Below are 110,364 nucleotides of genomic sequence, written 5' to 3' on the forward strand. Positions count from 1 at the left end.
CGTCATTTTTTCATTCAAGTTCTTATTTACATTGCAAATCATGTGTCACTACATTATTTCTTTTAGTATACTATTATATTATATTATCAAGAAAACTTTATGAGCTTAGTCTAAACATATCAGCATGTTATCTTTAGAGCAGTGTTTCTCATGTACTCTTCAAACCATAACCATTGTGACCTTAATTTCTTATGCGTTTGATATCTTATTGCCGCAGTTAATTTTGCCAGTTCTATAAATTCTGTTAATTTATATAGCCAGTCCTCTTTTGTGGGCATATAATTTCCTTTCCAGTTCTTTGCAAGGAGTAACCTGGCTGCTGCAGTTGTATAAAAGAACATTTTTTTCCTGTCTTGTGGTATCTACTATAGTATCCTACTATACTCAGTAAGAATGACTCAGGTTTCCCCCCCTAAAGATATCATGAGCATCTTTTTTAGTTCATCATGGATGCAGCCCCAGAATTTACAGGTATCAATCAAATTATTTTTGAAGCCCTGTCGTTTCTTTATCAGAGACTATCAAACAATATTTAACTCACTGAATCTTTTCACGGAAGCCAACTGCAAATTTCCATTTTAACATAAGCAGTCTAGGCAATGTTCTCTAGTCTCGGAGAATGCCACTTTTGCAAAACCAAACCACTTACATAGCTGTAAGATGAGGCACAGGCCAACAGAGACAAGATCTTAATTGTTCCATGTGTAAAATTACTCTGTCTCTAAGCTCCCTGCCCCTTTTCACAAAAAATGCAGCCACAGTGGAATGAAGGCTTTGTGGGATACCTTAAGGTTCTCTCATACAATGAAGTGGTGTTATTCATGTCTCAGGGGATGGGTCTATAATCACAGAGGTCAGAAATGAAACTGTGGCTGGGATCTGGAAACTGAAAACCAGTTGACCTTCTGGTTCTTTCCAGTTTGATAGTTCTATGATTCTGTGGCCCTGCCCAGTCTCACTTTGTGGGACAGGCAGTCACCTGAATATGCATCACTTTTTCAATTTGACTGGACGAAGAATTAAAGGTTTAAAGTCATGGGCCAGGTGGAATCAGGATACACAAATCAGCACGTAATTTATTCACAACATAAAATATTATCTTTCGTGTCATATAACTTTAGTTACTTAGGTGCAAATATGTGATTCCTGTTAGGGGTGACCAAAGATATTTGTTTGCTTGAAGTGCAGCTGCAAGTATCTCCACTCCCAAGCAAAGAGACAGAGTACTGAAGGCCACACAAATTATTTTGTCTCCTGAGGCAGAAAATCTTGCAAGCATCTCTTCCACTCTTTGGCTGAAATAAATACAATAATAAGAAATGAAATAACACACCTAGATGCCTTGATCATTTTGTCTGGAGATTTCTTTTAGCAGAAACACACTCAGTAGCTCCATTAACCCAAAGGTCAGCTGAATCACAAGCCTATCTTTAGGTTTCCTCTCTACCATGGTTTTTTTTTTTTAATTCCAGTAGTAGAAAGTTGCATGTGAATGGGAAATATGTAAAGATTGGTTTTATAACAGGAGGAAGAACATAGTGGGAGGCAATGAAGGCACACAGAAAGTTTAATAAATAAGGACACATCTATAAAGTATCAACGGGAGGAAGGGACAGCCAGTTGGTTAAAATGGAACAAAGCATGTCAGGATTTGGGTGGGCACTGGAACAATCTGATGTCTGCCTGAGAACCTGGAAAACTGTTATCAGTAGATAATATTGGGCTAGATTATCATTCCATCTTTTTTCCAAGGAGTTCGTGGACTCGCAAGAACCCAGAACTGTGTGGTAGGTGATATTGAGAGACAGCCACAGGTCACAGTTTATAACTTAACAGGGATGTGAATCCAGGTATCTCTTTTTAAAGTCCAGGACTTTACATTGTTCTGCTTCTGAAACAGTCTGATTGAGTACAAAGCAGCTTTATATGCTCAACTCAATAATTTCCTAGAGGGAACAAGCTTCATATCTTTGACAGGGTGGTGCTGTGGGCCTAGGGCTTGCTGATCAGAAGGTCAGCGGTTCAAATCCCCATGCCAGGGTGAGCGCCTGTTGCTTAGTCCCTGCTCCTGCCAATCTAGCAGTTCGAAAGCACATAAAAGTGCAAGTAGATAAATAGGTACCACTCCGGCGGGAAGCTAAATGGTGTTTCCGTGCGCTGCTCTGGTTCGCCAGAAACGGCTTAGTCACGCTGGCCCCATGTACGCCAGCTCTCTCGGCCAATAAAACGAGATGAGCGCCGCAACCCCAGAGTTGTCCGCAACTGGACCTAATGGTCAGGGGTCCCTTTACCTTTACCTAACAAGCTTCATATTTGAGACACAGGCAGCTCACAATTTTAAGTTAACTGCTCAGCTCACCAGCTTAATAACCACTTTAGGTGTGAGACGATCTTTGAAATTAGCTTTAGGTTTGCTCCCAGGAAAGACTCTTCAAAAGGTTAATCTGTAGCTCCTTTATCTCGCTTTTGGATTACATTTCATCCTCTTTGGTAGATTTATTTTCTTCCTTCTTTTCCACTAAAATGGTATGGGGCAAATGGTGACCTGTGGGGCACATCTCCCAGACCTGAAACACAAAGGAGGAAGTTTCCTCCCCAGGAATCCAGCCAGTATATAGCTAAAGTACTGGGCCTTATCACATCCTGCAGCTGAGCACCAGTCATCTGATAAGAGCAAAGGCACCTGCAGGCAAGGAACTGGGCTGTGTGAAAAATCTCTGCTTTCACAGTTCATGCTTCTGAGATAAAGGGATTTTGCTAATTAAACTAGAGGGAAATAATGTCCTTGATTATTTCTCAAGGGGGTACTGAAGATGTAGCCTTCAGCATTGTCTGTTCCTCTTTCCCTTCATCCCACAGTGGGTCTCTATTTCTCTGAAATTGTAACACAAGGACATTCAACATACAGGAAATGCCCTTATTCAGGAATCTGTACAGAGATGGGTGATATGAGGCAGTAGCTCTACAGTCCTATCCCCCCCCCCCATGCCTCCAATGAGAATGTTCTGTCTTGGAATCTGGGCATGGTGCTTTTTCCAATGTACCTCAGAGGAAGTGGATGGCTTCCCCAAATCTGTTTGTGAAGTCCTTTCTCAAGGCACCACTTCTCACGGAATGCTTTTGCTCCACTGAAAGACAAATTGTTCCTGTGCCAAATCCATAGGGTTGCAAAAATAACTCTGGCCTTCAAGGGGCAGATCCCATGGAAACTCAGCTTGTTGTCGTTGCTGGTGCACAGAACAAGCAAGCAAGCAAACAAACAAAAACCCTGTTCTGTTTGTGGAGGGTACATCCCTCTAATCATGCTTTGCATGGAAAGTCCCGCTCCTTACTTTGTATTATTGTAGCACCCTGCTTGTGGTTAACGCTTAGCTGGAATGAAATATTCAACGCAGCAATAGAGAAATTAAAATAATTATTTATTTGTCAGACAAATAAATGAGAGGCACAGTGGTATATGGTTACCAAGCTCTGGCCTGGGCTCCTGCCATTATGGCCAGCACTTATATCCCCTTAATCCAGCCCCCTTTGCTCCTCCTGTGGCTGCCTCTGTCCAATCAGCCTGGTTGGATTTCCTATTGGCTGATTGCTATAACCAATCCTAAAAGATACACCCATATCCTCCTGTCCTTATAAGGAACACAAAGAGCTATATATTGTTACATCTATAAATGACAAATAAGCAGTAATATATCTTACATGTGTCTCAACAAGGAATCTTAATTACCAGCTCACCTCTTGCCCTCCTTGCCCTATTGCCTTCTAAAACAAATGGTTAATCTTAAATTTTTATCTTAAACATATGTCAAGGATCTTGAGTTTCACATCAACATTGAAAGATATCCTTCATTTGAAGGTTTCCAAACAAATGTCTGACAGCCATATATCAGGACAGCTCTGATGGCGTCTTGCCGTCTGGTAGGGGGCTAGGCTGCTGGCTGACTTAATTCCAGGATAAATACAACTCTTTACAACTATATGAAATAAGAATCTAGCATTTCTAAATCCTTTGCATAATTACATTTAAGACAATACATAACATAGGTAGCCTTTTAAAAAGAATAAGGCCTTTTTTAAAAAGAGAACTCAGTTTAAAACAGTTTCAGAAGAAACCTCTTTAGTTTACATTCCCCCCCCTTCAGCCAGCTGCTTCAGCCAGCTGCTTTGTTTCCATTAGCTCTTCCCAACATTTATTGAAACTCTCTCAGTTTAAGAAAGAAACAGCTTTAAAAGACTTCCCAGCTAGATGCTTCTCCATTTGGTCTTGGCCTTTTTAACCTTAGAAGATCTGGCTCATTTTACTGGGAGGCACATTGGCATTATTTTTCTATTTACCAACTATTAATTATGTTTATCTCTGCCTTTTTTATCTTCTATAACATGTAGGGTCAGTGCCTTACTCAGTCTGTAATTTCAGCTTTTACGACTTTGAGAATTGTTTTCTGCTATCAATCAAGGGGCCCCTTTGTCTAGGAAAAACATTGCCAGTGTTTTCTTAAGCAGCTAGCCTTCTTGCCTGGCATGAAACTTTTGAAAATCTTTTAGGCTCTCTCTTTAATATACAAGTCCTGATCAAACATTAATAAAATGCAGGCTTATGCCTGATGCCTCATTCCCCCCTTTCAAGCTCAAGGACCTTCATCCCAAGTGTCCTTGATAGCTTGACCTTCATCATGTTCCTGAGGTAAAGCTCTGTATAGGGCCATGATATGAGGTAGAGTTTCATTTGAAACCATCTTGCTAATTGTACTTCTAAAACATGAAATGATACATGGCATCATACATAAAACCATCACTACTACTGTCAAGAAAAACAAGCAAGACAATAGTATCCCTTTGAGTCCTGTGACATTAGGTAACCAATTGGTGAGCCATCCCATATCCCATCCTTCCCATGTTTGTACTGGGACATGTGCTATATTCTCCATCTTTGTGGCCAACACACGGATTGCCTCACCATTATCTGAAATGTTAAAGCAACAGGCATTCCCTGTCAAGTTCAAGACTCCACATAGGCCTCCCTGCTTGGCAAGTACATAATCCATTCCCATTTTCAGCTGCAAAATGGCGGCTCTACTTTCATCCAACTGTTGTGCAATAAGTCTCAAACTCTGGGCCGTTACATTGGTTACAAGTTCCACTACTGCTTGCAATCGAATTATTCTGTTTAGATTATAAATAGGATCCCGTGCCCCTTGTATGAGCTCACCAGGATTCCAGGAGGCAGGATCATAATAGGCTATAATGCGCTCTGGTGGCCAATCATCAGTACCGCTCCAACTTTGGGTACTTCCTCCTGCTATATGAGAAATATCAGCGTTTCTTCGTGTACGCTTGGCCAAATTAGTGGGCATAATCCCAAGTATAGTGACAATGAGAAGAGCCTATCATGGTAGAATCAGCTGCATCTGATGATTTATGTACACAGAATTCCCCTTGTACAGGTATAACTCGTAATGTTTAGTTGAGTTCCATCCGGGGAAATTCTGTACTTCTGTTTGGTGTGGTATTTCGCTTACCATACCAATGGCATCTAATGGTATCGGTAATAAGGGCATACCTCCCTCTGAATCATCTGGCCCAAGAGAGCAAACAAGGCAATTGGTCCTATTTGCAACATTGGCTACCATTTCAGCTAAACCTACCCACATATTGTGGTCATGGCGGAATCCATATTTAGTCAATTTGGTCAGATTCAAGGACCCTTCCCCTTCCCAAGGGATCAGGATTAATAATAAAATCATGTTGATGTCTAGCATATGCATTCCTTCCACAAAAGATTACCTTATTGTGATAGCAAATAAATATTAGTCCCAATATAATTCCCCCAGTGACAGAAATGGGGAACCACCAAGACCAAAACATATATCCCGAGGATCCCCAATGAGTAATATCTCTGATAATTGTTCCACAAGGGGGGGGGGCAGTCAATTAATTGTATAAGAGAATCTGTCCTTTCACAATCGCTGGTTCAGATGCTCCTCAAGCTTCAGGCGTGCGCAGGTCAGCCAGCTTCCAGGTTGTGGCTGCAGCAGGCCGGTCGTCTAATGTTGCCCGTGACCTAGCCCGTTCCCGGTAGGGCTAGATACAGGGGTTTTTGGAGAGAGTCAGTTTAAGAGGATTAGAGGGGTCACCTTTGCACGTCCAACTGCCTTCGGACTTCTTCAAACGGGAGTGATGAATCCAGGGGGTCACCTCAGCTACCTTCACCGCTGTTGGAGTAGAGAGCAAGACGGTGTAAGGTCCACGCCACTTAGGTGCAAGTGGATCACGTTTCCACTCTTTCACCCATACGCTATCGCCAGCCTGGAACTGATGAATCGGCTCGGCAATGCTGCACGGCGTGCGCTCGAGGGCCCACCTGTTAAGATAAAACAAACAAACAAACAAACACGGGAGAGAGACAAAAACACGGGAGAGAGATTGCACTTGTCCCTGTGTCGCATGGTCTCCTATTTGTTTGAGGTCAGTTGGAATATCCTGAACAAAGGAGGGCGGCCTCCCATACAGGAGCTCAAAAGGTGACAACTTAAGTCTTTTTGTGGGTGTGCACCGAACACGAAACAGTGTTATGGGTAACACGTCTACCCTCCTGAGACTTTAGACATATTAGTGGGCTTCTGGCATGCCCTGCAGATACCTTGCACAAGCGTCTGGCGGTAGGTAGTAAGCCTGGCCAGGTGAATTGCATTGTTTGGATCCCAATTAGGATCTTCCAAGGGAAAGTTGTCCTGGAGATGACGATCAATATTATAAATATTTCCCACTCTGGCCTGCTCACGCAAATATATCTGTGCCTTTTCAATTATGTCTCTCCTTTCCTCAGTGGTGAACAGAGTATTCAGGAGCTGGCGGCAATCTGTCCAAGTAGGACTATGAGTATTTATTATTGAAGTCACCAAGTCCATCATAGCCTGAGGTTTTTCTGCAAAAGATGGGGTGTGTGTTTTCCAATTCATCAGATCCGTTGTTGTGAATGGAATGTACTGGAGGGTCGAAGTTCGAGGTGGCCGTGGTCTGGGTTGCCCATTAACCAGCACAGGCTCCTCAAGTGCATCAAATACTCTTCTGAGAGGGGCTACTACGTGATCTTTCTCTTCACTTCGCTCTAGGGGCCTCAAATCATAGGGGATGGTATTTGTCCCAAGGCGTTCTTTTAGCAGCTTTATACGCCTGGCTGTATTGCTTGCTGACCGATTAAGGTCTCCCTGTAACTTCTGTAATAATTCTCTAGGATTTGGATGTACAGGAGTTTGGGGTAGGCAATCAGTTGTTTCACTAAAAGAGACTGTAGATGGAGTTCTACTGGGACTCACAGATGGAATAACCGCTTCTGCTTGGGCTTTATTATAGGCCTCCAATGCCTCCTGAAGATATTTATCATAATCTATCAAGGAATCAAGTTCTGTGACTCCAGCCCCATTATTCATTCCACTTTCTTGCCTTGGGGTTACAACTGGTGGAGTGTTTGGATTAGGCTCCCTTCGATGTGGAGCATAGGGTGGAGGTGGAAGCAGCTCTTCCTCTGGTCCCTCAAAAATGGGTTTGAGTTTATTTGGCAAGATTCCTTTCCTAGCTTCGGCTTTTACAGCCAATAATTTGCATCGTTGGACTTTGCATTCCCTTATCCATGGAGGATTTTTATTTAATGTGCTCAGCCAGGAATCTATATATGAAAATTGTTCTGGGCACCCTCCAATTTCTTTGGCGATGTTAGACCAAAGTTTGCTTACTAAATTTATATCAAAGGTTCCTTGAGATGGCCATTCAGTATTTTGCTTTGGCCACTCTAATTCACATAACGTTCTCAGGCGCTCTGGCGTCATTTTGACTCCATATGCCCCTGAGAAGGCTTTCTTAAAATTATTTAACATACATTCAAGAGGTGTATTTTCCCCTTTTGAACCCCCAACTCCCATTGTATGGCCCTGTGAAGTATCCACTCAGTCACTCACACACACGCTTCGTGGGTTTCCTTGCCTGGTGAAGTCGCCTTACCAGGAACCGAAGTACTGCCCACTCCACACTCAGGTCAGCTACAGATTGCTCTGTACTTTCTCACACATACAATGCGCTAGATACTTCACCACACACTACCTCCCATTCTTCCCTTTTCCCCCACCAGATCACCATCTGATGTATCCAACCACCTAGCGTACTCAGTTCCCACTTACTGAGACGCAGAAGTTTGATCAAGACTTCTCTTCCTCCCAGTTAATTGGAGGGCCAAAAATCCCTTTGTGCACTTACCCTTGGTTGGTTCCGTTTCCCCCCGGTCCGTCGCCGCCAGTGAGCAGGGTATCAGACAGACGAGACTTCTGCGTCCCCCCTGGAAAAATTTACCAGTGCGCGCTTGGGTAAGCAATCAGTTGTCTTCTCTCTTGTACCCCGCCCAGTGAGGCGAAGGGGCTGCGTTCCAGCAGACCACTTATCCGAGTCACAGGAGCACCATAAAATGTAGCACCCTGCTTGTGGTTAACGCTTAGCTGGAATGAAATATTCAACGCAGCAATAGAGAAATTAAAATAATTATTTATTTGTCAGACAAATAAATGAGAGGCACAGTGGTATATGGTTACCAAGCTCTGGCCTGGGCTCCTGCCATTATGGCCAGCACTTATATCCCCTTAATCCAGCCCCCTTTGCTCCTCCTGTGGCTGCCTCTGTCCAATCAGCCTGGTTGGATTTCCTATTGGCTGATTGCTATAACCAATCCTAAAAGATACACCCATATCCTCCTGTCCTTATAAGGAACACAAAGAGCTATATATTGTTACATCTATAAATGACAAATAAGCAGTAATATATCTTACATGTGTCTCAACAAGGAATCTTAATTACCAGCTCACCTCTTGCCCTCCTTGCCCTATTGCCTTCTAAAACGAATGGTTAATCTTAAATTTTTATCTTAAACATATGTCAAGGATCTTGAGTTTCACATCAACATTGAAAGATATCCTTCATTTGAAGGTTTCCAAACAAATGTCTGACAGCCATATATCAGGACAGCTCTGATGGCGTCTTGCCGTCTGGTAGGGGGCTAGGCTGCTGGCTGACTTAATTCCAGGATAAATACAACTCTTTACAACTATATGAAATAAGAATCTAGCATTTCTAAATCCTTTGCATAATTACATTTAAGACAATACATAACATAGGTAGCCTTTTAAAAAGAATAAGGCCTTTTTTAAAAAGAGAACTCAGTTTAAAACAGTTTCAGAAGAAACCTCTTTAGTTTACATTCCCCCCCCCTTCAGCCAGCTGCTTCAGCCAGCTGCTTTGTTTCCATTAGCTCTTCCCAACATTTATTGAAACTCTCTCAGTTTAAGAAAGAAACAGCTTTAAAAGACTTCCCAGCTAGATGCTTCTCCATTTGGTCTTGGCCTTTTTAACCTTAGAAGATCTGGCTCATTTTACTGGGAGGCACATTGGCATTATTTTTCTATTTACCAACTATTAATTATGTTTATCTCTGCCTTTTTTATCTTCTATAACATGTAGGGTCAGTGCCTTACTCAGTCTGTAATTTCAGCTTTTACGACTTTGAGAATTGTTTTCTGCTATCAATCAAGGGGCCCCTTTGTCTAGGAAAAACATTGCCAGTGTTTTCTTAAGCAGCTAGCCTTCTTGCCTGGCATGAAACTTTTGAAAATCTTTTAGGCTCTCTCTTTAATATACAAGTCCTGATCAAACATTAATAAAATGCAGGCTTATGCCTGATGCCTCATTATTACATGTATCAATCAAATTATTTATCAGAGACAAATGACAACCAGTCATTTATCAGAGACTATCAAGGAGAGATTCTTAATACAAGGGTGTAGGCTGAGCAGCTAGGTGGCTCAGATTTAAAGTTTTGCAAGAAAAGGCTGCATTTTCACATACGGAAGATGCTCCAACCTTCTGATGATTTTGTTGCCTTTTTTATATAGCCGGAAGTGGAGGTCTTTGTAGGCAAGAGACAGAGAGGAAAGTAAGTAGTCCACACCACATACAACTGTCCTATTTCTGCAGTAACAAGGAAAGTAGGAATTGTGTATCTCACCCACAGCAAAGACCTTGAGCCCCAGGAAAGTCAGAAAGAAATAGGAGAAGGAGAAAACCAAGTTGCACACACTTCTGCTTCCCCTGATTCACCCTGAGTGTAATGAATCCTAATTTGCAAATCAAAGCTAATTAGCTGTAGCTACGGAGTTGTATTAGCCCCTCACTCAAACTGACATTTCTCTTGGCTGCTTCCCCACTTCCCCACCTTGGCTGACCTTAGGGCGTTTTCTTGCCCTGTGCTTGGCTCAGTTTTAACTTTTAATCCGCACCCTGTTACACATTAGGATGAGAAATGGGATAAAGAGCAGGCCCTAAATATAGCTGATAACGCACAGGCCTCTGCCCTTCTTAGAGTGCCTGCCCATTTGTTCGTGGTAGTAAAGACGGAGTTTGAGAAACAGGCATGTGTCGTGATATTTGGCGGCTGTTCTCACCACCTCGCTCCCTCTCAAACTCTGTCCTCTTAAAAGTGAGGCAGGAACAATAAACTGGACCAGAGGGTGCCTCACAGTCCAGGAAGACATGCCCTCTCAAGAAATATGCTACCTTGGAGGTATTTCCTGCTCCCTTCCATGACCTGCCATTCCAATCTATTTGTTTCATATCCTTCTTTTTACAAGGCAGACTCTGCATGCCACACAACAGAAGGAAACAAATACCCTTGTACAACTTACAGAATGGTAAGTGCACAACTCTTTGTAAGACTTCAGCCCAAGAGCTGCATCATATACAGTATTATACTTGGCCACTGATCAGCACATTTAACAGGACAATGCACGGGGCACTTAAAAGGCAAGGCCACATTCTCCCAGAGGGCTTCTTATTGGCCCTGATTGATCTCCTCTCTTGTTTTGGCTGTTATCATTGATGTTTGTATTTATAGCATGTAGCTGGTTTAATTCCCCCCCCCCCCAACGGCTTGTTTTATATGACACAATTCCACATGGGTTTCAAATATTTTTGCAACTAAAGAAATAACGGAGCACTATACCAGCTCACAAAAGCCAATCTTTTATGTCACATCAATTCCCTCCTCCTGTACCACAAGATTAGAAATAATTATTGTAATATGAATAGAAATATAATAAACCATTTCACAGTGGGGCAAACTGTGGCCAAGTGACCTGTGTGCTTGCCTGCTCAGGTGCTAACTATTGATGGGCAACATCAAGGCTCCTACTCTCCCAAGTACAGCCTTCAGAGAGAGGATACATTCAAACAAAGTACTGTCCCTTGTAACGTAGGACACATGACCAGCCTAATTCATATGAGTGATATCTAAAGCATAATGAAGCCAGAACCTCACTGGCTTTAATGAGCTTTCTCTATAGGTTGGTTGAGTGGTACAGTGGTACCTCGGGTTACATACGCTTCCGGTTACAGACTCCGCTAACCCAGAAATAGTACCTCGGGTTAAGAACTTTGCTTCAGGATGAGAACAGAAATCATGTGGCGGCGGTGTGACAGCAGCAGGAGGCCCCATTAGCTAAAGTGGTGCTTCAGGTTAAGAACGGTTTCAGGTTAAGAACGGACCTCCGGAACGAATTAAGTACGTAACCAGAGGTACCACTGTATAGTTATAAGCCCCTTTTGTCCCAGGGCAGCCCTCACACTTCACTTCATCTAGCTCTCTGCTGCAGATAGGATTTTTGCTTCATCATATTCTGTGACCATTAAACTTGTGTTTATACTGGTTTGGAAAGCCCATCCTACATTTGGAGTGATCTCAGCTTAGCGTGCTATGCAGCTTGAGGTTCACACACAAAAAAGCACGGAGCGAAAGCAGTAACACAAGGGCTTCTTCTCTCTGGTTGTGGGTAAGAATAAGACCTGCTTTGTATGCATAACATTCCGGAGCAGTAACCTGAATGCTAAAGATGCAGGGAATGTACCCAAAGAGGCTGTTTACTCCCTCTGGACATGGCCAGTCCATGTTTAGAAAATATTGACACACAAGAAATGAGCTGTGAAGACCCCAGAATACTACACAGAACAAAACAGAACAGCCACTCCTCTCTGTGTGTCGTTTTAATCAGATACTCATCTTTTTATTGTGGGAAAGGGCAACTTTGTGTGGCAAGCATCCAGCATTTTTGTATGCCTGCTAGGAGCAACTAGTTAAATAATTTTGCTTACTTAATTATTTGCCTTGCACTTGAGTGCCTATACTGCATACCATCAGCGTTATGCCTTTTTGAGAAATTGGTGGAACTTGCTTTCTCTGACGATAACAGGTTGCCTTTCCAAAGACAACAAGTTTCAATGCAATTTTTTGAAGATCATGGGAAACCTGTAGCACCTTTGTAATTTACAGGTATACAGACTGAGTGGGTGGCATTAGGGCTGAGCCCTTTTCAGTAGATAGTCTCCAAACAGGGGTAAAAATATTCACTACATTGGCAGAGTGATTCCCACCCACATATTCTGGGCAATGGGTTGGCAAGTTTGGGCTCCACATGATGTATTGTAGCAGTGGGTGATGTATCCTTGGGGGCTGGATCTGCTAACCTTGTGGATCCTGCCATCTGAGGCTGTTGCCTCACCTTGCTGCATGAGCGGACCAGCTTTGGCTAGGCAGGGGCAAAACCCGGCTTTATTTCACCTGGATCAAAGACCCAGTGTGGCACCCTCCCATGCACATTTGTGTGTGTGCGCACGCGCGCGCGCGCGCACACACACACAGGCTGAGAGCCTCAGTGGTGCCCCTCATGAGGTAGCCCCCCGCATAGCTACCACACTCGGCTAGGGGTGGTATCTCACCAAGTCATTCTTAGAGAAAGTCCACTGAAATCAATGCACTAACTTTGGATATCACCCAAGGCATGAAGTGTGCCATCACTATGCCTTGTTCACTCACATTTGTCAATATCCAGTTACTCTCCTCCCATGTTTTCCCAGTGTGTCTTCTAGTCCCCCTCCCCCTTACCACAGGACTTCCAGCTTTTAAGAAGAATGGAGAGTACAAAATCTCCCCAGGTTTAGATGCCCTACTGTTATTTTGCTATCTTTTAAAAAGAGGTGTGGTTTTGACACAGGTAGCAGCAAACAGCACACATTCTCTATAATTGTCCCAGTGAGCACCATTTAATATCCCTATTGATTTCCCAAATGGTCACTCAGTGAGCTAGACTTTCCTTCCACTTAAAGCAGCTACGTCACACTCACTGGCATGGGCATAACTTAGTAGGATGTACATACAGAAAAGACAGATTATCCCCAACAGTGTGGAAAGTCAATTGCAATTCAGCTTGTAGCTCACAGTGGAAGAGAAATGATTTATTACCTCTACAAACTACTGCCTGGAAGCAGCTGCATTGTTCATAAACTACCAGACTATACAACAACCTATAAAGATGGGTCCCTCTTCCCCCACTTGGCGTGACGGAACAGCATTGTTGGAATCATTCATAATCCCTAGTTAAAAATCACACTTTTATGTTTTTCTAGATGATGAGAGAATTTCTCAAAACTCCCATTAAGTTTATGGCCCATACTAATCCATCCTGTCTTCACATTCTTCCTTTTGTGATGGTCAGAGGCAGATATGAGCACTTCTTGGAAGAACATGGAATGTGCCAACACAAAGCCATTGAGGGAGGTTCAAGCTGGGGCAGAGAATTTAAGGCACCAGAGCAGAGCTGTGTTTTTCTCAAAATAAGGCTGAAGAATAGAAGAAGGGGGGCAGTGAGTACATTTGGGATTTGTGTAGTGGCCAGTAGCTGCCTCTCTGTCACAATTTATTAAGAAACCCAATAGAACAAAAATTGCTCGTTGTACTTCCTTAGGTCCAACCAGAAGTGGAAGGTAGCAAGGATATGGCATGTATGTGAACCACTACTGCTTTCAATCTTTGACCTCGACTCCTGATCCAGATTCACAATTATGTCTGTTATAAATAATTCAAACCTTCACGTTCCTACCTCCCAGATTCTCCATCCAGAGATAACATAGCTGTGTCACCCAGTTCTGAAGAGGCAGAAATGGAAGGAGAGATAAGTATCTGAAGCAGGCAATCTTGCCTAGTTCAGCCCATGGGGATGTTGCATTGAGACTGTGCTTGGATGAGGGAGAAGCTACCACCTAAAAAACTTGGGTCATCTGGTTAGATCAGGGGTGTAATTTCGGCCGTGAGATTTTCCTGCGCCCATCCCTTTTTATCATGGGCAGTTTTGCATCTTCTCAGCTTTTTTCACATTGCCTATCAGGAAGTACAATAGATGGGCAATAGAAAAGAAGGATCATGAGCAAGGCTCATAATTTTCAAGGGAGACGTACTGGCTCTCTTCCTACAGCAGTGGTTTTCAAACTGTGGTGCAGAATGCCCCTAAAAGCACCTGGAAGTAGGGAACAAAGGATCCTGAACCAGCTGAAGCCTTCCTGCCGTTACAACCAAGATCAGTTTTACACCCTCTAGAAGAGGATGATCATTGATTCATATCCTTCTTTCGTGGGTTTTAAGCAGAGAGGTTGGATGGCCATCTGTCATGGATGCATTGCAGAAAGTTGGACCAGATGGCCCTCAAAATCCCTTCTATGATTCTATGCGGAAGGCCAGCAACTCTCCCACCTACCTCAACATTCCAGCTGGATTTGGGAAGAACTACTGTTATATTCTAATTATATTTTCCCTGTTGGTATTTTCAGGAGCACTAAGCGATACCTTGTTCTGCTCCTCTTTCTAACACAAGTGTTTGATTACTGCCCTAAGCAAAAATCTCACTGCACACAACAGCAGGTTGCACATGCATGGCCACATGCAAGGATCTGTGCATGCTCTGCTATGAAGCAGATGGCTGGAGGTGGGCTTGAGGGTCCCAGAAGGCAGAAGAAGTTCAGAACAGGGGCCCCAAGCTCAAGAATTTTTTTTTAAAGACTGCTCTACAGCAACACTGTACAGACCAGTTCCACCCCCTCCACATTTCAGTTCCTATCTCATTTCCCCTTTCTCACTCTGTTCTTCCTTTGATCTCTTAACACCCTCTCAAATTGTAGCCTTCCAGCTAGTTAAAGAGCCTCCCTCCGATATTCCCTTTCCTGCTTCCTGCTCCCAACATCCCTACCTTTATTTCACAATGATCAATCACTTACACCTCACTGCTTCTTTCAGGAGTGCCCTCAAACAGCCAACAAATCCTGTGGGGGTGGGGAATACACCCCCTAATTTCACTTAGTCTCCAGCTATGTGGGATGGCAGCAGACCCATTTGTTTAAGTCCATGTCCACCTACCCCAATAATCTCTAAAGCAGCAGGCGAGGATGGGGTATGATTTCTTTCAGGAGGAAAAGGGTGAAATAAATGGTACCCAGTCCATACTTCCATGTGGTTCCCCAAAGTCTCTCTCCCTGAACACTCACCCCTGGCTCATCTTTGGTTTCAGTGCTGTGCAGGGATGGTCTTTGAGCCAAGGCTGGAGGGGGGGGGAATGATTGAACTTGTCAGGATCCATGAAATACCAGGCTCCATGCAGTCAGTTTTTCAGGTCCCAGGAAGAATCAGCTGTTAGCCCAGTTGCCCCAGGGGAAATGGCAGTCTAGGGGAGCCAATGGTCACTTTCTGAAAACAGAACCTGAAGATCAGAAGAGCCAGAAGCAACTTAAGGCTGGCAGGCAGGTTCTGAAGGGGCAGGTGCTTAGCTTAGCAAAATCCGTTTCCCCCAGAAATACAAGTTACTCTAAACTTTAGGGCTGGCATAGCAGAGCTTCTGCCAAACCCTGTAAGCCCTGTAGATAGAGGATCTCGAGTATACAACTGCACCCTACATCACATCAGGGGATTTGCAAGTGGAGAAAAGTTACAGGGAATGGTGAAAATCCCAAATATAATTTGGGGACCATTTCAATGGCATTGATCGTTTCAAAAGCAGAGGTTGGATGACAATCTGTCATGGATGCTTTAGTTGAGATTCCCGCACCACAGGGGGTTGGACTAGATGACCCTTGAGGTCACTTCCAACTCTGCAATTCTGTGATTCTTTGATTAGAGAAGTGTAGGTAATAATCTAAGAAAAGGCAGGATTCAAGAAACAACGCAGATGAATTTGGAGCCACACTGACAAACATAAGCAAATCAGCTATGATAAAATTAGGATAGTAGTTTTTTGAAGTAGCTAGTACCAGCCTAGCAAACAGAAACTAAGCAGATGAAGCTCTTCCAATCACTCTTTCTGGCATGAGTAGAAAGTATTGCTTGCTTAGTCTTGGTTGCTGGACTATTGGCATTGTCTCAGACTGTACCCATGTTTTCCTTTTTCTTTTCTGGTCCACTCCTCAAGATGTTGTAGGTACTGTATAATCCTCAGGTTGGTTCCATTCCAACAACAACATATTTAGGGTTGTGCAGGCGCAACATAACAGCCACAACCACAATCTATTGAGAAGATACATAGAAAAGCAATTACAGTGGTACTTCGGGTTAAGTACTTAATTCGTTCCGGAGGTCCGTTCTTAACCTGAAACTGTTCTTAACCTGAAGCACCACTTTAGCTAATGGGGCCTCCTGCCGCCGCCGTGCAATTTCTGTTCTCATCCTGAGGTAAAGTTCTTAACCCAAGGTTCTATTTCTGGGTTAGCGGAGTCTGTAATCTGAAGCGTATGTAACCTGAAGCGTATGTAACCCGAGGTACCACTGTACACCAAAATGAATTATTGTGAAAAGGAGATTTTTTTTTTGGTGTGTGGGGGGGTTGTCCTCACTCAGGTTGCCATATTACCAAAATCCTCCCCTGATTCTGATGTTAGTTTTAGAGCCTGGCTAGATATGATGATGATGATAGGTTCCTTTTAATGTGTCTGTCCTGTTCTTGTGTAAAATGGCTGATGGGTAGGTCTTGCCTTAAAATGAAAAGAATCACATGAGAGTTTAGGTGCTACATCCTGTTTTGTGCATTATTTCCCTTCAATCTGCTACTCTAGACACTTTTCTTCTTTCCTGACTTAGCTGTGGTACTGGAGTCAGAAAGAAAGAAAAGGAGAAGGGGACAATTTAGTACCCTTTCCCACGCACTCCGTTTACTGTTAAAGTAATATATATATGCAAACCAACTTTGTATATTAATGGGCTTGACATGTGAATGACAGTTTTGCCACATCTTCCCTTAGTTCCTTACTACTGATTATGAAGGGGGGCTTGGCCCATTAATATATTTTTTTTACTAGGTGAGTAGGAAGCTCTTGTTTTTACAGGATTTTGTAAAACACACACACACAGTAGGAAATGCAAACATTCCAAACATACCAAAGGATCTGTGGGATTATCATTCTCCAAACAGCCCAGAGTAAAATATTTCCAGCATATGGAAGCACTATGGGGTGAGGAAAAGAATCAAGAATTTAACTGTCTTATTCATGAACTGCATGTGAAAAGTTACCTGAGGGGGGATGGAAATGACCTGATCTCTTTGATGTCCAAGGAACCGCTGATAGTGTCATATTAAGTCTCTGCATTTTTCTGGCTAATTTGATGGGAATTTGTATTGCCTCAGTTCCTTAATGACTCAATGGGTGGTCACTGTTGTGTAAGCCTAAGGCTCTTGTAAAACCTATTGATGTCAGTGAAAACATAAATGTTTTTTGCATTAGGAGGTCATTCCAACTTTGCACAGATGGCTGAGCACTTGTGACTTACTGCATTCGCTGTCACCCTCTGGAGTGAAATCCTGGCTGGGGTGCGGCACTAGCACAAATAATTCTTCCCAAGACCTGTGCAAATGTAGACCAACAATATGGGTTATCATTTGCATTTAATACCTTCTTATTAGTCATTAGGATCGTCAGCTATTTTTCTTGCACAACTCCTGTGCCTTTAACAGCTACCTAAAATATAAACATTTAGCAGCTGAAACTTGCTCTCCACCCAACTATACTTCCATGTCCACCAAATGATTGATGCCATCAACTCTATCAGAAGCATTTTTTAAAAATTGTTTTTTATTAAAGATTTTCTTGGGTTACAAAAGTATGTGCATTGTCTCTATTTTCAGGTCATAGAGTCTTTTCTACAGATCAGTGACATTTGATGTGAGATAATATTGGCAGCATTTGTGATATAAGCAGAATGCTCCTAGAGTAGTTCTTTTCTTGGAGAAGAGAAATGTACCCTGCTGGCAGTTGAGAACCACCTGAGTGTTCAGGTAGGATTGGGGAAACTCACTATTAGAATAACCTATCCCTTGGAGTTGTTGTGAGAATAAAATGAGGGGACACAACTTGTACACTGCCCAGAGCTCTCTTGAGGAAAAGTGGAATTAAATTATAATAGAGGAAATGGATGAAAAGAAAGTAAATTACATTATTATTGCTGATATTATTGTTATTATTCCCTTACAAAAAGACATATTATCCCCCCCCCCAGTGATATATACGTTCCTCAAATAGTAGGTAATTAGGGAAGTGGATAATGTTGTTCTATTTTAGAAGACTATCTGTGTGCCCAAGCAGATAAGTGGCTATGTACAATATACTAGCTTTTATATGTCTACTCAGTGGAGTTCAGTGGCAACTCCCAGATAAGTAGGTATAGCAGGGGTGGCTAATATGTGGCTCTCCAGATGTTCCTGGAATATAACTCCCATCGTTCCTGACCATTGGCCATGCTGTCTGGGTCTGGTGGGAGCTGGAATGCACCAACATCAGGAGGGAAACAGGTTATACAGTCTTAACAAGGAGGGGAATAGACAGAGTGACTCACCGCCTAAGACCGTTTTAGGCAATAGGTGTCTCTGAAAAGTCATGCACACATCTATTTCAACAGTTAGATTTGGCCTCCCCCCCTCCCCCTGCTGATCATGCATAAAGTTCTACCAAAACATGCAAAACTAGTTTGAACTGAGGCGGAATGTGGCGGCGGGAGGGGATGTGGACTGTGGGCAATGATGGCTCTTCAGCATCTTCTTCTGTTACAATAGCCTCCCAACCTCTCATGGATTCATGTGTAGTCTATCTCTTTTCTCTGGGATTCCTGGTGGCTTGAGTATGTGTGCACCACACTTTTACCACTGCAGTTTTTGTATGAGTGATGGCACAACAAAGGGTTATTTAACCACCAGTGATTGCTTAGCGGTCTTTGCTGTAAAGGTTTTCCATCTTTCCTAACCTGCTGGGTGGATAGCAACATTATTATAGTTTAGTCATGAAGTGGTGTTGGACTTGAATTGTCTCTGGAGGTGGAATTGGGAATTTCACGTTACTATTCTGTGCTTGTTTAGAAGAGACAATAAAGTTCTTGTCTAGCTTCCTGTAAGACATCTGCAGCCCCTATCCCAACATTTGTTTCCTTCTGCATACAAGATGTATGATGTCTGTACCAACCAACTTTTTGTCCCTCCTCTCCATGTCACTTAGGCACTTGCACACAACTTGGGCTAACATCACAACTATATTTCCATATGTAAACACCTCACACCATCAGTGTAAGTCCTAATTTTCTATGAACTATTTCCCTTTTGTCTCAGCTTATGCCACAGGCTTGCTTGTTTTTAAAGCACATTTTCAAGTTAAAATGAGATAAAAGATTTCCTTGGAGCATAAGGAGAGGCAAGATTTTGATTCTAAACAGGATTCTCACTTTAATCCACCCTTTAGGCTGGTTCTGAGATCACAAGAAGAAGAAAAATCCTCTCAGGGTATAACAGTATCTGAGCTGGGCATTTGTGAACAGCAAGAGTGAGAACCATCCATCCTTTTTCTGTGGCTTTAGGGTCCGCAGCATTAACTGATTTTCTTAATAGTGTGCCTGCCCCCTATGTGTCTGTTGCTTTTATTTGCCTTCATTTTAAAAAGAGAACTTTTCTAGTTCCAGTGAGGCCTGGCTGGCAATGCTGAAATTCCTTTGCCTCTGTTTGTTGCTCTCCTCGTGGCCAGTTTCCATGGTGACCCAGATTCCATGCAAGCTGGCGGAGAGCCTAGCAAAACCCCATACCTCAAGGTCTCCTTGGAAAAGAACACCCCCCCCCCCCCGCTTTCCAAAGAAAGCACAGGGAAGAGGGAAGAGAATAAACACATATCCTCGCCTTCCCTTCTAGCATGCATACACACTGTGTCATCTTTTTCAGTTTGTGTGCTGGGAGTGAGAGAGTATGTTGATTGTTATTATGTTTTAGGGCAACAAGTACCAACAGCTCACTCCTCCATTCCCTGGCATACGCTCCAAAATTACCACATCGCGCTAATATTTCAACATTAGCAAATACTCCAGATGGTCCACATTAAAATTCCAGTACTGTCTCATTTGCCGACAACAGCTTGCTCCTTAAATTATTTCCCGAAATGAGAACCATATCTAAGCATTTAGCAATGTTTGGTGCATGTGTGTGTGAGAGAGCGAGCATTTGCACACACGCGCATGGGGTTGATGGAAATCAGAGACAAACGAGGAAAGGGAGGGAAAAAAGAGGCCGAACCTTTCCCTCTTTGTTGCTTGAAATGGGAGTTTTCCCTGTCTGTATAATGGGCAGGAATTAAAATGCCCAAGTGCCATCGATTTTTGTGGAAATTATACTAAACGACTAAACAACAAAACTTTTTGCAACCATTGTATTTGCAGGAGGTGAACAAGAGGAATATTAGCACAACTGGAATTCACAATTGCCCTGGAATTAATTTTGATGAAGGGTATATAAATATTATAAATAAATGTTCCCCTTTGACCTGAACAAAGAAATTAGGGTCACAATATGACCTCTAGTTGTTGCCACCTTGAAGATTTATCCTTCCCCTTCTCCAGATTTTTGGCAAACTACTGTAAGAGCAAAGTGAAAGAGAACATGGAAACACAATTAATATAGTGCCAAATCATTGTTTGGCGCTATGTCTGAATGCATCAAGTGTTTTTATATAGACACATTTAGCAGTTTGTGTGAAAAAGGCCATCGCAACTCCAAAAGTATTTACATTCTTATTAAGGCCTCATGTGCACAATCACAAAACTGACAAGTATTATTACGTTTCTGAGGCTATTAACACCAAGACACAACCAGAGTTGCCCTTCTGTTTGCAGAGGGGGATGCAATTCACAGGAGGTTCCTGTTGGAGGAAGATTCTTTTTGCCAATTCCCTCCAACTCCTTCCTGCAACATCTCCTACACTATGCCAGAGAGATACCAGACCTCTGCAGATTTGCAAGAGAGTATAGAGATATGCAGGAGAAACAGGCCACATTGGGAATGAGATACTGGTGAAAATAGGCTCCCAGCTCCCACCAGGAGTGCCCTGTGTGAAGTTCTGTTCTCCAGTGCACCATTTTTGCCTGCCTTTGTTGAAGAATTTCACCATAACAAGTTTTATAAACAGGTTAAAGGAGCTCTCTGTTGATACACCAAAGTTTGATAACCTCAGTGAGCTGGAGTGGCTTTGTTTCAACTTCTCTTTCTCTCTCTCTCACTCAGATTATGACATACCATGAGTGAGTGAGAGAGAGAGAAAGAGAAGTTGAAACAAAGATTATATGGACCCAGAGCCAGAAAATGAAGGACAGAATCTATCTTAGGGCTACTGCACAAACAAAATGGCAGCAACTGTGTATGTCATCAAAAGTGCATGTACCAGGCAACTCCTGCTCTTTGGTACATGTACAGGTATGACTCAAACATGTGACATCTGTTTGCCCCTCACACATTTTATACATTCTTTTGTTTACTGCTTGTAAAACATTTTGTGTATCTATTAACATGTAAAATGGTTCTGTCTCAGCTGTTGGGAGATGATCAACAAGAAGATGGGAGAGAATTCACAAAGAAATACTTCCCTTCTCAACCTTGGCCCCAAGCCCAGTTGCAGCTGTAAGTTATTGCCTGACCCTACTGTACTGTACTTGAAAAAGAAGATGGAGAGAGAAGGCAGGAATATTCTCTCCAGTCATTATATACAAATACATTGAGAAGGTTTGAGGGGAACCAAAGCTAGTCTCATTAAACCAGGGTAGCATGGTATCAAAAGGTGAGTTGAGAAATATATTATGTCAGAAGCAGACCTTCATTTATTAATTTATTGCACCAGGCCCCATATTATATAGGGACCTTTGCTAGTTATGCACAAAATTCTCACGTTTATATACTGGAATCAGACGGCTTTAGCCATAAATGGGCTCTTGCTTCCCAGTTCATAATTTGTTATATTTCTACCTTTATTCTTTAAATGTGTGACTTCTTGCATAAGAAAAATAAATCTTTAATAACATTACTGTAGTGTGCAATTCTGAGGTGCAACATGCCAAAAAATTGGTAAGTTTTATAATGCAGTGGCTTTTAATTTCAGTGTCAAATCACTGAGATTGCAATCCTTGTATATGAACAATGTTGTATATCCAGAATGTTAATTGCATGACATAACTAATTGGTCCTTTAGTTTAATAGATGCCAATTTACAAGCAATGTCTTGCATTCCAACAAACTCCCAACATTTTCATTCTCTGGTGTAGAAAGAGCTTTGCGGTTAGCAATGTTCTTAATTGTAATTAAACACCTGATTAATTAGTGCAGCTGAATTTTATTTTGCAATTCTTGCAACATATAGGTGTTAGGTAGATGGTGGTTTGGATTGCTGTGTTGTCATCACTGAAGAAATATAGTTTCACAGTAAATGTCAGGAATTCAGTGAAAGTTGATAGCTACCCATAAAACCTAAGTTTTCAGAGACCAATGGGAAATGCCAGATAATTTTTTTACAATTGAGAATACACCTCAGTGACATTCAAGTCCCATTGGTCTGATCTCTCAAGGAAGACCCTCCCTCCCAAATCCCCTCAACTCACTTCAGTGAAGTCTGTGGAAAACCTACATCTGGCCTATTTTTCTTAAAGGCTTCAAACTGTTGTCCTTAATAGAAAAGGCTTCAAGAGGAACGTGCTCCACCTCCTGCATTGACACATTTAGTCCAACTTTAATCCAACCAATGCACATTAAAAATTTCCAGTATTATGTAAAGGGCAAAGTATGCTGCATACTTGGAAACCCAGAAGCCACAAATCCCGTGAGCTCCTTTAGGCATGTGGAAAGCTTGTATGTGCCCAGCAGGACTTTCAGCTATTTTCCTTAACAGCTCCTCCCCAGTGGCAACATTGCAAACTATTTTTAAAGTTCTTCAGCCCTAGAAAAAACAGCCTGTAAACTAAGCCGAGAGGCTGTTGTTGGGAAGAAAATATAAACGTTTTGCAGATGGTACTGAATTAGATTGCAGTTTTATGGATTGTGGTCTTATGTGCCAGGGCTTTGCACATTGCCTTGGGGGCTCTCTGTGAAACCAGGGTCCACATATTCCACACTTTGCAGAGAAAGACATTTTTGTGCTGCTGGATCTTTTCACATCACCTGACTCTACAGGAGCTCATCACATAACTACTAATGTCTCCATAGGGTAGATGGAAACTAGTTACCCAAGTGCAGAACTACACATCACATATAAAGATGCACAATAAAACTCTGATGACAGCTTCTAATAAACAAGTGGACTTTCACTAAAAAGCAGAAAGATTTCTTGATCCTCCCATTTCCCCCTTGAAACTCCCCACCCCTTGTGTGTTCTTGCCAATGGGGGTCCAGATGAATATTTACCTTATAAACATGTCCTTATAGGTTCTGAGGAAAATTTGGGGTGAGATGCAGTACAAAATCCGTTAAGCGCCTATTCTCCTTTCTTTTTCCTCTCAAAGCAGCAACCATCAGAATGTTATTATTATGCTTGTTGATTATGTAGCACCCCCAATCTGTCTTCTAAAAGAGCATTATGGAACATGAACTTAAAGAGTATTGATCTAGGAAGCCCCAATTCTTCATGAAACCCAGTTCAGAATGAATAGTAATTCACTGTAAGAGAAAACTACCACTTCAAGCACATAAAGAGTTTGTGCAATGTGATCAAATAAGCTGACCAAAGGCTCTTTCGCGACCTCTGCTGGATAGTAGAAGAGTTTAGCACTTGAACACCATAAGCAGCATTGCATTTTACAGGTGCATAGCACCTCCCTACTGAATTTTAAAATACTGCTCTGGTTGATCAGCACTTTGATCTGAACCAGGTAATAGGTTCACCTGCAGTGCATCGCTGAAATTTGAGGCTCCAAGGTATGCCACTGCAGGTGAACCTATTACCAGTGGCATACCTTGGAGCCTCAAATTTCAGCGATGCCCTGTACCCCACCTTCCATTCAACATCATAGTTGTGGCGCCCCTGAGGCTCCACATCCAGTGTGACTGAATCAGTCACACTTCCCTAAATCTGCCACCTAAACCCAAAGTTGCTTAACAATTAATAACTTTAGCTGCAGAGGGCATGGCACTGCCCTTGTAGGATTCACCAGTTCTTTTCCTGTTCAGCTTGAAGTACCTCAGTCATAAATCCAGCTTCAAAGATTAGTACATACTGTGTTTTTGATTTACTCTGTCTCAAATTCTCATGCCACCTAAAATATTTATGTAGCAATTGGTAAAATATATTCAATTTTGTTGCTGCGATACTGTTGCACTCATTTGCTTTCAATAGAAGTATCTCTCTTGTCTTCAGGAAAACTTGCTTGTTGAATTATCCCTGAAAGCTAGCCTATTACAGTGGTGCCTCGCAAGACGAAATTAATTCGTTCTGCGAGTCTCCTAGTCTTGCGGTTTTTTTGTCTTGCGAAGCACGGCTATTAGCGGCTTAACGGCTATTAGCGGCTTAGCGGCTATTAGTGGCTTAGCGGCTATTAACGGCTTAGCGGCTATTAACGGCTTAGCGGCTATTAACGGCTTTAAGAAAAAGGAAACAAACTCGCAAGACATTTCGTCTTGCGAAGCAAGCCCATAAGGAAATTCGTCTTGCGGAACGACTCAAAAAACGGAAAACTCTTTCATCTAGCGAGTTTTTCGTCTTGCGGGGCACCACTGTACAGTGGTACCCCGCAAGACGAATGCCTCGCAAGACGGAAAACCCGCAAGACGGAAAACCCGCAAGACAAAAGGGTTTTCTGTTTTGGAGGCGCTTCGCAAGACGAATTTCCCTATGGGCTTGCATCGCAAGACGAAAGCCCATAGGGAAATGCTGGCGGTCGGGAGCAAAGACTTTCGCCCACAGCCGGCCTTCAGAAGAGGACCTCTTCTGAAGGCCGGCGGGGGGCAAAAGTCTTTGCTCCCCCCGCCTGCCTTCCCCCCCGCCTGCCCCGGGCGATCTTAAAATGCTGGCGGGCGGGAGCGAAGCGTTCGCTGCCGACCCCCAGCATTTTAAAATCTCCAAGGGACAGCAGAGAAGTCTCTGTCCCGGGGAGATTTTAAAATGCTGGGGGTCGGGAGCGAAGCGTTAGCTGCCGACCCCCAGCATTTTAAAATCTCCCCCTGTCCCGGGGAGATTTTAAAATGCTGGGGGTCGGGAGCGAAGCGTTAGCTGCCGACCCCCAGCATTTTAAAATCTCCCCGTGTCCTGCCTTCCCCCCCCGCCTGCCCCGGGCGATCTTAAAATGCTGGGGGTCGGGAGCGAAGCGTTAGCTGCCGACCCCCAGCATTTTAAAATCTCCCCCTGTCCCGGGGAGATTTTAAAATGCTGGGGGTCGGGAGCGAAGCGCTGCCGACCCCCAGCATTTTAAAATCTCCCCGTGTCCCGGGGAGGTTTTAAAATGCTGGGGGTCGGGAGCGAAGCGCTGCCGATCCCCAGCATTTTAAAATCTCCCCGTGTCCCGGGAAGGTTTTAAAATGCTGGGGGTCGGCAGCCCGACCCCCAGCATTTTAAAATCTTCCCGGGACACGGGGAGATTTTAAAATGCTGTTCCGAAGGGGGGGGTGGGGACACCTGCCCCAGCCGCCCCACTTCGGAAAGCTGTTCCGAAGTGGGGAGGGGGGTGGGGACACCTGCCCCAGCCGCCCCACTTCGGAAAGCTGTTCCGAAGTGGGGCGGGGGGGGCGGGGACACCTGCCCCAGCCGCCCCACTTCGGAAAGCTGTTCCGAAGTGGGGAGGGGGGGCGGGGACACCTGCCCCCGCCGCCCCACTTCGGAAAGCTGTTCCGAAGTGGGGAGGGGGGGCGGGGACACCTGCCCCCGCCGCCCCACTTCGGAAAGCTGTTCCGAAGTGGGGCGGGGGGGGGCGGGGACACCTGCCCCAGCCGCCCCACTTCGGAAAGCTGTTCCGAAGTGGGGAGGGGGGGGCGGGGACACCTGCCCCCGCCGCCCCACTTCGGAAAGCTGTTCCGAAGTGGGGAGGGGGGGCGGGGACACCTGCCCCCGCCGCCCCACTTCGGAAAGCTGTTCCGAAGTGGGGAGGGGGGCCGGGGACACCTGCCCCCGCCGCCCCACTTCGGAAAGCTGTTCCGAAGTGGGGAGGGGGGCGGGGACACCTGCCCCCGCCGCCCCACTTCGGAAAGCTGTTCCGAAGTGGGGAGGGGGGGCGGGGACACCTGCCCCCGCCGCCCCACTTCGGAAAGCTGTTCCGAAGTGGGGAGGGGGGCGGGGACACCTGCCCCCGCCGCCCCACTTCGGAAAGCTGTTCCGAAGTGGGGAGGGGGGCGGGGACACCTGCCCCCGCCGCCCCTCTTCGGAAAGCTGTTCCGAAGTGGGGAGGGGGGGCGGGGACACCTGCCCCCGCCGCCCCACTTCGGAAAGCTGTTCCGAAGTGGGGAGGGGGGGGTGGGGACACCTGCCCCAGCCGCCCCACTTCGGAAAGCTGTTCCGAAGTGGGGCGGGGGGCGGCAGCCCGACCCCCAGCATTTTAAAATCTTCCCGGGACACGGGGAGATTTTAAAATGCTGTTCCGAAGGGGGGGGTGGGGACACCTGCCCCAGCCGCCCCACTTCGGAAAGCTGTTCCGAAGTGGGGAGGGGGGTGGGGACACCTGCTCCAGCCGCCCCACTTCGGAAAGCTGTTCCGAAGTGGGGCGGGGGGGGGGCGGGGACACCTGCCCCCGCCGCCCCACTTCGGAAAGCTGTTCCGAAGTGGGGAGGGGGGGCGGGGACACCTGCCCCCGCCGCCCCACTTCGGAAAGCTGTTCCGAAGTGGGGAGGGGGGGCGGGGACACCTGCCCCCGCCGCCCCACTTCGGAAAGCTGTTCCGAAGTGGGGAGGGGGGGCGGGGACACCTGCCCCAGCCGCCCCACTTCGGAAAGCTGTTCCGAAGTGGGGCGGGGGGGGGCGGGGACACCTGCCCCAGCCGCCCCACTTCGGAAAGCTGTTCCGAAGTGGGGAGGGGGGGGCGGGGACACCTGCCCCCGCCGCCCCACTTCGGAAAGCTGTTCCGAAGTGGGGAGGGGGGGCGGGGACACCTGCCCCCGCCGCCCCACTTCGGAAAGCTGTTCCGAAGTGGGGAGGGGGGCCGGGGACACCTGCCCCCGCCGCCCCACTTCGGAAAGCTGTTCCGAAGTGGGGAGGGGGGGCGGGGACACCTGCCCCCGCCGCCCCACTTCGGAAAGCTGTTCCGAAGTGGGGAGGGGGGGCGGGGACACCTGCCCCCGCCGCCCCACTTCGGAAAGCTGTTCCGAAGTGGGGAGGGGGGCGGGGACACCTGCCCCCGCCGCCCCACTTCGGAAAGCTGTTCCGAAGTGGGGAGGGGGGCGGGGACACCTGCCCCCGCCGCCCCTCTTCGGAAAGCTGTTCCGAAGTGGGGAGGGGGGGCGGGGACACCTGCCCCCGCCGCCCCACTTCGGAAAGCTGTTCCGAAGTGGGGAGGGGGGGTGGGGACACCTGCCCCAGCCGCCCCACTTCGGAAAGCTGTTCCGAAGTGGGGCGGGGGGCGGGAACACCTTCTGAAGGCGGGCAGGGGGCGAAAGTCTTTGTCCCCCCTGCCTGCCTTCCCAGGGGCTTTTAAATCGCCCCGGACAGCGGAGAAGTCCTCCGCTGTCCGGGGCGATTTTAAAATGCCGCCCGCCAGCATTTTAAGATCGCCCCGGACAGCGGAGAAGTCCTCCGCTGTCCCAGGGTTTTTTAAAATGCTGGGGGTGGGAAGAAAAGCCCTTGTGTCCCCCCCCAGCCTTCAGAAGAGGTCCGGGGGCAGACTGTCCCCGGACCTGGTCCGAAGGCGGTTTCCCTAGGAACGCATTAATTGATTTTCAATGCATTCCTATGGGAAACCGTGCATCGCAAGACGAAAAAACCGCAAGACGAAGAGACTTGCGGAACGAATTAATTTCGTCTTGCGAGGCACCACTGTACAGTAAATATTTGGTTGCAGATTGGAGGAGTTGAGACCATGAGTAAGTATTGGAGACAACATGCTGCTTACCAGATCATGATTCCTAGGACTATGGCCTTAAACTACCTTGTCTTTACCTCCCCACATACCCTTATATACAGACCAGAAGGAACAAAAATATTAAGTTTGAATCCTGCCATGGGGAATTATGGCAAAAACCACATTGGTCCATATTACCTGAAAAATTAGGTCTTAATCGTGGCAATTAAAATAACTCATGGTATGTGTGCCACTCAAAGGAAAGAAGAAAGCTAAAACAAATCTGTAGTTTTACAGTCTTAACTGGACTTTCTCCCTGTAGCAGTTTCTCTCTGTAGTCGTTTTATCCATCCCTCTCCCTCTGCCTTGTTCTTGTTGCAACTGACTCATACTGACTCTGCTGAAGTGAAATATACACACCTTTCCTTAAAAAGCTATGAGTGAAATTTACAAGACAGTTTTCCCCTCTGACCAGATGCTGCAGAACTCATTAGAGACCCACCGCATATCTCACAAAGTTCATTCAAAGAACCAGTTACTAACACATTTCTTTAATATAAATACATGTAATATAAATGTTAACAGGATTTCTATGGCATTGGGAAGGAGATCTGTAATAAAAATATACAAACTGCAAATCTTCTTTTACCTTCTTCAGAAATGCTTGTGTAAAATTATTTTAATGCCTAATACTCAGAAGCAGTGTTTAGGACAGACTCATAGAGATCATAAAAGAAAGTTCAGATTGTTTGTCTCTTCTGCTTGATCTAAACATCCAATATGATATAGCGTTTCTGGTCTGGAGAGGTCATACAATCAGCTTGCAACCAAATACCAAACAGAGACTAACATTAACCATACACAGTTTGGTTAATGTTTACTGCTACTGGGAACAGTTCATTGGCTCATATCACAGACCCCAACAATGAAACATGATGTAAAAACAACAACCCTGACACGTTTTAAGGAATTATTAATTTACACACACTTATTGTGTGCAGCTTCTAAGGCTCTGATATATCTACAAAGACCTAATAATCAGTGACTCAGGATTGGAAGTTTTACAAATGTTTTCTTTCCAAGTTAAAACAGGTAGATGTGGATGAAGTGCTGGAAACATTTTAATTACTGCAAGAAGTATCACAGGCACACTAGTTTCCTGTTGGAGGAATATTTTCATGAAGGTACTGCAAAGCCAAGTCAGTCCATTTCATTTCTTGCTCTTTTACAGATTCTGTTGTGCCACCATTGTCTTGTTCTGGTTCAGGAAGCTCATTCTGAGAACAGAAACATATTAAATTATATAAAATGTTTTAAAAAGCAATAGCATCTAGAAATATTTGACACTGACGGATTAGGGACCAATAAATGCTTGGCAGGGGGTTGGACTTGATGGCCCTTGTGGTCTCTTCCAACTCTATGATTCTATGATTCTATGAAATGTGACTCAAAGAAAAATGTATCTCACATATCTGTTAATGAAGTATGCCAGAAAAAATTGCAATTCCAGCTATGTCTATATTTTGGGAGAACATTCTCTGTGTGTGTTTTCTGCCTGATGTCTCTGTGTGTATCCCCATTCCTGTTGACTCTCCTTGATCTCTTGGAAGCTTTCGTTACCATAAACCATGACATCCTCCCAGAGTAGTTTTGTGGGACAGGTTATTTGAGGCACCGTTATGGTGAGTCTTCCCCTACTTGCACGTCCACTACCAGAGAGTGGCATTGGGGGACTTCTATGGCTTTTGCTCCATACTATCCTTTATATTGTTTAGCATCTACTGGTATATGAAGCTACTTGCAGAGGCCACTCAGGAATTTGGGGAATGGTGTCACCAGAAAGCTGATGACCACCAACCCCATCTCTCCTTACCACAGTGAAACTGTGCAAGCACTGAACCATTGCTCACAGGGAGTTATCGACTGGATAAGGGTCATTAAAGTGATCTGCAAAGGACTGTACTCTCCCTGAAGGAGCAGGTATATAGCTTGTGGGTACATTTGGAATAATATCTGTTGATAGAATCCCAAATGGCTTCAGTAGCTATTTCCAGCTCCAGTTGATATGCCAGCTTTGATTCTTACTGCCCCAAAAGAGGCTGGCCAAGTTATTCATGCATTGTTAAACTCCTGGTTTAACTATTGTATCATGCTCTGTGTAAGGCCAATCTTGAAGGAGGTCTGGAAGCTGCATCAAGTGCAGAATACAGCTGCAAGTGTGGTGAGGGGTGTGATGAAGAGATCTCGCATTACATCAATTCTGCATCGACTGCACTGGCTATCTGCTACCAGATTAAAAATATAGCTATTGACATTGAAATTCATTAACTGCTTAGAACTCAGTAAGTATACTCAATAGATATGGTTAATTGTGCAGTGTCCTGAGATAATTTTCTCTGCGATGGCTCCCAGCACATAATGAAACTCCCTCCACTGTCTTGGTCCCTCATGCTTTTGTGTTGGCAAGTGACGATTCAGCTCTTTACAACAGGCATTTGAGAGAGTCAAGAGCTAAAATTTACTAGGTGGGTGAACTATACATACACTGTAGTATCATTTTCCACTTCAGCTAAACATGCTCACTAGAGCCAGTTTCTTGTACTGTGTGGTATCCTAATCCAACAAATGTGCACAGATACAGATAGCACAAAATGTGGCTCTGGAAAGTACAGTTTTAAATTGTTTTTAATACATTGCATTTTAATGCTGAAGCCCACTATGGTACTTTAAAATAAATAAACAACCAAGTACTTTTAATGAGGCAATTCTGACCTGTTTCAATATTGCTACAAAAGATGTGAAGGAAGCCAGGATCCCCCACGAAGCGTGCAAACCCAGCTACAAATTACATTTAACTATGCTTGCAGTGGGAAGTTACCCACATTAGCAATATGAGTCAAATATTGGGAACCGCGCTTGCCTCATACCATGCAGTTTTGCCCCTGGTTGCAAAAGGTTAATTCATTTATTATATTATTATTATTATTATTTAAAGTAGGGCTGTGTGCATTTGGGCGTCACCCCCCTGATGAGGAGAAAGGAGGCACAGAGATCGGCCCCTTTCCCGAACCAGACTAGCACCGTAAGGTAGATACTGCCCCCCCCCCCCGGCCATGTGGTTAGAGGTCTGACCAAGGAAAACCAATTCAGGGCCAGGCTCTTAAGCGCCCACTCTACTCACCAGCGGTATTGCCACATCTTCGTAGGGCAACTTATCTTCCCTCCACGCGTCGTCGATCAAATCGAGGATCCGCCCGTCTCTCTGCACTTCGCTGTCCATCTTCGTGCAGATCGGGGAGAACCAGGGCTGCGTTATAAAGGAGGAGGCGTCCACGTCACCCACGGGCTTCGGACCCTGATCCTAAGCGTACCTGCGCTTTGCTTTCATTCGGAAAAGGCAGGCGGCTTGGGACAACCGCCGTCGCCCCGCTCCTGTCACCCAACAGCTTCTCACCTAAGAAGCGCCACTGTTTTCCAAACCTCGGAGGCAGAGGAAGTGACATCACAGGAAGCGGCTCCAGAAGCCGGAAACCCATGGAGATGGGGGAGAAAAAGAAGAGAGCGTCGCTAGTCTTACCCAAACAACGCGGGCGGGAGTCGCGAACCAGAGAGCGACTCCCAAGTTCTGAGGTAACCGGGGCGTGGGGGCGTGGCTGAGTGGCTCGCGCGGGAGAAGAGAAGCTCGACACTCTGTTTCGCCGGCCGTTATCCCTGGCGCGGCGTTGGTCGGGCGGGCTCGTTTCTCTTTCCCCGGGTGACGGGAGATTGGCGAGGCGTCCCTTCTTTCTCCTCTGCTCACCTGGGCGCGCGCCGCCTCCTTGGCCTTTGGCGCTTCGCGGGCAGCAGAACCGCCTCTCCCTCGCGGCGCTATCCTCGGTCATTACGCGCGCCTGTGAGGTAACGTGTGCACGCGACCCACGCGCGGTACTGCCTCCTGGCTTCTGCCCTCCGCCGGCTGGGAGCGCGGAGCTCTGGCCCTCGGTGGCGACTTGGGCGTGGAGATTCGTCTCCAAGGTCGGCCCTTAGAAAGCAGCGCCTTGTAAAAGCGGCCAGGGGGAAACAACAGCGCCCTTTTACTTCCATGCTGCGAAAAGCTCCCTCTCCTCCTCCTCTTCCTCGAGGGACAGGAGCCACTGTCAGTCGGAGGCGGCAAATTCCAGCTCAGTGCTGGCCAGAGGCCATTTGCTGCAAGCTCCCCTTTTTCAACAGCGGGAAACGTTGGCGACCTTTTGCCTGCCCTGCCTGCAGCAATTCAGCCCGTGTTTTATAGCTTTTTGCAGCCCAGCTCTGTGTTGCACTTACTTGTTTGGAAGCAAAGCGCCACCGTTCAGTTCACTCCCAAGCAGCTTGTGCTTCTGATTTTACAGATACAGTACTTGTTTTAGCAAAGCATTTCTTTGTTGTGCTTAACTCTGGATGTGTTTTTGAATTAACACTCTTTTGTTACCACCCGCCCCTTTCACCTGAGGCCTTTTAACCGCTTGCAGCTGTAAACCTTGCAGCTTAAAAGTTTTTATCGTATTGCACCCACATCAGTTATTTGTCGAAGGCAGTGTATCCCAAACTTGGGTCTCCAGCTGGTGTTGAGTTACAACTCCCATGATCCCTAGCTGTTGGGACCAGTGGTCAGGGATGATGGGGGTTATAGTCCCAAAACAGCCGGCAAACCCAGGTTTGGGGAAACGCTGGTCTAAGGCTTTTTATACCACCTTTCGCAGAAGTTTTTGGGATAGTCTTGCGATACAACCACCACCATGAAACGAGCAGTTAAAAGCAGCAGGAAAGCTAGGTTTGCTGAAAAGTGCAGTACTTTAAAATTTATTTAAAGCATGCATATTAGCCATATAGCATACATATGTAGACATACATGGCCTACATGGGAAAAGGATACTCAACAGCCCATTCTTCAATATTTATACATTGCATGGGTGTGTTAAGCATCTCGTTGAAACAAACCTGGATAACATAACATCTGAGGCGACATTTTTTCTTTTTTGTGTTACAATCAGGCTTAATTATTATTGCAATATAAAGTACTACTTAAGAGCTTCAAAAATAGAGACTTCAGCAACAGCCATATGTGTACATATCTAGAATTATGCCCAAATGAACAAAGTCAGACTGAATAAAAAAAGAATAGGGAGGGGGGGGGTGACTTTGTAAGGAACAGCAAGATACTCAAGTTGGGTAGCACAAATCTACCGTATGTAGCTCAATAGCTATCTTGCATTTGTTTTAAAAAGATGCTGAGTTTCACAAGCAGTAATATGTTGCTTACATTTATAAATTTGTCACTCAGAAAACCTTGGAACAATACACATCTTTGTGAGAAACTTTACAAAACCTTTTATGTTTATAGCAGGGGTGGAGAATAAAATCTGTCTGGTGGCCCAGATGGGTGGGGGGACTGCCCATCTGTCAGTCACCTGGCATAATCATTGCCTGTCAGCCTGATCCTGTTTCCCACCCTTCTCCACGCATTAAATTCAAACAATTTGATGTGGAGAAGTATGCCTTGCCTCTCCAGGTGTTGAACCTTCGCCAGTGTTTACCAGTCTCTAGAAGTGGCTCACCTTTCTTATCTGAGATCTTTGCATTTCCCTCATGTGTGCTCACAAGTTGACCTTTCCAACTTAAGCTTTCTGGGGGGAAATATTAAATGAGTGAGTTTTATTTTAAAAAATAATGTAAGTATGTTTTTTGGTATATTTTTAATTGGGTTTTAGCCTACATTATTAAATCAGCCCTTGAGGCAGGCATACAGAGGATACACACATCAGAATCTTTCACCCTGGATCTTTTTTTCTCTAAAATGGCTTTCATCACTTTCTATAGTTCCACCAGAAGATAAACTCATTAGTACCTGGATGGCTAATATTTCGTAACTCTATGTTTGATGCTCTAAAAGAGAGCAGGGCACAAATACAGCAAAAAAATTGCAAACAAGCTTTTTATGTAGAAAGGCCCATATAATTGGTACTTTTGGCTTTATATCAATGTAATCTGCAACAATGTAATCCCTTTGTTATCGGAAACAATCCACATACTTTACTAAAGCACTTGCAAAATCCAGATAGCAAGCGAGTAATAACTCTGGTTTGTTATCTTGCAATTTATCTTTCATTTATAAAGTGCTTAAGGTGCTTGATATGTGGCCTACAAATTTATTGAAGTGACAGCTATTCCCTGCATACTTAAAGTAAACTGTGTAAATCTTCACCTTTCCTTTTCTCAATTGTCAGACACATCTCACATTTTGCAGTCACCTAGAGACAGAGATTGGACATGGTGATGGATTACTGTGGTATAACCTTTATTTTGCTTACTTTTTTAGCTGCCCTAAAGGATGTGATTTCAGGATGGAGGCATTGCTAGAAAGAATACAGGGCAGGTATGTGTATACAAGTACTAGTTATTAATGGCTTTATTCAGATGCATACATTACACAAATGCATAGATTACACTGAACCTGGAAGATGGGTTTGCACATGTGCTTCACATGTCAGTTTCTTCTCAGTCCCAGATATGATAGTTACTTCCACAATAATTGCGTTCACAGCTCCTGTTTTGCTAGCATTATGTGAAAGAATTGTGCTCTTCTCTGGTGGGTATTACCATTTTGACAGAAAAATAGCAGCTACAGCTTCCAGAATGTCCTTATGAAGCTGCTCTTCCTGAAATCCTCTAGAACAGGGGGCCCAACCAGTCAACCGTGATCGACAGGTCGACCCCTGGGTGATCGTGGTTGATCGCAGGATCCTTACCGCTCGCGTTGTTTAGAATCATGTCTCTGCCCCCCCCCTTGGTCTTTCGCTGCGTCACATTTAGTAACAACTTTGGTCTGCCCCCCCCCCCACTGGTAGATCACTGACAGTTTCCCCCCCTGGGAGTAGATTGCATCTCCTGGGAGCTGGACATCCCTGCTCTAGAACATATTTTCCTCTTTGATCTTGTTGTTTTCATTAAAGGGACAGTGTATCTGTGTTTCTTCAGCTTTCTTACACAGAACTTGACACCCTAAGAATCTTGGTTTTTTATTATTGAACAAACATATTTTCCTTATGTGTCAGTCATGTCTTTGGAAGGGTCAGAAACTGCAAAGATGTAACCCATGTTTTCAGGAGATCAGGCTGTTGTCCAGCAATCCCTCACAAAGCATCGGTCCTATTTTTACCTTGCTTAATTATTATTCCCATTTACCCACAGCCACCTCAGTTGTCACTAAAATAACACAAGTCTTTGATAGCCCAATTCTTAAAAACAGATTAAATTGTGCAAATGGATGTGCAGATCTCCATGATTTCCATTACATAACAAATACATTTAATATTTTTACTGTAGAGTAGTTTACAGACCTTTAACATAAACCTTGAAATTAATTAGCATATACTGGGAAATCTAATCGTAGTTAGGATGCAGTCTGTAAAATGAAAGATGTAAACATAGACATATTTGAAACAAAAAAAGCAGACCTATAGTGAAACATGATTTAAAATACTCAGCACTTTCATAATGTATCAACAATGTGTGAAAACAAGTTGCCAAGTTCTAAATGTTGGTGCCGCTCCTGTTTTTAACATTTGATGGTTTGGGGTTTGGGGGATGGCTAGGAGGGGCTTGCATATTTGTGTGTGTGTGTCCAATGCTACAGCACCGTGGAGCTTCCTTTCTTGGCCAAGCTGTTATTGGCCTCATAAAGGAAAAAGCAACTTCTTACACCCTAAGGTAAAATCCCCAATTCTGAGCATCACTGTGGCTTATTCTCTGGTCTCCTGGCACAACAAAGTGAAGTTTTAAAACCACAAAGTTAGTGTCTTTAGAATTTTTGCCTCTATAGAAAAGCTGCCAAGTTGCAAAAATATTTGGACATTCTTGGGAAAATGAGGCATTTCAAACTCCACTTAACACTTCCCTGTTGTTGTGCTTAGGATTTGGAGTGGACCACAAAGTCCAAGCCTGATAAATTCAAATTAGCTGAAGCCCTTCTGGTCACTTTCATTTTTAAAAAATAATATGACCCCTGGTGTTATGCAGCTTCCCAGCTTTTATCCTTGTGAGTGTATTGTGGGCAATCATTGTATGCTCAAGTTACATTGCATTGCCCCGTTACATGCTCTCTGTTAGTGCTTTTGGCTGGAGGAACCCATCCCTTAGCATGGCAATAAAAGGATCCAGGAGAAGAGAGGTCTTTGGAAGTATTACCATTGCCTGATTATTATGGTGTGTATGAGAGAGTGAGAGAAGCAAAGAAAGCTTTGCTTACCTGGTATCTCTCTCCGGTATCTGCTCCATGATTAAAGCAACCGTGCATGGTTTAACATGGAAAAACAGCATTCAAATAAGGGATGAGGATAATGTATTTATTTTTAATAGAAGTTTCCAGACTTCATGTGAAGCAGAACTACAGGAGCTGATGAAGCAGATAGACATAATGGTGGCTCATAAGAAAGCTGAATGGGAAACTCAAACCCGGGCACTAGAATCCTGCTTGGATGTGCGAGAGCAGGAACTGTCTTCTCTCAGGAATGCATTGGATGAGAAATGTAAAGAGGTACTTTTATAGCTTTGGTGCGATGTGTACTTGTCTATGCTTTCCTTTCTGAAATTTCACTGTAGGCTGTTTCACTGCATAAAGTTGTACCCCCTCTTGTCGAGAACCTGCTAGTCATCAAGAATCAGCCTCACGCCAAGTTGGATTCAAAAAGCCTAATAGCCACATTTATTGTGCACAGCAAAAATACATCCTCTCTGCCTCCAGCCCAACGTTTGTTCTGCCTCGTACCCAAAAAGTAACCAACACAAGAATGCAACTTTTGCCTCCGCCCGCAGACAAAGAAAGTGCCATATATGGGCATAAGGTCATCACACCAGATCCCGTAATAAATCAGGTTATGCTACGTGGGCCAATCATTAGTCTAACATGAGGTGTTCACGCGCTCATCATGCTCCAAGCAATGTCTCGTGCTGTAAAATCACCGTGCAATGATAAAAGCTTTTGTTCATGCTTTTATGTACAAACAACCATTTTCCCACACCCTCTCATCTTTCCTATATCCTTTTATCAGTTTATGAATGCTGAATCAAAAATCCTGAAAGACTAGCATTACAACTTCAGCATAAAAAAGGAGTAAAATATTCCAATTCTAAAAAAATCTGGAGTAAATAAAATGTATTCACCTGGCTCCAAAGGTGACATTGGGCTTGGCATCAGTAAATCCTCATTGAGGGAGAGAATTCCATAATGGCATCATCAGCCCAGGAAAGGCTATATCCATGGCCACTACCTATCTCACTTGTGGGCTGGGGCAGGCGTGGGGAGACCTCACAGCAAGATCTTTGAGCTTAATGCTGAGGCAGATTCATGTTGAAGAAGATAATCCTTCAGGCACTCTGGTCCCAAGGTGTTTTGGGCTTTAAAAACTTTATACTGTGCTCAGAAACAGACTGATAGCCAGTGTTTTTCCAGAACTAATGATTAGCCCCAGTCAATATCTTTTCCACAAACTTTTGTATGAAGTAACATTTCTTCAGCCTTCAACGACAATCTTAAGTACAACTCATTACACAAGTCTAAAAGAGGCTACCAGAGTGTGAATAACTATAGCCACGTTATATGCACACGAAGCCCCGTAGTAATTGTGGGGCAGAGCAGTATTTTACTGCATCACTTTCTTGAATGAAACTACTGAAGAACAGTAACCCAAATTCCCATTTGGGACAACTGAACCTGAAGGATCCCATGCTTGAGGTATCTAAAGCTGCTGAATATTCCAGGAGAGTTGGAAGGTTTGCCTTGTCCTTCTCCCAGGATAGGAACCAAGCCTTCTCATTTTGTTTAACATAATATATTATATTCCAGATATCGGTTTAAATTTTACTTTCCACTTTAGAATGTGACACGGCATCTTGGATTTATTCTGCAGCTGTTTCATTGTTACTGTGTATAGCTGGCACAGACAGTGTGCATTCTTTTTCGAGTTCCTTATTGTGGCAGGCTATTAATCTCACTTCTGAATAGGCTAATTATAGGCTTATTAAAATGTAATGAAGGCCTCCCTTTGGGAGCACAAACAATTTCTAGGAGCAGCACAAGCTTGTTCTGACACTATTTCCAAACCTCACACTGTGTCTACCTTGGCTCAAGAGAGAAAGTATAACCTGTGTTCCATGTTCCAATCAATGTTAATGTGGGCAGATGTGCTACCTCCTCAGTTTTGTAGATTGTTGCTACTTTGGGAGGGAAATGGAGTTGCTTTGCAGGTGTTCTTGCTCCTCTCTCCACCTTGGGAATTTAGAACATGCCAGGGGCAAAAGAGACACTTGCTCTATCCCATTTCACTGATCAGCCAAATCAGTGGTCTTCTGTTTTCCTTGTTACACTTGGGTAGACTCAACCACTTATTTGTGGTGGAGAGATCATTGTAGCAAAGTTTGAGGAAAATAACGTGTAGAGAACCCTTCCTTAATTGTGCTGTACAGGATGATTTTCACAGTTTCTTCACTATAGTGACTTTTTCCATTGTCCCATAAAAGTTGGAAAATAAAAGGAGAGGGTTTCTGCTGTTGGTCAAATGACATTTGGTGGCTTTCAGATTGAAAGGCTGTGTCAGCGACTAGAAGGGATGGAACAACTGAATCGTGATATGACTATGGAATATGAACAGCAGTTACGAAAAGTCCAGGAAGAGGTGAGCCTCCTCAAGTCCAGCTTTTATTTTATATTGTAGGTTACTGTATGATATTGCCATGTCTATAATCTTGTCATCTCATATATATATATACACACACACACACACACACACACACACACACACACATATATACACACACACACACACACATATACACACACACATACACACACACACTGTATTTTTTGCTCTATAGGACGCACTTTTTCCCCTTCAAAAATGAAGGGGAAATGTGTGTGCGTCCTATGGAGCGAAGACGCCATAGCCCCGCGACCCTCTCCCGGCTGCAGAGGTGACGCGCGGCTATGGCAGGAACCTCTATAGCCGCGCGTCACCTCTCCAGCCGGGATAGCGCGTGCGGGGCTAAAGCAGCCCCCCGCGACTCTCTCCCGGCTATAGAGGTGACGCGCGGCTATTGAGGCTCCTGCCATAGCCGCGCGTCACCTCTTCAGCCGGGAGAGCGTGCGCGAGGCTAAAGCAGCCCCCCGCGACCCTCTCCCGGCTGGAGAGGTGACGCGCGGCTATGGCAGGAGCCTCTACAGCCCCACGTCACCTCTGCAGCCGGGAGCGTGCGTGTGGGGCTAAAGAAGCCATAGCCCCGCGACCCTCTCCCGGCTGGAGAGGTGATGCGCGGCTATGACAGGAGCCTCTCCGCTGCGCCTTTCCGCTGCTCCCTGACCTGCTCTTTGGGGCTGGTGGTGGGCTTCCCCCCGCCAGCCCCAAAGAGCAGGTCGAAAGGAACCTGAAGCCTGGAGAGCGAGAGGGGTCAGTGCACACCGACCCCTCTCGCTCTCCAGGCTTCCAAGGTAGCCGCCTGAACAGCACCTTGTTTTAGAGCGGGAAAACAAGAGGGGGAAAGTTCTCCCCCTCTCTGTGCAGCGCCTCCTGCCGCTTCACTGAAGGGGTGCTGGGCAGAGAGGGGGAGAATTTTTTTTCTTGTTCTCCCCCCTCTAAAACGAAGTGTGTCCTATTGTCCGGTGCGTCCTATGGTGCGAAAAATATGGTGTATATATATAATATGATGCAGTTTACATGAAAGTGCAAAAACAGGAACCTGAATCATGCATATGTCAATTCTTCCTAAAACCTTTTAACATCCCCTTTTAAACTTGTGGAATTTGCAGTGATTGCTGTTTTGCCTATTTAATGGATGCAAACATTCAGCAGTTATGTTATTGCAATGGGCATAAAAAGTGCAGTTTATTTTCTACATAATCACTGTGGGTTTTAACATGGATGTAAACATAAAAAGGTTTTGCTTCACGAAATGTTTGCAGACTTTCCCTCTATGGCGTACTTTTATTTCCAGGAATTTAGAGAAAGTTTAATTTAAAGTAAGTACTTGATTGTTTTTAGTTCAACGAAGTCAAGCGGTATTAATAAGAGAACAGTTCACATACAGCTGAGTATGTCCACTCATTATTGGGAAAATGCCGATGGCATACATCAAGAGTGGGGGAACCTGGAGCTCTCTAGCTGTTGCTGGAGTCCAAATCCCATCATCCTTGACCATTGGCAATGCTGATGGGAATTGGAATAACATCTTTGGGCCAATGTTTTCCTGTCCACATCATATGTGTACCTTGATTTGTTCCTTGTTTTACTCCATTGGGAGATCTCAAATAGCTTTACTTCTCTACTATCTGTAGAACACTCGTTAAGCCTGGCATTTTCAAATATCTAGTTCATTTATATCATGTAGACTTTTCACTTACATATATAAAAAATCTCATACCCTTCCATTCCTTTTCATAATCTGTGTTAGCCCTTTGGTTAGCTGACCCTTAAGAAAAACCACCTTATTAAATATCTTTAAGAGCTGAGTTTAATAAGCTATGTTAATTAACTCTAAAGCCTAGGCTCATTTTGGCATCTTTTCTTGCTAATAGATAAAAACATTTTGCCTTCTAAGCTCCACTTCTTTTTGCTGGTGGTAGTACAGTGGGCGCTCGGGTTGCGAACGTGATCCATGCGGGAGGCACGTTTGCAACCCGCAGCTCTGAGTCTGCACACGTGCAGGTTGCGATTCGGCATTTCTGCACATGCGCAAAGCGTGATTTAGTGCATGTGTGAGTGCTGAAACCCAGAAGTAACCCATTCCGGTACTTCCGGGTTTGGCAACTCAAAAACGTGCAACCTGAAGCGTCTGTAACCCGAGGTATGACTGCATATCGTTCTAATGGCTGTTGAGCTGCCTTTGCAAAGTCAGTTGGTAGCTTCAATTTGTTTGGGTGTGTTGGGGGCACCTCAGCTCAGAGTATTAAGTTCAAATCTTGCTTTCCCTGTGCTAATGGTTCCTTCAAACCACAGTTGTGTGGGGTGGACTGCTTATATTACAGCAGCTTCTCTGTGCATTATTCTCATGGGGAATTTGTGTCAGTTTTCTTCCTGGGGCCTTGTCCTATATGTTTCCTTGCTGTTTTCAGTGAAGTTTACTTCAAGTAAGTGTATATATGGTTGCAGCCAAAATCTGATTTTAAAAAAAATATTCTGTAAGAAAATAAGGAACAAAGGGCTTGCTGTACTGCAGCTATTTCACTATAAGGAGTTGGGTGCTGTGACAGCTTTTCATGTTTGGCCTTCGCTTTTGTCCTCCTTTCTTCTTTCTTGTCAGCTGCTTGAAGTTAAATGCCATATGAGACTTGTAATGCATTAACCTTTTTCTCTGGAGAGTTGGTTCAAGTGCGGCCTACTGTAGGCCATAAATAAAATTAATTTTGTGCTGTTGCTTTAGCAATCTGAAGACATCTGTCTACATTTTTAGAAGTCTTTTCATTCCAGCATGAGTAATGGTGCTTGTTTAGGAGATTCCCCCATGGGGATAGTAAGGATTCTGCCAAGCAAGATTGAGGTGCAGTGGCAGATATTTGCAAAGGTTGGAAGCTGGACTGGCAGCAGTATGGGGGCAGTCAGGAGGGCTGAAGAGTGTTAGCAATTCAGTAAGTATAGCAGAAGGCAGTCTATGTGTATACTAGCACTAGAGTGTGTAGTGTCACAATTTTTACTCTTAAGTGGTGCCCCCTTTTAAGAGTAGTGGTACTGCTATCTGGAATTCAAATCCACATTTGAATTATAAAATTACTGTAATTTTAAGCACTTGGTCCACAACTAAAAATATCCCTCTCAATACATGCAGCATTACTAAGAGACCGACTTGAGTGACTCTTAGTGCAGATCCAAGTCATCAGACCTGAGCATCCACATCTGCCGCCTGCCATGAACCACTGTTGGCATTATTGGCAGCACCAGCAGCAGATACGCTCTGTACTTATAATAATAATTTATTATCTTGCTAATTATGCTGTTTTAAATGTGCACCTTGTATTTGACTTCCTTTAATAATGTTTTCTTTTAACGTTTAAGATAATGTTGTTAACCTTGCGGCGTTAAATGTACATTCTGTAGTTTACCTCCTTCGTAATCCTTTATTTTGAAATCTTTAAGACAATATTTTAGTTTCCTGTTACTTATGTTGCTTTGAGTTTATACATTATATTTCACTTTCTTCAGTAATGTTTTATTCTGGATTGTTTGATTTGGTGTTTTAATGTCAGTTGTAAACTGCGAGATTTTTTTCTAAAAAATATAAATAGGTATGGAAATGAAAATAATAATAATAGTAGTAGTAGTTTAATCTTTACTGCAAACTGTCTGTTCTCTTTACAGCATTTCCAGAGTTGTTCTAGACTGCCTTAAATCAAGATTCCTATTTTAAATGTATACTTTTTCTGAATAAGTATGCATGCCATGGATGCTATAAGAGTTCAAACACTGATAGCTCATAGTTCCCTGCCAGTTCCCTCCCCACTTCTTTACAATTGCTTCATCATATTTTCTGATCTATCATAACTTCAGTCTACTTTCTGTTCTCTCTTTCCCCCTTCTTTATTTTCTGCTTTGCGGTCTTTTATTATTTTGTGAGTTGTCGGTTTGGAGGGAGTTAGAATAGGGATTTAATGGGAATATTTACTTTTGTGGGTTGTATTATTTTTTTCCTTCCTCCATTTGTTGTAATAATGAAGTGTCCAAATAAAAAATAGAAAATCCATAATAAAAATGTATCCTACAAAGTTGCAATATTGCTTCAGAAAACCTGTGTTCCTCTACAGCACCAATCACAATGCTGTGAATTGCCTTGCTTTTCATACAGCTAGCTAGGCTGAAGAGAAGCTATGAGAAACTGCTGAAGAAACAACTGAAAGAAGCAAGGAAATTACCCTCCAGGAGCCAAGAGGAGGACCAATCTGAAGTAAGCATCCTGACTAAGAAGTTAGAGGTAAGTGCATAAAATGCAGTCCTGGTCCGGGTTTCATAAATTCAGAACTATGGAACTCAATGGGGCTTACTTCTGAGTAGATATGAATTGGCCTTTAGTTTCTTTTCTCTAGTGCTTTCTGAGCAAATATGTTTTCAGCTGTTTTTTATATACATTTGCATGGTCTCTTTGGAATCTGATGTACAAGCACTGGCGAGCACAATATTCATCAGATTTCTGAGAATGTGTGGAAGAATAAGTGCTTTATTTTTGTTCAGTATGCTTTCCCCATTTGGGGTTAAAGAGCACAACTGTACAGAAGCAAGAAACCAGCCTGAACCATGACAGGTTTGATAAAAATCAGTGATTTCCTTTGAACATATTATTTTTAAACTGATAATTTAAACATTGAAATTGGATTTATTTTAAAGTAAAAATCTGATTTGAAACAAAGCTGAAGACCCTTGGACTCAAGGAATTTGTTCCATGATTCTTTGGATTCTAGCTTTAGACTTGAAGCAAGCTATTTGCTTAGTGTCTTTGTATATGTACAGGGAGCTTCAAAAGTATGTTGGTTAATTTTTCAATTATTCTCTTGCCCCTATAGAAGTAAAAAAAAAATATGCATCTGGACTGCATAACTAAATGCATTTGATTATACACAGGTATATTTAATTGCAAATTAAATATTTAAGGTATTAAATTAGATACTTAATTATTTAAGGAAGTTGGTCCCAATTAGCTAAGTACTGCAGACCTGTTTTTCAAAAGCCAAGTCAGGGGCCCCCTACTTTTGAAAATTTCGATATCTCTATGGTAGTTTTTGTTATGTGAATGGTGCCATGGACCCCCTGGGTGGGTCTGTGAACCCCCAATTGCGAACCACTGATTTAAGGTATATTTAATTGTTTGAAAAGAAATATGGCCTAATTGTTCAATCAGTTAGCAGTCACACTTTGGGTAGTGTATGTTGTACCCCCTGATTAGCTATGCAGACCAGGACAGTGTGGAGCATCTTGGCTGGTCTCAGGCACTCTAACCTCCCTTTCTAGATTTGGACCTGAAAGGCCAAGGAAAAGTGTGAGTGCATGGAGGGCAAGGTGTAAGGAAGCACAATTTGTAACATTGCACAGCATCATTGCTGATCACAGGGCAATGCATGGGGCAATGTCTGCGGCTTCAGATTTCTCAGTTTTGTGGATCTTGACCCAATATGAGAGAGTCTTAATTCTGATCTTAAGCCAGCAGGTTCTTTGATCAATGAATATGTAACAAGTTGCAAAAATATTTAGAAACGTTTTTGTATTTGCTACCTTATTACTGTAATATTTAGCAGAGGTGTGTTTGTGTGAGTATATGAGAGAAACAGGCACCTTATGTTGCATTTTATCCTTGGAATTGAACTTTGCCTATTTCCAGTATGTACAGGAATGTATCAATATAGTTCTATTGTTGGGGTCCAAGAAACTTTGCAGGGGGTCTTTGTAATTTGCATTCATGACACATACTGGTACATAATGCTTGTGCATTCAATCTCTGTGTATCTATCTCCCTCTCTCTCTCTCTCTCTCTCTCTCTCTGTATGCACATGCTTTTTTCAGATAGCCACATTCCAGAACTAAACCCATGCCACTGTGAGTTGAGCAGTGATGGAGTCAGAATGCTTCCTATGTCTCCCACTAGATACAGCCTTGAAAACATAAATGCTGCTTAGGGAGTTAATTATTTTAATTAAAAAATATTAAATTGGCACAGTTACAGATGTATACCATTGCCTTTATACATATGAAATCTCTGGTGTTCTGTATGAAAAGAGTGTGTGAGGATGAACCCTGAGGGCAATTAAGTAATCTCTGGTAATGGACAAGGAAAGTGCTTTTCCTGTTGTGGTTTTGAATGTGCAGGAATTAAATATACTTATGAAATGACAGAAAAATTGAAATTTCATCTGAGCTTGTACCATGGGATTTATTGCTTAATGCGAGAATTGCAATTTCTTGTGGAGTAAGTTTGTCCATCCCTACTAATTATGTCAAAAACAGTATTTAATGTACTCATGCTACACAGCCTCATCCCACATAGTGCTTACACAAGAACAAATGTATCATTCAGGCGATGTGTAGCATTTTTTCAGATAAAATATATTTTACCTGGAACATTTGGAAAATGTTATATATTTGCAGTAGCATAATAACTTGGAGGACTGTGTGACACATGATATGATAGAATCAGTATTTTTTTTTAATGTTCATTATTTAGAAACCCCTTGAGAGATAATGATGTGTTCTGATAAACTTAGTTGAATGTGTAATGACAGATCATTCAAAGACCTGGGGATGCTTTCTTCCTACTGTTGGCTGGAAGCATTTTGTAGGGTCTTCCAAGACCACCTTAATTTTCCTGTCACGATAAATTCAGTATTGTTTTTCAGATGCTGTATCTTTTTCTGGACCTATCATTATTGCCACAGTATACTCCATGCTTACAACCTATATGGTCTCTGTAGCATGGTCTCTGTGGCAGACACTTTGAAAAACAAAAGTCTAAAGAACTCTCAGATTTATAAAGGCATTTGTCCAACATCTATACAAGCAATAAATGGCATTAAAAAAATGGACTGGAAACCAAAATAAAATATTGTTCTTATGAATGGTTGTACAGTGGTACCCCGCAAGACGAATGCCTCGCAAGACGGAAAACCCGCAAGACGAAAGGGTTTTCTGTTTTGGAGGTGCTTCGCAAGACGAATTTCCCTATGGGCTTGCATCGCAAGACGAAAGCCCATAGGGAAATGCTGGCGGTCGGGAGCAAAGACTTTCGCCCACAGCCGGCCTTCAGAAGAGGACCTCTTCTGAAGGCCGGCGGGGGGCAAAAGTCTTTGCTCCCACCCCCCGCCTGCCTTTCCCCCGCCTGCCCCGGGCGATCTTAAAATGCTGGGGGTCGGGAGCGAAGCGTTCGCTGCCGACCCCCAGCATTTTAAAATCTCCAAGGGACAGCAGAGAAGTCTCTGTCCCGGGGAGATTTTAAAATGCTGGGGGTCGGGAGCGAAGCGTTAGCTGCCGACCCCCAGCATTTTAAAATCTCCCCGTGTCCCGGGAAGGTTTTAATATGCTGGGGGTCGGCAGCCCGACCCCCAGCATTTTAAAATCTTCCCGGGACACGGGGAGATTTTAAAATGCTGTTCCGAAGGGGGGGGGACACCTGCCCCAGCCGCCCCACTTCGGAAAGCTGTTCCGAATTGGGGCGGGGGGGGGGGTGGGGACACCAGCCCCAGCCGCCCCACTTCGGAAAGCTGTTCCGAAGTGGGGCGGGGGGGGTGGGGACACCTGCCCCATCCGCCCCACTTCGGAACGCTGTTCCGAAGGGGGGAGGGGGGCGGGAACAGCTGCCCCATCCGCCCCACTTCGGAACGCTGTTCCGAAGGGGGGAGGGGGGGCGGGAACAGCTGCCCCATCCGCCCCACTTCGGAACGCTGTTCCGAAGTGGGGTGGGGGGGTGGGGACACCTGCCCCAGCCGCCCCACTTTGGAAAGCTGTCCAAGTCCTCCGCTGTCCCGGGGTTTTTTAAAATGCTGGGGGTGGGAAGAAAAGCCCTTGTCCCCCCCCCAGCCTTCAGAAGAGGTCCGGGGGCAGACTGTCCCCGGACCTGGTCCGAAGGCGGTTTCCCTAGGAACGCATTAATTGATTTTCAATGCATTCCTATGGGAAACTGTGCATCGCAAGACGAAAAAACCGCAAGACGAAGAGACTTGCGGAACGAATTAATTTCGTCTTGCGAGGCACCACTGTATTAGATTACAGTAAGACCCCAACAAACACAGTGTTACATTCTGGGGATCGCACCTAAAGCCAAAATTGTATATACAGTGGTACCTCTGGTTACGAACTTAATTCGTTCCGGAGGTCCATTCTTAAGCTGAAACTGTTCTTATCCTGAGGCGCACTTTCGCTAATGGGGTGTCCCGCTGTGTGCGTGCCTCTGGCGTGCGATTTCAGTTCGCATCCTTGGGCAAAGTTCACAACCAGGAGCTGCTACTTCCAAATTAGCGGAGTTCGTAACCAGAGGTACCACTGCACTCAAAACACATTGGGTTCAGTGGTGGGTGGGATTTGCCAAAGTCTCCCCCCCACCCGTTGCCCACCCCCTTTTTATTTGTTTGTTTATTGCCAAGCACATAAAGCTGAATGTGCGTAAGTTATATGCATGTACGTTGCAGGCTTACAGTACTTCATGAGGTTCTTGACTTGGATAAGGATAGGGGCAAGATAGAAAATACTGGATTTGGGATAGTGGGTATTTTTCAACCACATCGATAGCGATTACCAATTGTCTTTACAGGAGTTCCGCCAGAAATCTCTAGATTGGGAGAAACAGCGCTTGCACTACCAGCAGCATGTGGCATCACTGGAAGCACAGCGGAAGGCTTTTTCTGAACAGTCTGATCTCATTCAGGTAGAGTTAACGGATGAGGAGTTTGCCTCGGAAAGGACTTACTGGCAGACTTCAGAGCCTTAGCACAATTTAGGTTACCAGTGAAATGACAATGAAACTCCTGATGGAATAACCTTGTCCTGTTCAATATGTAGACAAAGCCAGGAAATAATCTGAAAACTGTACAGTGGCTGGAAGGCAATTGCCTATCTTTGCTGTCAAGTGCCAGCTGGAGAAAGGCCATAAAATGATTCTGGTTGGGTAATTGCACAGTGTGAAAGAATTAAAATACGATGTTGTTCAAAACTGTATAGATGCCAGACAACATGCCACCAGGTGTATGCAACCTGTTTAAATAATGATTTTTAAAAATGGTGCATTTCCTATGTGGCAGGGTAACCAAGGTAGTGTTAATGCATAGCTGTGCTGTTTGTGTCTCTTGAAGCAAGCGTGCAGAGCCTCTGCTGTTTCTGAAAAATTAATCTGTTCATTGAGTTAGTGCTGCTGTGGCTTAGTTTAACTGACCAGGTACCAGCTGTGAATAAACTTGGTCTGACACAAAACACTGGAGTTGTTGATAAGAAGCTCTTGCTGGGAGCTTTGCACTTAATGGACTCCACAGTTGCCACTGAGTGGAAGTTCTGCATGGCAGAAGTTGGCAGTGACAGGATTAAGGCTGACACTGATAGTGTCTTTGTGAAAGATGCTCACAGATGTGCTTGGACAAAGTGTAAGCCTTTTGAAGACAAATACCTTGCTGTAGCTGTGCCTGTGTTTTTGATGGCTTAGTCTATTGAAAGCAGATTTGTTTGGAGCCTTAGCTAGAAGGTCATATCAGTGACAGGGCAGCAAAAAAACCCAGGTAGTAGGATTTTGATTCTCAAAGCAGTCAAAGGGCAGTATTCTGTGAAATAGTTGCAGATGCACACAAGGATTACCACCAGTGCAACAGGACTTCCCACTCTCTCTTGCCACCTGCGCCATTCCCACATCTGTTCTTGAGGGTTGAGGGAACTTCTAGAACAGATCTAGGGGATGCAGGCGGGAGGAGAGGGGAGAACATTCCATTGGCTTAGGGGAAATCCTTGCACTGACAGAACCCTAGTCTATATTTAATGTAACCCAAATAATTCTTAACTGCAGGTATGCAGTCGTCCTGTTGACATTGATTTGGGAATAAGTTGTATGAATAGGATTGCCTCCTTGGATGCTGATGATGTGGGTTTTCCAGGGGAAAAAAAATCATTTATTCATAGGCCACCTTTATCTTCCAAGGAGCTCAATAACATGTTAATTGTACATGTTATGTGAATATCAGAAAAGTTTTTCTGAAAGCCAAGCATAGTTGAGAACTGAAATACTTGATGAGAGAAAATAATTAAAGTTCACTTAGAGTGGTTTATTACATTCATAGAGATTCAGAGCTTTACTTGGAAATTATTTTGATAAGAATACTTGTAAATATTTTAAGAAGTGAAACTCAATTACATACACTTCCCTTACATTATTTAGATTTTAAAGTGGAAAAATGAAGGCACTGAAAAGCATTTTGTTAGTTTTAACATGCTTGAAAAGCTGTGTGCATAAATATTTTTAAGGGATTGTTGACTAAAATATAATTACAACTTCCATCTTATATTTCACTAGCTTTATATCCATTCCAGTTGACCAGTTTGATTTGTATTGTGAAACAATGCATTTCTAAAAGCACAAAAATACAATACTGGAAACTTTCACACCCTACATAAGTTGGTTGGATACCTTCAGTTTAAAAACAGTGCATGCCTAGGTTGCTTTAAAACTCTCAGTTTGAAAGCTTTCCTATCCAGTAGGGAAGCCATCCTGCACAAAAGGTTTTGTGTATGTATATCCCTTAACTTATATGTATGTCTTACGGGACACATTATGTCTGCAGATTCCAAACATATATGTTTGTCTTTATTCCCTTTATCAGTTATAGTGACCATCTAATAAGTGAAGAAGTGCTATATTTCTTGGGAAACTTTTGTTGCAGTTGGAGAAGTTGGACATGTAAACCTCTTGTGGCTCTTTTCTTCCAGAAGTAGTGTCGTGATCACTGCTACAAGTGGACAAAAATAGAACCTAACCCATTTCATTTATGCCAGGAATGGGGAGCTTAACAGAACAGTGCTCTCTGTGTTACAGGCTCAACTGTCCAGCCGGAAGCAAATGTTTGAGTCTGTGGAGCTGGCGAGCCAATCTGAAATCCATCACTTAACTAGCAAGTTGGAAAGGGCCAATGACACTATCTGTGCCAATGAACTGGAAGTGGAAAGGCTGAATATGAAAGTGGATGATTTAACTTCTAGCAATCAGAAAATTTTGGAGGAACATCAAAGAGTACTAGATGAGCTGAAAGTTTCCCGGAACTCACTGGAGGTCTGTGAGTGAATTGCTTGGAAGCAGGTTAATATGCAGCTTGTAATGGTAGTGGGCTGGCAAGTCACTAATTAAATAGGCTTCCTCCCAGCTTTATCCTGAGCCTAATTGAGAAGCAATGTCTGACAGGGAAGGGATTGTTCCAAGTTGTCCTCCTCTTTGGGTATATGCACAAGCACAATAGCGTGCTTATTCTAAAATCTTAATCCCATTTGTTGTATCTTTGCATCACTAATTTCCATCTTCTCCTCTGAAGGTTCTACATGAAGAAAAGATGGAACTTAGAGCCACTCTGCTCTCTCAGGAGGACTTCATTAACAACCTACAGATGCATAAAGAACAATTACAGAAGGAAGTGTCCAAACTAACTGAAACCTTGCAAAACAAAGAAGCTTTTGTCAGGTATGGTTCTTGGCATCAAAACATACCGAAATTATGCCCTTTGCCTGAAACCTAGATATTCCTAGATGTCTAGGAAAAGTCTGTAGCACATGTGTTTTTCCAACCCAACTGAAGATAGATAGTGATTAGTATTCAGCATTTGCTAAAAACGTTATTTAAAAAAAGGAAAAAGAGGCAGGATTATATCAGTCTACAGCATGGTTTAAGGTGGATTTTCTAAATGTTTCTTGGAGAGAGAAAGAGAAAATAGATTTTATATTTTTAACTGACTGTCAATTAACTGTTGCCAGTTTGAGAGGCTTTCAGTGAGGCATCAAAACATCCAGTGGAAGTTACCATAATCTACCTCTCCCTTTTGAGAACTGCTTCAGTAGGTTAACAAATACACTTGCTAAATTTAATTGTTTGTTCTTGTAATAGTGGAATAATGCCTCTGGTTATTTATTCTCTACACCACCAATCCTACTTCTCTGAATTAAAAATTGCCACTGTAGTAAATTCATGCATTTTGAATTACATTTTGTGAGGGTACACATGGACTGCTTTTAGGATTTTGTACTACCGTCCAGTGAAATATGTGAAATTTCAGCCAGACCAAATGCATTTATTGAATGTCTTATTATTTGTTCCTTTTATTTCAAGGATCCACAAATTTTGACTGGCCTTGATAAGCAAGGACACTTGTGTTTGACATAGACCCCATCTCACGTGGGGGATGGGGTCTTGTCTCTTGGCAACATACTGAACTTGAGGTAATTGGAGAACATTCAAAGCCTAGCACGAATGTGAGAATTAGCCTTCTCCCCTTCTCAGATGGTATGGAAGGAGGCAGAGGCTTATCCCTGTTGCGTATCCTACTCACTAGGATGGAGTCAGTCACCAGATATTTGTCAGATCATCTCTGGCAAGCAGATATATGGACCTTTGCTTTATTGTATTACTTTAAAGTGTTTCAATTTCCCCCCAAAAAACCCTCTTGTTGGATGTTGGCTTTCATAAGTTGAGCACTTTTCTTGGGCAGAAATTGTAAGGTGGATGATAATACTAGAATTGAGTCATACTTCCCATCCTCTTTCCTTACCGATTAACACCTGGAACAACATTTTAAACTGTAAGATCCTTGTGACTGATAGTTACGACCTACTGAGAGTCCCTAAATTACTGTTCCAAGCTTTAAAAAGGCAGTAGTAACTAACTGACCTGCTTTTCTTGTAACACTAAGCCAAACCATTGCTGAAAACAAATGTGTGGTCTCCCGGAAAAAGAGTGTGGCTGCTTCATTTGTTCTTGAGTCCTCATGCAAGGTGAACCATGATTTGGGTTAGTGTATTGTCCAACCCAGGTTCTTGGTTTGCCTCCTTCAGACAAACCACAAGCTTTAACCAAGGTTTGTTCTTGAATTACAGCTTGTGGTTTATTTTGAAGCGACAAACCATGAACCTTGATTTGGATGACACACTAAGCCAAACCATGGCCTATATCACAGCAGTAGCAGTACCAGTACCAGTGGGGAAGCAAAGTTGCCACAATCTCCCTTCTAGTATGGTTTGGCTTAGCATTACATGTGAACTGGGCCATAGCTCTGCCTGGCCAGAGCTTAAGGTGAGTAACACGCAAGGGCTGCGCTGTTCCCTTTTTCATTTGCAACACTGATGGTGAACATGATTATTTCTTCCACGATTATTTCATTGACGGTTAAGTGCGGTTAATGTAGAGTTGAGGTACTACTTTCTATTTTAGTCATATATTTAGCACTTCAGAAACAAGCATCGCAATATTCAACTGTGTTGTGGGTTTGTTTGCACATCTAATAGAACTGGTGTGTCTGATTTAATTTGGATGTCAGAAGGCTACGGTCTTTAGGAACTCACATGTCTTCCTGTACAGGTCGCTGGAAGAGTGCCTGCAGAGCAGTGAAGGAGCCAATGGAATCTATCGTAGCAGGACAGAGTTGGACAACATACACTTGCACCTAGAGCATCCTGAAATTATTCATCTTGAGGGCAGGTAGATGATCATTGCAGAAATTTCTCCACCTTTACAAAAGAGTTTGAATTTAGAAGATAAGTTCTGAATCTTTACGTAGCAGAGGGCTCTAATGGTGGCTTAGAAATGTCTAAACTTTTTAGTAATTTATTTAGCATTATATGAATAGGACATCCTTACTTGGAGATGCCTGACTGTAATTTAAGACATTTTTATCTCATACAAAGGTCTAAGAGTCATATATGCTTGCTTTGTTGTTGTTTAGTCGTGTCCAACTTTTATGCTTGCTAGGTGACTAAAATTACAACTTCTCATCAACTGTTGAATTGTTGAGTGAGCAACAAGCTACCAAGGAAAAGTTTCTGTAACTTGGATGTTGCTCAGTGGGATTTGTGCATCAGATTTTTTTGCGGGGGGCTCAGATAATTGCAAAATGGCTGCCACTCTCCTCTCTGTAGCGATTTGCTACAATAGTTTACAAAGTCTTTTGTGTTTTGTTGTGCTTGTACCATTTTGGAATATAGCCTGGGTTCTGCAAATGCAAACCATGCCCCGCCGAGTGAATTGCTAACTGAGAAATGCCAGGAGCTGCAGCTGACAGAAGAGCACCTCTGCCAGGCCAAGGCTGAGATAAAAAAGGTGAGGGTCTTTTGTGCAAATAAAAGATGTGCAGTGATATATCATTTTAAAATAGGTTTGGGCACTGTAGGAATCGATGTTGTTACTGAAAGCCCCATCACACCTAGTAAGCACCCTTGTTTTTAATGGTTGCTTCTGAGTTTTGTCTATGTATTAGATGTCATCTATGTATTAAGCTAAGAATTTACTCTGATGTGGCTTGATGTTCATTTTAGGGATTTTTTAGTCCATAGAGTGGAACAAACTATGCAACAATCAGCTTCTTCAGTTTCTGTGTTTTAAATCCTTCCCACAATTTTGTTTAATAGCTCAACCTGGTCCAGTGGCTAGGTCAGTGAGTATTTCATATAGAATGGAAAGCAATTTTTTTTAGTGTTCAGTTGTGTTCAGCATTACTTTTGAAATGGTGCTTACAATTTGACTATTGGCACCTATCACCTTTTTTGATGACACAAAGTGGGTCCTTTACTCTTCTGGCCTCTGCATTTTGGTAATATTTTAAAAAATATTTGTCTTATTTGCACTTTTGTGTGCAGTAGAAACTCAGGAACAGTCAGGGGGCATTGTTATAGTGTGAATAATTCAGTTGGCCAGTCCACTTGTGGGTAATTTGCTAGTTTATCATTAATCCCTCGATTCAATGAAATACAACTGCCCTAAGAATGCAGAAGATCAATGTATACAGGCAGAACTATTACACTGTGCATTAGTACTGAATGAATTATGAAACAGTGCTGCTCACTAGGATTAAGTAGTGAGCAACTGGAGGATGTTGTGCTTCCAGAGAGCTTCGTATGCTGAGATTTCTGATAATCAGTGAAATGTTAACCGCAAATTTCATATATGTTTCTGTCTAGCTGAAGGAGCAGCTATTGCACAAAGAACATAGTCACAACAGCGAGTTAGAAGGAATGAAGCAGGAGGTTGCTCAGCTAACACGGGAGCTTCACCAGCGCGACATCACAATTGCCTCATCAAATAGTTGTACTTTAAACTTGGAGCAGCAACTAAAAATAGAGATTGAAAAAGCAGAACGGAAGGCAGTGGAGCACAGGGTAAATAGGCTGTTATCCCTCAAAATGTTTTGATGTATAGCAATTAGAGCAGGGGGTTGCAAACCTTTATGGAGCAGTAGGCACATCTTGCATTTTGAAAGAGTGCTGTGGGCACCAGTCACAACATGCCATGGGAGGGGTGGCATAACAAAAAAATTGTGCAGTCATGGTGAAGCTTTTTCTGTAATTGTATTTCCATACTGGAAAAGGCTAAGCCTTTTCCGCACAGCTGTTAAAGGCACAAATATTCTGGTTTTCCCCAATGCCAACCCCAACCCATAGCCTAAAGTGTCCCATTAAACACATGTATACCATTGTACTATAAGTTGACTATGCAGTGAATTCTTAATGAGTCCCTGGTTTTTAGCTTCTCTGCAGGTAGGAGGCATGCCTAAGCCTCTTTCATAAAGTTTTCACATTTGCATTTGGCAGAGGAGTAGAGATTATTTAATATTAGAAAAAAATAATAATTTCTAGGGCATACCTAATCCCAGATGAACCCACTGCAGGAAAGATGTAGCTTGGTGTGGCGTTCATACAGAGACCCCCGTTGTTTCACAGACTTACTGACCTATACAAAACTACTTTATTCTTCCGCTGCCACCAATTTTGTGGAAAAAAACCAGGGTTCCCCGGTGAAGTATTGAGTCTCAGTCAGGTAAACAATGAAGATTAAAGTTTATTTCAAACACAAACAAGTTTTAAAATATATTTGAAAAGCTGTCAGTCTATTCCCTCACAATCATGTCCCTGTCTGTAACTCACTCTGACTCTTCTATCTCCCCGCCCAAAAGAACCAACCCAACTAACTGTCAAAACCTCTGGGCTGAGCCTCAAAATCAGGTAGGCTCCCCCAGGCTTCCTTATTGGTAAACCTATTAACCCTTTCTCTCCCCCAATACAAACGTATCCCCAAAGAATGGGCAAACACCACACTTGGTTACTAGGGGAAAAGAAAAGGCAAACTATGGAAAGTCTGAGGTCTCAAAAATAACACAGAAGCAGAGAGGCCACTAAAGGAGAGGAGGAAACAGCTGCTCTTTGGGACCCCAGGGATATCTGTTGCCTGGCGTCCAAACAACTCATTTATGAACTACAGCTCTCATGTATTCATTGGCAAAAACCACTACCAGCTGGGAGTAGCCAGGCTGGCTAATTTCACAGAAATTGCATAGAAAGCTGCCTGTACATTTTGATTTATAGCTTTCTAGGATGGCTAGGAACTTATTTTTTAAAAAATGAAATATCAGAGTCTTGGGCCCTGCCTGTGGGTTACTGATGAAGAAGGCTTTTGCAGGAATGATGGCACTCATGGGTGCCTGGTTGGTGAGCCCTGCATTAGAGGAAACCATCTGTTGTGGGATGACACTTCTTTGGTTGCACATATGTTCCAGACCTTTAGCTGTATTGGCACCACATTTTCAGAGTTAGCTATGAGGGCTAGAAACTTGCTAAGATTAAGGTTACAATTCTCAGATTGGCACAAGTTTATGGGCTATATGGTTCCTCCATGTGAAATATACCGTAATTTTCGCTCTATAACACACATATTTTTTCTCCTAAAAAGTAAGGGGAAATGTCTGTGCGTGTTATTGAGTGAATGTGTGGTCCCTGGAGCTGACTCGCCAGAGCGCAGGGGCAAAAATAGGCAAAAATCAGGCAAAAATAAGATCGGGCGGGCGGGCGGAGGGAAGGCGGAAGCTGCTGCTTTCCTGCATTCTGCCTCAGGGTCTTACTGCCCACCCGCTTCTGTTGCTACGTTTGCTCAAACTCAACAAAGAGCAGGGAATCCCCTGCCCTCCTGGCAAGCAGAGGGTTAAGGAAAGGATCGAGTCCTTCCTTCTAATTCTTTCCTAGTCACACTGCGCGCAGGCTCCAGCCCACCACGTCTTCCCCTCCGTGCTCTAGGGACTCGCAGGCAGCCGAAAAACATGCAGGTGGGAGAGAGAGAGAGAGGGCTGGCTTGGGTGTGGGGGGACTTTTGCCTTCCTTTCCTCCCCCCCTGTTAAACCCCTCCCCTGCATTCTTAGCCAGCTGCTTCTCCGCACACGCCTCTTGTGCTCCTTGTCCCTTCTGCGTTTTTCCTTCCCTCCCCATTTAAAATGTGGTGACAAAGCACGGATCCACATGGATCCTCAGGATTTTTGCATTGGGTCACCCCAAATTCACCATCAGATCACATTACATGTCCATGGCTACAGTCTGTACCAAAAAAATCATGCACCCACTGTTGCCTGGGGCCACAGTGGTGCAAAAACGTGGTTACAAAGCATGGATCCTCAGGATTTTTGCATTGGGTCACCCCAAATTCACCATCAGATCACATAGCATGTCCATGGCTACATCTTGCACCAAAAAAATCACGCACCCACTGTTGCCTAGGGTCGCAGTGGTGCAAAAACGTGGTTACAAAGCATGGATCCACATGGATCCTCAGGATTTTTGCATTGGGCTACTCCAGACTCACTGTCAGATCACATGTCTGTGGCCACAGCATGAACCACAAAAATCATACATCCACTGTTTCATTTAGAATATTTTTTTTCTTGTTTTCCTCCTCTAAAAACTATGTGCGTGTTATGGTCTGGTGCGTGTTATAGAGCGAAAAATACGATACTAACGGGGGAAAATGGTAACTTCTCCCCATCCCCCACCCTGTCACTTCAGGCTGTTTTGTCGCAGTTGGAATCTCTTAAGCAAGACAATCACCAGCTCTCAGAAATTCTTCAGAAGGTAAGTGTCTGGTGTGATGGGATGTGCTATTTGAAGTGTTGTGCACTTGTAGTCTCTCTATAAAACACTTGGCTTTTGTGTGTGTTGCGCAGGCAAGTGCATCTTTCATATATTTATACAAAGCTTTGAAAGGTGATTTGATATTTTTATACTGAAGCTTGCAGGTTAAGTCACAGTGGGGTTTAAGTGAAATTGGTGAGTCTTACTTCTGACTAAACATCCTAATCGTTAGTATAGAAAGATGGACAGATTGAACTATGTATATTTTATTTTCTGGGCCCACTAGGTGTCAGTGCAATGTTAGTGAAGGAGAGTATAAAATGAAACATTGCAATAAAAGTTGGCATTCAAAGCCTGCTCACACAATGTTTTGATTGAACCCCTACACATAGTTATAGTAATTTGAAGCCCATCCACATTGTCACAGAAAAATTGTGCTGTCTCTTCTCAGTAATAAGAACACTGTTGCAGATGATTTCCCCCGATGAATGTTGCCGAACTGGTGGAACTTGTTTTCTGCACATGGCTGCAGCAGACAGAATTGTCTCATATTGGTAATTAAAGTGGGCATATCAGAGGGTGGTGTCTTCTTGTGCCCCTCCCCACCCCTCCCCATAATTTAAGCTCTCTGGAGAAAACAAGCATTTGAGAACAAAACATTGAAAATTGAATACTAGTGAAGATTTGTCTAGGGCATTTAATTTTAGTAGGTATTAAGAAAATACAATTTGGTTTGTGTTTATAATCAAGTGAGATAATTTGGCTGTTCAGACATTGCACACACACACACACACACACACACACACACAGTCTCTTCTGTACCTTGTGAGACAACGTGTGAGCCTCGGGTTTCCTTCCATCTGTTTCCCCACTTCTGTCATTATGGGGAGAAGTGAACCAAATTGATCCTGTGTTTGTTAGTTTGAACATGGGATCTCCCTATACTTAGGAAAATCTCCTTGTCCAGGTGTTCATTTTTACAACAGATAGGGTGAGCAGGGCAGCAGCTCATGAGTCAATAGCCCTCTGCATAGAGGGGTGGGAGTCATGTCCCTACATCCTCCAGGGTGTACGGGGGGGGGGGGGGGAGAGGGCGGATTCTGAGTTTGATTTTGTTCTTCAGTTTACAAGTATACAGTGGTACCTCGGGTTACATATGCTTCAGGTTACACACTCCGCTAACCCAGAAATAGTGCTTCGGGTTAAGAACTTTGCTTCAGGATGAGAACAGAAATTGGGCTCCAGCGGTGCAGCAGCAAGAGGCCCCATTAGCTAAAGTGGTGCTTCAGGTTAAGAACAGTTTCAGGTTAAGAACGGACCTCTGGAACGAATTAAGTACTTAACCCGAGGTACCACTGTATTCATATTTTGAAATGAAATTAATCTAGATCACATGTTACAAAATGCATTTCAACATTTTGATGTGACAAGAAACAAATGGTAGGGAGCAGGTTTGATAATGTTCTACGTCTCCACTTGAAAATACAGAAGGAAATTTCACTTGAAAATCTTGAATGACATCTCAGCATTTGCAGATATGTTGCAGCTCTTGCAAGCTGATTAGAATAGGGAAGTGAAGGAGATGGGATAGAGGCTAACTAAGTTAAATAATCTTACTAAGGGAAATTACTGAGCTAAAAACTTGATATTTCAAAAATGTATATGTTTGCTCAGTGTTGCTCAGCTGACGGTAGTTATGCTCTGATCTGTGTGTGCATGTGTGGTTGGATTTCTTGGTAATAGGATCTTGGACTCGTGACTCTAGAGGGGTCAGTCCCAGCTGGTTATTTAAGCTTTTCTCTGCAGTTGGCAAATACACTAATCACACAGCGGTTTCAAATGAATGGAGTGTCAGGAGATTTTTTGTATATCCAGGTACAAGCAAGCAGTCCCATTGGCTTTGGTGTTAGTGGTGAGCTGTGCAGCTGGAACACATTTAATGTGACTGACATTTAAGTGATCACAAATTGGTCTTGAAGTTCACACCCAATTGAGATGAATGAGGGAAGCTTGTACCTATGTAGGTTTGATTAGTTTGGTCTTTCTAGATGTAGACTCATTCAGACAGCTGGTGATTGATTTACACTCTGAAGGGATTTTTTCCTAGTAGAAGACTTGGAAAATTTACTTCTTAAATCTGCAATACAAAATCAAACTTTCTAGGGAAAGCTGGGCTGGTGAACAAACACAGCAGCGCTGACTAAAGCACTTCTGTCACCTTAAGGGAAAAAGTGCCCCCCTGGCAGAATTCCAGGAAAGTTATACCAAAGCCCTAAATAAGGTGGAGTCTGAAAACCAGCGATTATTGAAAGAACTAGCAGAAACTAAAGCCAGCCTGGAAGCCTCATCCCGCAGGTCTCAGGGCAGATATGAGAATATCATGCAGCAGATGCAGCAGCAGATGACTGAGATAAAGAATGTGGAAAGCAGGTAAGATCTATGTGTTCAACAAGTTTTTCGCTTGTTCTGATGAATTGTTTACAATGGCTGAAATCCTAGTATAGCTTAACGACTATGGAGTTCTGCAGAAAGTCATTCTGCTGTTACACCTTGAAGTCTCTGTGCACTGCATGTGTTTCCCCCCTGGAACTGAAAACAGTTTGTTCCTAAGCGTTCTTGCATAATATTTGCAGCTGAGAAGAGCTGGTCTGTATTGAGTGAATTATTTTTTTTAATAATCCATGTTCAGGAGACTGCAAGAGCTGCAGTGTAAGCATGAAGAAGAAATGAGAGTACTTCAGGATAAATTTGACAAGACTGTTCAGCATTATGAAGAAGAAATTCAAAAGGTGCAGCATTTGTCAACCAGAAGAGTTTTTAGTACAGCTGATGGACTGTCACCCCAGATCAGCAGGAGCAACTCCGTTGAATCCTTGTCCTGTGATCCCCTTCTGAGATCAGATTCCTTGCCACATGGAAACAGTGAATTTACTTATATGTTCGGCAAGAATGAGAAAGAACTCCTGTCTTTGGTAAGCATGAAACGAAGTGTCACACCAAGTTATATGCAGAATCCGCGAGGGTTGAGTGTGGTGCCTAATGTAAAACCACTACCACAAATGTTTGATGTGTGTGTTAGACTAGACAAATCTTATTTGAAAAAGTCTTCCAAATGCCATGAAACCTCTGTTCAAATGAAGACTGCGAGGATTCTGTAGTAGGACAGCAGGTGGCAGCAGCTTGTTGACAAGAGGCACAGAAAGGGGTGTCCCAAGTACAACTGAATTGTTCCTTGTCTGCATGCAGACCAAAGCGGATTCCACTGCCCCTCTTCAGTTGACTTGCTGCTTATCAAAGCCTGGGCTTAAGATTGGATGAAAACATGGGCGAACAGGGAGGGCTTGCTCATAGGTCCTGCTTCTCCATCATTTCTTCCCAATTCCCTGTGCTTTCTTTGCTAGTGGTTTGCATGCATGCACATGGCATGGTGAGATTGGCCAACGCTGCGCTAGCAGTGAGTTCGTTGCTGGCATGCTGCAATTCCTTCTATGGATAAGCAGCTCTTTATCATGCCTACCTCTCTCCTAGGAAGGCTGTAAACAACATTCACACCAATACATTCAAAGTACTGCACAGCTTCCCCTAAAGAATTCTGGGAGCTATGGTTCCTTTACAGGTTTTCAGAGTGGTTTAACAGTCAACCCCCTTTCACAGGGAACTCTGGAAATTGTATGTCTGTGAAGGGACTAGAGGTTTCCTAACAAATCTCACTACCCTTAACAAACTACACCTCCCAGAATTATGGGGGATGTCATGTCTGTTTATAATGTTTTGAATGTGTGGTGTGATTGTGGCCTTAGACATTATAATGGTAGCTCTTGCAATGGAGAACCATGTGGAAGTGGGTGGAATAGGATTTGGTGCCTGCAATGTCTAGTATTAAGAAAACTGAAACATTGATATTAAGTTGTTCCTATAATATGAGCTATTGATACACTCATGTGCAATGTAGGTCTTTAGTATAGTAGCTCCAGAAAAGGCACCATATGTCCTCTTACACTTACACAGTTTCTATTGGTTGTGCATTTAGGGTTTAACTCAACTAAGGACTTCTGCTTGTGTATCAAGGCTTCCCCACCCTCAATGACCCCAAAATTGCCTTGAGGCCCCAGTGAGAAACCCCAGAACATGCGGAGGGAGGCGAGGTGGGGTTCATTCTGTCTGACAAGCTGAAATACTTGTGCAGACAGAACGATTAGAAGTGTGTGACATTGAATTCCATCCTATAATTTTATTTTTGAAAGATGTGACTCCTTGACCATAGCTTGCTGAGGTATATTGAGAATCTTGAGGGGAGCATGAAAGGCTTACAGTTCAATCCTAATCTTGTTTAATCAGAAGTCAGCCCCATTTCTGTGACTTGAAATCCTAAAAATATTTCAATTAACTTCAGTGTTTTAAAGGCAAATAATAATTACTAGAGTTTTCAGTCATGATTTCTAATGTACAACTTCATCACACCCAATCTAAGCTCAATAGATGAAAGCTTAGGTGTGGGTGTGTGCTCAAAAGCAAACTATATTGAAATAATTGAGATTAATCTCCAAGTTAACATATTTGGATGATGGTGTAAGCCAAATACTATATAATCCAACATTTTCACATTTTTCAGGGTTAAATATATACCAACAGTGCTGAGATGATGCTTTGCTTAGGGGATTTCTGCCCATAGATGCAGTTAAATAGTAAAATGTAGCAGTAGGCCAGAAATAATCTTCTGGTTGAGTCCTGTTCAACATATATGTTTTATTTTTAGAGCCCGTTGCCTACAACAAATATTGGTGCGATTGCTGTCAAGTTCTTGGAGGAGGAAGAAGAAAGATCTCAACATATCTTAGAACGCTTAGATGCACATATTGAGGAGTTGAAAAAGGAGAGTGAAATGACAATACAGCAGTTCAAACACCAAAAGTGACATTGCTTCAAGACCCAAGGATTGGAAAGCTGGCTTAATATAAGATGCATCAAGAAGGGGACCAAGGGAGACTTCAGCAGCTAGAAAGGGGCTTCTCTTCTTTTCCCTGGTTTTGGTGGTGGTGAAACCAAGGAAATGAAGTTTGTCTGGAGCAAAGCATTTTGTCTGGGGGCAGTAATTGCACTACTTTCTAGATGCCTTATTAAGTCCTGCTGCACAAGAGTGTGCAGTGACTTTCAGGAAGGAATGATGTAGCGCTTTTTTGTAAAAGAAAATAAATATATTTTATATGTATATATCCATGTGAATAAATAAAATGACAACTAACCCATCTTCTTCTTATATCGTTACAACTCATGTTGCTGAACATTTTGGGAATTAGGTTACTTTTTGCTTCCAATTTTGCTTGATGTTTATTCCATGAAATATGTTATTCAAACAGTTTGAGAAACCAAGAAAAGGAGTTGTGATTTTGCTTCCTTTTTAGTTTTCCTGTAGAGTTGGAGTTTCCTGTACTTTGTGTTGCTATCACTTGCATACCAAACACTACATAATGATGTGGCACTGGTTCCATTGGGGGTCTGTTTTATTACTATTTATCTTTCATAGTTGAAGAGGACAAAATGCAGTGAAATAGATACTCCATGAAAAGAGAGGGTGTTTTGGTGGAAGATAAGTTGGTACAGAAGGTGAAGTTCAATGTAAGTAATAAACACCTATACATGAAATCCATTTTACTTAAACAACAGCTGCCTTATGAAGTACTAAGCAGCTGCTCACAGCCATAAGAGCAAATTTAGAAGGCTGGTCAATCTGCCAGACAGCTATTAAAAAGTTGTTTTAGCTTAAACAAGAAATGTGTATCTTTAAAAATGTGTCCTTGAGCAGAAACCAAGATCCCAAGCATTAGGCTTCCATTCCCACCTCAATTAATCCTTTCTCCCTATTGGCCCTTGATAATCCAATCTGAATTACTAAAATGAATTACTAGATTTAAAATATTTTCAGTGAAATATGAAAATGGTGGAGATATTCAGCCTTGCCCCCTGAATCCTTAGAATAATCCATGTGTTCATTTAAATTCTAAATCTCTTGCTTTTCCTTTTCAAAGGCTTCTGTTCATCTGCATGTAGTCTATACCTTTCATTTATTGTTTCTTCTATACGTCAGAGAAGCCCCTGTATGTGACCAATATCTCCCCTTTTCAATAACATATATTTTTAGAGGTTTTAACTTGAATTTGCTCCCATATACATGATGGTATTCATGCTTATTATCGTTTGCTGAATGGATGATCTTGAGAAAGTGGAGAACATCTGTATTTCTAGATGCAGAAAGGTTTGTTGCCAAGCTGAGGATGTTACTGCTGCTAGAAGGCTGGCCATAATTAACAACCTTCTAGATCTTGATTCAGGAGACTTCCTACTCTGCAAGAGCATCTTTTTGATGTTTGCCTCCATCATAAATGTAATAGTCTCTGTACATCACCAACCTCTTTCCAGTGTGCTAACTCCTATGTTTTGCTTGCTGTGTTTGATTTTTATGGCTTCATGTCATTCTTCGTCAACACCTCTCACAGCAGCTTGACACTGATAGACAATATGAAATCAAATGTGGCATGAAGACAGACTTTTCAAAAAATTTATGTTGTTTTGTAGGAATGGTGAACAGTTCTTGTCAAAGCACACAGAGCAAATATTTTTTGTGAAAAAGTGGTTGGGTGGCTGCCCCAGCAAAGTGAGTATACTCTATCATTTCTTGTGTAAGAGCCCTGGTGTTAACATTTTGAGTAGAGGGACTGAAAGTATAGGAAACAGCTGCTCGAGTCAAGAAACACATGCTACAGATTTACTCCTTGGAAGAAAGAAGTCAGACAGGGAGACCTTGTAATTTTGCCCTTCATACTGAGCAAGGAACTTCTGTCATACATGAGGAACCTGACATGTACATTGGGATTGACTTTCCCTGCACATAGAGGTGACTTCTATGGGAGTGGCCAGCAAACTAAGTTTTGGATCCCTGAAAACGTGAATAGTTATGAATCCATTCCAGATGCATTTTCAGAGATGTTGTGATTTGTTTTTGTGAAACTTAAGAGTACAAAAATAATCACTTAGTCACAAATATGACAGCCTTTAAAATGGACTGCTACTGAATGAGAAGAACAAAAATTCTTCAAATTCTGTGACTTGAAGACGAAAATTTTCCCACTGTGAGTGTTGGTCAGGAGAGTTCAGCAACTGTGGCTTTCTATGATCTCCTGTTTGACAGTTTGCTCTTTGAACCAGGGAGAACTCTGACTGGCTTGCAGGTTCTGCAGTGCATAAGGCTATTGTATCATGTTTGACAGAGTTGGTGTCAAGCCAGTGTTGATGTTTCCCCAAAGGTCATTCATTTCCTACTGTATGATGATCTTTAAGTTGACCTCCAGTAATGCAGAGGGTAGAAAATAAAGTGTAGCAATGGGTGCTCCAGATTGTGCAGTGCTGTGGAGGCAAACATTCCTTAGAGAACATTATCAGTGGAAAGAAAAGAAGATGCTTCTTAAAAATTTGAAATGCATGGTGTACCTTGGGATATAAAATATGCCTTGTTGCAGCCATATTTTTTCCTACCTTGCTAAATCTTCAAGGATGTTGTGCATGCCGCCATCGAGTTCAATATAATTCCCTTTGTGACATTCATAATTGGGCAAAGACGAGAGCACCTTAACATTCTCTTGTAAATATATCTAACATCTTAACATTGCTCAGTCCCTTCTAAAAAACTGTGGGGCATCTCTATGTTGTATAGAGCAAAAGTAGTGTATTTGGTGAGGAGTATCTTTGGTGGCTCACCCCTCACCCCTCCATTCTGATTCAACACAAATTGCTTTAAATCAAAAACTAATTTGGGTGTATCAAATTTTTTTTCCTGGAGGCCTATCTGATCCGAAAGAGGTACAAAAATGTTCTGTGCCACTTCACTCGTGTTGCTTCATGTAACAGAGTTGGTTACTGTGTTTTTTTAATTCAGGGGAAACACTGGTTCATTCTTGGAAAGAGAGTTGTAATAACAGAGGTGCCAAGAACCTGAGACAGTGCTGTACTTTGGCAGGGCAAACTGTTAGTCCCAAAATGGACAGCAATCTGAGACGAGCAAATTGCACAAGGAGGTTGGTATTCCTGCTTGTTGATTCCCCGTGCATATAGAGTACATAAAATGCTAGAAAGGACTGATGAGTTAAGGGCAAAGAAAAAAATTATATTAGGAGTTATGTGTAGTTTGTGGGCTACATCATCAAAAACTCTTGAGTGGGCTTAATATGTGTTGAGACTGTAAATATGCATGTTTTGGAGGTGGAGGAAGGTTGTTTATCCTGGAGGGTGATGACAAAGCTAGTGCAGACTTCTGAGGCACTTTTATCTGTGGCTGCAGGGTTTCCATGCATTCATCTATGCCTTGAGAATGTTGAACATCCCTTTGGAATAATCAGTTGGCCTTAACAGTTTTATAATTAATGAAGCTGGAGGGGAGTTTTTTCTTTGAACTGAGCCTTTTAATAACACCAAAGAGTTTCCTTTTTGCTTGCAAGGCTGAGCCAGATGTTCGCCTTCTACTTTACATATTTTTTTAAAAAAAACCTGAGAATCAATGTGTATTATATTAGTAGGTTTAATTGGTAATCCTCAGTAAAAGAGTTCAGAGAAAGTTTAAGGATTATGCTTTGGCTGGTGTTCAGTATTATCTGCCTTCACATCAGATATAGAAGATTGCATCCAGCAGCTGAGCTTGTTGTCCTTTAACTTCCTTAGAGGCAGCCCTGCACCAAATACCATTTTTTTGTGCTCTGTAAGATCTAGTTTATAGCCCAGAGCAGGGCCTTTTAGTATCGGAGTCCTGTGAAATTGTTTTCCCTAGGAGGCTTAACAGAGCCCTGCAGCGTAAGCCTTCAGAAAGCAATGCAGGGCTTTCTCTTTTCCGAGAAATTTCTAATGATCCATTAGTGATGTGAAAGTGTAGAATAAAACAATGATAAGAGTGTTCAAAGTCTTTGTAATCCTCCTAGCTATGTTGGGTAGACTGGTATTGTTTCCAAATATAGAAAAAGAGAAGGGTTTGTTAAAGTCACCTAATCAGTCTATGGCAGATGCAAGATTTCGATCAACTGCTTCCTGATTTACAGCACACAATCCCAGTTACTATATGCATTTTGGGGGTAGCCACCATAGTGCCTTCCAGACATCTGGGTTAAGAGACTTTTCTTCCTCCGTTTTTAGGATCTGTAGATGAAGCTGAATACGGCAGTAGGTTCAAGAGTGACAAAAGGAACCCTTCTCGAACTTACCTACCCAGGCCATATTATAATTTTGGGGTAGCAACAGACAGGGGTAGCAGCAATTGTCACTCATCAGTTGGCAGATGTTGTCTGTATGGCTGGCACAATCACGCTCCAACTCACCTCTAAAGGAACTTTAATTCTTTGGATCCTCTAAAATAATATAGCTAACACAATGGCTGCATGTAATGTGATTGTACAATATTACAAAAATGACACAGGAGCCTATTGGAAAGTTATGAGTCATGAGAGTGCCAAAATGTTCCTCTCATGTTTTTAACTTTCCCTTTTACTTTATGATTTTTTTTTACTAAATGAGTGCTCCCCTCCTTTAGAGACCCTACAAAGCTCATCTTGCAATGTTCTTTTAATTATATATGTGGTCTGTCATGCTTGCACCACCTTGTGCTTCATCACTCTTCAGAGTGTCATTGACTATTGCATCCACAGTCTTTCCCTGGCTTCTTCCAGTGGGTACTACAATTTAAAGTGTGGTGGGTCGGAAGTTGTTTGAACAGGAGCTTAGCTATCTTCCCTTCTGCCTCCCCAAAGCTGAATAACGGGTTGGGTAGTATTAGCACCTTCATTCAAGCTGCTGTTGGGGAAGATGCAATTGGGACACATGCCACTTGACCATCTATATTAATCCTTAAACTGTTGTCTATTGGTGCGAACCAAGTCACAGCAGGAAGAATTACTCATTTGACACAGGGGCTTGCTTCAAGTATATATATTCCTACAAAAACTGGTAAAACAAAACTTTTAAAGGCACATGGAAAAAAACGAATTGCTATTTTTTGGTCTAGGCAAGGAATCCATATAGTTCAATGAATATATGAAATTTGTAATAAAAAATTAATGTCACAGCACTGAAAAACCTCCAGGGCTATCCAGTCAGCTCCCTGAATTTTGATTAGATACAAGGATTTTTAAAAAAGCAAATTGCAGTCTATTGATCATATAGAAGATTAGACAGATTATAACTTGTGTTAAAATAAATTCATCTTCTGACTTAAACCGCAGATCTTTGCTGTTATACTAAACTATCCATGTTTAACCAAAAGGGTTCATGTGTTTATATAGAAGCTAACTTTTATCTATGATACCTTTGTGTTCGTGTTTCATTCTGTGCAGGTCATCAAGATTGTATTTGGTTATCCCACTATGTTTCACACTTGGTGAATTGCTATTTCCTAGAATCAGCAGCACAATCATTTTTATTGATAGGTAGCAAATTAGTTAAGAATTAAATTGCCCTTTTGTTCACATACATGTTCCTTACCATGTCTTTTAAAAAGCACCACAGCCCAATGAGATAAAAACTAGTATTTAATTGCTTTTAAGATCTGGTGTAAAAACTTGTTTTCGCAGTATCATTTATATTTGTAAGACAATGAAGTGCACACAAGAAAGCTTCCATTTGGATTATAATCTTGCACCAATATGTGTTTTGATGAGATTCCGCAGCCACTCTCACATTGATGCTCAAAAGTGTGTGGTCCTTCTCTCTTCCTGGCTCACAATGAGTTAGAGAATGCCCCTTTGTTGTCCATAACATATTTGTTGAATGTAAGCCATTCAGAAATCACCAGTTGCATCCTAAAATGGAGGTGGACTAGGTAGGGAAATGTGCATAATGTACTAGGCCTGTAGCACAGGAATAATCTATAGTTGAAATTATGTATATGGGAAGTATGACTTTACAGTGGTAAAGAAACTACATTTCCTACAAATGCCACTCATTGCGTAATACCATTCAGGATGTTTTGATCAAGTTGTATTGTTTTGTTGGTTCTTCAGAGAGGGGTGAGCACTATTCCCCAATGTTAAGGGAGCCTTAAGGAATTACTCGAGAGCGGTATGAACTGTGATATATCAGATCTCGCTGCACATGTGGACAGATGATAAGAGTAGGAGTAGCCTCCTACTGTGGCTCTACTTCATATTTCAAGATGTGAGAGTAGAACTTGTGATTGGCATTTTCCAGCACCATCACACAGACCTCTGTGCAGCCTGATGTGCTGCAAGATCCCTCCCAGTAGCCATCCTTGCTTAAAGACAAGGGGCAGATTTTTTCACATTGAACAAATGCCTTGGCAATGCTATGAAGCTTGAGTTTAAACTTAACGTTGCGGTCAGCAGGGAGCAACCCAGCTAGCGGCTCCACTAGCTCATAACCCTCCACCCACTTGCTATAAGTCTGGGGGAACACTGGCCATTTCACCTTGGTGTTTGGGCAACAGATGAGGTAGTTGAAGACATAGTTATAATTTCCAGGATCAGACTTCTTTTTCGCAAAGATTTTAAAAGCAAAGTTCCCTGCATGAGGAAGATGGATCTTAAAGTCTACCTGGTTTCCTTGGCAAGCTTGCAAGATGTGCCGTCTTGTTGTATCCTCGCTGAGGCTTACGTTGCCCGAATGCAAGGAAGCTAAAACACTCAAGTCCTTACTGAGGATGAAGCTGAGATCGTAGCGCCCGTCACTGGTATGAATGATTGGGCCTTTTTGCGAGGGCTTGAGGAATCCTTGTCTCTCTGAGAACCAGCTGGGCCCAACAGGTTGATGAAGTTCCTTTGGAAAGCAGACGTTCCTGTCTACAGAGCTACACTCTAATGTATATTCTATCACACATTTGTAGACTTCATCTGAGCTCTTGGATGGTTTGGCGTAGATCTGTAGCTTATGGGTCCCCGTCTTCTGTGGGTAGAGCTCCAGATTCATCCCATTCCTCTTCAGAGTCATCAAGCTATATTCCTTTGCCCCTTTTAGTTCAAACATGAACAGCATCGGCAAACGAGTCTCCACAGCTACTACTACTTTCCCATTTACTGTGACATGCAAATAAAGGAGGCTGGTTAGGATGTTTCTTACTATTTACTCAAAAATACAAATCAATCAAAAAAAAAAAAAAAAAGCTGAAGAAAATGACCTGGAGAATGGAATTGCCTGCTGTACTGTCAATCATTTTGGCAGTGAAAGGGAGAATATTATGGTTGGCTGGTTAGAATTTGACAAGCGTCTGTCAAGTCCAAATTCAGAATAAATAACAAGAGGGTTAAGGGCGGGAAGCCTTCATTTTCGGGTACTTGTTTGCTTCTGTTTTATTACAAATGCAGTAGAATTGCTCATCATTCTTGGAAAAGATGAAAGCACCAATGTCTTTCAGTTACAGCTCAAGCTGCCTGCACTTTTGACTACAACCCCTTAGAAACTTGTCAGTTTCAGAGAAGTCTAAGAGAGTTCAAAAGACAGGATTTCAAAATGAAATTATTCCTTCCATGGTTAGGTTCTGAATGACACCATGGGGAGCTTCTGAAACTCAAGTGTACTAACTTGCACCCACATAAGGCTCTGAGCCTCAGCCCAGAATTTTTTGAAACTTTCCCCTTCACTTCAGGCTGGAATATAAATATTCTTGGGGCAAAAGCAATCTGATGGGTAATAAATAGCACTTTGTATTTTACACCAATTGGTACCCCAAGGGTAATGGTGATTATGACCAAAAAAGGCTGCAGAACTTTGAACCCCATGCTTTAGTCCCACAGAGCTAATCTTTTAAAAGTAACCCAGCAGCCTAAATCCTAACCTTTGCCACTTTTATCTTTTTTTTTTTTAGCCCCCTACCAAAAGCTAGAACTGTTCCTTATAATAAGATCGGCATGGGGCAATGACATGTATCACTGTACCTGTTTGAATAATTGGTGTTTCTGGGTGGGCTGCCAGCAATCCCATCATGTAAAAGTCACTCTTATATAACATGTTGCTCTCAAACTGTTTCAATGTCACAGCTGGTTTGAGGAGCTGCCAATTGCTGTTGTCTGGGAAATGATTATTAATAAATAGGGCGGGGTGGGTGAGGAAATAAAATTCGTTGTATCTGGAACAAGAAAGGAGAGGTCAATACAACACTGGCACTGGGTGCTCTTTTCTGCCTTGTGCTGAATCTTAACTACGGCTGCAGTTCTAGATAGGTTTATCAATGGGGGTTTCCTTTCAACTGTACATAAATTAGGACCGGAATGATGGTAGGAAACACAGCTGAGCTCTAGGAGGCAAAATGAAGAGATGAGATGTGTAGATTTGGGACTGGGCTGGACTGATTTGGCTGAGAATACAGTAGAACAGAGGGTGCAGTCAAATGAGGCTGCTTGTTATAGTGTAATTTATCAATGGCCCAGTTTGGTTATAATGCTCCTGGCTTAATAATAGTTTATGCACTGATTTCCTCATATCAGTCCTGGTCTGTTTAAGGTTGAGTTGCTAGTTATGTTAGTGAGGAACTAGTGTTAGCATATTAACCAGGATCTTAAACCATAGTATGGTCCTGGATAGTTAAATGATATTAAATGATATGATAAATGTGTTTTTAATTTTTTAAAATTTTGCAAATACAATAAAAAGAAACATTGTCAGCTCATCTTAACAATAAAAACAATCCTACATGCACCCATGCAATCCATGTTTCCAAAAAGATTAAAGATCAGAAAGGATGTGCGAAAGCCCAAAACTTGTTCCTAACTGAATAAACTATAGTTTGTTAAGGTAGGGAGGTTACATAAACTTCCTAAATTGCATAATTCAGTCATTCTGCTTCAGCAAGACATAGACAGGATTATGCAAAGCACTGAAATCTCCATCCTCCCCAGCTTCTTGGATTTCTCTATACAGTGATACCTCAAGTTACAAATGCATCAGGTTACAAACGCTTCAGGTTACAAACTCCGCTAACCTGGAAGAATTACCTCGAGTTGAGAACTTTGCCCCAGGATGAGAACGGAAATCGTTTGCCAGCGGCGCAGCGGCAGCAAGAGGCCCCATTAGTGAAAGCACGCCTCTAGTTAAGAACAGTTTCAGGTTAAGAACGGACCTCTGGAACGAATTAAGTTCGTAACTAGAGGTACCACTGTATGTTCTCTGCATGCACTTTCAAGCCTAGGTTTGCAGGTTTAAGGGATAAAAACTTAATTTAAATAAAGGAAGACTAGATGGGAGTTCTAAGAATGCTGAATTCTGTTCCCAAGCATGTGGGCAAATCAGGCATTTTGAAAGAGCAATAAGAAAAAAAAACAATCTTTCTAGCCATTAGAGAGTGAAATTTTCAAAAACGTGGAATTTAACAACTTCAGTTAAGAAATAACTCTTTACACCCAGTGTAGTCCCTCTATGTTTAAGGGACAATGCCAAATGGAAACAGGATTCTCTTAGAATTAATTTTTAGCAGGAGCTACTGAAAATTCATTTTCAAAGTCAATGCTCGTCTTCAGTTGTGTTGTGCCAAAGAAGGTCTATAATAAGCTAACGTGGGGATTTTCAGACTGGCTAGTAAACTCGGTTTGGCCTGTTGCTTGCCCCATGGTGTCTCTAGCCTTGGTGATCTGTGTTTCATTTCTAATTACTGTGGCCTTCTGATTACAACATGGGTTGTCCCAATACTAAGTCATCACATGGAGAAATATCAAATCCTTCACGTGGGTCATTGTCCAGACTACCAGTAACACTGGCTATCTGGACCAAGTGGATTTCTACCATTTGTTTCCAAGCCTTAATTTCCTTTTCACGGTTCTGACACCTTTCAGGAGTGTTTTGGTTTTAATAGTTAGTGGAAAGATTAACATTCGAAGAATGGGGACTTGTTTAGTTAGATTTCTATGCCTTTTTAATGCTTAGTTTATAACAACCCTGTTTAAGAGCTTGACATTTCTCATAGGTGGAAGCCTGAGGAGAACTTTTAGGGGCCAATTGGTGGGAGGGGAGAAAATATATACACCCTTATTTATTTTTTAAATGAGGCTTTGTCCCTTTCATGTTTAGCCTTTGAGACACATAGGTTGGAATAGTGAAGTAAATGGTCATTATGGTTAAATGATAAGCCCTGCATCCTGATGATGCTTTTGCTCTTTCAAATCTGAAATTTGACACGGATTTCAATAAGTACAGTGGTACCTCAGGTTAAGTACGTAATTCGTTCCAGAGGTCTGTTCTTAACCTGAAACTGTTCTTAACCTGAAGCACCACTTTAGCTAATGGGGCCTCCCGCTGCCACTATGCCGCTGCCACACGATTTCTGTTCTCATCCTGAAGCAAAGCTCTTAACCCGAGGTACTCTTTCTGGGTTAGCGGAGTCTGTAACCTGAAGCGTATGTAACCCGAGGTACCACTGTAGTTATAAATGAAGCAAGGAAATAAAATAGTATATGCTGCAGAGCCCTTGAATGTGACCAAGGAAAGCTACCTGTTTTGCTTATCCCCACCCCCTGTGCCCCAGAGCTATAGGGAGGAAGAAAGGACAATCATACCTGAAGGTAAATTTGCTGAAGCAGTCATCAATGGAGCCACTTCCCCAGGTGCTGTCCACCAAATGCCACCTTCCATCAAGGTAAACTGCATTCCAGGCATGGTCATACTCTCCTGTGAAAGTCTCCCCAGCCCTGTAGCCATGGCCTTTAGAATAACCAGATAAATTCATGCATTGCACTCCTGCAATACTGGGGAGAGAGAAAGGATAGAAAGGACTTAAAGAACAGGGTCTTGCTTCTAAGGGGCTGTCTTTATCATTCATATAAATGTTGGAAGTGTTATGATCTCTCTTGCTCACTGCAGATTAGAGTGAATCACACCTGAAATAATACTCTTTTCATGCATTACTAATATTTATGGGTGTTAAGTCAAAGGCTGTCTTTTGTTCTTCCTGACATCTCTTGCTTTGAGCAAGTGTTACTATGGGAGGAGGCAGACTTTTAACTATTTGGCAGTCGATCCAAGTGCTGTGAAATTTTTATTAATTTTTTATTTTAAAACATAATAATGCTTGAATAAGTAAAGACTCCTGAAAACAGGCAGCCTCAGTTTATTTAAGATAAAGAAGGAAGGCCAAGAGTAGCCCAAGATGTGATTAAAGATGCAGGCAAGAAGAAAAAAGTAGTCTCACTGTTGTTTTCTGTGATGGAGCCCTGCTGCTATTTTGGGTAAACGCTCCCAGTCTCTGCAGGTCAATCAGGATAATCCTGCATTCTTAATGGTGAAATTAGCCTGCTAAGAACATAAAATGAGCCCTCCTTGATCAGGCTAAAGGCTCATCTAGCCTAGCATCCTGTTCTCAAAGTGGCCGACCAGATACCAATGGGAAGCCCACAAACAAGACCTGAATTGCAACTGGCGTTCAGCAATGTAATGCTTCTGACAGCAGAGGTAGATTATAGCCTTCATGGTTAGTAGCTGCTGATAGGCCTGTCCTCTGCGAATGTGTCCAGTTCTCTTTTAACACCAGCCAAGTTGGCCATCATTCTCTTGTGGGAGCAAATTCCATCATTTAACTGCATTGTGTGAAGAAGTCCTTTATTTTGTCTGTCCTGAATCTTCCAACATTCAGCTTCTTTGAATGGCCCCAAGTTCTAGTATTATATGAGACAGAGAAAAACTCTATCCATTTTCTTCACAACGTGCAACTCTGTCATGTCCCCACTCACCTTTTCCCCAACCTGAAAAGCTCCAAACATTGTAACCTTTCCCGATAGGTGAGTTGCTCCAGCCCCATGGTCATTCTGGCATCTCTTTCCTCCTCTTCATCCCCAAACCAGGCATAGGAGGATGTAGTCTAGGCTGGCTCTGCTTGTAAAGGTTCAGCCCCATAAAATCCAGCTGGCTGCTCCACCAGCAAAGCTGCAGCCCTGACTGGAGTCCTGCCTTGACTAGTTCTGAGGAACTCACACAAGTCTCATAGTACAATGTCTTAGTTTATACTTGCTACATCCAGGTTACATGACTGTAGTGCTGTGTATGGGGTTGTTCTTGAATACAGCCTTAAAGCTTCAACTGATCCAGAATGTGGCAGTGAAGTTTCTGATAGGAATTGTCCAATCTCCAGCATCACTGGTTACCAGCTTGCTTCGCAGCTCAGTTTAAGCACTGCTTTGACCTATCATGGTTGGACCCAGAATATCTCCAAAATCACATCCATCCATCTCAGCCAGCATGGGACAGTCATTCTATTGCAGAAGCCCTTTTTTGGGTTTTATAACTGCTGTATGAAATGGCACATCAGTATCCAGAAAAGGGCCTTTTTAACTGTGGCACTCAGGATTTGGACCATTCTCCCGAGCAAAGCACATAATAGTTCTCTCACTGCCTGCAGGCAGTGACGATGATCTCATATGTGAACTTTTGTTGAAGTCTGCTTTTATCATGTGTCCTGCTGCTGTTTTACATTGCTGTGTTTGTTTTTGCTGAAATGTGTGGTGGTTTTAGCTGGTGTTTCATCTTTCTCTTGCTTTGTATTATGTCGGTAGTTTTGTAAGTTGCATTGCATATTCTGGTTTTAAAAAGGCAGCAAACAAGCCAGTCACGTAATAATTCTGGACAATCCTATAGAGATGGCCTAACCAGGTTCCTTCCTTTTACTGTTAACAACTCATCAATTAGGAGTGAGTGGCTAGAGAGGGCTGTGAAGAGCTCCCTTGACGCTTAACAAAGCCAGTAGCTTGAACAGAGTGATGGTAGATGAAATTAAATTTGTGGCAACATTGGATTGAATGAAACAATTGGAATTGATTGCAGACAGTGATACAATCCTTGCAGACAGTTCAGCGAAAGCATCTGCTCAGTGCATGGAGATGATTAAAAGCAAATAAGATGTTAGCCTGTGTTTCAAAGGGGAATAGAAGATAGCCCGGAAAACAGTGCAAATTACAATGGTGTTACGTGAATGGCATGACCTTCCCTTCAGTACTACTGCAGTAGACGGAGCTGGTCACTTCAATGTGAAGAAAAGTGGTTGAGAGAAAGAGAACAAAAATTTGAAAGGCTTTAGGGAAAGTGCACGAAGGGAGAGAGAGTTGTTTCAGCGAGGCATGTGGAGAAATGAGATAATTGCCAGTGATAAAGGGTACGGCTGGAGAGAAGGCAAGTCTATATAATCAATGAAAGGAGAAAATGGGTACTTGGTTGACGGTCGGGTTCTTCCTCATCATGTCTATAGCTGGGCCAGCACTAGAGGCAACAATGATTCCTGATTTTAAACTGCTGAAATAGAAGCATTTCTGCATGTTGCTACTTCCCTCTGCCAGAATGGTGTTTTGTTCACCCAGTTAGTTCTGCCCTTAGTCAATTAACTTTGCTGTTTCGAGCTGTGGGGCTGCCAGCCCAGACAGCTGCCCAAGTCAGCAAGGCTTTGGAGTTTTGGACGGGCTCTTCCTTGATATGCCAAGCTGGCAATCCAGCATTGCTTTAAAAAACATTCTTGGTTAATTATATTATTTACATCAACAATGGAGATGGATGGTGTCTTGTCAACCTCATTTGTTTCCAAAGCCATTTTTGTGGTAATGATTAGGACTGCAAGGTAGGCTTTCCCCAGCGTTTATTATCCTCCATAAAAGTCGTTCATTTCCCAAATGCAGCCAGAGCTGTGGCAGGCTTGCCAAGCAAAGCAGCTGTTGGAGGCGAGACCCTGCTGCCACCAGAATCTTCAACTCCTGATCGAACATGGAGGTTACACTGTATGTGAGACCTGAACACCAGAACGCCTAACAGGGTGCCAAAATTTCGGCATGAGAAGCGAATTCCATGGCCCGACATTGAATGCTCTTGCCCCTAAGCCTATTCAGTTAGAAATGTTATGCCCTCCATCCAGTGTCACTTAAATGTATAGCTTGAAGAAAATTGCCTACATAAATAGCGAGACGGTAATGAAAGGTTGAGAGTGCACCTTGTTGCCACATGAAAATTATCACCCTGATCATTACAACAGCAATTGTGCACCATTATTATGTTGTGCTGGTCTTGCTGCAACAAGCTAGCTAATCTTGTAATATCACAGCCACTGCTTGGAAGTACCCTAAAGGTTTCTGCTCTAGAATAGAAATGAAAGACAAATATGTCAGCTTTTGCCTGCTCAGCAGGCACAAATGTAGCAAAGCTGCTCCTTTCTCTTTCACCCCAAGCATTAGGTTTTTGGCTGGAGGTACACTTGACAGAGCAATGACAAACCTAGACAGCATCTTAAAAAGCAGAGACATCACCTTGCCAACAAAGGTCCTTATAGTTAAAGCCATGGTTTTCCCAGTAGTGATTTATGGAAGTGAGAGCTGGACCATAAAGAAATCTGATCGCTGAAGAATCGATGCTTTTGAATTATGGTGCTGGAGGAGACTCTTGAGAGTCCCATGGACTGCAAGAAGATCAAACCTATCCATTCTTAAGGAAATCAGCCCTGAGTGCTCACTGGAAGGACAGATCCTGAAGCTGAGGCTCCAATACTTTGGCCACCTCATGAGAAGAGAATGCTCCCTGGAAAAGACCCTGATGTTGGGAAGGATTGAGGGCACAAGGAGAAGGGGACAACAGAGGATGAGATGGTTGGACAGTGTTCTCGAAGCTACCAGCATGAGTTTGACCAAACTGCGGGAGGCAGTGGAAGACAGGAGTGCCTGGCGTGCTCTGGTCCATGGGGTCATGAAGAGTCGGACACGAGTAAACAACTAAACAACAACAGCACTTGACAGAGCAATGGTTTGGGGTAGAGAAGGGAATTTGGATTCAGTTTTCTCTTCAACAGTGTTTGCTATGGAAAAACAACAACAAAGGATGGCAGGATTCTCTGTTGATTTCAATGTCTTAAGAAAGGAAAACAAATGAGGTTGGATAATTTGCCTGAAGGCAGAACTTAGTACTGCTTCAGTCTAACAGGAAGGGGCTGCATGCTTTATTGAGGCATACTAGGCAATATTCAGGTTTGCGAATGGTGCAAAACACCCTATAGAGACAGCCTACCTTAATGGCTTTTTGTGGTATTTCTGTACCCGTTTTGCACCCCTCAATGGGCTGCTTATGGTCCCATTTTAGGATTTCATTCTGTGATCTCAGCCATAATGAATGCAATGATGTCTGCAGCAAGTAGTCAATGTAACATCACTGAGGGCTAGGAAAAGTCTTCCACTGGCCCCAGCCCACTCAGTGAGGCAGAATATAGAGATGGGATACATCTCCATTGCCAAAGCAGCCACAATGCTTGTCATGCTGCTCTGGCAGGCTTTGTGTTCATCAAAACACGATGTGGCAAACCTAGCCTGACCCACGATTAGCTGTTGCAGAATGGATAAAAATTGGAATCCACAGCACATTGGAAGACATGCAGTGAAGATGCACAGTATTCAAGTAGGCATGTAAATGCTGTTTTCCATAAGCATCCTTTTTACAATGGGATGAATATTTCGGTGAGTGCTTCAATATCCCACAATTGCTTAATTAGCTTCCAGCAGGGCTAGATCCTGACAAGGGAACATTTGGATGAGTTGATAATTATTATTGTTAAATGATATCTGGTAACACAACATTTCATCATGTTGATGTTTACTTTTTATGGACACCAGGGGCTTGGCTTGGAAGAGGTCTCAAAGCTGTAATTAAAAATATACATAATTCCTTCCATAAGCACCTGTTTTTTCTCAATGGGTAGAGGATGTGTTGGAAGAAAACCTTGATTTATTCTCGATTTGATTAAGGTCTGGATGTAACAGAGTGGGTGGCATGAGAATCCAAGTCTTCAAGGAAGTTCTAACAACATCCTTTTTTTTTTTTTTTTAAAAAAAGCATTCTCACCAGCCTTAATTCATAAAACGAAGCTGGCAGGAAGGTTCTTGTGAAGGAATCAACTTGTATGTCTTGTAGCCATTCTTTTGTGAGCAGTCAGGTGGAAATTAATCACAGTACTTGCACAGCCAAATCCCATCCCTCTAACTCAGGGTGGGGAACGTCAGGCTAAAGACCAAATGTGGCCCTCCAAGCCTCTCTAACTGGCCCTTGGGAATCTTCTCAGGCCATGCCCCTCACCAGCCTTGCTGTCCCCTTGAGAGGGAGGAAATGTCCTGTTGCATGAGTGCCACACACACAACTTAGATGAATCCTGCCCAGAGTCTTATTTGTTGCTCTGCCCTCTCACTCACCACTGACTTGTGGCCCCTGGGAAGTCCCCCAGAAAGGAATGTGGCCCCTGGACTGAAAAGGTTTTTGCACCAGGGTGCTCCTGTGCTAGATGTATGGGGCAGTTTGCAGAGGATGTGGCCAAGTTCAGTATGGGACACAACACTCACCATTTCTTGCGTGTGAGGAACTGCATGGGGGTAGTCTACATTCTTCAGTCCTAATGTTCTTTTAACCTTCAGATGCTCCAGAAAAAATCAGAGAGCCTCTTCTAACTAAATTATCCCCATGTACTCATCTGCCATTATGTTAATGCAATGCGAGCCTCAGCAGATGGTACAAAGTAAATTATGGAAGGGGGGGGGGGGGCGGAAAGCAAAATTGACCTTTCTAGGACTTGCTGCTGTTCAACAATATAGCTTCAAAACGGCGCTTCAAATCCTAGTTGGCGTAAAGAGAGAGAGAACTGGTGCATAGGTAACAGAGCAAGGGAACATTTCTGATCTTCATGTACCTGCACATTTGTTCAAAGAGCCCAGCGTATCCCTCGCAAATGCTCTTTCCGCTCTGGAGAACATCCTTGGGCTTGAAAGACTGCTGGTCTTTGTTAAAGAAGCCCACAATATCATATTCTGGGGAGCAAAGGTTGAAAGTTTAACCACAGGTGTAAAGTAAACAAATAGACAAAGTGAAACAAGGGTCATTCAGACCTGTGCTAAGTAACCAGGAAGTATTCACATACGTACAAACAGGTACAACAGATGTTTACTTAGGGTGGGATTCACCTAAGGAAGCCTGTCAGTGGAAGCCCTTGGTAATGTGCAACGGATACTGACACTCTGTTGTTAAAGAACAAGAACAAAACAACTTTCCCCATCCAAATTAGACTGCTGAAATGAAGAAACTTAACCAGGAGAAATGCATTACTGCATAAAGGGACTGTGAATTCAGTTAACTGCTGCTGCTGAAAACAAACTCCTAGCACTAAGTTCAGTGTACTCAGAGTCACCCTGTTCTTTAAATGTAACTGGGATGTCTTTTGTGTCTGGCTCTGGTTGGTAGATACTGAGATTCTAACAGGGGTGGGAATCAAAGGAGGCCTGATCAGCCTGAAGTCTGCTTTGCCCCAGGGATAGATGCACCACCAAATCAATATTCCTGCTAGGCTCTCACCAGCAGGACAGAAAGGGAAGAGAGGGCGGCTTTTTGCTTTTTTAGTACAGCAGTCCATGGGTTGATGTTCTTTCCCTCCATGTGTTGGTGGGGTGTTAGTTGGAGAATGGGAAGGTTTCAGATCCAGCAGCTTTAAATCCCACAGTGACCTACCACTGGTGCACCCCTTTCCAGTGCTTTCTCTCACTGGACCTCAGCTGGAAAGCCCCAGCGACAATTCTTCCTGCACTGCCTGGGAGGGGGTTTTCAAGGAAGGACCTCCCTCTCTGCCCAGAGACCATAGAATTGCATCCTAAGGGAGAAGAACTGTTCAACCCTTTCTCCTTTGGCCAGTTCCCATTCCAAATTGCTACTTTTCCCTCCTTGCAGGAGAAAAGCTGTAGGCACCAATACAAACCCAATTTAGTATGAATCAACTGTTGTTTGTTTCATAAATAGTACTAAGAGCCTTGTGTGGTGTCACAACACAATTTTCACAGCTGCGCCAGACTTGAATTGGGAAAGAATGGTCCAAGGGAAGACAATATTTTACATCTGTATTTTCTGGGAAGGGACAGTTCTCTGAAAGGTATATGAGTGAGAAGATTATTGACACAGAGCACTTTTTGCAGTGGTTGTAAAAACATTTCAAAGTTTCTTAAAATTCAGATTTTCAAGGCCTGGTGCATTTTCTTGACATTCTCCCTCCCTCTGTTACCAACACAATGTATAAACTGGGTTCTAGAACCACAGTGAAAGGCAAGCAACTGTTCAGCATTATACACAGGTTCCAGGAAATGATGGCATCCTCTGCTTACCTATATGATGGCATATCCATGTCCAAATGGCCCTAACCTTTTCCAGGTCAGTACGTGCTACGCGAAGCAAGGTTTTCACTAGCTCCTCCACAGTACTCTTGGCGGTCACCTGTATTATACGAAGAAAGTGGATAACTGGTGATTTCAAACCAGCTGTGAATGTTGGTTACCTTTTCTGCCAAAATTCAGATGATCTCTCTTAGGGTCCACTACTTGGCAGAACCATTAACTTCATCAACAAAATCTCTGCTATGTGTCACAGAAAGAACATTAGCTTACAGGTGTGGGGAACCTGTGGCCCTTTGGAGGTTGCAGAACTACAGCCTGCGCCATCTCTGGTCATATGGCATGTTCAACAAACAGAGTTGTAGTTCAGCAATGTCTGGGTGGCCAGAGGTTCCCTACACCTGGGTTACAGTTTGGCTCAGGATGGAGCCATTTTCTGTTTGTTTGTTTAGAAGCCCTATCTATTAGTCAGCAGGTTGGCATAAGGCACTCAGAACAGGGTTTTCCTCAACTTCATCATGCTGTTCTTGGCAGCTTGCTGTATTTTAAGAAGCAAGTCTTTTACAAGCTTCAAATATATTATTGGGTAGGGTTACTCTCTCCTATCCCGTGTATGCCCTTCAGATACATTTAGACACTATTCTATAACTAGATTCTATTTAAACTGTTTCCTTTTACATGGTATGATGGTTGTCAGCCAGACCTGCTCAACCCTTAGGCCAATATGAGATTCTGTTACTGTACAATTTCCTTTGCCAGCCAATGAAAGTGTGTTGTATCTGTTCTAAAAGATCTGGAAGCCACATAGTCAGCGGACACCTCATCCTGGGCTGATGCTGTCTTTGTGAAAAATATTTAGCAAGTTGTTTATGGAGTTGCCAGTGAAATTTTTGTCCAAAGTGAAATTGGAAGCAAATTTTGGAGCTTCTCCTGAAGTGAAACATCTGAGGGAAGCCAAACAACATTTTGATAAGACTTGTGGAGTTTCTCAGCAGCTTTTAAGGTTGCCCTCCGATTTTGCCTAAAGCAAAACATTTGGAAGTGCTTCCTCAGGGAAATATCACCTGAGGAATTACTAGGGAAAGGGATCATTACTCAGTAGTAGAGCTCTTACTTTGCAGGTCCAATGCCTCACATCTCTGGTTCAAAGGACCAGACTAGGGTCCTCCAGATGTTGTTGGACTGCACTTCCCATCACCCCTCATCATTGGCCACACTCTCTTGGGCCTGATGGTGTCCACAACTTCTGGAAAGCACTAGGCTGGGGAAGGGTGAGGCAGCAAGTAATTTGAAATGTCTCTTTCAAATGGAGAACTGCTTCCAGTCAGAACTGGCAATACTTGGTCTAAGGGAGCTTGGGATAAGGAGGGAAGAGTTCCAATCAGATGATTGCGGAAGGGTATTCTTAATGCAGAATCTGAAAGACACCTCAGAAACACACAAATGAAATTCAAAGGACTATTTGTGTTTTGCCCACTATTCAAGTGGAAGAGGTTGTCTGAAGGAGTTGATATGAGCAATAGACTCTGCAATCATCAGACTTCAACAAATTGTATTATAACTTCTCAAAAATGTGATGATGATTGCAGAGTATTCTGCATAGATAACTCAGTCCATAACCCAGTTCCAAGGATCATGAATTTATGTTAAAGGCCAGTTCCTGTAATCTTTTTTTCCAAAGTGGTTATTATTGTTATTTAAAATATTTAAATTAACACTCTGCTGACTGGTTTTTAATTCACCACACAATTGGCTTCTCAGCATATTTACCAGCAGGCATGTAGCTTTTTGCACACAGTGTTGTAAAAAATAATAATTGAACTGATATATCTGATCATTCAGACAACCAAATTCCACAAGCATTCCATTGTGTAATTACTAGAATATATGCAGTATATATCTGGTGCTGGAGTTTTAGAAATGATGGGAAGCAGAGTTTGAATTCATGATGTCATGACCTCCATTTATGTTTTTACCTTTGTTGCATATGCATCCAATTTCTCAAAGTCCTTTAGGTCAAAAGGTATGGATTTCAAGCATGACTTGTCCCATGGGTAAGCTAGGAGAAAAAACACATGTCATCGGTAATAATTATTCTGGAAAGGAAGAAACATTTCAGCTGGACAAACGCTCTAGCAAGCATAAACCAGATCTATACTAAAGTCATTTTCACATGCAAGGTTTACAATAGTTTAAGTTTCCCTCCATTTATTATGTAAAAAGAAATAAAAGTCCACCAGCAACTGAAAAGGCTAATAAATATATAGTGGCATAAGCTTTCTTTGCCCAGAGCCTGTTTCATCAGATGCATGGAGCACTGAGCAGGTAAGTTTATACACGAACTAGGAATGAGGAAACTCCAGCCTATGCGCCAGTTGTGCTGTAGTAGGGGGTCCAATTTGGCCTGTGAGGCCATGTCTCCCAAACCACGTCCACTTGTCAATCAGTTGATATCATGCTGGGCAGGAGGGCTGGGTTCGATCACACAATCCCAGGAGTCTTTGCGCCAACCATTGAGGCCTCTGGAGAGTTGGAGGTTTGGAGGGTTTTGCAGGTTTTTTCAATGGTGTTCCCAATATATACAGTTTCACGTAAACACACAGTGCCTCAGAGCATAGCCCCCGTGTAAATGGGCAGTTGCGTGTACTGCATTGGCTTTGCGCACCTTTTCCCAATTTATAAATGTTAACGCACAAAGGGGAGGCAAAAGGTTTCTTGATTAAGCGGGGACCAAAAGGCTAAGCAATGGAGGAGATTTGCATCAGCTGCAACACATGCAGAACACAGAAGATGAAATCAGATCTGATCAGCTTTGTAAAAACATTTTCCCTATGCAACTATGTGCATCCCTACCTACACAGGCTATTGCTTCATGTAAATAGCCTATGCCCGAAATCCTATGCACTATGTCCTGGGACTAAATCAATTTGAATAGGTATTCTGAGTAGACATGCATAGGATTGTGTTCATGATGGCTACTAGCTTAGGTCAGTTTAAAATGGGATTATGCAAATTGATACAGGCTAGGTCTGCCAATGGCTGTTGGGGATCATGGTTCTATGGAACTTCTAGGCAGCTGCTCCATTAGGCAAAATTGGGCACTGCTGCACCAACCTCAGCCAGCCCCACCTAACTGCCTTATTTACAGCCAGTCTAGGGGGTGGTACTGCCTGTCAGTTTCCTCTTCCTTCGTCTCGGTGTTGCTCTCCTGGAACTCAGCAAGGTGGAGGATGGAGACAAAACTAGAAAAAGCTGCCTCTGCCTCTCGTTGGTTCTGCCTCCACCTGTAATGGGCTCTTGACCTCCTTGCTTTCTGCCCCATCAGCCACCACTGCCTCTTGGTAAATATGCAGAATGCCACTGAATGACAGGCCACAGTAGGAGAGGCTGATTGCCTCAATTCCCTGCTTCTGGTTGGGGCATCTGGTTGGGCCCAAATGTTCTGACAGATCTGCAGAGGATCAGATTTGTATATTGCCATTATGTTGACTGTTCATAGATGCAGTGGCGTAGCGTGGGGGGTGCAGGGGGGCCCGGCTGCACCGGGCACAACATCTGGGGGTTAGGGCTAGGGGGCACAAATCCACGGGTTAGGGGGCGCAAATCCATGGGTTAGGGGGCGCAAATTACTTGCCTTGCCCCGGGTGCTGACAACCCACGCTACGCCACTGCATAGATGCACAGCCAACACAAGCCATCTATGCTGTGTTGTGTGAATCAGCTATACATCAGCTGATGCACTTAGGTGCTAAATAGTCTCTACTGCAAATTGGCAGCTTCACGGGCCCAGGAACAATGTCCAGGAGTAGTCTAACTGCATCACACCTGTCAGGGGTTTAGGAGCAGAGGCACGGGCAAGGGAGGAAACAGAGAGCGAAGGGGAGGAGGCAGAAGAAAAGATGAGTGATGACGACGACCCGAGATCTCCTAGTCTTTCCAGTGAATCAGAGGATTCACAGAAAGGAGCACCAGTGGCCAGGGCAAGGGGGGAGTCAAGGGGGGCACCCCAGGAAGATAGAGCCAGAAGGGACTCAGGGGGGAGCAGCTGGAAATCGGGACCAGCGTCACCGCCAGGAAGCAGGGAAGAGGAAGGGAGCCAGGGGGGAAGCGCTGGCAGCTCACCACAGGAGGGAGGGCATGAGTCAGGAGTGGCCACACCTCCATCGGGGAGCGAAGAAACGGTTAAGAGGAAGGTGGAAGGTTGGGCGCGCGCGCCAAGTTCAAATGCAGAGGAAGGCGGCGCAGTAAGCAGCCCCGAAAGGGAACCAGGTCCTAAAGCCCGGCGCAAGGAGGCAGGAGGGTCCGGGTCAGCGTCAGAAGAATCCCGGAAGGAAGAAGCCCCGGGGGGTAGAGGGACCCAGAGGAGGACAGTCAGGCGGAAAAGGTGGAGCAAGGCTAGGATATTAAGTTGGTGCACACGGGGCGGAGACTCAGACGGAGCTTCGCCGATCTAGCTACTAGACGTAGAGTTTGCGCGCAGCAGCGTGAGAATGGAAACTGTAATTCAATAAAGACTTTTACTTAATGATCGCTGGCTAGCGTGATCCTCTGTGAGCTAGGATCTTCAAGCAGCTCTGACAGTAAGCTCCGTCTCTCCATTGTGGGCATCTACAGCCTCGAGGAGGGGAGAGAAACAGGTGCCTACTAGCGAGCTCACGAACGGCAGACGACATGTCGGCTGAGCAGCAGATAGAGGACCTCAGAAAAGCAGTGGCACAACTGAACGCCGAGGTTCTCGCATCCAGGAAGAGAGAGGAGGAGGCAGCTGCCGCCTGCAGGGATCTCCAGGTCAGGTTAGACGTGCTGACAAAGCAGACACCCCGGCAGGAGGGAATTGGGTTGGCGAGACGGACAGGCGGGCTGGTCTCTTACTTCGATGGGAACCTGCAACAGTATCCCAACTTTAGAGCCGACGTACTGTGTGCACTGCAACTGCTGCATAAAGACTTTAGAGATGAACAAGAGAGAGTGGGGTTCATCATGTCCCATCTGCATGGGGATGCGAAAGCATGGCTACGCAATTTATGGAGAGATAAGGATCCGGCGCTCCAGAATGCGGATGCCTTTATTAAAGCGATGGATGGGTGCTTTTTATCAAGTATTGACGTGGATCTTGCACGGAAGGAGGTGCATGGGCTGAGACAAGGGAGGGCCAGCGTCAGGCAGTATCATGCCCGCTTTTTCGCCTTGGTCAGTGCCCTGGAATGGGACAGAGATTCGGCTCCTGTAAGAGACCTCTTTTGGGAGGGGCTGCACAACTCGATTAAAGATGAGATCGCGAGGGGGGAGAGACCCCGAACCACCCAGGAGGTCGTTCAGAGGGCACTGGCAGTGGGGGTGAAGCTGGAAGGACGTCCGTGGAGCAAGGACGAAGGGCGTGGAGGGCGCGAACCAGCCGGGGGCCCCTCCTTCCTTCCCAGGGAAGCAGCGTGGGCGCAATCCACGCCTCCGCCAGGAGGAGGAGCCGAACCTATGGAGGTTGGAGGTGCAAGGGCTCAGTCAGCAACCAGAGCCCTAGCACCGGCAGCAGTGAAAGCGAAGCCTCCTAGAGGGAACAGGAAGTGTTACGTCTGTGAGGAACCAGGGCATATGGCAAAAGAGTGTCCCCAGAGGCCCCACAAGCTCACTGCAGCCTCAGCAATGGTGACTGCAGCAACGCAGCAAGGAGGACCACAGCAGGGAAACGACGCAGTCTGGCTGGAGGAAGAGGCACTGGGGCCCAGCCAGACGTGTTAGTGACGCAGTCCCCAGAGATTTTACAGCCCGTGAACCCCCTCCCGCCCAAACCAGTAGTGAGGCTCACAGCATCTCTCCAGCTGCCCAATGGAATCACCATAGACGTGCCAATCACCATTGACTCAGGCAGCAATGCGGACTTTATAGGGCAGGACTTTGTCGACAGGCACGCTGTGCAGTTGCTGCCGGCCACACTGCCCCTGCAGGTTGTCACGGTGGATGGCAGGGAGCTGCTCGGGGGGCAAGTGGTGAAGCAGACGCCACCAATGGTGATGCGACTTGGGAATCACAGAGAAATCATCAGCTTCAACGTCACTCAACTATCTGACACGCCCGTTGTATTGGGCATGAGTTGGCTGGACAAGCACAGCCCAACGATGGCTTGGTACCAGAGGCAGCTGACCTTCGGCTCTTCCTTTTGTGCTGAACACTGCATCGTGCCCAGGCAGGAAGGAGAGGAAGAGGAGTCACAGCTGCTGCTAGGCACGCTGCAAGCGATTCCCCACAAGTACGCTGAATTTTTGGAAGTTTTCTGCGAGAAGGAGGCAGACAGGCTACCCCCTCACAGACCATATGACTGCAAAATTGACCTGCTGCCGGGGGCGGCGCTGCCTAAAGGGAGACTGTATTCCATGTCAGAAGACGAACTGCAAGAACTCAAGGAGTTCATTGATCATAATTTGCAGCGCGGCTTCATCCGGGAGTCCAAGGCAGTGGGGGGCAGTCCCGTATTCTTTGTTAAGAAGCGGGACACGCCCCAAAAGAGACTCGTAGTGGATTACAGGATTTTGAACAGTGTGACTAGGCCATCGGACTTCCCCATGCCCCGCATTGACGACCTCCTCGCAAAGGTACGGAAGGGCAGAGTGTTCACCAAGTTGGACCTGCGGGGGGCGTACAACCTCATTCGCATGCGGGAGGGTGATGAGTGGAAGACAGCCATGTTCACGCCACTGGGGACCTACGAATATAGAGTTATGCCTTTTGGATTGCAAAATGGCTCCCACGTTTTTCTAGCGTTTATGCATCACGTGTTGGCGGGACTTCTCTACAAGACGTGCGTCTGTTTCTTAGATGACATCCTGATCTTTTCGGAGTCGCAGCAGGAGCATGACAAACACGTCAAGGAAGTGCTGAGCAGGCTAAAGCAACATAGGCTCTACGCCAAGCTGGAGAAGTGCCAATTTGACGTGACGGAGGTGGATTTTCTGGGCTACAAGCTGTCTGACAAGGGGCTCGCCATGGACAGCGCCAAGGTGCGAGCGGTGTTGGATTGGAAGAGCCCGCGCAACCGGAAGGAGGTCCAACGGTTTGTCGGCTTTGCGAACTTCTATCGCAAGTTTATCAAGGGCTTCGCGATGCAGACGGCGGCCATCACTGACACGCTTAGCTCCAAGAAAAAGAAGTTCATTTGGACAGAGCAGGCGGAGCAGTCCTTTCAGGCACTCAAGCGTCTCTTCGCGTCGGAAGAGCAGCTGCTTCATGTCAACCCCAGCAAGCCATTGAGGGTGGAGACAGACGCTTCGGACAGAGCCGTGGGGGCGGTCCTGCTGCAGAAAGACCCGCAGGGGGTGTGGCGACCGGGAGCGTTTTACTCCAGGAAGCTCAGCAAGTCCGAGCAGAACTACACCATATGGGACAGGGAGTTGCTGGCCATTCACGCAGCGTTCAAGGCGTGGAGGCACTTTCTGATCGGCGCCAAGCACACGGTGCAGGTTTGCACGGACCACAAGAATCTAGAGCACTGGCGCACGGCACAGTTCCTGAACCAGAGGCAGATACGTTGGGCTGAGTTCTTTGCGAACTTCGACTTCCGAATAGAGTATGTCCCGGGGGACACCAACATCATGGCAGACGCTCTCTCCCGTAAGCCACAGTATCTGGAGGACGCAACACCAGCGGCTGCCATGCACATCTTCGCACCGACAGTGTGGGCGTGCGCCGCGGCGACCGTGGACCTAGAGGCGGTGCGACGAGCGTTGCAGGGGGACTCCTTCGCACAAGCAAAGATGGCAGAGGTGCAAAGGGGCAAGGCAGCGGCCGACGGTTTCCAGCTAAGAGATGGATTGCTCATCCGTAAAGGGGCCATCTACGTGCCGGGAGACGAACTTCGAGCCAAGGTGCTGCAGCAGCTGCACGACGCGCCCACGGCCGGGCACTTTGGCAAGGAGAAGACGGTGGAATTAGTAGCCAGGGATTTCTGGTGGCCTGGAATGAGAGGGGAGGTCGCAGACTACGTGGCGAGGTGTGACACATGCCAGAGGGCCAAACCAGTGCACAAACCGCCGGCCGGACTGTTGGAACCCCTGCAAACTCCGGTCGAACCTTGGGAAAGGGTGGCCCTGGACTTTGTCACGGATCTGCCCAGCTCAAGGGGCAAGACGGCAGTGCTGGTGGTGGTGGACCTGTTTTCCAAGATGGCCCATTTCATTCCGTGTGCTAAGGTGGCCACGGCGGAGCAAACCGCCAAACTGTTCATAGACCACGTGTTCAAGGTTCACGGTCTGCCACGGTCTATTCTGTCCGACCGGGGGCGGCAGTTCATCTCGAATTTCTGGCAGAAGCTGATGGGCTTCCTGAACGTCAAGATCAACCTGGCGTCGGCGAGACACCCGCAGACCAACGGGCAAGCGGAGCGGGTCAATGCCATCATGCAGCAGTACCTGAGATGTTATGCAAATCAACAGCCTGCGACGTGGGTGGATTACCTGCCGCTTGCCGAGTTCGCCTACAACAACACGAAGCACGTGTCCACGGGGGTCACGCCGTTCTTCGCCAACAACGGAAGGCACCCCAGAACCTTCCCGGGACTGGAAAGAATGGGGGAGGGGGAGCCGCAGACAGCAGATGCGTTCGCGTCGGAGCTGCAGGAAGTCCACGATCAGCTGAGGCGCCACCTGGAGCTGGCCAAGCACGCATACAAGGTACAAGCAGACAAGCACAGAAGGGTTGGAGAAGAGCTCCACGTGGGAGACTGGGTTTGGTTAGCAGCCAACGCAGTGCCGGCCAGGTCGTTGGCCAAGAAGAAACTAGGGCATAAGCAACTGGGGCCCTACCAAGTCGAAGAGCAAGTCAACCCGGTAGCTTTCAGACTGGCACTTCCGGAGGGTTCCAGAATGCATCCGGTATTCCACAGATCGGTGCTCACTCCCTACAAGGCACCGCACAGGTTCCAGGAACCCGGAACGGCGCCGAGTCCGGCCAGAGACAGAACAGGGCACGCGGGAGTGGCACAGAAGGAGCGCATCAACGAAGTCACGGAGATTTTGGACTCCAGATGGGGGGAAGAGGGGGTAGAATACTTTCTCGCCAAGGAGGGCACCCCGGCCAGTGCGAACAGCTGGGTGCCGGGCTACGCCTTAGACGAACCTCTGCTCAAAGACGAGTTTCATGCCCTCTTCCCACATAGACCTATGCCAGCAGACTTTTTCGACGACTGGCTTTTCACGCCCACGCTTTCGGCCAGCACGTTCCGGGGGTTCGACTCGGACGAGGAACCGACACGAGACGTCCGTTCCCCGGAGGGGTCACCCTCGGGATCCGCCTCAGAACCCTCGTATTGGTGGGACGATAGGCCAGAGGAGCAGTTCCGCAGAAAGTGGCTGGAATGCTCAGGACGAGCAACGCCGCCAGGAGGAAGTGAGGGAGAGACGGACATGGACATTTTCGGGGACGACCCTGGTTTCGAGCACGGCGGCACAGAGATGGAAGCGGAGGTGACCGTCGTCGACGAGAGCAGGGAGGAAGAACCGGAAGACTTCAGATGGAGGCCCGCCACGGGAAGCGACCGATATCCGACGTTCGTCCCTTTGCAACAGCAGCCCCCAGCTCCAGCACCGGAAGGAGGGGAGGGGGGAATGGGGGGCTTCGAGGGGGGGATGGATGTCAGGGGTTTAGGAGCAGAGGCACGGGCAAGGGAGGAAACAGAGAGCGAAGGGGAGGAGGCAGAAGAAAAGATGAGTGATGACGACGACCCGAGATCTCCTAGTCTTTCCAGTGAATCAGAGGATTCACAGAAAGGAGCACCAGTGGCCAGGGCAAGGGGGGAGTCAAGGGGGGCACCCCAGGAAGATAGAGCCAGAAGGGACTCAGGGGGGAGCAGCTGGAAATCGGGACCAGCGTCACCGCCAGGAAGCAGGGAAGAGGAAGGGAGCCAGGGGGGAAGCGCTGGCAGCTCACCACAGGAGGGAGGGCATGAGTCAGGAGTGGCCACACCTCCATCGGGGAGCGAAGAAACGGTTAAGAGGAAGGTGGAAGGTTGGGCGCGCGCGCCAAGTTCAAATGCAGAGGAAGGCGGCGCAGTAAGCAGCCCCGAAAGGGAACCAGGTCCTAAAGCCCGGCGCAAGGAGGCAGGAGGGTCCGGGTCAGCGTCAGAAGAATCCCGGAAGGAAGAAGCCCCGGGGGGTAGAGGGACCCAGAGGAGGACAGTCAGGCGGAAAAGGTGGAGCAAGGCTAGGATATTAAGTTGGTGCACACGGGGCGGAGACTCAGACGGAGCTTCGCCGATCTAGCTACTAGACGTAGAGTTTGCGCGCAGCAGCGTGAGAATGGAAACTGTAATTCAATAAAGACTTTTACTTAATGATCGCTGGCTAGCGTGATCCTCTGTGAGCTAGGATCTTCAAGCAGCTCTGACAACACCTCTCCTGATTTTAAAGCCAAGTAGCACACGACTCTCTTGCTCTCTCTCCATCCCTAACACACCTTTTCTGCTGTGTCTTACCTTTGGGGAATGGGCAGGCACAGCTGAAGAAAACCTCAGTGTCAGAAGCCTGTGTGTCTCACTATTCTTCAGGCTTGGTTCAACCTCATTTCCAGACTGTGATTAGTGATGGAGCAACCACAGGCAAGAGGGTGTGCGCTGTCACCTAATGTACCAAACAGCCATCTGTCTGTCTCAAACCAGCACTCAAGCACAAGGCATCTGTCTCTTTAACAGGCTTGTTTGTTTATCTGGCCTTTCGCTGAAGAGGGCTATTACACTGACCTAAAGAGAGCTAAAGCAGATTTACGCACTTAAAAGGTTCCTGCTCTATACAGCTCAGAAAATTACTTTTTTGCCATTTGGGAGCGGGTAGTTTCTTCAAATTGGTGATCGGTTTTAGTCTTTGTCAGGTTATAACTGAAAAGGCTCCCTACAGCTGCAGAATTCACAATAACTCTTACAGTCACACACTGTTACCATTAGCAGCCAGAATTGTGTACTAGGCCTCCAATATGCTGTGCAAACTGGAGCAAGGCAATATTTAAGCACAAATAACATTGGCAGGCACTGACTATACCAATTTCGAATGTTTAATTGGAGGCCTATCTTAAAAGCAGCATGCTCAGCTAAAACACTTGCCCATCAAACTTCCGAAAAGGGCTGTGCGTGATCCGGTTATGGTGATGCAAACACCTTGCCATCAACCAAGTGAGGTTGCATCTGCACAAGGACTGGCTCCAGGCTGGAGGGGTTTCTGGTCAAAGTACCATCTAGTGGGCCCCCTCTTACACTGGTGGGCTCCCTCAGCTGTACTTGGCTGTGGTGGCGGTGGTGACAGAAACAGCACTCCAGGAGAGACCAGGCACTGCCATTTTATTTCACCATAATGCCCTAGAGCATTTCATGTAGCTGTTATGTGGGGGTTGGGGTGGGGGGGGGCGTAGGCTGAATGCCTGAACCCTTTCTAATTCTTGGAATAGCCAGGCCAGCTTCTTGGTGAGGTGTCAGCTTGGGTGATGGGCCATTAAACAGAACAAAGGAAAGGGCTTTGTGTGAGATAGCAAATGGGTGGGTAGTTAGAAGGCCAAAGGCAGAGTTGAAAGCCGAGAGTTGGGTGATGTGAGCTAAATACTAGAGTAAGGTTACATTTCCCTGGGATAGTCCCTGGATTTACAAATCAGTCCCCATACAAAATCAATTGAAGTTGAAAAGTGCCCCCAAATTCATTGAAAAAAATCTAGTAACCTTACACTAGAGGCAAAGCAGAGAAAGATGTTGGGTTTCTGCAGGAATTAAAGGCTGTGGCTAATGGCGAAGCAAGGCCCTCTTGGGGTGTTAATGCTGTGAAGCCTCTCTATCATAGGCTCAGGTTGCTTATATATCTGTATATAAACCACATATCATAAAGACACCACAGCCTCTGCTGTGCCTCATTCCAAAGGAAACACAAACCTTGGGTAAGCACCTAGACTCACACCACTTGGGGACTGGGGTGGCATGGAATGGAGTGTTCACTTCAGGGTGCTGTGGGACATTAAAATGGAGTCTCACAGGCCCAGATGCTCAAGGTGGAGGGTCCAACGCAGGCATAAGTGCTGGTGGACCCCGCTGGAACACTGGGGCAGTGGCCTAGGATGCCAGATGCTGATCTCCACCATGGCTGCTGTGCTTTATACATTCACTCCCTAATAATCAGCTGTATTTGTAACTAAGAAATGCGGAGGTGTAATCTGAGAGCAGGATTTCCTTCTCAGCCAAATTGCCAATGCATTGATGACATTTTCAAAAGCTTAGTAAGTTTAGCCTCCTGGAACTCATCGGCACCAGCATCCTTGCTTTGAGTCATCAGAGAGGACTCACCCCTGATCCATGCTGCATACACAGTTCTTTTAAAGCACATTACTTCCCCCAAAGAATCCTATGGTTTGTTAAGGTTTCTGGGAGCTGTAGCTCTGGGAAAGATAAATTACGGTTCCCAGGGTCCTTTGGGGAAAGCCATGCGATTTAAATGTATGTTGTGTATGCACCCTCAGGCATCTTTCTAGGGAGCTGTGGGTGGCAACAATGCTCTTGCTACTGCTCATGAGGGTTGCCATCTAAACAGATGGAAAGTGCTGTCATGTCAGTTCCCAAACCGCTTCAAAGATAACAGAGCTGGCAGCACAGAAAAACTGTCCAATGGCGAACATGTGGCATGGAGCACCACATGGGCAGCCTTGGGTGCTGAATGCAAACTTTGCTCTGAACTCCATTTGTTTGGTGTGTGCATTTTTTTTCTTAAAAGGATGCTTCCCGTTTTGTATATTGTTGTTTCCTCTGTGAAATCTGTACTGTAGGAGTAGGAGCGATGGTATAATACAACTCTATAGTTACCATGCTGGTCTTTCAAACCCGGTGGACGGGGTCTGCGTTTTCTGTTCTCTGGAAAACATATGAAATTGTGAAAAGCATGTGAGATAGGTGAATGGATGTAAAATGAATTGAAGTAGAAAGACAAAAGAGAAGTGAGAAAGGAGAGTAGGCCTACAGAACAAGTACTTAATTAATTGACACTGATTTGTTCAAGAGGTCATCACACTAAAACCCCACATGGCATTTTCCTAGTCTCAGTGTGGTGTGGCAGCCATGAGCATATGATCACGTGAAAAGCATGCTGAAAGTGTTTCTTTTGCCATAAGTTGAGGACATATGTTGAACTCTCAACTATTTGTGTTCCCATCATCTCTGGGATATCAGCTCACTAATATGCCCAAACCATTTTAAAGGGCTGAGTATAGTCTCATATGTGGAAGATTTTACTTATTTACTTCTCGCTCTCTTTCTCCCTCTCTACTACTAAATATAGTAAGAGGAAAGTTTGGGAAATTGGCCCTACAAAGATGGAACAATTCTCCAATAATAAAAGTGCAAAAGTGACTGAAGCTTTTTGTATGAGAAAATAAACGAGTGTATTCTTTTCTGCCATTAGTAGAGTTGGGTTGGTGGAATCCAGATTGGAAGGGTATGGAATAGGTAGGTCAATTTTGGAAGAGTGATCATTTTGATCATGGCTATTTTATCTGACAGAGTGAAGATAATATGGCTCCATCTCCTCAGGTCATTGTTAATTTGTCGCCACAGGGCTTTGTAGTTGTGGAGGTAGTTTGTTGAGGTTTCTGGTTATTTGTACCTCTAGGTATCTGAATTTGGTACAGCAGATTTTTATCTTTGTGATGTTGGAAAATTCTTTTTGTTTATGAGGTGGGGTGTTGAAACACATAGCCTTGGACTTGGCAAAGTTTACTTGCAAGCCCAACACCACTGCAAATGTGTTGAGTTCCTCAGTTAGGGTGATTGCTGTATTTGTGGGGTCTGGTGTCATGACCATCAGACCATCTGCGAAGGTAGGCCACTATTAATATCCCACATATCACAGTGGTGGAGGAATTGTGGATAAGAGAAAATGTCTTTCCTAAGGCTACCTAGCGAGTCTGCAGAAGATTTGAAGACTCCCTCTTTCATAGCTCAGTTTCTTTACTACAGCGCAACATGAGCTCCTGCATATAATTTAATATGAGATATTTTGCCTTTATCAAGGAACCAGTCAATTTATTTTTATTGTTGTGAGAACAAGGGAACAAAAAAAATAAATGTGTAAGAATTGTGACAAAACAAAATATTGATTTTTAAAAGCGGCATACCTTTCCCAAAGGAGAGTTTTTTGAATAACTGTGGGGTAGAATTTCTAGCATGTACTTCTACTGTCACGTGGGTTCCTGAAACAAGCAAGAATTTTTGAAGCTGGTCAGTACTGGGAAACGTAATTCAGCATGTAAGCATCATGCCTTGCATCCAAGGCAGTGAGAGCCCAAGGATGAAAGTGTTAGGATAATCCTGCATTCCTCCTTCCTACTGTAACCCCAAAATCCTAGGAGCTGCAGTCATAGTGGGAATGGAAGTAGTTTTGGGTGATTCTCTCCTCCTACTACCACTCCCTGTGCCACATTCCAGGCCTTCAAGGGGCCTTCAAGGGGCCTTCAAGGGGCAAAGGGGTTGCGGTGGGGAGAAGGACAGCCGGAAAACCCTCTTAAACAAGCAGGTGTCCATTTGTGCAACACTTGTTACATTCCCATATGAAACAAAATGACAGAAAAGGCCGTTTTTCCAAGTCACAACCAGGACAATCCAAGTCACAATCCAGAACAATCAGGAACTGAAAGGAATTCAGGAGTCAGGAGTGCTCTGATGGTGTTTCCTGCTTGGCAGGGGGTTGGACTCGATGGCCCTTGTGGTCTATTCCAACTCTATGATTATATGATTCGATGAATTGTTCCTTTGCAAGTGGGAGGATTGGTACACTAGAGAGTTTGCTGTCAGGAGCTGTCTGGTGCAGACAAGGCGGCTGGAGGAAGCTGTGTAGATTCAAAGTCCTTCCTCCAGTGCTTTGAATCCACATAACTTCCTCTGCAGAGGGGGCAACACTCTGTTTAGAAAGTTTATGAGCTGGCTCCCCACATAAATATGCTTCCTTTATGCTTGCTTTCAGTATAAGCTAATCAAGAGTTCAGATGTATAACTACCTCAAGCCAATTCTCATTTCTCAGCCTCTCTCAGAAGGGAACCATGAGGGACTTTCTTCAATCAAGACATATTTTGACAGTTGTATACCCCTTTGTGTTTGATATTTCCTCATCAAACAGAGAAATTTGACTGGGAGCCTCTGGGCACTTAACAGATGTTCTGTAGTTTCTTTGCAGACAATGAAGTCAAGTAATTGCCCTGTCAGTCCTTCATTCTTACTTCTTCCAGTTCTCTTTTAGTTTAGTAGAATCTTTTCTACTCTTTCTCCACAAGGTATGGCTTACAATTGGGCTTGCAATATATATATTTTTTAAGGAGCAGATTTGCAGTAAAAAGTCGTGGGATGGGGGTAGCCTTTAAGAAGATCATAGGAAGCTGCCCAATGACAAGTCAAATCACTGGTCCATCTAGTGCAAGGGAATTTTGAGAAAATGCAGTGGACACCATCACAAAATGGCTGCCATGGGAAGCAGCCCATTCATAAAATGGCTGCTTTCGTGGGCATAGCTATAGGACTTTTCTGAGGGACCTACTGGGGATTCCAGGAATTGAACCTGTAAACATTTCATGCAAAGAATGTGCTATATCACTTCATGATGGCCATTCTGTTTTGGAGGATTAGAAAACTATCTGTATAATGTTCTTCCTCCAAGGGTAGGGTTGTCACAAAGCAGAAACCAGGACACCCTGAAAGTTGAGGTTTTTTGTGTTGTTGTTTTTTTACAAAAACACCAAAAAACATGATTTTTTGACTTGCCTAAGATCCAGGACAATACACCGCCTTTCTGACATCAATTCCGCTTTTGAAATCCTGGTAACGTCCAGGAAAATCCAGACATATGGCAGCCCTATCCTAGGGGCATCTGACAGACTACTTATGAAGACAGAATGCTAGATTATTGAAATATGTTTGTTTTTTCTTCATTTTATAATGCAAACATTTTAAAAAAATGAATGGAAGTTCTATAATTTTGGATCTTTAAGTATTTATTGTTACAATGAGAAATCATCAGGGGGAAAAGTAGTTTAAAATGCTTTTGAGATTGTATTACATACTCCTCTAGCAACTACATTTTGCCTCCCTCAGTAACACAACATATTTAGATTGATCAGGCATGCAGGATTTTTTTTTTTTAAGTAGGCCTTTCCTCATCTTAATCCTGCTCTCAGAGATTAATTTCATTGAGTTTTTTCTTCTTCTTTTAACCTCTGTAATTTTGTAACATCTGGAGAGCTCATGGTGATTTTCCAAAATAGTGTGCCATTTTTTGCTCTGTTCAGACGTCTTTAAATGCTCCACAGTTTTATGATATTCTAAGGTAAAAAGCTTACTCCCAGTAACTTGCAGCACGGGGCAAAGGGCACTACCAGACAGTTCATTGGTTTATCACATACCTTGGGCAGAGCAGGAAGTAATGACTTGCTGCATCTGAGCTGCATGGCCTGGTGATGGAAGGAAAGCTTTAGTGACAAGAAAACAACCTATGAAACAGGGGCAAAGTGATAAGTCCATGCAAAAGCAGGGAAAATGCAAGTTGGACTAGTGGCAGAAGATTGAAGATTCTTAGCAGTTCCTGTTAAAAGTCCCAGCCAGCCAACCATACCCTCCTCCAGGACAGGTCATTCCATCTCCCCTCCCAAACACCAGTTGCCTGTTCTTCTCCAACTGAAATTGAACATCACCTCCTTATGTCCAAGCCATGGTCTGAATAGAGCCAACATGGTACAAGTAAGATAACTGTGAAAGGTAGCCTTTGCCATCTGTCATGGATGCTTTAGCTGAGATTCCTGCATTGCAAGGGGTTGGACTAAATGACCCTCAGAATCCCTTCCAACTCTATAATCCTATGATTCTAAAATTTGTGTAATAGTATATATGTAGACTCTGCTCCGACTTTTGATGAATGCAACTTGGCAGCAAGGATAATGGATTCAATCCCTACTCTGTGCATTCATAGAACTCTCTCTCTCATATATCTTAACAGGTCCATGGTTTTATATAATTTTAAGTTAAAATACTAGTCCCCTTCCCCCCTCCAAGCATGGAAGATAGACCAGTCTACATCAATGGACACACTGAGTTGCATCCCTTTTCTTTCAAAGATCAGTATATTGGCAGTCCCCAGAGGGAAGCTGGAGCATTTCAGCAATGTGTTTGCCATTCTGGGTACCACGTATCTTATGGCTGGCATGGCTCAGACCCATGAAAGATGATGAGATATCACTGCAATGTGTGTGATGACGGCCCATGTGTTTGTTTTAATATGGCTCAATCTGCAATTGCATCATAGCATTCAGAAATACTGTAGGAGCACCGGCTGCTTCACGGTGTCAGACTTCATAAGTACAGTAATCTCGCTACACTGCCTGAAATTGATTTGTTGACACCTCCATGCTTGGTGCATGAAGATTTCTGGCAATACAACTGGAGATCTTCAGTGAATACCTATGAGTTGGTGGAAGCCGCTGTAAAGTCTTGTTAGATCCGGTTGTAAAGCTAAAGAGCCTATTTTCCTCTGATCTGAAAATTTCATGCCCAGATTCTTGGTAGTTCCTTTGCTAGGACTCCTGCTCTGGAGCAGCTTTTATAGAATAAGGAGCAGAATGACTCTGCCTCTTGTACTGTGGTTTGAGATTAGCAAAATGGAATTATCTCACAATGTTTCCCAAACTTGGTCTCCAGCTGCTTTTCAACTTCAGTTCCCATCATCCCTGACTACTGGTCTTGCTAGCTAGGAAGGATGGGAGTTGTAGTCCAAAAACAGCTGGAGAACCAAGTTTGGAAAATACTGAAGAGTTATGTACACAGCCTAATATTTGGGTTTCTTAATTCAGATTGCTAATATCTGTACTTGGCTGTTTCTGTAATTCGGGACATTGGGAGCTCTCTCCCCCAAACTGCCTTCAGCACAGAAATCACTAGCTCTGCAAATGCCGCCATGTTGCTATGGGCATCAGGACCGGCTCTACTATTAGGTTGAGTGAGGACAGATTTTGCAATGCCATTAAATGGCAGCAGATTGCCAGTTGTTTACAATATCTGAGCAGCCTCTGTGAGTGGTGACAGCATTTGGACCTTATATTTCAGGCAGCAAAATATATGGAGCTAATGATTAAACCTCCAAGAGACCCACCCCCAGCCTCTCTCAACATGGTATGGCTGCCTTTAATGGGTATTAGAATACACTGAGTTGGACTGCATTTCTCACATGGAAACTCAAAGGGTGAGAGAAAATGACATACCATGAAGCTCATTTCCTAGTTTGTTGTTTCCATTGCCATCCCCTCGAAAGCCTAAAAAACAACAACCAGTAAATTGTGTTATTTATTTATTTATTTAACAATAATTATGTACTGTTGGATTGTAACAAAACCTTTAAGTGGCTTACAAGAAATATTAAAATTATCAATAAAGAAGTTAAGAACAATTAATTAAAAACTTTAAAAAAAACACAATTAAAATAAGCAGTGAACTAAAAATCGGTTAAAACATGCCAACATTTCCGTGCCTGGAAAACAAAAATGTTTTAAAGCAGGCACTGAAATGAATACAGTGGTGCCTCACAAGACGAAATTAATTCATTCCGCAAGTTTTTTCTTCTTGTGAGTTTTTCGTCTTGCGATGCATGGTTTCCCGTAGGAATGCACTGAAAATCAATTAATGCGTTCCTATGGAAACCGCCTTCAGACCAGGTCCGGGGACAGTCTGTCCCCCGACCTCTTCTGAAGGCTGGGGGGGGGGAGGGCTTTTCTTCCCACCCCCAGCATTTTAAAAAACCCCGGGACAGCGGAGGACTTCTCCGCTGTCCGGGGCGATCTTAAAATGCTGGCGGGCGGCATTTTAAAATCGCCCGGGACAGCGGAGGACTTCTCCGCTGTCCGGGGCGATGTAAAAGCCCCTGGGAAGGCAGGCAGGGGGGGGGCAAAGACTTTCCAGGACCTCTTCTGAAGGCGGGCCACCCCTCCTTTGACCCTGACCCCAGGCCATCTGGTCCAAGCCACTGCCACTGCTGGGGCTGCCACTTCTGTGCAGGGTACCCAGGCCGGGAAAAGGCTCCTGCCCCTTTAACAGCCCTGTAGAAGGGATAATTCCACCAGATGCAGCAGCTGCTCCCGCGTGCGGGGTGTGTGTGGGGGGGGAGAGCTGCACCTCACGGAATTCTGCCTTCCGTGCAACTCTTAAAGGCACAGCGACCCTCTCAGGGCCTGATCGAGACGCTGCGCCTGGGGACAGAGCAGAGAGGTTGCCCTTTCCCTCTGCATTCAGCACACCGTTGTGAATGAGACGCAGCCCAGACGGTGAGAGAGAAGCCGCGCTTACTCTGACAGCCTCCGCGAAGGGAGAGAGGGACTTGAACCGGTCGAAAGGGACAAGGCGTGGCTTTTGTTTTTCTGCGATGCCTTTCCCTTTCTCCCGTCCTGATGTGGGCGGGCCCCTTTCGCCGGCGCCGTCAGCGGATCGGTGCCTGGAGCTCGCGGAAGGAAACCTCCGGGCGAGAGCCCTGCAGAGGCGGCGATCCTCCAGGCATCGATCCCGCAGGGGGCTGGGGTGGAAGAAAGCAGGCGATCGGGGCGGCGCCTTGCTCCTTGGTCCGGGCATCCATGAGCTAAGCAGCGCAGGTACGGCGGCGAGATCAAGGCTTCTCCTCCGATGCGTGCACGATCGCTTCCAGGACCTCTTCTTTGCCCCCCCCCGCCTGCCTTCAAAAGCTCTCCCGGGAAGGCAGGCAGGGGGGAGCAAAGACTTTCGCCCCCCGCCCGCCTTCAGAAGAGGTCCTGGACCTCTTCTGAAGGCGGGCAGGGGGCGAAAGTCTTTGCTCCCCCCGCCTGCCTTCAAAAGCCGTCCGCGATAGCGGGAAGCTCTTCCCTGCTATCCCGGACTGCTTTTAAAATGCTGGCGGTGGGGAGCAAAGCCTTTCGGCCCCCGCCGTCCTTCCTGGACCTCTTCTGAAGGCCGGAGGGGGGGAAAGGCTTTGCTCCCCACCACCAGCATTTAAAAGAGGTCCCCGGAGATTTCCCTATGGGCTTTCGTCTTGCGAAGCAAGCCCATAGGGAAATTCGTCTTGCGAAGCGCCTCCAAAACAGAAAACCCTTTCGTCTTGCGGGTTTTCCGTCTTGCGAGGCATTCGTCTTGCGGGGTACCACTGTACAGAAAAGGCACCTACTGATGTCAATAGGCAGGGAGTTTCAATCAATGGAGTTAAGTTACCCAAGTCAATGGGTCTACTTTGAGCATGATTAACATCCGATATTGCTCATAACATTTTGGATTCATCCAACTAGCAAACTAACCAAACTGCTTAGAAACCCAAGCCTAAAAGCCACTAAGCTAGCATAATGAATTCACCATCCCCTAGAAGAGTATTTCATCATGGACAGCTACAATAACAGAGCACTCGTAGCCTTTGTGTATATGATCTACTACTAGGACTGCTCTTAAGGCATACCTGCAAAAGCTCACTGTTCTTCCAAAGGTATGAATAGTTGGATGAAGTCATCTGGGTTGTTTTTAAAAAGGCTGAGCTAAGGAAATTAGAATGGCTTCCCTTTACAAATTAAAGAAATGTGCATATGTATGCTTATTTTTCATCTTTCACGGTGCAATCTTCTAGATGTCTCCTCTGAAGTCCCACCGGCTTCCATGGGATTTATTCCCAAGTAGCTGGGTACAGAGTTACAGTCTTATTGTCTTCCTGCAAATCCTGAGAAGCTGGAGGCACTGAAGTCCTGCTCAGCTCTCCCTTTGATCTCTGAGATTTCACTAAGAATTGAAAGCCTGCCCCTGGCACCATAAAGGTGTGATCACAGGATCATAACACAGCCTGTCTTGCAGAACTGGTGACAAAAGAGAAGCCAATGCTTTGGAGCGCTTGGAGATTTTGCCTAGAACTGTGTGGGGTTTTTTGGTGTGTGCACGCGTACAAAATTAGGCTGGATGCCCGAGTCCCTTCTAATTCTGGGATCCAGCAAGGGTTAAAATCTCATGAAGGATTCAGTTGTTGGAATAGCCAGGCTAGCTTCTTGGTAATGGCCCTAGGTATGGGTCTTTAGTATAAGAAAAGAACCTGCTCTGCGCATGAGGGCAAAGTGGCTGGTAGTGGCTGGTAGTGAGAAGGTCAAAGGCCAGAGTGGAGAGAGTGGACTGGGCTACAAGCAAGTAGATGCCTGAGAGTGATAGTCATGTCAAGGGTTGTGGCTATGGGAGAAGCAAGTCCTTCTGGGGTGTTAATGCTATGAGCCCTTTCATCATAGACTCAGTCTGTGTATATGTGTAAATAAACCATATGGCAAACAGACACCACAATATTCCCTGCCCCTCATTCCAAGGAAACCAAACCGTAGGTAAGCGATTTGAAGCCCTGGAATCTTACACTGCTCAGAGATTGTGCAACAATATATTCCTTTTCAAACTCTTTCTATGTTAGGGTGTGTGCATGCAGCTGTTAGTTTAAATTAAATGTACAGCATTTTCCCAAAGGAAGGAATGAACAAATGGGCTGGCTAGAACAAAAACACTCCCACCCCTCTCCAAACCTCCCCAGGGTAACTTCTGAAATGTGTTGGCTCATTCTCAAGGCCAAAATCTCCTTCTGTGTTTGTTCCGTGACCATATCCCTGCTACTCTTCCTTGTTTGGAAACAAACATACAACCCTGAGTGCTTTGACTGATCCACCTCGCTGCAGCTGACCAGGGCACCACGGCGGAGTGATGAGTGAACAGCCTGCCTAAGGGAATTTGGAATGGCTTGATACTGCAGACAGACAGTTTTTGTTATAAATAATGGCCACAACACATCAGGTTTATGAAACACGTAAACACCTAATGCGTCAGCACAAATTGGGATGTTACATTTATATTTCTGCTCTGAACTTTGTCCTTGGATATCTCAATCTCTTCTGGCCATTGAAAATAGTGACATTATTCTGACATTGCACTCTGCAGGAACAACACAAAATGAATGCAACATTAACTATACCTAAGAATAAAAACGATGACTTGCCTGCCTTTTGGAATGGGGTGTGTGTGTGTTGTTTTAGTTTTTCTTTTTATATTCGATTTCTATTTTGTGACTTTATACCATATGTATATTACTGAAAGACCAATACAAAACAAATAATGGCGACAATCTAGCACAGACTTTCCGTTTGCTTTAATATGTCATTGTTTTTCTTTAACACAACTCCTACATCTGCTCCGCTCACAAAGAAAGCAGAAGTTAAGAAATACAATTTAATGAGCAAGAGAGGGGGCTGTGTAGGGTGGGGGAAGCTGAATCTTCCTTGCATCCTCTGCTTACCCTGCTTGAGCTTCTCTCCTCAAGCCCTCTACTCATTCCAGCTACACATTAAGTTGATGCTCCATGGCGCTCCCAAAATAATCTTGCTCTTTTCCCCCTAAAAACAATTGCAGGTCCCCTATTTTGAATGGAGACAAGATGCACGGCAGGGAGAAGGGGGAGGGGACAGGGAACCTAATATTTCCAACCTCCTTATTTATTTGATCATTTATAATCCACACTTTCATAAAAAATATCAAGAGAGTGTGCAACATAGGAGAATCAAATCAACAAAAGTATCCATAATAACATTAACGAAACATCAATAAATACTGATGGGTCAAAAATGAAACTTCCTATTGTAAAGGCCTGAACAAACAATACAATTTTCAAAAGACGTCTCAAAAAAGGGAGGCATGATTCCTGCTGAACCTTTATTAGTGGGGAGGGCCACAGGGCAGGGTCTGCCACAAGATAAGCTTGGTCCTTGGTGAAGGCCAAATGAACTTCAGGGATGTGGGCAATCAAGAGAAGTGCCCCGTCTCTGTGAAGTTCTCAGTGGTCAAGGTGGAATTTAAGGAATCAGTCACACACAACTCCCTTCCCCAGAGCTACTATCAGCGTGACTATGTGTTTGAAAGGCTGCCTGGCCTAAGTCCAGCTGAAAGGTAAAGATCCCCAAGAAGGGAGAGTAGAGGTCCTGTTATTGTCCATCACCTGGACAGCAGATTGAGCAGGCACAAGGGCCACAGCCTTCCCAACAATTCTGTTCTCTCCTAATAATTCCACAGTGATGCATCACCGTTAAAATCTTGAGCATTTCATTTCCCAATAGGCTGCTCTTTGTTGTGGCAGTCTAGGATGTTCTGGGAATGTTGTGCATTGTACTCATGTTTACAGTATATGTAGGCATTGTACCTATGTGTACAGTATGTAGGCACTTTCGCTTCCCTAGCAACTGGGCTGCCTCAGGGTAGCTGAAGTTGTGCAAAATTCTAGTGTTGTATGTCGCTTCTGAGTTTCTTGGAGAAAGGGACAAAATTAGTAGTAGTGGGTAAGATGGTGGTTCAAATTTTACCAATTTTTTACCTCAGTCATGAACTCACAAAGTGGCCTTAAGCAAGCCACTATTCACTCACTCTCCATTTGTAATAAAGGGACAATAACATTGATCTACCGTATTAGAGTGCTGAATGCTATACAGCACATTTCAGCATTAAATATGTGTGATGTATACAGTCATACCTCAGGATAAATACGCTTCAGGTTGAGCGTTTTCGGGTTGTGCTTACTTCGGAGTGTGTTACTTCCGGATTTCACCGCTTGTGCATGTGCAGACTGTCAAAATGACGTCATGCACATGCGTGGAAGTGGCAAAACGCGACCCGCACACGCACAGATGCACTATCACGTCTTACGTTCTGTTCAGGATGCGAACGGGACTCCGGAACGGATCCCGTTCGCATCCTGAGGCACCACTGTATTATCAATGGGTGATCTTGGACCAGTCTCACTCTTAGCCTAATCTACCTCACAGTGTTGTAGTGAGGGAAGAAATATTGTGGGGAGAATGATATACACTGAGTAACAAATGAATTCCCGTCATACCCTAGCAACTGGAAATGCCTGTTCTTCCCAGTTGCAATATCCTATTATTATCATATTATATTACTACAGCTGCTCCTATTATTTTTCTGAGGTCACCGATTTCACTGGTTTCTGTACTGAGAAAGGAGAGTACTTAGGTCACCATTACAATTACGTCCCCTGCAAAAGGTGCATCAGGCTATATATTAAAGTTCCTTGTATTACACACATGCATGCTAGCACACACAGACACACACTGCAAGCATTTGTTCTCTTTGTTTATGATGGCAACAGACAGGAGATTGAATTACAAAATCACTGTCTGTTTCAGCAGCCCCCGTCACTGGTTCTGTCTGCAGACGGGAAACATTTTCTGAATGACAACTTTGGAAGTTTCTCACACTGTAAAACTTCTCACATCGAGAAGGGACAGTGTGAAGACACTGTCTTCACAGTAACTATGCACAATGCTGTGTTTATGCCCTATGTGCTGCTGCAGAGCTTTCTTCCCAGATGGAGATGCAACAGGAACAGTGTTTCCCGTTGTTGTTGTTGTTATTATATTATCTCATCCACCATCCAAAGTTCACAGGGTGGTTGACAACAATTTTCACGGAAAGGTTGGTAGGAGGGAGCTAAGCTGAAAGTTAGCAAAAGCAGCTCAGACAAAGGGAATACCCATGTTTTGTTAAAACTTGTTTGTGGGAGTGCATGTGCAAAAATAGCTCCTTCCCTTTATTTTCCCCTCCTCCCACTTTCATCCTGCAAAGTTAAACCCTTGCCACCGGGTTTGTTTGCACTTCCCATCCTTGCAAGCTAACCAGCCGACACAGATTTCTTTACCTTCGCTTTGATGTGAAGCGTGGCTCTCCATCTGTCTGTCCATCTGCAGCCTCTGCACCATCTTCCTCTTCTCGGGCTGGACTATCAAGAGCATTTCTAGAGCTACTGCACTGGGGTCTTTCTGAAACTCCATAGTCCCCATCAGAGCATTGCCTCTCCAGCCTTCCTCTTAGAAGTCCTAATGCTACTGCTGCCACGGCTGCCAAGTGCCCTGGGTATTTTCTACCCCTCACCCAAATTGCACACCCGTACAGACATGCACGCAAAACACACGCACGACTTTTGGCTGACCCTGCCAAAGGCACTGTTTGTGGGTACCCGGCAGAAATCTACCCTAATGAGTAGGTTACAAGTCACCTTTGAAAGGAAATCCCAGCAGGGATCCATTTCCTAAACCTGAGGAAGGAGACACATTTTGGAGAGAGAGGGAGGGAGGGAGGGAGGGAGGGAGGGAGAGAGGGAGAGATAGAGATAGGGGTCTAGTTTCAGAACATGTTCTTTTCGAACCCCCTCCCTTCTGGCTGCCCTTTCAGCATTAAGCCCTTGCTCACATGTAAATCCCGCTAACACCACTGTTGCTCTCGGAGAATTTGCTTTGTGAAGCCTGCATACCCCCTAAAAGGACTTCTGCTGGATTGCCAAACCCAATGTGGAAACTTAAAACGAGACTGCGGGGAGGGGGGTGGTCAATTATTTTAAAGCAGCAAAAAATAAAACAACAATAGGGATGGAAGTTTTTGATATCACATCCTGGGGTACTTGTTTCAGATAAAATGAGCAATCCCAATTATTTTCAGAAGCAACCTGGTGTCTAAAATATCGTATTAACAGCAGCGGCAGTAATAGCATTTGCCCGTCAAAAACACCCATTCAGTTTCTCAAGCAATTCACTTTTTCTGCAGCAACTTGTGTGCTTTGCCATTCAGTCTCGTTGCAACTGCAGGCAGAGAACATGGAAAGGTGGAAATGTCAACAATTTTTACCAGCTCCCAGTCCAGCAAATAGAAGCACTGGCAGTATGGTATAGCAATTATGAGCGACCTAGTTTAGCCGGCTGCCGTAATGGGGAGAGTGTGCTGGCATAAGAGTTCTTTCTAAATATATCCCGGACCTCCATCCTGTCACAGTCCGAGCTGGCAGCTGAGCAATGTTTGGCTCATCGTCTTGGGGGTGGCAGGGGTTGGGATGGGAACACCTGTGGGCTGGAGGACAGTGCAACACAGCTAGATAGTTTTTGAACTTCTGCAGCCCTCGTTCAATGTATGAATGCAAACCCATGAAACTGATGGCAAGCCATCCTGGGCTTAAATGCTACCACCCCATGGTCCTCAAGTGACAGTTGGTGCTTAAATCAGGTGCAATAATTGTTCACATGTATAATTTATGTGTGTTTCTTGGAAGACTCCTGCAGGGCATAAAGGCAAGACTTTTTCAGCAATCTGCTCATCTCCCATTATGGTCCATCAGCAACTGATATGCTACCTTTAAAACAGGAGACTGTAGCCATCATGGCTGGCAGAAAAGAAGTTCTGTGAGAAAGAGTCAAAATCATAAAAGAATATGAAACCAATAAAAGCAGCTCCCTTTATGGAGATAAGACTGTTTTGTCCAGTAGCAATATAGGGCTTATTCACACTTACCTTTCCTCCACAATGTTGTTGTTGTTGCTGCTGCTGCTGCTGTTTGCCCTAGAGCTTTAACTGTGAAAATCTGCTCTTTAGCGCTCAATCTGAGCAAATGTCAATTTGGGTTTTAAGCAGATTGTCATTTGCTTGGGTTGAGCTCTAAAGAGCAGGTTTTCGTGGAAAAGGTCTGGAGCAAAGCAAGAAAGGACACTTGGACACAGAGCTGTAAAGTGTGGTCCATACCTGGAAAGTGTAGGGCAAAATATAAGAGTGGATAAGCCCACACACTCCATTTCTGATGTCAGTAGTCTACGTGGCTATTCAAAAATTGATTTTTGGAGTTGAGGCAACAACTTTGCACTTACGAAGACTAGGCAGCCTTTTGTGAAAAACTGGACATGGTAACTTGCTAATTTGTAATTTAAATAGCTCTAGAACTCCATATTTTGTTCCCTAGGCCAATATAAAAAAATCATTAAGCTTTTCTGCAATTTCCCTGTCTTCCTTTAGCAATGCTCTCATTTGCTACCAAAGTGCTCAACTTTCTGCTCTCAACTTTTTAAAGGAAGTCTTTCCTTTTATAGCTTCCCTGATTCTGCTTTTTAACAGAGCTGCCATCCACTTCGACGGTATCTTTCCTAATTTGTGGTGGCATACATTCTGTCTGAGCTTCTATTATTATGTTTTAAAGAATCTCCAAGCATCCCAGAGAGATTTGATGCTCCTGACTCTCCCATTTGACTTCCTTTCAACTAATCCCCTCATTGAAGTGGATCCACTTTCTTTCCTGCTTAGACCCAACATTGCTTCCCTTGATGGAATACTTGCTCTTAACATCTATTGACACCATTATTTTTGTAGGGATGGCAACTGGTATCCCAAGAGGGTACCAACTTACTTCCTCAAGGTGGTTCTTCCTGTTTTCCTTTGTAGATGAAACAAATCAGAGAAACATGAGATTCCAGTAAAACTAAGAGTGTTGGCCAACTGTTGAAATATATACTCTATGTATTAATTTATATACTCTCTCTCTCTCTCTCTCTCTCTCTCTCTCTCTCTCTCTCTCTCTCTCTCTCTCTGTGTGTGTGTGTGTGTGTGTGTGTGTTGATTGTAATAGTTAATATAGTAAGCATATTATATGAACTGTTAAATCTTCTATAATAATGTTGTTTATGAATTGGGGGAGTGGGCAGATTCCCCTGAAAGTCCTGCGTACCAGATTCCCCCTCCCTCATAATTTCTAGAGTTAATAAATGTAGACAATTACTAAATGCTTGAAGTCTTCACCTGGGTGCGAGGCAACTTAGCAGTGTACAAATCACAGAATCTTAGAGTTGGAAGGGGCCCAAGAATCACTGAGTCCAGCCCCCTGCAATGCAGAAATATCAGCCAAATCATCCATTACAGATGACCATCCAACCTCTGCTTAAGAAAAACTCATGAAACGAGAGTCTACCACCTCTTGTGGTAGTTTGTTACACTGCCGAACAGCTCTTACTGTCAGAAAGTTTCTCCGAATGTTTAGTTGGAGTCCCCTTTCTTGTAAGTTGAAGCCATTGCCTCGAGTCCTACCCTCCAGAGCAGGAGAAATAAAGCATGCTCCCTCTTCCATGTAAATGGAATGCAGGCTGAATCAGTTTCTTGGCCTGGAATTGCTTAGAGAAAAGAACCATTGTGTAGTACAAAGGAAGAAAATGGGCAATTGACCCAGTTACCCTGTGCTGGGCAACAGACGAGTGTGAGCCCTTCCTCATGAGGGGATGATGAGCAGAGACAAAGGTGAGGTTTAGCATTTCATTATCCGATGATGTAAGCTGGGAGCGGGGACGTTGCCAGAGTAATAGGGTGATATCAAAACAGGAAAAAATGTGTCCTTTTAAAACAGAGGAAGGAGGGAAGAACTCCATGTTCATTGGCTGGAAGAAGGGGGCTCTGAGAGAGTAGGGAGTATGGCTGCCTTCTGTTCTGGACCCAAGCTTGCTGAAGCTATGAAAGGAGCAACAAAGAGATACTCTTGGGGTGTAGTGTTCTGCACTCCCTCCTCTAGAGGCAAACATGTGTAAACCAAATCTCTTAAAGATACTACAATCTCTACCATGTCTCATTCCAATGGCACACAAACCCTAGTTAAGCACCAAGACCTGCTTGGCTGAGATTGGGGTGCGTGGTAACAATACTGACGTTTATGTTTTGTATTAATTTAATAGTTTAAATGCAAACAAGCCAAACAACAACAACAACAACATCCTGGCCACATAATGTGCTTCACTGCATCCACACTTTGATTTTATGTTGGATTTCTCTCTCCCACACCTGACTGCATTATCCACTGATCAGGAAAATCTTAATTTGGGGTGGGGGAGTGTGGCCTGCCACTTGGTTGACATCCATGTCATGTGGACAACGTGAAAGACAGGTACAAATGGGAAACATCAAATCCACTTTATACTCCAGAGTGTATTTGCTGGATTGATTTCCTTTCTAGATATGGGACAAATAAATGAACAGCAGCAATTTCTGCTCCCATTTCTGTTGCCAGATTTCTCAAACATCCCTAATTAAGCTAGCTGCAGCAAGCCCACTCTCTGCCCCTCACAAGTTTCTCTGGGTGTGTCTTTCCCTCACTGACTTCACCATGTTTCAGGCTCATGGTTGGATTGAAGGACAATTAATTTCTCATTCTGTGGATAGATTTTCAGAGAGCTGAATTACATGCATATGCATGGATTGACCTCTCCATTAAGATACGTCATGATCCAAAACTATGTTTTCTGTTTCATATTTCGATCTTTTTGGGAGAAGTGCACAGAAGGTGCAGACAAATGAATCTGTCAATTTCGATTTCTCATTTTTCCAACCTTGAGTTCAGACCTCTGTACTTCCACAGCCGTCTACAATCTTTTCTGAAAAGTCCTCTTGAAAATTCACCAGCATTTTAGTGTGAATGTCTGCCTAACATATTTTTTATATGTTCACTCTCATATGCATTTTTATGCACATCTAGCCAGTTTATCTATCTGTTCGTACAGATTACTTGATTAGCAAACTGCACTGTAAAATTTGGAGAATTGTGAACTTTGAAGCTTAGCTGTGCTTCAGTTCACATATTGTTCCAGAAAGGACAAACTAGGTAGGATGGCTTTGAATACTAACTGAAACAAATTTCAGCCCCATCCCTAACCTTGCCTCACTGGCTGCATGCTGATATTGTCTTGACAAAATGAGGGAGGGAATGAAAACCATCTAACATATAGTTTGAGTTTTAACACAATCTTTAGCATATTTACTTGGAAATAGTAATTTCCAGCAAGTTTAATGGGACTTGCATTCCAGTAATTGCATTTAGGATTGGAGCTTTGGGCCTCCACTGTCATGACAAATTAATCTGTATGTATTAGAAGTTGATTTGATACTGAATTCTGCTCTTCTGGGGTTCAGACTGAAAATTTGCAGTCGAAGGGGGAGGAAGAGATTTTTTAAGTTGCTTGGGGGCTTGATGTGCCAAGTAATAAGTCCCAGGGAGATGGATTAGTGAGTAGGGGAAGCTATTAGGGCACATGATAAATAAATTTATCACATATAGGTATCATATTTATATCTTGAGGTCTGTGGGTAAGAAGGAGGGAACCTAAATTATTTAAATTACAGAAGGAGTGGAAGAAAACTGTGGAACTACATGGAGTAGAAAAAAGTCTAATTGAATAGGCCTTAATTGTCAAACAATCTCACATGATTTGTAACAGTATCATTCTGATGCATGGTGTGAAGAACTAGTGCAGAAAAGCAAGGTTGCTCATCAGTTATGAACCAGGATGTCTCTGGTTCAAATCTCTCATTGGGCTGGTTAGGATGTAACACTGAACAATGGTTTATTTAGCCAAAACTATGGTTGTTTTCTATGGATGAATGGCCTGTGTCCAAGTGCACTGGGAAGTAAGTCTTGATACTGCACACAGCCCTAAGGGCAACATTAGAGACTAGACAGACAGCCCAAATGGTCAAATACCAGTCCAGGTCTAATACAACAAGCACTACAACCTGGGGTCAGTCCTGAAGTCACAGTCCAATGGCATTCCCAAAGCTGCCAAGCCATAGTTCATCAATGGAGAAAGTTGAGCAGACACAGAGTCTCTGCCTTGCTTCCCTTTTATC

General features: G+C 44.1%; 3 protein-coding genes across 9 annotated transcripts; 1 reads left to right on the forward strand and 2 right to left on the reverse strand.

Moving 5' to 3' along the window:
- Positions 1-28,696: 28,696 nt before the first annotated feature.
- On the reverse strand, positions 28,697-31,641 carry ANAPC13 (anaphase promoting complex subunit 13). Its single transcript, XM_081192804.1, has 2 exons — positions 31,343-31,641; positions 28,697-29,438 (listed from the first exon to the last, which is right to left on the reverse strand). Exons 1-2 carry the CDS (start codon positions 31,439-31,441, stop codon positions 29,313-29,315), a joined length of 225 nt encoding a protein of 74 aa, XP_081048930.1. The 5' UTR covers positions 31,442-31,641; the 3' UTR covers positions 28,697-29,312.
- Positions 31,642-31,705: 64 nt separating this feature from the next.
- CEP63 (centrosomal protein 63) lies at positions 31,706-62,006 on the forward strand. 6 transcript variants are annotated; one of them, XM_081192614.1, is made up of 15 exons: positions 31,706-31,791; positions 34,496-34,552; positions 36,535-36,712; positions 38,754-38,849; positions 43,003-43,128; positions 47,446-47,559; positions 49,705-49,938; positions 50,195-50,340; positions 52,228-52,347; positions 52,851-52,965; positions 53,823-54,020; positions 56,688-56,753; positions 58,978-59,183; positions 59,443-59,725; positions 61,510-62,006. In XM_081192614.1, exons 2-15 carry the CDS (start codon positions 34,521-34,523, stop codon positions 61,666-61,668), a joined length of 2,073 nt encoding a protein of 690 aa, XP_081048740.1. In that variant the 5' UTR covers positions 31,706-31,791; positions 34,496-34,520; the 3' UTR covers positions 61,669-62,006. The 6 variants fall into 6 exon arrangements, with proteins under 6 accessions (XP_081048740.1, XP_081048743.1, XP_081048739.1 ...); XM_081192617.1 differs by having other exon boundaries at positions 36,538-36,712; XM_081192613.1 differs by lacking the exon at positions 31,706-31,791 and adding an exon at positions 31,927-32,058.
- A 1,299-nt stretch (positions 62,007-63,305) lies between these two features.
- Positions 63,306-105,000, reverse strand: KY (kyphoscoliosis peptidase). 2 transcript variants are annotated; one of them, XM_081192624.1, is made up of 11 exons: positions 104,588-105,000; positions 98,124-98,174; positions 96,276-96,323; positions 94,001-94,075; positions 92,694-92,741; positions 81,856-81,938; positions 79,874-79,982; positions 78,418-78,535; positions 72,284-72,472; positions 69,674-69,864; positions 63,306-68,815 (listed from the first exon to the last, which is right to left on the reverse strand). In XM_081192624.1, exons 1-11 carry the CDS (start codon positions 104,727-104,729, stop codon positions 67,911-67,913), a joined length of 1,959 nt encoding a protein of 652 aa, XP_081048750.1. In that variant the 5' UTR covers positions 104,730-105,000; the 3' UTR covers positions 63,306-67,910. The 2 variants fall into 2 exon arrangements, with proteins under 2 accessions (XP_081048750.1, XP_081048749.1); XM_081192623.1 differs by having other exon boundaries at positions 92,694-92,748; positions 93,999-94,075.
- Positions 105,001-110,364: the final 5,364 nt, after the last annotated feature.

Source organism: Podarcis bocagei (assembly GCF_964188305.1).
Source record: "Podarcis bocagei genome assembly, chromosome: 4".
NCBI classification, from domain to species: Eukaryota; Metazoa; Chordata; class Lepidosauria; order Squamata; family Lacertidae; genus Podarcis; species Podarcis bocagei.

Excerpts from the sequence above, each read along its gene's own strand:
- KY (XM_081192623.1), bottom strand. The coding sequence starts at position 104,729 with ATGGGGACTATGGAGTTTCAGAAAGACCCCAGTGCAGTAGCTCTAGAA. Across the intron at positions 98,175-104,587 it reads CGCTTCACATCAAAGCGAAG|GCTTTCGAGGGGATGGCAAT; the intron begins GTAAAGAAATCT and ends GTTGTTTTTTAG. Across the intron at positions 72,473-78,417 it reads CTCTTTGAACAAATGTGCAG|TATTGCAGGAGTGCAATGCA; the intron begins GTACATGAAGAT and ends CTCTCTCCCCAG.
- ANAPC13 (XM_081192804.1), bottom strand. The coding sequence starts at position 31,441 with ATGGACAGCGAAGTGCAGAGAGACGGGCGGATCCTCGATTTGATCGAC. Across the intron at positions 29,439-31,342 it reads AAGATGTGGCAATACCGCTG|AATGAGCTTCCTGAACCAGA; the intron begins GTGAGTAGAGTG and ends TTCTGTTCTCAG.
- CEP63 (XM_081192614.1), top strand. The coding sequence starts at position 34,521 with ATGGAGGCATTGCTAGAAAGAATACAGGGCAG. Across the intron at positions 36,713-38,753 it reads TGGATGAGAAATGTAAAGAG|ATTGAAAGGCTGTGTCAGCG; the intron begins GTACTTTTATAG and ends GGTGGCTTTCAG. Across the intron at positions 52,966-53,822 it reads CCAAGGCTGAGATAAAAAAG|CTGAAGGAGCAGCTATTGCA; the intron begins GTGAGGGTCTTT and ends GTTTCTGTCTAG.